General features: G+C 37.4%; 9 protein-coding genes and 3 long non-coding RNA genes across 16 annotated transcripts; 5 read left to right on the forward strand and 7 right to left on the reverse strand.

Moving 5' to 3' along the window:
• The first annotated feature begins 17,263 nt into the window (after positions 1-17,263).
• Positions 17,264-18,989, forward strand: LOC103405827 (fasciclin-like arabinogalactan protein 8). The gene has a single exon (XM_008344837.4). It carries the CDS (start codon positions 17,532-17,534, stop codon positions 18,807-18,809), a length of 1,278 nt encoding a protein of 425 aa, XP_008343059.3. The 5' UTR covers positions 17,264-17,531; the 3' UTR covers positions 18,810-18,989.
• A 3,893-nt stretch (positions 18,990-22,882) lies between these two features.
• Positions 22,883-24,266, reverse strand: LOC114821617 (uncharacterized). The gene is made up of 2 exons (XR_011577829.1): positions 24,104-24,266; positions 22,883-23,468 (listed from the first exon to the last, which is right to left on the reverse strand). It is a non-coding gene; the product is annotated as an uncharacterized lncRNA (long non-coding RNA).
• Positions 24,267-33,242: 8,976 nt separating this feature from the next.
• On the forward strand, positions 33,243-38,051 carry LOC103405836 (uncharacterized). 2 transcript variants are annotated; one of them, XM_070816848.1, is made up of 7 exons: positions 33,243-33,713; positions 34,317-34,723; positions 34,811-34,925; positions 35,445-36,122; positions 36,791-36,868; positions 37,409-37,498; positions 37,657-38,051. In XM_070816848.1, the coding sequence occupies exons 1-7, from the start codon at positions 33,369-33,371 to the stop codon at positions 37,927-37,929; spliced, it is 1,986 nt and encodes a 661-aa protein (XP_070672949.1). In that variant the 5' UTR covers positions 33,243-33,368; the 3' UTR covers positions 37,930-38,051. The 2 variants fall into 2 exon arrangements, 1 of the variants encoding a protein (XP_070672949.1); XR_011577837.1 differs by having other exon boundaries at positions 33,248-33,713; positions 37,065-37,498.
• A 1,265-nt stretch (positions 38,052-39,316) lies between these two features.
• Positions 39,317-41,256, forward strand: LOC103405845 (peptidyl-prolyl cis-trans isomerase CYP18-1). Its single transcript, XM_008344860.4, has 5 exons — positions 39,317-39,415; positions 39,549-39,623; positions 40,104-40,265; positions 40,417-40,575; positions 40,835-41,256. The coding sequence occupies exons 1-5, from the start codon at positions 39,413-39,415 to the stop codon at positions 40,916-40,918; spliced, it is 483 nt and encodes a 160-aa protein (XP_008343082.1). The 5' UTR covers positions 39,317-39,412; the 3' UTR covers positions 40,919-41,256.
• Positions 41,257-42,478: 1,222 nt separating this feature from the next.
• Positions 42,479-46,557, reverse strand: LOC139190472 (uncharacterized). Its single transcript, XR_011574707.1, has 5 exons — positions 46,415-46,557; positions 45,423-45,494; positions 44,374-44,436; positions 43,303-43,366; positions 42,479-42,691 (listed from the first exon to the last, which is right to left on the reverse strand). It is a non-coding gene; the product is annotated as an uncharacterized lncRNA (long non-coding RNA).
• Positions 46,558-46,838: 281 nt separating this feature from the next.
• Positions 46,839-53,137, forward strand: LOC103405855 (uncharacterized). Of its 2 annotated transcripts, none has more exons than XM_008344872.4 (13): positions 46,839-47,288; positions 47,511-47,680; positions 47,761-47,864; positions 48,081-48,161; positions 48,525-48,628; positions 48,728-48,814; positions 49,685-49,887; positions 50,469-50,670; positions 50,754-50,804; positions 50,904-51,002; positions 51,108-51,167; positions 51,308-51,432; positions 51,754-53,137. In XM_008344872.4, exons 1-13 carry the CDS (start codon positions 47,073-47,075, stop codon positions 52,955-52,957), a joined length of 2,706 nt encoding a protein of 901 aa, XP_008343094.3. In that variant the 5' UTR covers positions 46,839-47,072; the 3' UTR covers positions 52,958-53,137. The 2 variants fall into 2 exon arrangements, with proteins under 2 accessions (XP_008343094.3, XP_008343101.3); XM_008344879.4 differs by having other exon boundaries at positions 51,311-51,432.
• Positions 53,138-63,145: 10,008 nt separating this feature from the next.
• LOC114821111 (uncharacterized) lies at positions 63,146-63,803 on the reverse strand. Its single transcript, XR_003768529.2, has 2 exons — positions 63,666-63,803; positions 63,146-63,594 (listed from the first exon to the last, which is right to left on the reverse strand). It is a non-coding gene; the product is annotated as an uncharacterized lncRNA (long non-coding RNA).
• A 670-nt stretch (positions 63,804-64,473) lies between these two features.
• Positions 64,474-67,164, reverse strand: LOC103405881 (4-hydroxy-tetrahydrodipicolinate synthase, chloroplastic). Of its 3 annotated transcripts, none has more exons than XM_008344927.4 (4): positions 66,780-67,164; positions 66,493-66,576; positions 65,028-65,956; positions 64,474-64,746 (listed from the first exon to the last, which is right to left on the reverse strand). In XM_008344927.4, exons 1-3 carry the CDS (start codon positions 66,863-66,865, stop codon positions 65,029-65,031), a joined length of 1,098 nt encoding a protein of 365 aa, XP_008343149.2. In that variant the 5' UTR covers positions 66,866-67,164; the 3' UTR covers positions 64,474-64,746; position 65,028. The 3 variants fall into 3 exon arrangements, with proteins under 3 accessions (XP_008343149.2, XP_008343133.2, XP_008343140.2); XM_008344911.4 differs by having other exon boundaries at positions 64,474-64,791; XM_008344918.4 differs by having other exon boundaries at positions 64,474-64,804.
• Positions 67,165-73,969: 6,805 nt separating this feature from the next.
• Positions 73,970-74,563, reverse strand: LOC103406281 (uncharacterized). The gene has a single exon (XM_008345285.2). The coding sequence runs from the start codon at positions 74,561-74,563 to the stop codon at positions 73,970-73,972; it is 594 nt and encodes a 197-aa protein (XP_008343507.2).
• A 6,058-nt stretch (positions 74,564-80,621) lies between these two features.
• Positions 80,622-81,104, reverse strand: LOC139191392 (uncharacterized). Its single transcript, XM_070812221.1, has 2 exons — positions 80,819-81,104; positions 80,622-80,755 (listed from the first exon to the last, which is right to left on the reverse strand). The coding sequence occupies exons 1-2, from the start codon at positions 81,102-81,104 to the stop codon at positions 80,622-80,624; spliced, it is 420 nt and encodes a 139-aa protein (XP_070668322.1).
• Positions 81,105-93,476: 12,372 nt separating this feature from the next.
• Positions 93,477-101,062, forward strand: LOC103405912 (kinesin-like protein KIN-UB). The gene is made up of 19 exons (XM_008344939.4): positions 93,477-93,825; positions 94,025-94,125; positions 94,274-94,396; positions 94,490-94,675; positions 94,788-95,009; positions 95,160-95,313; positions 95,504-95,653; positions 95,864-95,952; positions 96,284-96,487; positions 96,725-96,844; positions 97,380-97,511; positions 97,616-97,747; positions 98,084-98,222; positions 98,323-98,415; positions 99,111-99,236; positions 99,382-99,507; positions 100,011-100,154; positions 100,279-100,407; positions 100,489-101,062. Exons 1-19 carry the CDS (start codon positions 93,654-93,656, stop codon positions 100,647-100,649), a joined length of 2,703 nt encoding a protein of 900 aa, XP_008343161.1. The 5' UTR covers positions 93,477-93,653; the 3' UTR covers positions 100,650-101,062.
• A 5,393-nt stretch (positions 101,063-106,455) lies between these two features.
• Positions 106,456-108,423, reverse strand: LOC103405906 (AT-hook motif nuclear-localized protein 22). Its single transcript, XM_008344934.4, has one exon. The coding sequence runs from the start codon at positions 107,795-107,797 to the stop codon at positions 106,844-106,846; it is 954 nt and encodes a 317-aa protein (XP_008343156.1). The 5' UTR covers positions 107,798-108,423; the 3' UTR covers positions 106,456-106,843.
• Between the last annotated feature and the right edge of the window lie 10,105 nt (positions 108,424-118,528).

Below are 118,528 nucleotides of genomic sequence, written 5' to 3' on the forward strand. Positions count from 1 at the left end.
TTCACTTTAACAAAAAATCACATTTTTACACTAAAATGTCAATCCTTGCACTATTCACTTTACCCTTTATTTTGGCCTTATCGTTAAAATTCAAAGTTTTCAAACCCTTTTTCATTAGTTTCCCCCCCCCTTTTTTTTATCATCTTAGACTCCTAGACCCAATTTATAATATAGATGCTAACCATTTAAATTGATATGTATACTTGTGATTAGACCTGACAGTTTCTTATAGATTCGTTAACACGACACGAAAATAATGAGTTTGAGTCAACATGATAAATAATCGGGTCATTATCGGATCACTCATTAAGAACCCATTAATAACATGTTTACTTCTAGGTAACATGTGTAACATGTTTCGACCCGTTAAGAAAAAAATTATTTTAATGATTTTAAAGTTAAACTACTAAAAAAACTTTCTATAAAATACAATAGTCATTGCGTATATATGGTATATTACATATGTATTATTGTACTATTATTCTATAAAAGTTTTAAAAAATTAAGTTTTATTTATTTATTTTTATTACTAGAGTTTCTTATTATTATTAATGGAATAAATTTTACTTGACCCATTGTCGAAAATCCAAATCAACTAGTATAATATTATTATAGGCAAAAAAACAAACTTTCAATTTTAGAGTCAACGACTTAACAAAGTTTATTAGTCTATCTCATACAGCCACAAGTTTATTAGTTTGTCTCATACAGTCACACTCATAAATGTTTTATCCTCTTAAAAGCGAGATTCGTTTGTTACATTGTCGTTTAGCTTAGATTGTGATTGCATCCTACATGCGTAGACGATGGTAACATCGTCGTTTAGATTTTTAAAACATTCTAAACACTCATGAATAGTATTTTTATTTGACGGTAAAATTATAAAATTAATAATAATTATATAGAAGTGAAAATGTAAGGAAAAATACAGAATCACTTGTAATGACAAACTTCACAACTTTGTGATGAGGTCAACTCCGAAATCCGGCACGCATAATCCATAAATCTTATATTTTTATTTAACTGTTGATTATCGTTTACACTTTATTCTTCTTGCCGAATTTCATTTTTTCGATTTTTTTTGTATTGAAAACATGGTCTTTTAAGGATATAGTGTGACAGCCCATCCCGAATGTGTATATTATTTTATCCTCGATAGCGTGACATGACCATTTTGCCCTTGAGCATTGGATTGTGTTTTGTATTAGTGGGCAAAGGAAAGTGACCAATTAATTTCTTTCCTAGCTAATTTGACCCAATTAGAACTTAGGATTTTGTTTGTGTTTGGTTGGTGACCCAACTAGGACCACATACACCCATATACAAACTCCCGTTGACTCTCTCCTCCCTTTCGGACCTTTTTCCATTTCCGTACAATTGTACGGACAGATTTCAAACCAACCTTTGCAGGCACAGATCGAGACTGTGAAGGTGGTTTTCATGTTCCTTGCAAGCCCAGGAGTCGATTCGTACCCTTAGTTGGTCGTGAGAGCTTGTAGAACTTGAATTTCCCAAACTCCGGTGAGGGGTGATTTTCCTCCAATGTGATCGCGAAGGTTTTAAGTGGTTTTGAGACCTAATAAGGTATTATTCTTGCTTTTCTAGCACGTTGGATCGATTTTGGAGTGATTTTGATGTAAGAACACTCGGGTTTATATAGTTGCAGGGTTTGGTCAGTTTCCTCGAGTTTTTTCGACGAGTTTCCATTGTTTTTAGGTCCCCCAAAGTGGTAAGAATGTGTTCTACTCGTTGTAAGCTTCATTTTGATGAAAATTTCATCGAATTTGGTTGAGAAATGGAAGAGATATGAAGCTTTAAATTTTTTTCCAATTTCCAGTGACACAGACGGTGACGGCGACGGAATCTGGTGACTCGCCGGAGAAGAAGGCGAATATTCCGTCAACTTTGATGGAATATTCTAACGGTGTCATGTATCTTTAACAGCATATGCTTTTATTTAGCAAAATGTTCCCTAACGCCGTTAGGGAATCTGTCAGTGTGTCAGGCACGTGCCTGCACGTGGGCGGCGCGTGGGACATCGAAATTTTTTTCTAAAAATATGGGGATGTTCGTGGGGTTGAGTAGATCACGTTGGTATATTCAAACACCCCAATTGAGCAATGTATGAGAAGTTATTACCTAGTTTTGGTTATGTGCTTTAAATAACATGTATATAGTTGTTTCGCATATAGGTGAGACCTATCCTAAGGACGAGCGTAGTCAAGCAAGGCTCGGGGGTTACGACCCTTCCACATATTAGTGAGTGGGCTTTTGGTTTTCAGTATATACATATATACTTGGCGTTTTTCCCAAAAAATGTGTTTAAACGAAATTATGTTTTGAAATGCCATCATATTGATTTATACTTAGACTATGAAATTGTATGGTATATACATACATGATTCGACATGGTGGATGCTCAGGTAAGTATCAGGTGAGTTGTAGATTGTTTGAGTTGTAGATTGTTATTGTGAATTGATGATCATGTGAGATGTGTTGAGAGCTCATAAACCTGCACCTCGGTGTTAGTTCTCCCGCCCATGGTTGAGGCACAATCTTTCACGTGATGTTCACCTCCTGCACCATACGCCCACCTTGGATCCAAGTTAGGTGCATAGTCCTGTCGTATAAACCACTTTAAGCGGTTCTGACTCGTAGGTGGCCAGCGATTATTCGCACAGTCGTCACGTGATCGTAGCACTTGAGCGTATTTATTTACACACAGCCCTGTCATACAGACCACATTAGGTGGTTCCAACTCGGGTGTAGGCATACTTGTTGAGCTATAGATTCAGCCGTATAGGCCACTTTAGGTAGATCCGGCTTATATGTTATATTTCATGAGATTATTTCACTTGAGTTACTTATTTTGTTACTTTGAGATATATGGTATGGTATACTATGATTTCCACTATTATGAGTATAGTTTTAAGATATGTCTATATATTCTATTTTCTAGGAATTTATACAGGTTTTACGGCGAGGGGTTAGAACTTTTGATAAATGAAATGGTTTTGAAAAGCTTTGTTTTTGCCCACTCACACTTTATGTTGTGCGCCCCTTTAAGTTTTAGGTAGGAGTGCTTGTTGGTGGCTCATGAGGAATTCACGGTAGCTCTGACAGATTATCACTAATGTAGGACCATCTTTAGTATTGTATAATTAGTATTCATCATGCTGGACTGCACTTAGGCTACTTATGTTCTGGTTATGTATAGTCACACTTATTCTCGTCTTGCACCTTAACTTATCTAGAGCTCTAGTTGGTTTGGTTTTATTTATTCGCATTTCCGTATATCATTATTGTTTGCGCACTGTGCATATGGCTACGTCACCCTCACGTGATAGTTTGGTTTTATTTATTCGCATTTCCGTATATCATTATTGCTTCCACACTGTGCACATGGCTACGTCACCCTTACGTGACGATCAACATGCCTCAATCTAGGTCGGGGTGTGTCAGTTTGGTATCATAGCCTAGGTTTTGCAGTTCTGTATATCTTGTGAATATTCTAATTATCTTGGTGTCTTCTGTTAGAACTATGTCGCGTCGTAGAGAGCCACGTCCTTCAGTTGAGCCTAGTTTCCCTGATATTACCCAATTAAGGGAAGCTATAGCTAATGTTATTCAGTCTTCACTTTGTCCTCCTCAAATGACTCCTCTAGAGATTGTGTATAATCTGAAGTTGAATCATTTCATGGGTAATGAAGGACATGAAGGAGCAGAGCGGTGGCTCAATCATGTTGAGAAGATTTTCCGTGTAAAGCAGAGTTAGGGGAGTCTTCCTCCTGATAGGTGGGTTGAGAAGACTACCTGGTTTTTAGGTCCAGAACCCGCATCTTGGTGGAGACATGAGTTTTATCAGTTATCACCAGAGGAAGCTGCTGATTAGGAAGTTTTTAAGCAGTTATTCCAGAAGAGATTCATTCCTCTAAAGTATATAGATCACAAGAATCAAGAATTCACGCATCTAAAGCAGGGAAAGATGTTAGCTAATGATTACTACAGGAGGTTTACTGATTTATCTCGCTATGATCCGGAGGTTGCTGCTAATTCGGTTGAGATGCTTCGTCGCTTTAGATTGGGTACTAAAAAGAAATGGCGTTCTATGGCAACCACTACTCCATGTGCTACTTATCAGGAGTTTTATGAGATTTTGTTGTGGATTAAAGATTAAGAGAATATGCCTAGTGTGACAACTTGTCCCAAATTTTATTAATTTATAAATTTTAAAATGTGAAATTACGAAAATGCCTTAGAGACGAAGGTTTTGACTTTCATTGACTAACATGTAGATCACCCTTATTGTGATCAGTTCCCAAAGTGAGTCAATGAGCAGGAATTCCTTTTAGTGGATCCCTTCCCAAAGTTAGTACAATGCCCCTCTTATCCCTCTCCTGTCTGTGAAGAATCAAAACCTTCCCTGGAGACTGGTCCCATCTAAGGCATCTTACTTATAGTAAGTAGAAGGGGACATCTTTTTGCAAGACATACTAAATATTCTGTTAGCGTATTCCTGAGGTACTCGACGATACGAATGAGTATGTGCAAGCAGAAGTGAATTTAGAGTGATGAACCGAAACTATTTTGAAGAAATAACTTTTCTAATTATATTATATTATTGTATACTAATTAAAAGGACGTGTGTGTGTGTGTGTGTGTGTGTGTGACGAAAAGGGGGAAGGAAGGGATGCCTGATGGCAGCGGAAGAGATGGGAGGAAGAGAGCACAGAGGGGAGATGAACGAATCAGGAAAGGGGAGAGGAAGAAACTACCCAATCATAAGGGAAGGAAATGAGGGAAATGAGGGAAGAGAAAAGGTGAGGAACGTGCCAGGTTTCTTTTGACCCGGTTACGATCCGCGCCCTTGCTATCAATTTTGACGGGTTTTCCGTCCAATTTTCGATATGTAGGCAGTCTAGCGAGACGTTAGATGCAGCCATATAATAAATGAGACTAAATAATTGAAACAATAGCATCGTTTGGGGAATTGAGCAATGTGAGGGACAATGGTGAAAACTGTGCGTTTTAACTTTATGTTTTGGTGATTAATAGTTAGTACGCCGTATTATATAATTGGAAATACTAGGAAATGTTTTAATTTTAGATTTCATCATGGCATATTCATATGTATATTCCTTGCACATAATTATTGTGAACGCTCTGAAGTGCAAAGGGGAACGCAGGACACACATGTAAGTTCAGGTAAGTATACGGTATTAGTTGAATTGATGGGGTTATGGTATGACTACATATATGTTTTAAGCAACTCTGACACTGTCGTATAGGTTGCAATAGTAGGCAACTCCGGCATTGTCGTACAGGTTGCTTATGAGTCGTACATGTTGTAATAGATGCATTTAAAGCTCATAAACTTGCACTTCGGTGTTAGTGCTCTCGCACGTGGCCAAGGCACAGTCCTTCACGTAAGGTTCACTTCCCATACCATACGCTCACCTTGAATTCAAGGTAGGTGCACAGGCCTGTCGTACAAACCACTATAGGTGGTTCCGACTCGTATGTGACTTTTCACGTGATCATAGCACTTGAGCGTATTCATTTACACCCAGGCCTATCGTATAGACCACTACCGTGGTTCCGACTCGTGTGCAGGCGTAATGCCATATAGGTCACTAGAGGTGACTCCAGCTAGTTTGAGATATGAGCTATAGACTTAGCCGTACAGGCCACAAGAGGTGGATCCGGCTGACATATTATTTGCATATAATCAATGAGATATGAATGTAGTCATACAGATCACTAGAAGTGATTCTGACTTATGTGCTAGTAATGATCAATGAGATATGAATGCAGTCATACATATCACTAGAGGTGATTCCGACTTATGTTCTAGCAGTCGTACAGATCACTAGAGGTGACTCCGACTTATGTCAGTAATGATCCATGAGATATGAATGCAGTCGTACAGATCACTAGAGGTGATTCCAACTTATGTGCTAGTAATGATCCATGAGATATAAATGCAGTCGTACAGATCACTAAAGGTGATTATGACTTATGTGATAACAATGATCGATGAGATATGAATGCAATCGTACAGATCACTAGAGGTGATTCCGACTTATGTGCTAGCAATGATTGATGAGATATAAATGCAGTCGTACAAATCACTAAAGGTGACTCCGACTTATATGCTAGCAATGATTGCCAAGATATATGATGAGATATGGATAAGTCGTACAGATCACCATAAGTGATTCCAACTTGCGTGCTAGTTTGGTTTATTAAGCACATGATTATTTATATTACTAATGAGATACTGGGTAGTGGTATACTCATGGGTTTACGGTTAGAATACTTGTGATTTCATACTTCTACGTAATATGATTTGCTGGAAACTATAAAGGTTTTACGGCGAGGGGTTACTACCTTTGATAATGGAATTGATTTTGAAAATCTTTGTCTTGACCACTCACACTTTCTATTTTTGCACCCCTTCCAGGTTCTAGTAGCAAGGTTCCGTATTGACTAGGACTTGTGGCATTCCCAGTTCAAGTGGCTCCTTATGATGGTATAATTATTATCTTTGCTCACTGTACTGTATTATGCTCTGTATCACGTGTGAAATGGGTGCACACCCACTCACCGCGTATTTATGTATATAGCCACTTTTAAGTTTAAATTTAATCACATTTTTACACATTATCACATTCTATGGCTTCGTCACCTTCCAGGTGTCGGCCAACACAACTTGATTCGGAGTCCTAGTGGACTTTCTGGGTCGGGGTGTGTCACCTAGTGACAGTGAAGAGGAAGAAAATGATGGAAGTCAGAAGAAAGATGATAAAGGTAAAGGCCAATCATTTTTTAGACCTCACAAGACTCAGAGCTTTAAGAGAGGTGGAGCCAGTTCCAGTTCTTATAGCGGGGGTATGAGTTCCATTGGTCAGATGAGAGGTGATAGATTTTCTGGAAGTCCTCGTTTTCAGAGGCAGAGAGATTCTGGTGGCACGGGTGCACCTTTATGTCGTAGGTGTAATAATCGGCATTTTGGGAATTGTAGGCGAGGCAATAGCGAATGTTTTACCTATGGTCAATTGGGGCATCGAGTTATGCATTGTCCTCAGAATCAGCATAGGCCCCAACAGCCTTACTTACCACCCCTAGGGCCGACCCAACAAGTTTCAGGATCTAGTGGTTATGCCCAGCCGGGTCGTAGATGTGCTTATCATTAACAGGGCGATATAGCTCCTTATTCTGCATGGCAGTACATGACTCATATCAGTAGAGTGGTTATCCTCAGTATTCTGGAGGTTATATGCCATATTCGCCATATTCAGCTGGTAGGTCACAATGGTACCTTGGTGGACAGTCTCAGCATATGGAGGCTGCTTCTAGCAATGCAGTATCATCGAGGCAGCCCAACCAGCCAGTTCAGAGGCGTAATGTGCAAAGTCGTAGTGGTCAGACTAGCAGAGGTCGTGGAGGTCGATATCAGGCTCAGGGATGTATTCACCACATGACACTGCAGGATGCTCAAAATAATCCTAATTTGATCATGGGTACATTGAATATTCTTGATCATTTTGCAAGAGTATTAGTTGATTGTGGTGCTATGCATTTTGTTATTTCTCATACGTTTGCTCAAATGACACAACTTCATCCTACACCTCTTGGGTATGAGTTAGAGTTTGCGATGCCCAGAGGAGAGAGATGTTACGTTAGTTATGTATATTAGTGGAGGATGTAGTTATGCCAACTAATCTTATCCCATTAGATATTGTGGATTTTGATGTGATTTTGGGCACAGATTGGTTGCATTACAATCGTGCTAATATAGATTGCTACGGGAAATCAGTTACATTTCATCGTCCTGGATTACATGAGGTTACTTTTGTGGGCGAGCATAGTGGGGTGAGACATGGTGTTATTTCTGCCATAAGGGCTAAAAAGTTGTTAGAGAAAGGTTGTCAAGGATATTTGGCTCATGTGGTATTGAATGATGATACTTTTGTTAGTGTGGAGAATGTTCAGCTGGTCAGGCATTTTCCTGACGTATTCCCTGATGATTTACTTGGATTGCCGCCAAACAGAGACGTGGAGTTCACCATTGATTTACTTCTAGGTACAGATCTTATATCTTTAACTTCTTATCGAATGGCTCCTACTAAATTGAGGGAATTAAAAATTTAGTTGCAGGAATTAGTTGATAAGGGTTTTATTCAGCCTAGTACTTCACCTTAGGGAGCTCCGGTGTTATTTGTGAGAAAGAAAGATGAAACTTTGAGGCTATGCATTGATTATAGGCAATTAAATCGGGTAACGATTAAAAACCGTTATCCATTGCCGCATATAGATGATTTATTTAATCAGCTTCAAGGCACCTTTGTGTTTTCTTAGATTGATTTGAGGTCTAGTTATTATCAATTAAAGATCAGAAGTGAGGATGTCCCTAAGACAACCTTTAGGACTCGATATGGTCATTATGAGTTTCTTGTGATGCCATTCGGATTGACTAATGCACCTGCAGCTTTTATGGATTTGATGAATTAAGTATTCCAGCAATACTTGGACAGGTTTGTTATTGTCTTTATTGACAATATTTTGGTATACTCTAAGTCTAAGTCAGAGCATGTTTGACATCTTACTTTGGTGTTGAAGAAATTAAGGGAATAACAGTTGTATGCCAAGTTTAGCAAGTGCCAATTTTGCCTAGATCAAGTGGCATTTTTTGGGACATATTATTTCAGCTCAAGGTATTCTGGTGGATCCTCAAAAGATAGCAGCTGTTGAAAATTGGGAGCAACCACGAACCGTCACTGAGGTACAGAGTTTTCTTGGCATAGCTGGTTATTATAGACGGTTTGTTAAGGATTTTTCCGTTATGGCTTTACCACTAACGAGGTTAACCATGAATGATGTTAAAATTAAGTGGGATGATAATTGTGAACAGAGTTTTCAGCAGTTGAAATATTGTCTCACTCATGCACCCGTTTTGGCGTTTCCAGATGATAATGGTAATTTTGAGATCTATAATGATGCTTCCTTGAATGGTCTAGGTTGTGTGTTGATGCAGCATGGTATGGTGATTGCTTATACTTCAAGACAGTTGAAGCCTCATGAGATGAATTATCCTACTCATGATCTTGAATTAGTAGCTATTATCTTTGCTTTGAAAATGTGGAGACATTATCTTTATGGTGAAAAATGTAAGATTTTTATAGATCATAAGAGTCTTCATTATCTTTTCACTCAAAGGGATCTTAATCTTCGGCAACGAAGATGGATAGAGTTGCTCAGTGATTATGATTGCACAATTGATTATCACCTTGGTCGTGCAAATGTAGTGGCAGATGCACTTAGTAGGAAGCCTCAAGCGAGAATTAATTTTTTGTGTGCTTGTCATGTTCCTCTTCTTGCAGATATGAGGTCCACTGGAGTGAAGTTAGGGGTGGAAGATCGAGAGGAAGCTTTACTTGCTAGTTTCCAAGTCAGACTAATTTTGATTGATTGAGTACTCGAGGCTCAGATGTATGATGAGGAAATCTAGGAATTAATCTAAGCAAGAAATGATGGGAAAAAGAAAGATCTAAGGATTAGAGAATCGGATGGCATGCTTATGCAGGAATGAAGAATGTATGTGCCAAATAATGCTGAGTTAAAGAAAGAAATTTTGGATGAAGCGCACTGTTCGACATATGCGATGCATCCTGAAGGTACAAAAATGTATCATACCATTCGACCATTTTATTATTAGCTGAGTATGAAAAGAGAAATTGCTGAGTATATGAGTATGTGTGCTATTTGTCAGCAGGTCAAAGCTGAAAGGAAATAGCTATTTGGATTGATGCAGCCACTTCCCGTTCCACAATGGAAGTGGGAAGACATTACTATAGATTTTGTGTACAAACTTCCTCGTACACAAAATGGTTATAATGGCATTTAGGTGATAGTTGATCGGCTTACTAAGTCAACGTATTTTATTCTAGTTAGGGAGAAATATTCTTTAAGCCAATTAGCTAAATTGCTCATATCGAAGATTGTTAAGTATCATGGAGTTCCGGTTAGTATTATCTCGGATCGGAATCCTAGATTTACTTCTAAGTTCTGGGTAGCATTTCATGAGGCTCTTGGTTCGAGGTTACTTTATAGTACGACATATCATTCTCAGACAAACGGACAATCTGATAGGACTATTCAGACGTTAGAAGATATGCTGAGATCTTCGGTATTGCAGTTTGGCGACACCTGGCATCAGCGGTTAGATTTGATGGAGTTTGCATATAACAATAGCTACCATTCGAGTATTGGTATGTCATCATTTGAAGCACTTTATGGCAAGTCTTGTCGTATTCCTTTATGTTAGTCAGAGATTGGTGTAAGACTTTTGGTGGGCCCTGAGATTGTGGATGAGACTACTCAGAATATTCAGAGAATTAAGTCTAATTTGAAAGTGGCTTAGGATCGACAAAAGAGTCTAGCAGATAAGCATGCCGTTGATAAAGTGTATAAAGTTGGTGATTGGGTATTCCTAAAGTTATCATCGTGGAGAGGTGTTGTGCGGTTCGGGAAGAAAGGTAAGCTAAGTCCTAGGTACATTAGACCGTATATGATCATCTAGCGAGTTGGTGAGGTTGCTTACAGGCTTGAGTTGCCTCCAGAGTTGTCTAAAGTGCACAATGTTTTTCATGTTTCCATGCTCTATCATTATGTTTCAAATCCATCACATGTGATACCTCATCAACCATTGGAAATTAATCCAGATTTATCTTATGATGAGGAACCAGTGACGATTTTGGATTGGAAAGACAAAGTTATGAGGAATAAGACTGTGCGCTTAGTGAAAGTTTTGTAGAGGAATCACTCAGTGGAAGAAGCTATGTGGGAGACAGATGAGCATATGAAGGAAATGTACCCACGCTTTTTTTATGGTTATTAGTGGTTTGTACATTATTGTATGTAAATTTTGGGGATGAAATTTTCTTAAGGGGGTAGTTGTGAACCCGTCCCGAATGTGTATATTATTTTATCCTCGATAACGTGAAATGACCATTTTGCCCTTGAGCGTTGGATTGTGTTTTGTATTAGTGGGCAAAGGAAACTGACCAATTAATTTCTTTCCTAGCTAATTGGACCCAATTAGAACTTAGGATTTTGTTTGTGTTTGGTTGGTGACCCAACTAGAACCACACACACCCATACACAAACTCCCGTTGACTTTCTCTCTCTCTCATCCCTCTCGAACCTCTTTCCATTTCAGTACAATTGTACTGACATATTTCAAACTAACCTTTGCAGGCACGAATCGAGACTGTGAAGGTGGTTTTCATGTTCCTTGCAAGCCCAGGAGTCGATTCGTACCCTTAGTTGGTCATGAGAGCTTGTAGAACTTGAATTTCCCGAACTTTGGTGAGGGGTTCCGGCGAGTTTCCGTTGTTTTTAGGTCCCCCAAAGTGGTAAGAATGTGTTCTACTCGTTGTAAGCTTCATTTTGGTGAAAATTCATCGAATTTGGTTGAGAAATGGAAAAGATATGAAGCTTTAAAGTTTTTCAGTTTCCAGTGACACGGACGGAGACGGAATCCGGTGACTCGCTGGAGAAGAAGGCAAATATTCCGTCAACTTTGACGGAATATTCTAACGGCGTCAGGTATCTTTAACGGTGTATGCTTTTATTTAACGAAATACTCCCTAATGCTATTAAGGAATCCGTCAGTGTGCCAGGCACGTGCCTGCTCGTGGGTGGCGCATCTGGCCGTGCCTTGGCCGGCGCGTGAGGGCGCATGGGACATCGAAATTTTTTTCTAAAAATATGGGGATGTTCGTGGGGTTGAGTAGATCACGTTGGTATATTCCAACACCCCAATTAAGCAATGTATGAGAAGTTATTACCTAGTTTTGGTTATGTGCTTTAAATAATGTGTATATAGTTGTTTAGCATATAGGTGAGACCTATCTTGAGGACGAGCGCAGTCAAGCAAGGCTCGGGGGTTACGACCCTTCCACATATCAATGAGTGGGCTTTTGGTTTTCAGTATATACTTATATACTTGGCATTTTTCCCAAAAAATGTGTTTAAATGAAATTATGTTTTGAAATGCCATGCCTATTGATTTATACTTAGACTATGAAATTGTATGGTATATACATATGTGATTCAACGCGGTGGCCGCTCAGGTAAGTATCAGGTGAGTTGTAGATTGTTATTGTGAATTAATGATCTTGTGAGATGTGTTGAAAGCTTATAAACCTGCACCCCAGTGTTAGTGCTCCCGCCAATGGTTAGGGCGCAGTCCTTCACGTGATGTTCACCTCCCGCACCATACGCTCACCTTGGATCCAAGTTAGGTGCATATTCCTATCATACAGACCACTTTAGGTGGTTCCGACTCATAGGTGACCCGCGATTATACGCACAGTCTTCACGTGATCGTAACACTTGAGCGTATCTATTTATACCCAGCCCTGTCGTACAGACCACATTAGGTGGTTTTGACTCATGTGCAGACATACTTGTTGAGCTATAGATTCAGCCGTACAGGCCACTTTAGGTGGATTCGGCTGATATGTTATATTCATGAGATTATTTCACCTGAGTTACTTATTTTGTTACTTTGAGATATATGGCATGGTATACTATAATTTCCACTATTCTGAGTATAGTTTTGAGATATGTCTATATATTTTATTTTCTGGGAATTTATATAGGTTTTACGGCGATGGGTTAGAACTTTTGATAAATGAAATGGTTTTGAAAAGCTTTGTTTTTTCCCACTCACACTTTCTGTTTTGCGCCCCTCCAAGTTTTAGGTAGGAGGGCTTGTTGGTGGCTCACGAGGAATTCACGGCAGCTCTGACAGATTATCACTAGTGTAGGACCATCTTTAGTACTGTATAATTAGTATTCGTCATGCTGGACTGCACTTAGGCTACTTATGCTCTAGTTATGTGTAGTCACATTAATTCTCATCTTGCACCTTACCTTATCTAGAGCTCTAGTTGGTTTGGTTTTATTTATTCGCATTTCTGTTTATCATTATTGTTTCCGCACTGTACACATGGCTACGTCATCTTCACATGACGGCCAGCATGCCTCGATCTAGGTCGGGGTGTGTCATATAGAAAAATGAATAGTTTGGATCATTAATATCACGTTCCGATATTTATGGTTAACTAAAATGTGAGCGATGTTATGTAGTTTCTATAGACTTTATAAACTCCGAGTAATATTTTCACTAACGATAAAACTCTGAACATAATATCAACGATTCGATTGTGCATCTTCCTACATCCTCTAAAAGATTATGTTTTCAAAAAAAAAAAAATTGGTGAGAAGAATGGAGGGTAAATGTAAATGCAATCAGCGGCTAAATTTTAAACTATAGTTTATGTGATTATAGTGTGAATTTCAAAGTTGAGCTCTTCATGAAAATTGTAAAGCTTATCATGACGAGCGTTTATATATGTGTGTGTGTATGCAGTCGACTGTTAACTGACTGGTCGTAGGTTCGAATCCTACCTATGGAGATTTGATTCATTTTGAATTCTTTAATTCAGAATGAAAGGGTTCGCTTTGACCTTTAAGATTAAATAATATGTTCCCTGTGTCTATATATATATATATATATATATATATATATATATATATATATATATATATATATATATATATATATATTTTTTTTTTTTTTCCACACTTCTACATTAATTAAAAAAACTATTCAAAACCCAAATCTTCTTAAATCCATACCGTTGGATCCCATCTCACTTATATTATTATAACTTTTTTGCATATCCTTGAACATTTTATATTTTGTCGCAATGTACTAATATTTTTTTTTCCTTAGCCTTTTATTTTGGGGTTTGTAATACTTGAAAGACAAGAGAGTTTTTATAGTTTTCATTTGATTACTTATTGGTTTAAAATATATTTCTTTAACGGGTAACGGGTCGAATCATATTATCCGTTAATATTAACAAGTTGGATCATATTATCCATTTATTTTAACAGGTGTTGCACGATACGATCTGTTAAGATATTGCAAAACACGACACGAATATCAGGTCTACTTGTGATTTAAGCCAGTTTTTCGGTCTTTGGAAAGTCATAATTGCGTTATGGTGTTGAGGAGCATTTGTTGGTTTTGACACATGTGAGCTTAATCTTGATATATTCATATGAACCAAATTTGATAAAGATGTGAACCAAATTCAATATAAACTGATGATGTTTATAAAGATGATCAATGTTGGAACTTTTGAAACTTCTACATTGGGACCACCCGACATTGAAATTATGGATCCGCCACTAGTTACGATGGTTAGTTTATGTGATAAAATATTTGAACCACCATTGTAGAGGTAAAATACACATATGAAACGTGCATGTCCGCGTGTTTTATTGTATATATTAACAAGTTGGATAAAGGACGCTAAGTCGCATTTCATATAGAGGTGAAACCATGGAAAGGAACTTCACATCTCCCAGCAAGGAAGAAAAAAGAAAACGTTGTCGCATTTTTATGCTTGTGGGTGATAGGGACCAACTTGTCTCACGACCAATCACCTCAAGTCATTTTTTGCTTTCTCAAACAAAAGAAATCCAAACTTGTACAAGAAGAAATTCATATCCTTATGCTTTCTTGACAACGCTTTTCGTTTGTAATAATGTAATGTCTCAAGCCAGAATTCGAGTAAGCAAAATATGAAAAGGGTGTCCAGAAATCAATTTTCTCCGAATAAAATTTGCATCCTTTTTTTAGCAAAATTTAGATGACAAGCTCGGTCGAAGGTTTTCTTTTCATACTTTCCCACCTCGCCACATAGAATGCTTTCTCATCTTGCCGCACTCTCTCATTTCGCCACATAGTTCTTTTCTGACCTTGTCAGAGGTGGAAAATAAATCTAATAAACAATTAAAGAACGTAAATGAAATTGACAAGGAAGTCTTCCAGTATTACGGTCTAATGGTATCTTTTCATTCATAAGTGAGAGGTCTTAGGTTCGATTTTCGTCAAAAACGAATTCAAACTACATTATTGCTAATTCATTGTAAAACTTAGCCCACTTCTCTATTCTATTAATGTAGATAATATCACCTGTAAAAAAATAAAAATGACACGGAATCTAATGTGCCATTTCAGATGAAAGTCATGCTCTTTGCTTCCAATTGAGGGAGACTTAATGCTTGGCATCCATTGTTTACGTTATTCCTCTTTTTCCTTTCTTCTTTCCCTTGCTAAAATACATATTAAGTTTTAATTTAATCTTTATAACCAAAACCCTTCAAGGAAAAAGATAGAAGAAATTCGATTTTTATATTTTTTTTTCTTTGACGCTATTAAAGTTGGTCATGTATATTGAGACATGATATTCATACACTATTTTTTACTTCTCACACGCCATTTTAATTTTCACCATCAAATTGGATGAATTGAAAAATGTCAAATGACAGAAATTAATAAGAATATGAAAAGTAAAAGGAATGTGTAGATAGCACACTCCTATATATTAATCCAAAACAGGAAAGCAGGTCGTACATAATTTATTTTGAATTAATTTGAAGATTTCCATATGGAAGGCAGTTCCAGCTGTCTGTGTTCCAAAGATAGCCAAAACGTAAAGGGAAGCAAAAATGGGTTGGAGGTTTTATGGTGATTAGCCACTGACCCTCTCAACTCCTTCCCAATAATTTAGGGATGAGGTTCATTTTCGGATTCTCTTTGCGAGAATCTTAGAAATCAATTTATTTTAATCATTTATCGTACATCGTGTGATCAATTTTGATTAGATATATTTGTATTCAATTTTTAATAAAAAATTCAAAATAATTTCTGATCGCATGATGATTGATGAACAAATAGCATGAACTAATCCCTAGGATCCTGTTCCATAATTTAGGGCACTCCTAATAGCTTTTGGTTCCACAATATGCTTTGTTCCACAACATGCCACTTAATACTACGGTATAGTGGTATTCCTCTTTACTTGTAAGTAAGAGGTCTTAGGTTTGATTCTCACCAAATGCGACTTTGAACCACATTATTGATAGTCCATTGTGAGGCTAAGCCACCCCCTTCATTTAGTGTAGATAATATCGTTTGCTCAAAAAAAAAAACAAACAATCATTATACATACACAACCATTATATATATGCACACACATTGGGAGGATAATATATATGGGTGATGCTAGAGTGATCATTTATTTGAATCATATTTTGTAAACTACATGATGATGCATTGGTTGATGGTCGAATTCCTTCTCTAAATCATTAAATAACAAAGTTAATCATCAACCGTCATATCATGTGGTCTATAAAATATGGTATCCATAAGATTTATATATGAGTTAGGATTCGGGGACACACATTTTGACACACATTTTTGTGGCTTCCATTATGTATCTTTTTCAAAGATCCGAATAGTCTATATTTCAATTTATCATTTATAAACCAGCCTTACAACAAATTAGACAAATCCAAAATAATTAAAACTTTCATTTATAGTGAGGAAAATGAATGAATACGGTCTAAAAAAACACTAAATTTAATCCAACAGTCATATAGCTTTCAGATTCGGGTGATTTTGGTCGAGATGATATTTGAAGGAAAAAAAAGATAAACAGATAGATCGTTAAAATACATTACGAAGTAGACTGTATAAAATGTGTGTCAAAATGCGTATATTCATGAATCTTTCTTAACCATAACCATATGCTTGTATAGAAAATATGGATGACAACGACAAAGGCCATGTTTGGTTACATGCTTACAAAGCAACGCAGCTGGGACTTATTAATACAAAAGGATGGTATCATCTAACATGCAAACAATTACATTGCACTCATGTGTATAGGATAATTTCTACAGTATCCAATACAATACAATATATATGAAATTTGGAATTGTCGGTACCAAACTAACTTGTTGGTTAACGAAAAAATTCCATAAAACAAAGATTCGAAATTGGAATCACTTCTATGTTTGAATGAATATTAGATCATACTAAAAGTTAGTTGAGTAAAAATTAAAATGCTCGAAAATACTCACCAAACTAATGCACATGCATTCAAACTTTTAACATTCGAAAGAAAGTTATCATTAAACTAAAAATTCGTCCGTTAAAAAAAACTAGCAATCGAACTTGAAATTTTTTTTCAATATTTTAGGCTTGGATATCCAAACCCTGAGTTTTATCAACTTCTCCCACCTAGGGTTTAGAGCCGTTACTCAAAACCTATCCGTTTCTATCCACCACACATCATACTAATCTCCTCCCATCCCACTTTTACCCTTTTCTGATGCAACCCTACACAACATAATCACAATCACAAACCATCCTTATCCCCCAACCAAACACCCCCAAAAGCGACAAGGGTATTCTGGTCATTTCACCCGAAAAAGAAACAGAATATAAGAAGCACATGGCCTTGCCTCCTCCTTCCAGCTGTCAACCCAACCATAGTTAAATCCTTAACCGTCGTTAACCCCTCACTCTCTCTCTCTCTCTGTCTATCTAATCTCTCTCTCTCACACTCTCTCTCTCACTCTCACTCTCACTCAGTCCAACCATGGCTTCACTAAGCAGCAGGACTCTAATCCTCCTCACTCTCCTGTCCCTGGCCGCCACAATCCAATCCCACAACATCACCGACATTCTCTCCGCCTTCCCGGACTACTCCCTCTACAACAGCTACCTCACCCAAACACGCCTCGCCGACGAAATCAACACCCACCAAACAATCACCGTCCTCGTTTTCAACAACGCCGCCATCTCCGCCCTTGCCGCCAAACACCCCCTCTCCGTCATCAAAAACGCCCTCAGCCTCCACGTCCTCCTCGACTACTACGACGCCCCGAAACTCCACAAAATCTCCGATGGCTCCGTCCTCACCACCACTCTCTACCAGACCACCGGCCACGCCCCCGGTAATCTCGGCTTCGTCAACATCACCGATCTCCAAGGCGGCAAGGTCGGCTTCGGCTCCGCCGCTCCCGGCTCCAAGCTCGACTCCAGCTACACCAAATCCGTCAAGCAAATCCCCTACAACATCTCTGTTTTGGAGATCTCCGCTCCGGTCATCGCCCCCGGGATTCTGACCGCGCCGGCGCCGTCTGCCTCCGACACCAACATCACCGCCCTGCTGGAGAAAGCCGGCGCGAAGAAGTTCGCGTCGCTGATCGTTTCCACCGGCGTCATCAAGACGTACCAATCGGCGGCGGACAAGGGACTGACGATTTTCGCGCCAAACGATGAGGCGTTTAAGGCGAAGGGCGTCCCCGATCTGAGCAAGCTTACCAATGCCGAGCTCGTCTCCATCTTACAGTACCACGCCATTGCCGGTTACTCTCCGATCGGGTCTCTTAAGACCTCCAAGGCTCCAATCAGCACTCTCGCGACGAACGGAGCCGGAAAGTACGATCTCACAGTAACCACTGCCGGCGACCAGGTCACTCTCCACACCGGAGTCGGCTCGTCCCGAGTCGCCGACACGGTTCTGGACGCGACTCCCGTCGCCATCTTCACCGTCGACAATGTGCTGCTTCCATCAGAGCTCTTCGGCAAGTCTCCTTCGCCGGCGCCGGGCCCTGCCCCGGTATCCGCCCCTTCCCCGGCGCCGGTACTCGCTCCGGGACCGGCCTCAGTAGAAGCGCCGTCGCCTCTGGCCGCATCTCCGCCTGCGCCGCCTTCCGAGACGCCGGGGGGAGCTCCCGCGGACTCTCCGTCGGCTGAGTCGGCGAACAGCACCTCGGGGAACGGAGCTGGTCACGTGGCCTCACCTGCATTGCTGATGACCGTACTTGTCACTCTCTCGGCTGCTGCTATTTCCTCTATTGTCTTGTCCTGAACGGTAATTTTATGTCAGTTTTAATTTATTTTATCTTTAATTTTTTGGTTGTTTGTACTTTGTAGTACTTTCAGGTATCATTGTTACTATTTTATTTTATTTTATTTTGTTTACTCCGCTGTTAAAGAGACCAGAGTGGTTTTTATCTGTTAATTTTTATTTATTACTTTACCTTTTTAATTTATTTTATTTTTTTAATTTTATGGGTAGCTGCGCATTTTAGCAGTTGTGGCTGTTAGTTTGTGTGTAGGAGAGGAAACAATCGTGTGTGTCGCGTGGGCGTGCTATTATTATAAATATGAGGATTTGATTTCGCGCATGAAAACGTTTAAGATCAAGCGCATCGATTCGTGGATGTGACAGTAAGCAGACATGGGCCACGGTGATGGTGCTTTTTTAAGAATGAGGATCCTCCCCAGATCCTGTTTGTGAGGATTTTGAGGATCCTTGATAGGGATTTTACTATCTTCAAAAGTAGGAATAAAATCTTTAGAGATAAAATACTTAAAAATACTCGCACAAGCAAAGTTGTTCTTGATTAAATGAATAATTTATGTAAAAATTAATTATTTGAAAATAAGTTTAGAAGAAGTTTATTTTATGACCTAAAATATTAAAAACGAATTTAATTAAAAACAAGTAAATAGATTGAGAAAATAAAAGAAAATAGTTTTGAAAATAAATTTGAACACTAGGGTTCCGTCGTCACTTTAACAATCTTACGCAGTTCTTCTAATTACTTATGATTTACACATGAGTATTTGAAAGTTAGGTTTTCTTAATATATATCCTACATGGAAGCTCTAACATAGAATGTATATCTAACATGCAACTCGTCCGTGGCGTGCATATTGAATGTGAACATGCAAGACTCACTAAGTTTTTTGAAATCCTTTTGAAAAACCATATAACCCTTAAGATGAGTCGTTCATTCTAAGAAGTTACACATATTAATCACAAAAAGCCAACGCCAATTTCAGAGATAACCCTTCGCTAGAATTGCATCAAATTACTTTTCTAAATATCTTAATGGTGATCAATCATCAAGACAATTAGATAGTTTAATTAATAATTCAAAACTTGCATGCATAATATCATAAGCAAACTGAAAAGAAACTACATATTCTTGCTAAGGCTCATAGCCTCGCCTTAGCAAACGAAACTAGCTACGAATAATCATAAAACAAAACATTATTAAAAACATGGATAGAAAACACCTTGAAAATAAACTTGAATTGTCAAAAACTCCAAAGTAGTGTGTCCCTAAATTTTATGCGTTCTCCTCTCTTCCCCCACACCCCCCCCCCAACAAAAAAAATTTCTAATGGCTAAATATTTTATTTATACTACTCCAAAATAAAACCCTAAAAGGTCTTAGAATTAAACTAGGAAACATAATAAAATAATAAAACAGAAAATAAAAAGTTCCCTATTTAAACTGAAATTCAGATTTCTCAAAAAATCATGCTTTTGACTGATCAAATCAACTCAGATTTTGTCCTAAAATGTCTCTTTTTAAAACTTGAGACGTCCCCAACCAATCCTCAGAAGGAATCTTCCTCAAAATATGCCATCTTGACCTCTAAACTGCCCAAAACGTCCAGACGTCAATCTAGGAAAGCTACGCGCCGGGTCTTTATTTCTTTGCCACAGTCAAATGGTTAAGTAGAAAAATATGGAATTTTGAAATAATCATCTTAAAAAACTCACAAACATCCTCCAATTGGAATCACTCCAAAATTCATCGATTTGAATACTTTTTGCTTAAGAGAAAGTCGAATGTCCTACATTGAAAATACATAACAAAGTATCAAAATTCTACCAAAATAACTAATAAATTATGGGAATTGTTATTAGCACTCCAAAAATCACATTTAGCACTCTAAACTTTCTATAATTAGAAAGAAAAATACATTTAAGAGGAGTGTTGAATAAGATTTTTGGAGTGCTAATAGCAATTCCCTAAATTATAACTAAGATTAGGGGTAAAGTATATGGTATAACATGGACTCATCAATCCTCAAATCGTGTCCGTTTATCATACGTCGTGCGATCATAAATCATTTAAATATTTTTATTTGAAATTAAACATAAAGAATATTTGACAAAAACTAACCGTACGATTTACGATGAAAAAACACGATTTATAAATTTTCAGGATTTTTACAAAGTGAATCTGAGGAGGATTCTCATTCTTTTTTTTTACTTGGGAAATAAAAACTTTATGACAAGAAACCACGAACACAACCCGTTCCAGTCGAGTCAAAACGAAAAGCATTCCAAGCCATAGTAAATCCCAAATGTAAAATTTTTGAATAGAATGACCATGCTAGGAATGCCAATGGTGATTGTGTATAGGGTACCCTGTATATTAATACTAAGGGATAAAACCTATTTTTGCCACTATACTATAGGTGTTTTTTATTTTTAAACAAACCACTATTTTGTAGGTTAACATTTACTTTGGTCACTGTGTTGTTCAAAGTTAGCAATTTTGACTATTTCGATGGTTTAAAAAAATATAAAAATATTCATTAAATGAATAAAATGTTGTTGTTGTGGTCTATTTTATCTGACAGAGAGACTAGGGCCGGTTGCAGAGAAAGAGAGAAGAGAGATGTGTGTTTGTAGAATTGTAGGGGAATGTGTGTGTTGTTATCTCTCCTACATTGTGCCTTTATTTATAGTAGTAAAGGGAGAGAAGATATTCCTTCTCCTCCAAGTAATACAAGTTGTAATAGGAAAAGATAACTAGAATCAAATCTAATATAGGATTTACACAATCATACTTATTCTAGGAATGTTTACAACACTCCCCCTTGAGTGTGTAAATACTCAAGGTAGATTCAGTATCATGCAGAAGTTGAGGAAGTCGACTCGTCGGCACTGATTCCAAGGAACAACGCTTATTCTCAATAAGGTAGGAACTTGCATAAGTAGTAAGTCTCACTAAAAAACCCTAAGGCTATGGCAAAAACCCGAGTAGGGACAAAATCCATAGTCTAAGGAAAAATGCGTGAGAAATGCAAAGTCAAAATAAACGTCTACAGGACGTCATCAGGGATATGACCAGCCCAAGGTGAGTGCCTCGTTAAAACCTAGTTAGGTAGTAAAAACCCAGTGGGAAAAATGCTCCTAATCGTAGGAAAAATGAGTACATTAAGATCAAGCAAGTATCCAGAAGATACTCCCCCTGAGTTTGACATAATTCCAAAGAGAAATAGCAAAGTTACAACTCAGAAAGTTTACGCATACCAATTCCATGAACAAGCTTCTTAAACGTCGCCTTCGGTAGTGATTTGGTGAAGAGGTCGGCCAGATTGTCTTGTGATCGGATTTGCGTGACTTCAATCTTCTGATGCTCTTTTTGTTGATGTGTAAAGAAGAACTTCGGTGCAATATGCTTGGTGTTGTCTCCTTTGATGTAACCCTTCTTGAGTTGTTCGATGCAAGCTGCGTTATCTTAAAAAATCGTCGTCGGGGCATTAACGGCGGGATGAAAATCACAGGAGCTTCGAATATGGCCCATTACTGCTTTCAACCAAAAACATTCCCGAGTTGCTTCATGTAAGGCGAGAATTTCAGCATGGTTAGACGAAGTGGCAACTAAGGTCTGTTTAGTTAACCTCCAAGATATTGCGGTGCCTCCAACGGTAAAGACATAACTCGTTTGAGAACGCGCCTTGTGCGGATCAGATAAGTATCCAGCGTCGGCATAACCAACAAGGCGAGAATCAACCCGATGAGCATAGGGTGCGGCATCACTCGAGGATTCGTAGGGATAGAACAAGCCCAAATCCGTAGTACCCTTAGGCCTCGTTTGGCAGCTCGGACTGTACTGACTATTTCTGTCGGATAGGATAAATAACCACCGGATAGTACTGACTAAATTAGTCGGGCGTTTGGTGCAGTATCGGACTAATGACCGTATTATTTATACTGTGTTTGGTATTGAACCGGATAGGACAAGGGAAAAAATAATTGACAAATCTTTGTTTGTTTGTTGAACTTTTCTCATATTTATACTTGTTGAAAACCACACAAATTTTCAAATAACAAAGAAAAATAGTAAATTCCATACATCAAATTCAAAATATTTTCCAGTAACATAAAAGAGGGTTTACAAAAAACAACTACAGTCATTACGTTATATAGATTAATACAATCACATATCTAAGTTCATAACATATACAAATACAAGTTGGTTTCGGTAAGAAACAGTTTGTCCAGATAGCCAAAATATATGCATGCTGCTGCTTTGCTTTCAATAAGACCTTTCTCACAATATCTACTCTGGCAACTATTTTCCCTTCCTCTTGCTCGAAAGCTTTATGACACTGAGTTGAATTGCCGGTATGCGCGAAGTGGAGGGTCTACATCTCCAGGTGCAGTCAAACCAACTGTCCTATCAATACCATTATCCTGCATCTGCAAGTCATTAACCAGTTTATTTGATTGACTACTACACAAAGCCTCACCTTCTACCTCCAAAGACCCAATTCTACAAACTTGATTTCGTTGCGGCATTCTATCAAACAACTTGGGCGCACCAAAACTCTGCCCACCAATCCCCTCCAAAGTCTCTAACTGTCCTGATTGGATCTGTCTATATTTGAAGGCAATGGATTTGTGCTGGTTCACATTTGTTTGTGCTGAATTCTACAATTGATGGTTCATAAATTCTTAAAACAGAATTTTGCACTTTTGAATTATACTTATGTCTAATGTTTAATAATAGCACAACGATTATATGAACTGCCAACCATTTAGCCCAAATCAAATTAAACTGGGATCCCATATGATACCAAGAGATGCTACCAATGAAATTTTCAGATGACAGAAAATCTAGGAAATTGGGTCAGCCACAAAACCAAAATGCTCTGTTTGGTTGCTCAAAAAATAAGCAAAAGAAAGTACAACACAGTCATAAGAAACGAAAACCCATTTATCTCTATCTAATATCTGTGCATGCCCAACCAACCCAGGAACAATCATTTTCCTTTTATTTGAGTATTCCCTTTCAACATTCCCTTTCAGTATTCTCATTTATCTCTATCTAGATTGACGGTAAATATGGAAAGATAAACTGCAGCATTCATATGCAAAAAAAAAATGGAAGGAGGGGGAAGACAATAACTAGATTCATCAGACCCTAAAATTCGAAATTTGTAATTAAAACACAAAATTACATAATCAATTGCATAATTACAGAGAAAACAATAACTAGATTGATCAATTGAAAGAAATTGCAAGAAAAATGGAAGGAGGGGGAAGAACAGAGAGAGGGGCGCAACCTGGGAAGAAGAAGAAAACTGGTGGGATTCAAACGAAGAAGAACGACGAAGACGAACCTGGCCTTCAGCCGAGAGAGCAAGCGCGAGAGGAAAGCGTCTGGAGAGAACCACGACCGAGCGCGAGAGGACACTGCGTCTGGAGAGGAAGGAGACAGCGAGAGGGTTTGCCCCGACTAAATTGTACGAAGGTTTTGAACGGTTCAAGCAGTCGGGTAACCAGCGTATTAAGTAGGTGGGCCCGGATTGTTTAATCCGGTGGCTATCTAATACAAACGGACACCAAACACCGTACTCCGTATTATTAATCCTATCCGATGTCCTATCCGGTGTACCAAACATGGCCTTAAGGTAACGGAAGATGTCTTTCACGCCAGTCCAGTGTCTGCGTGTTGGTGCATTGCTGTATCTTGCCAAAAGATTAACAGCGAAGGAGATGTCGGGTCTAGTGCATTGAGCTAAGTACAATAAAGCGCCTATCGCACTTAGATAAGGAACTTCAGGCTCCAAAATCTCTTCATCATCCTCCTTCGGACGGAAGGGATCTCGTTTTGCATCTAGCGTACGAACGACCATAGGAGTACTCGAAGACTTCGCTTTATCCTCATTAAAACGGCGCAACACCTTCTGGGTGTAGTTCGATTGATGTACTAAGATTCCATCCGAACAATGCTCTATCTCGAGACTGAGACAGTATCGAGTCTTACCTAGATCTTTCATCTCAAATTCCGACTTCAGGTGCGAAGCAGTTCTCACGAGCTCTTCCGGAGTTCCAATGAGATTCATGTCATCGACATATACTGCAACAATCGCAAATCCAGAATGTGACTTCTTAATGAACACACAAGGGCATAGTTCGTTGTTCACATATACCTGACTAGTCAAATACTCACTCAGATGGTTATACCACATTCTTCCGGATTGTTTCAAACCGTATAGTGAACGCCTCAGCCGAATTGAGAGCGTGTTCCGGGGTTTGGAAATATTTGAACCAGTCAATGTAAGTTCTTCGGGAACTTTCATATAAATTTCCGTATCAAGATCCCCATAGAGATACGCGGTTACTACGTCCATCAGCTGCATATCCAGTTTTTCGGAAACTACCAAACTGATAAGGTATCGAAAAGTAATCACATCCATAACGGGTGAGTAAGTTTAGTCATAGTCAATCCCGGGACGTTGTGAGAAACCTTGTGCTACAAGACGAGCTTTGTAACGCACAATTTCGTTCTTCTCATTACGCTTCCAAACGAAAACCCACTTGTAGCCAACGGGCTTCACATATGGAGGGGTAGGAACTACAGGTCCAAACACCTTACGTTTCGCAAGTGAATCAAGTTCGACTTGGATTGCTTGTTTCCAGTTTGACCAATCAGCTCTACGTCGACATTCATCAACGGAACGCGGTTCAATGTCATCGCTCAACATGATCTCAGTAGCTACTGCAAATGCTAATGCATTGTCGACAATCATCTCATTTCTACGCCACACATCATCTAAGCTAGCATAATAGACCGAAATCTCACGATTCTCGGGAGGAGGATTCGTCTCTTCAAGGACGCTTCCATAATCTAGAATTTCCTCATGAGTTGGGTAAAATGAGTAAGCAATAGTCGGATTCACAGTAGGCTCTTCAGGACCTTGTGCCATGGTTTTCCTCTTCCGGGGGTGTGAATCCTTTGAACCAAGGGGTCTGCCACGCTTTTGTGTAGGGGCAGATGATTGGCTAGCCGCTAATGTACGTGGATCACCAGAATTGGCGTCCCGGGCTTCCAGGAGGGTAGTCCGTCGTACATTTGGTACATCTATCTTTACAGGCGTATTCGCAGCTGGAATATGTGATCTTGTCACGCGCGCTAGATCGGTGAAAGCATCTGGCATGCTCTGAGCTATGCTCTGGAGATCTCATATGCGCTGCACTTCAGCTTCAGACTGAGCGGTGCGGGGATCTAAATGAGACAAAGTGGGAGTCGTCCACGATAATTCACGTCGTTCATTAGGAACGTTGACGTTCTTATCTCCCCCTAACGGCGGGAAGACTGTCTCATAGAAGTGACAATCCGCGAAATGAGCGGTAAACAGATCGCCTGTCAAAGGTTCTAAGTAACGAATAATCGAAGGAGAATCATATCCGACATAGATTCCCATCCTTCGCTGAGGCCCCATTTTTGTACGTAAGGGCGGCGAAATCGGCACATAGACCGCACAACCAAAAATGCGCAGATGTGATATGTCGGGTTCGCATCCGGTGACCAACTGAAGGGCACTAAATGGTTGTGTCGCAACAGGCCTCAGGTGGACCAACTTTGCTGCGTGCAATATTGCATGGCCCCAAGCAGCGATCGGGAGCTTGGTACGTATGACCAACGATCGAGAAATCATTTGTAAACGCTTAATGAAAGCCTTTGCCAGGCCGTTATGGGTGTGAACATGGGATACAGGATGTTCAACTTCAACCCCAACCGACATGCAATAGTCATCAAAAGTTTTAGATGTGAATTCTCCAGCATTATCCAATCGAATAGATTTGATCGGATAATTAGGGTGGTGAGCCCTGAGCTTGATAACCTGAGCCAACAGTTTGGAGAATGCAGCGTTCCTTATGGACAACAAGCACACGTGTGACCAACGTGTAGAAGCGTCAACCAAAACCATAAAATGTCTAAATGGTCCGTAGGGAGGTTGAATCGGTCCACAAATGTCCCCCTGAATCCATTGTAGAAAAATGGGAGGATTCGAACGAATCTTGTCATAAGAAGGCTTAGTAATAAGCTTTCCCATAGAACATGTTTGACATGCGATTTCATGGATCGAACCTAAGCTTCGGGTTAGTGGATGCCCGTGTGAAGTTTTGAGGATACGGCGCATCGCTATTCGTCCAGGATGTCCCAAACGATCATGCCAAAGTGTAATTTCATGCGCGGTCCCTGTGGTAGGGCCGGCCACATAGTGGCATTCGATGGGGCGTATGGTCGTAGTATATAGACTACTCGGGTTACGCTCCATCTTCTCTAGAATACGCTTCTGGCCATATTCGTAGGAAGTTACGCACAGAAATTCAACTCCGTTTTCTACGTGGGTTTCAGCGTGGTAATTGTTATCTCTAATGTCCTTGAAACTTAGTAACGTTTTGCCGGAACGTGGAGAATAGAGTGCCTCAGCAATGGTCAAGATTGTACCATTGGACAACATTATACGTGCCTTACCGTATCCTTCTATCAGGTTGGATGGGCCTGAGAGGGTTGTTAGAGGTGCATTCTTAGGTACGAAGTTAGTGAAATAGATGCGTTCACGCAAAACAGTATGCGTGGTTGCACTATCTGCCAGACAACTAACTTTCCCACTAGTCATACCTAGAATGAAAAATTAATTTGAATTGGTCACATGCATAAAAGTTTATAAAAAACAAGTATCAATTCAAAATAATTTTATTTATTCAAGGATTAAAAACTTAATATCCAAAATAAATCGCCAACTAATAATCCAAAACATAAAGGAAAATTATTCAAAATCAACCAAAAAACAAGGTGGGGTTCGGCCACTTGGTGGAATTCGGCCTCAATTGTCTTATTTTAACTGAAAAATAAGTCTATGTCTAAGATTCTAATCTTCTATAGGAGTGGTATCCTCCTGAAAGTCAGAAACCTCCATCTTTGTAGTCTCCGGTTCGTCCACTTGCATGAAGTTTGATTCAAACTTCTTACGACGAGAATGATATTCATCTACAACCTTCTTGGGAGCACGGCAAATACGGGACCAATGGTCCTTGGAACCACAACGATAGCACATATCGTCATTCATTGTGGCAGGTGCTTTGCCCTTATTCTTGAAGTTCGGGGCCTTGAGAGCAAGGTTTGGGCGCTTCTGGGCTTTGTTTCCTCCCTTGGATGGGCCTTGGCTCTGTTGACCTTGGTGGGATTGCTTCTGGCCACCCTTACCCCGCCTCTTTTGGCGTTTTGGGTGCTGATGAGTGCTATAATGTGCTTCAGGCACAGCAATAGCCCCAATAGGTCGAGCTTGATGATTCTTCATCAACAGCTGATTCTGCTTTTCAGCAAGAAGTAAAACAGAGATCAAATCCGAGAACTTAGTGAACTTCTGAGCTCTATATTGTTGCTGCAGGACAATATTAGAAGCAGAGAAGGTCGAGTAGGTCTTCTCCAGGAGATCCTCTTCAGTCAAAGTTTCATTGCAAAACTTGAGAAGTGATCGGATTCAACAAACTTCAGAATTATATTCATTCACAGACTTAAAGTCTTGGAAGCGCAAGTGCTGCCAGTCGTGTCTTGCTTCAGGCAAGAATATGTCCTTTTGGTGATCGAAACGATCAGCCAAAGCGACCCATAATGCACGTGGATCCTCCTCAGCAAGGTACTCAGTTTGCAGAGCGTCATGAATATGTCTTCGGATGAAGATCATAGCAGTGGCTTTTTCAGCTTCACCAACAGGTTCAGTTGTTGCTTCTTCAATAGCAGGACGCAAGTTCTTGGTAGTGAGGTGGAGCTTCACATTTTGAACCCACTTGAGGTAGTTCCTTCCAGAGACCTCCAAAGCGGTGAAGTCGAGTTTGCTCAAATTCAACATGTTCCTATCACAAATAGATGGACAAGATGTGGTTAGTGTAATGGAGAAAAATCAATCCATTCACATAGGAGTAGAACATACAGGTTCTAATAGACATGTATTGGTTAAAGTTTGCATGAAAAACTTCGGGTTTTCATGGGTGATATGTTTAAGAGAAAACTTCAGGTTTTCAAACAAGGCATGTTTATAAGAAACTTCGGGTTTCAAAGTAATTATGAACTTCAGGTTCATATATTCCTGCAGGCAAACACAAATATATATGCAAACAAATATGCAAAAATATTGTATAATGATAATTGAATTAATTTATTTTTGGTCTTCGGGGCCAAATTAAAGTGTGGGTGAAAATATAAAAACCCATATTATTTAAAAGTATTAAATAATAAAATCTCGGGGCCTAAAAATATAGGCCAAGAACCCTCGGGTGTAGGCTGCAGGCCCACGGGGTGAGAAGAGGGAATGGGCTGCTGTGTGCAGCCCCCAAAAAAATCTTTTGTTTCACAGATACGGGCTGCAATAAGCAGGCCCAGAAAAAAAAACTAAAAAAATATTTTTTCGGTCTGGGCCGCTGCAGGCGCGCCTAGGAAATCAAAAAAAAAATTTCTTTTCTTTGCGGGCTGGGCCGCTGCAAGCGAGCCCAGCAAAAAATTTGTTTATTTTTTTTCTTGTCACACGGGCCGAGAGGCTGGAGCCCGTTAGGGCTTCGGGGTGCAGGACAAAACAAACCCAGCGGCGCTGGGTGTGTGTGGCCGAGGAAGAAGGCCGAAAAAACTAGGACGGCGCCACTGCAGGTGGTTGTCCTTGGTGTGTGCAAGCCATGGTTCGTTGGAGAACCAAGTGTCCATAGACAGAGATGAAATCTCGACGTGATATCAAAACCCTAAAAATTGAAATCGATTTTTCAAAAAATTCCGACGAGATTCCGTTGAATCTCGGTTCAATTATCGACATGGGACGACTTCAGGTCGTCGAGAATATGAACCAAAGGTTCAAGGCTGTGGCTGCAGGCCATGCCATGGTCGGGGGACACCAGGAAGGGTGTCGGGATTTTGGGTTTGGGGCTTGGCTTCGTGGGTTTTTTTCTCTGGGAACAAGGATAGTTGCATGCTCTCTGCTTGCGTGGAGACCCCATCTGCAGGATGGTGGTCACGGGTTCTAAAGAACCCAGGTCCCAATCGCAAAAAAAAATGTGTTTTTTTTTCAATTCAATTATATTATATGCATGTATAATTTTAATGAATCACATATTTACGTTGATGCATATGCAAATAATAGTTTCAATGCATGTACATATGTAAGATTCAATTCATGGCAAATATCAAATTCACATAATTGTAGCAATTTTGGTTATGAAGCATACACAATTTATGTAGAATCTAAAATACGTTAAACGTAAAGTTGGGTCATGCATCATGGTGAATGTTCATGCTATCAGGGCTTGCAAAATATCGAGTTAAAAGCCGTTGTTTGGAAAGAACCTGATTGCGTGATGATATGGATGAACTGGTTTGATGCAGAAAAATTCTTCAACGTCAGATTCCTAAGCGCAGCGGTAGGAGCGTGCTGATAACGTGTTGTGGTCTATTTTATCTGACAGAGAGACTAGGGCCGGTTGCAGAGAAAGAGAGAAGAGAGATGTGTGTTTGTAGAATTGTAGGGGAATGTGTGTGTTGTTATCCCTCCTACATTGTGCCTTTATTTATAGTAGTAAAGGGAGAGAAGATATTCCTTCTCCTCCAAGTAATACAAGTTGTAATAGGAAAGGATAACTAAAATCAAATCTAATTTAGGATTTACACAATCATACTTATTCTAGGAATGTTTACAACAATTGTAAGCATTTATAGTTTAAGTGTGATTGTGTAAATCCTAGATTATATTTGATTCTACTTATCATTTCCTATTACAACTTGTATTACTTGGGGAAGAAGGAATATTTTCTCTCCATTTACTACTATAAATAAAGGCACAATGTAGGAGGGATAACAACACACACTCCCCTTCAATTCTACAAACACATCTCTCTCAATCTCTCTTCCTCTACCGTCGGCCCCCTTTAACCTTGTCAGATAAAATAAACCACAACACGTTATCAGCACACTTTTGCCGCTGCATTTAGGAATCTGGCGTTAAAGAATTTTTCTACATCAAACTAGTTCATCCATATCATCACGCAATCAGGTTCTTTCAAAACGGTTTTTATCTTGATATTTTTACAACCCTGATAGCATGAACATTCACCATAATGCATGACCCAACTTTACGTTTTTTGAAATTTAGATTCTACATAAATTGTGTATGCATTATATTCATAATTATTGAATTATGTGAATTTGATCTTTGCATGAATTGTATCCAATATATGTACATGCATTAAAATATTGAATTGAATTATATTTGAAAAAAGAAAAAAAAACGAAATCGGGAATTATGGTCTGGGTTCTTCGAACTCATGACCTTTCGCCTTGAGCCAAGCCTGAAGCTTGGATGGCCAAACCGAGTCCCCAAGACGGAGCCGTGAGCTCTAGGTCAAAACACATAAACCCGACGCCCTTCACGGCGTCTCCACCATCGCAGGATTTTGTCACGTCACTAGTTGTTGGGTTTTTTATCATTGAAAATCCAACGGTTCATAAAACTAGCCGTTGGAATCCAACGGCCGAAGACTCGCCAAGTGGCTCATGTCCCGCGCCCCTTTAGTGCACCTGCAGCGCGGGGCTCGCCATCTATCGGCTGTCGGGAAAGCGCGCCCACGCAGGCATGTTTCCCACGTGCCTGACGTAAAAAAAATATCAGGTCTTTGTTGACGTCAGATAGACCAGTTCCTCACTCAGTCCATTTTGGGCCGGCCTACAGACTGGGGTGGACTTTGGGCTGGACTATTTTGTGGGGTGGAGTGGGTTTTGTGGGTGCCAGCGAACTTGCTCTTAGCTGTTTTTTGGGACTCATCTCCTCAGTTGCAATAATTGATTCAAATTCAACGGTTATATTTGAAAAAATCCAACGGTAGTTTAACTAAATTACCAATAAATTTGAAGTATAAACTTAAAACTAATAAATTATTAAGTGGGGCTATATTTAGCCCCTTCAGTTGGATATGGTACATGAGTATGGCCTAACACTGTTTATTAAAAATTAATTTTTTGCAGGGCTATAATTTTGGACGTGGTTATGTTTAGCCCCTTCTATTGGAGATGGCCTAAAAGGACATAGAGAGAGAGGGAGGAGGTGCGGAACAACAAGAGTGAGAAGAGAGAAATAAATTCTGGGTCCGAATATAGTTTCTTCTCTTGCTCCGAGTTGGTGCTGAAATAGTAGTAACACCAAACCTAAAGCCAGTTGTATAAGGCGTAAAAAAAGTTGTCAATAAAGACGAAGTTTGTGTGATTTGAATACAGTTTCTTCTCTAGCTCCGAATAAAGACGGAGTTGGAAGGAGAGAAGAAAAAGGGGCCAGAGAAGAAAGAATTTGGGCATGCGAAAGTGAAAAAGGAGGATATGAGAGAGGATTTGGATTCTCTCTCATCCTATTTACATCAACCGTGACCGTTCAAATAGGAGGGGAGGGAAAAAACAGAGGGAAAATAATCCTAATCCTAAGAGACTGTGGAGCATAAGAAGGAGAAGATGAGGAGAACGTTGTCTTTCAATCGTGCGCTGATGAGGTTTTGCAAACATCAGGGTTTTTTTTTTCAAAGCGTGCTCTATGTTTGAAAAATAGAAAGTGTGTTCTCTATTTATAATGGATGCAACAAAGGTGTTATTTGGGTTAGCCCAAAACAAATAGTAAAACCTAGCCCACTTAGAGCAGGATGAGAACCTGTCACATATATGTTTCATTCCAGTAAACCCAATTTGGATTGTGGGAAGATTGGGTTTGGCAAGGGAAAATACAATCCTACTGAAAATAAGTAGTCATACGATATTCTAGAATCTCTAGATGATTATAGCAATTTTTTAGTACATCGATATATTTTTATATTAATAAAATAAAGAGTCACTGAATAATCTAATTTGTTATCGAATTCGTCATCCACAAGATTCGAACTTAAGACATTTCACTTCCAAATGAAGAAAAATATCAACAGACTGCTCGAACTTTTCTCCATTCTTTCCCTCGTACCAAAATCCTCTACACACGACGAGAAGCTAATAGTGTGGCTCACAGATTGGCAAGAGTTGGGCTATCTTTGGAACAACATGTGGTGTTGTTTGAAGAATCCCCAATATAATCACTCATCTTTTAATTGTGGATAGTATTGTTTTATAGTTTTTGGTGCGAAACGTTCTTTTTTTTCTTCCATTGAGTTGAAATGTCAAGCAAGGATTTTTTCAAGGGAGTTTTAACGAAAAGCTCACGGTACTGTTCACTTTAATGAAAAACCATATTTTTACACTAAAAAGTCAAATCTGGTACTATTCACTTTAACCTTTATTTTGTCATTATCATTAAAACTCAAAGTTTTTAAACCATTTTCATTAGTTTTCTTTTTTTTCAAAGTCTACTTAATTAATTGCATCCTATCCTCCAATTTGCAGTATTCACTAAATTATGTCAATGAATATCGTTCATTTCTTAAGAAATAAATAAAAAAGAGTGCCCTTTGGTGCAAAATATTGTTGCTTATAAAAAGCAAAAAGAACAATAACAGGAACAAGGCAAGCCAATCTGCTACGACCAATCCATGGCGACCGAGCCTCTTCGCACCACCGCAACCCCAGCAACTCACACGGCGGCGCTGACAAAAGAGAAACGACCCCGTTCCATCTTCGACGTCGGGGCCGACTTCTTCGACTCCTGCGAGCTCCTTCATTCTTCTGGCCTCTCTACTGCCTCAACCACCGATGCCTCCAACTACAATTCCGCCGTCGAAACCCTAGACGACTTCGAGCCAGAGCGCAGTGAACAAAACCCCTCCCAAAACGCCGTCGTAGCAGGACCCCGGTGGACCTGCAACACTTGCAAGGCCGAGTTCGACTCCCTCCAAGACCAGCGCTCGCACTTCAAATCCGACATTCACCGATTCAACGTAAGTTAATTGTTCAATACAAGTTTATAGTTTTCAATTCCCGCCGTTTGGTATATTCAATGAATACTCGTAATTGAGGAAAACCTCGAAATTTTGGGGCTTTGATACACCGTTTGTTTAGAATTGTTAAATATTTTTGTGTTGATTTCGTTTAAATTTTTTATTTTTAATCAAATTTCTGTTTGGTAAAAGCGAATGCTTGAATTTTCAAGCTTTACTGTGCTTTGAATGGATACGTTTTTGCTCTTTTGCAATCAACATTTTGGTTTTTATCCAATCAAATTGCGTATCTGATTCGCCTGTTTGATATGTGGGAGGATTATACTTATTATTTTCCTTTGGGTGATGCTAAAGAGACCATCTTTTTGAACCATATTTTGTAAACCAGTGGCGGTTGATGGTTGTCTTCTTTTAAATCATTAAAAAAATTCAACCATCAACTGTCACATCATGTAGTTAACAAATATGGTTTAAAAAGATGGTTACCTAGCATTTTCCTTTTACTTTACACTCTTTGGTTACTCGGTAGTTCAATTCTCAGCTGTAATGTGAATGAGTGTGTTTTGGGGCACATGGTAATTACTTCATTATGTATGATCATAGGTGAAGTTAAGTGTTGCTGGAAAGAGTATTGTGAAGGAGGATGACTTTGATGAGTTAACATCCGATTCTTTTAAAGACTTTGATGTCTCAAGTATATCGGGGTCAGATGAAGATGAACCTGAAAGGGGAGTTCGCTCTTTGAAGTTTTCAAGGGAAAATATCAGGCAGAAGTTATTTTTCCACCTTCCGACTGGTGAGAGGGTTTCAGTTTGGAAGTGTTTAGTTACAAATGATTCTGGACCTGAAGGTACTTTGTCAGATGAGGAAGTGAGAGAGAGATTGAAAACGTTGGTTCATGAACCTAGGGATAAGACCCGTTTAAGAATCATGTTGCTTGCAAGTGGTGGGCACTTTGCCGGTTGTGTCTTTGATGGTAACTTGGTTGTGGATCACAAGACCTTCCACAGGTTGGATTATTAATTCTGGTTATATTTCTGTTAAATTTTTTATTTTTTTATTTGTGATTTTTATAATTCTTTATTTTTTTTATTTAGATATGTTGTAAGGGGCAAGTCTGGTAAAAAACAGTCATCCAAAGATGCAGGTGGCAGGTTTGCTCATTCTGCAGGAGCTTCTATGCGTCGTTATAATGAACTTGCTTTGAAAAAGGTATTCGACTTGGTGACATCTCTATTTGATTTTGTGACAATGCTATGTCAAAATAGTTTTTGACTTTTTACGATGGATATTCTTATGATAACGTGGTTGTTTATTGTCAAAATGAGGTCACTGATGCAAGTTTTGATTTAATTGCCGGTACCTAGTTTGATGAAATATGGGTACAATTTAGTGTAGCATTTTCAAGACACTTCATTTCATTTGGCCGAATATAAAGATTCCCTTCCAATTAATTGCACGTTGCTCGAAATTTTGCTTGCTAATACTTCCCAATCCAAATACAAATTTTACCATCTCTGAGTCGGTATTTATTTTCAACATTTGTAATATATGTTAATGGGATCTTTTCCTTCAATTTTTTTGTTGTGTCATACTATTATATAAAAGATCTTGAAAGCAATAAGAACTGTTGCCTTAGTTGGACGGAATTATATTGAGGCCATGCATGATGTTTTAAATTGCCTACTGAATATTGTAAAGGTTGACTGATCCAAAAATTCTACATTCTAGGAAATTCAAGAGCTGCTTGTTGCTTGGAAGCAATACTTTGATTCTTCCTCTTGCGTTTTTGTTTATGCTCCTTCTAGCAATCATCAGCTGCTTTTTAATGGGGACAACAAACCATATTTTAGTCATCAGAATTGTGTTGTTCAAAATGTTCCAATGACTGTTCGGAGACCTACTTATAAGGAAGCTCGGCGTATATATGAGCAATTGACCCAAGTTGTTTATGAACTAGATGAAAATGTAGCTCCACCAAGTTTCAAAGAGGACCCGCCACTTACTTCAGGTATTAACAGCGACCTCATCCCAAGAATGAACAAAGTCGATATTGCTGACAGTTCAGATTGTCGAGAAAGACCTGAAGCTTGCCTAGATAGTAGAAAGTCCAATGAATTCCCTATATCAAGTGACAGTGATGGTGAGGAAATATGTTCGTCAACACCCTTGCACGAAGCAGCGCATTCTGGAAATACTCTTAAGGTTTTGGAACTATTGGAACAAGGCCTGGATCCTTGCATCAAAGATGAAAGGGGACTGACTCCATACATGCTAGCAAGTGATAAAGAGGTCAGAAACACATTTAGACGGTTCATGGCCTCAAACCCGGATAAGTGGGATTGGAATGCTGCTAAGGTACCTAGTCCATTGACAAAAGAGTTGGAGGAATCTCAAGCTGCTAAGCAGGTAATCCTTTGCAGCACTTTACCTAGTTTCTGTTAATGGTTTGATGCATTTGCCAACTCAGATCAAATAGGGAAAGAAAAGAAAACTTTGCCATTCTTTGTTTTCAGCAGTGTAATTACCTCAGTGATTCTATTTATACCCCAAAGCTTGTTCCCTTATCCTGCCCTCTCATCACTAAATATTTTTTGTTTTCTGATTTTACTCCTTAATTATAAAAGAGAGAGAATTAAAATAATTCTTCAGCCCCCTGATTTTTCCATTGATTTAGGCAATTAAGTCTTGCATGTTTTTTGAGAAAGATTGTGTTGCTGGTAAGTTAAATGCAGGCTGTCTTTTTTATTTTTTATTTTATTTTATTTTTATTTACTATAATCATGGTGTTATACTGAAAATACGAACTTAGATAAAGATTAAAGAGTTTGTGGTTCTGTCATTTATTGTGATCGGAGCACAAACAGTATTTTCTTAGGGAAGTGTATATGCAGTACAACATTTAAACCCTTCTATTTTATGTGCCTGCTTACCTTTGATTTGGTTATTGATTGTCCTCTCAATGATGTGGCATCTTGCCTATGTTAATTTTGTGAAGCCTCTTTCGGGCAGTGTTTGGTTAAATGTTGATACCTGAAAAATTGAATATGATCCGCCTTCATTTTTTCGTTGTTCAGGCTGAAAAAGATGCCAAAAGGAAAGTAAGAGCAAAAGAATTGAAGAAATTACGAAAAGAAAAAGAAAAGAAAGCTCAGGTGCGTATTATACTTACTCCTTTTTGTTTTTTACCCTCAAAACATGTTAGAGATTATCTTCTTTTTCCTGGCGACTTGGCTATGGTTCTAAATTTTCTGAAGAATCTTTTAGGATGACAATTTCAATCATGTGGATGATGCACTTGCAATGGTTGTTATAGCCTTCATGCAGTGATCTTTTGAAATTAATTTGTAGGTTGCATCAGTTGATTCACACCTTCCTCAGCATTCATCGATTGGTGGCACTGGAAACAGAGAGTTTCTAATTTCTGTTTCTATTTTGTGCATCTCTCTTTTTTTGGTTACATTTAAAAAGTGAAAAGTTTGAGTAAATTTTGGAATCGTTTATGTTAGGGTTTATTTTGGGTAGTTGTAAGGAAGGTTTTATCGATTGCAATGCAGAAGCAACAACTGACATCATTCTGTAAACTAGCTATGTAATATGCATAATATTCTTCTTTTTTTCTTAGTCTATATTTTCTTTCTTCAATCTCTCTATGGCATTTGGTATACTACAATCTTCGTCATATGAATATGCAGGCTGAGGCTGCTGCTTCCCAAAAAGCTTCGACGTCTTCTAGTCTTAAGGGAAAGCCTCAACCTAGTTCTGGATCACATAGCTCTAAAGAGGTCAGTTGGATTTTTTGCTACTGCTTATGTATACCATTTTAAACTATGCTGGCTCGTGTTCTCAATATCTTCTTTCTTTACCATCTGCTCTTTATTTATCCTGTTTAATGTGAGAACCGTACTTTAAGTTTGTTTCCCCCTTGTTGATCCCTTATCAGGAGGAACTGAAAAGGGTGCAGGCAGCTGAGAGGGAGAAAAGAGCAGCTGCTGCGGAGAGGAGAAGAGCAGCAGCTGAAGCTCTTAGCGCTCAAGGCAATAGCAGTAGCGTTGCACCGAGCACTGTTCAGCCCAAGAGCGGGGTAGCTGGTGACATTAACTGCTCCTGTTGTAATGTATCACTGGCTGGTAAAGTTCCTTTTCATAGGTACAATTACAAATACTGCAGCACATCATGCATGCATTTGCACCGTGAGATTCTTGAGGATGAATGACATAGAAACTACTGGTGTCACTTTACTTTCATGTTGCTACCTCAATTACAAAGCATTCATTTCCCTCGTTGTGTATCATCTTGTTCCGTCGTCCTATTGAAGTAATTGAAGCCCTTTACCGATTTTAAAGCGTTATAATTGCTTTTGCAACAACAAAGGGTTTATCTGTGAAAGATTTCAGCTGGTGTCCTTATTTTGATTAGCTCGATGGGAGACCAACTCCCCTGAACAGAGCCAAAGTCCTTTGTCATTGCCTGAATTAGATGACGGAAACCCTGAGTAGTCTAATCACACCTCCCTCCCCCTCTGATTACATGATTTGCAGCCATCAACGATGAGTTTAATGGCGCGAATTCCTTGTTGAATCTCGGTGTTCCTCCATGAAGTTGTAACAAGTATGTTCCTTCACAATAAGTAACACAACTTATGAATGAGTTGCATTTCTTATCAATTTATCAATTTCTGTGGTTGTTTGTGGTGAGAACACCAATATTATGTTGGCCCTCCGCATCATTCACACGTTGCAAAGCGATGATCATCGTATTCCAGTATCGATCTTAATGTTGTAAGGTTCTAATAGCTATGCAGCATGAACCATCTCATCATTTTCCAGTATCTCGCACTTGATCCGAATATTTCCAAGACTTTGATTGATTGCTCGCGACCATTCCAACTCAAGTTTTGCAAATTGACGTCGGATTTTATGCGACCAATACGTCCGTCTGATTTTTGCCAACATCACTAACCGCACTTGCACTAGCGATTTCATTTTACTACCGAGACTATACCTAGTAAATAAGAGCAACTTAAACCGTGGGTTGACATTCTGATCAAGTATGTCCATAAAGCCTTTCTATATATGTTTTTTTTTCTTGATACACATTATCAACGACTTTACAACACCAACCAAATGTTTGCCTCAAAACAACCTTAAATCAAAAGTATAATGATCATCAATTTTAATGTGTAAAGCACCGATGCAGCCGTTATCAAAATTTGGATTTTTATTTATTTCTTTTTCAAAAAGGACAATTGGTGGTAAGCCACAATTATCCATCATTTTCGGCGGCTAGGAAGACCAAGTGGCCCAGTGGTAAGAGCACGGACTGCAGTTCCCAATAAACAAAAGACGTAGGAGGTCTAGGTTCGATGCTCCGAGCTGGTGAGTCTATTTGACTATGACCATGAACATGATGAAATTCTTCATAACCTCCTCGGGCCCAGAAAGGGGTAGATAATTGTGGCTTGCCACCAGACCACGGACATGGTGAAAATTTCCATAGCTTCTCTAGACCAGGAAATGATAGATAACTGTAGTTTGCCACCAGTGGTCCATTAAAAAAAAATTCATTTTAATGACAAAGTACAACCCCATCATGCTTAAGAATAATCAAGTGTACAAACCGACACTGCAACCCCTTGAGCAGATATAAATACAGCCGGAACAGGAGCAGCACAACACAACACAAACTCCTCTTCCGCAATGGTAAGTATTTCTCCGCCTGATTCCGTCCAACACCTTCGCTTCCGTAAAATTTCTACTTCGAAACGGCCCGCCTTCCTCGATTTCTTCCCCTTTCTTTTTTCTGCTATTTGATCATTTTTGTTGTGTGTTTCAGTCGGTCACTCTGCACACGAATCTGGGCGACATCAAGTGCGAAATTTTTTGCGATGAGGTCCCCAAAACCGCCGAGGTCAGTAAACTAAACTTTGTAACCTGAGGGTTCTGATTCACTTTCTGTTTGTTTCCCGGGAAAATTTTATCTGGGCTTTGTTTGATTGGGACTACTACTGGAAAATTTTATTACGCCTGAAATTTATTGTTGAATTTGTTGGGGGAATGCTTGTTTGATTTGAATATTGTTTTGTTAAAAATCAAATCTTTAATATTTTATGTATTCAAAACAATTATGTTGGATTGCCCAAAATTTCGTTTCTGTAAGTTGTTTATGAATCGATGTGTTATTTGAAACGTTCATGGAAGACTTGCCCGACTGCTTTGTTCTGAGTGCTGTATCGTTGATTTTCAGCTAAGAGTGTGCTGGATTGATGCATTGCATTGTTAACACACAACGAAGTCGTATTTTTTGGCAGTAAATTAGAGATACAGAAATGCTGTTTTGTTCATGGTGGTGATACCTTTGTGCTCACTCTCGTGTTTATTTTCGATACAGAATTTTTTGGCATTATGTGCCAGCGGGTATTATGATGGTACGATATTTCATAGAAACATCAAAGGTTTTATGATACAAGGTGGAGACCCAACGGGTACAGGCAAAGGGGGGACGAGTATATGGGGCAAGAAGTTTAATGATGAGATAAGAGAGTCTCTCAAGGTAATCATGTTTTGAAGCTTGAGCTTGCTGGGTTAAGCTCGGTTTTATTACATTGTCTCGAGCGGATATCTTATACCATCGGTCAATGGTTTGCTCTATTATGCAACAGTTTATGCCTAATTGCCATAATTTTCTCCGTGTTTTATTCCAGCACAATGCAAGGGGGATACTATCAATGGCAAATAGTGGTCCCAATACCAATGGAAGTCAGTTCTTCATCAGTTATGCAAAGGCGGCACATCTAAATGGGTTGTACACCGTGTTTGGCAAAGTTATACATGGGTTTGAAGTTCTTGACATCATGGAAAAGGTATGTGCTAGCTAGGCCAAGATTCCGTTTGTGGAAATAAAGTTAAATTTGGCATCGTGCAGCTTATGAATTGGGATATTGGTTCTTTCAATTCATCTGATGTTAACCTTTTTTTTCTTTAACACAACTGTTCCTCCGTGATATATGCAAAAGATATCAAGTTGAATTGCCAATGTTTGATTTGAGTTGTTCATTGTCTTTGGCGTTCTTTTTGTTTTCCCAATATTATTATATCCACCGGTGTTTGGGATTTGTGCAGACTCAAACTGGACCTGGGGATCGTCCTCTTGCTGAGATCAGGCTCAATCGAGTGACCATACATGCTAACCCGCTTGCTGGCTAGCGTCCACTGCTGACCAGTGGACATCACACTCTCTGGAGGTCTTGTACTTAGGACGTACACTAGCAATCAGACACAGCTATATGTTTCACGAGCACTGTCATCACCAGTAGAATATGTAATTTTGGTCGCTTCGTAACTTGATTTCTAGATCGAGCATTTTAGTTATACTGTTCTGAACTTCTGAGAGATGCTATTTCATTTTATGATAATTACGCTGTCGATGTAGGGTTTAACTTGAAATTAACAGAGCTTGTACGTGTGTGTTTCTGTTGGACCCGAGCTTTTCCGGCTCCTAATGAACAAGCATTGTTGTCTTGGGTTGCAAGAATGTTTGACAATTTTTCTGTTCTTGTATTGGTAATTTGTGAAGCATATGCATTTTATTCTAAAGGAAAATGTGCACAATGGCAACCGAAGCAGTTGGAAATGTAACTTGAATGCAGCAATTCAAATTCCTAATGTAAATATTCTTTTGGGCTAACTGCTTCGCTCAAGATTTCAATTTGAGGTTTTGAAATTGTATTAATTTACAATTGTATTATGCCTTTTAAGTTTAACGATTCTTCGTGAAATTGATGACGTTGCAAACGTGGGTTGTGTAAGCTACACAGGCTACTGGGACCAAAAATGTATGATGGGCTGTTTTCGAAAACAAGACATTGATTAAGGAGATATTGAAGCTTCATGACGATTTAATTTAAAAAGGGCTAGATAGTCCAAATGACGGCAAACACAACTTTATGAGAATTTAAAACTTATGGTGCAATGTGGTTACTTAGTACTACAGTTTAGTGGTATTTCTTTTCATTTGTAAGTGAGAGGTTTTAGGTTCGATTCTCGCGCAAAAGCGAATTTGAACTAAATTATTACTAACCCTTTATGAGACTAAAGCTCACCCTCACCCCCTTTATAATAGATAATATTGTTTGTTCAAAAAAAAAAAAAAAACCCTTATGGTGCAATGTGACAAAATTAGAACTTTGTAACTCATTTTGGAAAAGGGACATTTTGACATGGACACCTCATTTTGGAATGTTATAGACTAGACATCTCTTCCTTTTTAAACTTTGATTCTAGTGGTATTTGACACGCCTCGATCCCGATATCTGGGGGACATCGAGATGGCCACATGCTGGCTGACACCCAAGGGTAACGCAAGCCATTTGATGAATGCATATGCTGAGAACATGTGAAACATGCATGTAAATTTCACGCGAACGACGCAATGTAATACTCTAACATAATCCTTATAAAATAATATAATAATATTCATTAAATTCAAGTGTGCCCCTTCTTAATCTAAACTCTCTATTCCTTTTACATACCCCGTTTTTCACTCTATCTCTCTTATTTCAGTGCAGACTTCCTTTCCCCTCCTTTTGCTATCAACTTTTCTTTGTCATTTCTTTAGTCATTTTGTTATATTTTCAAATCTTTCATGCTTAACTCTTACCTTGTATTCAAGTGTTTGAGTTTGTACAATGTTTTTAGTTCTTTGTACTAAATTTGATTGGTTTTCCAAATGTGCAATTTACTACAACTTTTCATGTTGTGAGGCCCCTCCTCACATAAAATTCTTGCTCTGCCACTGATATTATTCAACTGCCAACAATGATAATGATAGTGATAATGCATGACATGTTCAGAGCATACATCTAATTCAGAATACAAGCGGAATGTGCTATTACAATGATGTCAAAGCAGAAGGGATGACACGATGTCATTGGTAGGGGAATGCCTCGTAGCTCGGATCGTAAGCCTAGTTCCTATGTCCTGAGGGGGCGCAAAACAAACATGAGTGGACCAAGTTGATATATAAGTAGTACAAATATAGTTATTCAACAACATACTAACCCCCAAAGTTTATGAAAACTAATAGCATAATATGTAATAGGTTTCCTAAAACCCTAGGATACCATAAAACATTTCATAAAATATATATCATATCTAGTGTGCAAACTAGTGGTATCATAATTGCCCAAAGGCTCTCCATCACGCGCTCGTAGGCAGGACATAAGCCCGTAGACAGGATCGTCACGTGCCCGTAGGCAGAATATACGCCCGTAGGCAGGACATACGCCCGTAGGCAGGACATATGCCCATAGGCATAACAATGACCACTAGATACACACAAAAACATTGAATATAATTTTTCCAACATAAGTACATATATCTCAAAACATCTTCATAGTATATAGTCATCCATCATATATACTACAAAGAACATAAATTCGATAAAGTATGGTATTCCAAAATATTCTCAGTAAAGCATGATAATCATAAAGTGTAAGTCTAATTTATTCATAAAACGTAACCATTAAATCATGCTTTTCATGTATGCATTTCTACTATTAAAATATGCATTTTAGAAGGGGTCCACTCACAAATACTCCATCGTTGATGAGTCGTGCGAAATAGGAAGGACATAATTGCTGCTAATAGTCACACCTAAGCACATAAAGAGTCCAATTAATAAAACGCAATCATAACGATTGAATTTTGGGAAATGAACGTCAGAAACGAATTCAGGACGTCGAAAAACATAAAGGAGGACCTTAGGTACCCCCCATGTGCCACATCACAATTTAACGTCAATTTTTATGTCAGTCTTATAAAATATTATGTAAAAAACATAAGGTGGGAGAGAATTTATAGAGAGTACTACTTTTAAGAAAGTCTGGTTATCATTTCTCCTTAATATACTATGTGAGTTCAATATAAGAAAAATAAAATGCTAAATAGACTTTCTCAAAAATTGGACTCTCTACGAACTCTCTTTCACCTCATTTTTCTTACACAATTCCATGTCAATATTATAAAACACTAGCCTCTCCGCACGCGCTCACACGCATGCGAGAGGCCTTTTTTAATCATGGGCACTACGAGCTCCTTAAGATGTGTTGTGGTAGTTGTTTTCTTTCTCATATGGCGTCCTAAAAATAAAATACAACATACAATTACAAATAAATGGTATTGGAATATAATTAAGTTGGGTGTAAAATGGGTGATGAAATAAAGACTCCCTATATGCGCAGAAGCACATTCAAAGAGATTAGGAAAAAATAAAGGTAAAAATACTTCAAGGAATCAAATAATAATGTAAGAGAATGAATTAAACAATTAATCTATGACATTACGTTGAAGAGTAAGAATTCATATATATATATATTTTCCTTACAGTACCACAAAATACACTGACTTTTATCAAATTTGTGTGAACAATTTATCTTATTAAATATTGCTAAAGATGGAGCTGATAGGGTTTCTGGCTTCATAGTATGTTACCTATTATTTCTTATATATATCTTACCCTTTCCCATTCCGCATGCAAACTGCTTTGTCAAATTTATGCTACCACAATTGTAAGAACTCAATTTAAAAACAAACTCCATTTGAATGAAGCCACCTATTAAGAAATCAAATATTATTCTGATACACATAAACTATGGACTAACCTGGGAGCGAAGATTATTAGTTTTATCCACCAACAACTCAATATTCTCACTGCGATCAAGAACCTGCAAAACATATGAATTTCGATAACTAAAAATCGATCCACATTTACGTACATGTAATTAGAATGGAAAAGAAACACGAATAGTAAAAAGGAATTAAAGTGAGAAAAGTCAGAATGACTATTCTCCAAATGAAACAAGCATCAAGTTCAACAATAATCGTTCCATATATAGATTTCCCTATAAGAAGGAGAGGGAGAAATAAATCATTCAGTAATTGAAAAGCATATTACGAACTTAAATGAAAACCCTAAATACTCTATAGCCATTCTACGATAGAAAATTTACTGCTTTTATCTTGTCTTCTCTCACGTTCAAAACTCTATAGCCATTCCAATTGGGAGGCTTTCCCTACTTTAGAAAGGGTGAAGCTTTTGGGGGAAGCCTTCCAGAACTATCGCTGGTCTTAGGTTCCAAGATCAGCCAATATGGCGGCAGATGCTCTTACGTTGCGTGATTGTGCGGAGCTGTGTGATGTTGTATGGGTCGATAGGCCACCAGCTTCATTGGTTTTTGTTTTAAACAATGATGGTCTTCCTTGTCCTCATTAGTTGTAGGCGGTAGTGTCGGGGGTGACGCTTTTGCTTAGTTGAAGCGTCTCTATATGTAACTCCTTACACTGCCTTCCTTACTTTCTCTTGTCTGTTGTTTGCCTCTTCGTAGGCTCTCTTGTTTCCTCTCTGGCCTCTGTGCCCTAGAATGCACTTTCCTTGATCTTCAAAAAGAAAACTCTATGGCCATTCTACCAAAGGAAAAAAACTCTATACCCATGTTTTTACCTTTTTATCCCTCTACGTGGTGGTTTTGTTTTGCTAGAAGACTACAAATTGAAATATATATATATATTTTTAAATCTGAATCATATAAGAGTATTTTTGGATTATGGTTATTTCAAAATTTTTGCCTTCTGGATTTATATACATAGAAGAAGAAAATATAATAATAGTAAATAATATTATAAAAAATCCAGGCAAAGAAATATTGCATACCAAGAAATTGAAAGAAAGTAGGATAAAGAGGGAGATCGTGAGATTTGGCCTTAACTCATCAAAAGCTTGGAACTGCAAGAAAAATAATAATCAATAAATGGTTGTTATAAGCACATGAATAAGAATGCAGAGACTATAAATAATTAGATAGAATCTCACACATAAAGGATAAAACAATAAAGAATTAAAGCCAGAGAGATTTAGTGAGATCGTTACTATTTTTAATCCTGTCATACGGTTACAAATATATAAAAATTGCGAATATACAAACCAATGAAGTGAAACACCACTTTCTTATGGATCTGCAACATTTGACGTAAAGGGAGAATTAAAAAGTACCATCTTCCGATCCCTCATTAAAACCAAATCCTTACCAAATGGCCAGAACCTCCACGCTGTCACCTTCACCGCCCCTTTCTACGTACTACGGTAAAATGCCCCAAGCGCAGCAGATTTTTTATGGGATTTTATTGAAAAACTTGTTCCTGTGGAACTTCATGATTAGGGGATATGCCTGCAATGGATGTCTGTTCAAGTTTCTGGTTTTGTACATGAAATACTTAGTTTTGGACAGAAAGCAGACAATTTTATGTACCCCTTTGTTCACAAGGCGTGCGGTGAGATTTTGGCGATAGAAAATTGGGAGGAAGGTTTCAATTCATCGTAAGTTATTTGCAAAACCGAGTTGCTCCGTCGTAGAGATTATTCAACTCGAGTAGGAGGTGCATGCTCAGCTTTACCAAGTAAGGTTGTTGCTGCTCCGGAAATCGGGGTTTCACTGCCCACTGCAGCATGCTTCTAATCTCACCTCGATCACTGCCGTTTTAGAGTCGCGTCTGAATCCATCGATGGATTCCTTCCAGATTTTTTCCTCTATATTTTTAGCCGTAATTTAGACTTCAAATTCATTCTTGATAAGACATGATGGAGAAAGAAATCAATGCCAAAAAGAGCAAGAGAATAGAAGAAGAGAAGAAAATAAAGAAAAATACCTGAGACTGAGACGATTGAGTTTTTGCGTGGTGGATGGTGGAAGAAAGAGAGAAACCGAACGCAAGTGCTCATAGCAATTCCAAACCAAACCACGTTCATCTTCTCTCTTGTGTAGTAATACTGGTTTTACCATTTTATCCTCATTTTCTAAACTTTTTTGGATTTTGATTGTGAAGGAAACAAATGGCAATATTGGATTTTTATATGTAATCTATATCTATCTACATTATTGTCCATCATTTTTTTTTTTTTTGTGATAGAAGATTAAGTAGTCTTTTTACCTTTTTTTGATTGACAAAAATTATTTTATTAATTAAAAGAGATATAGATATAGATAGATATAGATTACATATAAAAAATAAGATGATGGAGAGTCTACGAAGAGTTACACTTTAAAGGAGAGAGGCTCTCCCCATATAGACTATGCGAGCTGGTGTGAGTAAATTTGTATTATCCGTTTGGCTTCCTCAACACTATTAAATCTCAACTGTGGCAAGTCATTAGTATTTTGCACCGAGAAGACCCAAATCCCCAAGTTCCAAACTTTACAAACTTCCCAACTCACTCTCTCCGCTCCACCCTCCAATCTCTCCTTCTTCCCCCAAATTTGTTCATAATTACTTAATTAGGGTCTCCAAAAACCTCCTGCGTCCTTCAATGTCTGCCGTAGGCGAAAGCGAGGTCTCCTCCAAACCCACTCCAGTCAAACCCAATGTCGCTGCGGCCACCACACCTCCACAAGCCTCCCAGTGCACCCGCCAGTTCATCACCTCCGTCGCCTCCAAGATCGCCTCCCAGCCCCTCCAGAATTACGACCCTGGCGTCTGGGGCGTCCTCACCGCCATTTCCACCCAGGCCCGCAAACGCAACCAGGTACCCTGCATTTCGTTCCCCTCTCTCTGGGCATTGTTATTTTTGTTGATTCTGTTTGGTTGTGGGCTCAAAACATGAACTTTGTACAAATTATTAGGTTTAATTGATTGCTGATCAAATAATTGAACTTATTGAGGCTGTTCTGGTTCTTTATTATACGCTGTTTTCGTGTAGTTTTTTTTTTTTTTTGGTTAAAAACGTGAATCAAATTTTTTATTGCAGGGCATAAACATCCTGTTGACTGCGGATGAGCATTGGATTGGTCGAACCGTGGACGATGTACGTTTCCAGATTGATTCGACTGCGGTTAGTGGAAGGCATTGCAAGATATACAGGAAGAGGGCTGCTAATGAAGATACGAAGCATACATCCGTATGCTTGAAGGACATGAGGTTTATTATTGTTATGCGTTGAGATTTTTCAGTTTCGCAGTCAACTTATAAAATGAATGATTGAATTGAGATTTTTGCAGCACAAATGGGACTTATCTTAACTGGATGAAGTTGACAAAAGTTGGCGCTGAAGCTGAAGTACGTCATGGAGATATTATATCACCTTCAGCACCTCCTCAGCATGGTAATACTACAGTGGCCAATAACCATCTTGTAGTCTAAGCGGCACTTATGAGAGTAACACCCTTTTTATTATTTATAGGCTTCTAAAGTAGAATTTGAGGAGTTGTTAATTCTTAGTATTTGTATAGAGATATTGTTTGTGTTTTATAGTTTGTAAGAAGCCCCATAGTCTCTACGACAGAATGTTATTGATCTTTTAATCTGTCTATAATTACAGATCTTGCATATGCATTCGTATACAGAGATGTTTCACTGTCCAGTCCCAGTACAGATGGTGCATTTGCAAAAAGAAAAGCAGGTATATTCATGACAATGTATTATGTATGCTATAATACTGTTTATATTTTTATTTTCTTTTAATGAGCTCATCCGGCTCTCAGATTTGGATGCTGAGTACTTGTGGTGTTTCTATAATTGGTTATCACATCTTTCTTGTGGTTGTTGCAACTCGCAACCATGGAATCAATCAAGTCTTTCAGGGGACACTGCTCATTTGCAAAATACCACTATAATAATTATTTTTACTCAGGTCATAATAGATTCATAGATCTGATGGTGTTCATGGTTGTGAATGTGGCTCATTTGGACTATTTAATATTACTTGTTCTTGAATGTGATAGCTCTCATTATTTTATTGACGTATTTTCTCTTTTTAGTACAGAGGATTTTGTCACTGATAATAAGAGAGTTAAAGGGATTGGCATTGGTTCTTCTGATGGTCCTATATCTCTTGATGACTTTCGAAGTCTTCAACGGTCAAACACGGTACCTTATTGATGATATTACAGTATTGATTACAAATGAAGAACTGATGTGAAATGATGATGGAAAGTCAGAATAATTAACTTCCTTTTGAAACTTCAGGAATTGAGGAAGCAATTAGAAAACCAAGTTGTTACAATTGATACACTGCGCAATGAGACTCGTCTGGCTGTTGAGTGTCATGAAAACGTATGCTCCTGGTGACCTGTGACCTCTCTCTATCTCTCTCCCTCCCTTCCTTATCCTCTCTCTCTCTCTCTCTCCATCCTTTTCCATGAAACAACCATGCCTGTTTTTGAATCAATACTTGTAAAACAAATTAATCAACAATCAAACAAGCAACCAAACTACCAGTGACCAAATTGAAATTAGAATACTAAAAAACGTACTTAAATTCTGAAACAAATTCTGGTGGTGTGGATAATTTTGAAACAAATTGAGGTATGAGATTGGGCCAAAATTGAAATATGGGATTGGGGAGAATTTAGGGTTTGAGGAATATGGAAATTGGGTGAATTTTGAAAGGTAGAATCGGGTATTGGATCGGGAAGAAGGGAGACCTGCTGGCTGCTGGGGTTTATAAAAAAAATAAATAAAAAGTAGACTTAGCCAAAATGAGGTCATTTTGGGCCAAGTCTTTATAAATAAATTATAAAACCCTTCTTCTTCTTCGCACGGTCGTCTTCTTCGTGAAGACGCCGCTGCAACACAGAACCGGAGCCAGGTTTCCAGTAAATTTCAAATTTCAAGCAAGATTTTGGATTGCTGAAGGGTACTGGGAACGCCCAGTCAAATGCCTCAGGCGTGCCTCGGCTACCTAGGTGTGACCCGTTGAAGCCTAGGCGAGTTTCCGCCTACTCAGAACACAGGCGAAATTGCTACCGCCCGGCCTCGAAGGCCCCCTAGGCATGCCTTGAGGCGTGTTTTTTAAAACACTGCTTTGAATACATTGAATTGGTATAAGTGAGTGCATGTTGGTGCAGGTTGACATTCTCTGTGTTATTCCTTGACAAGCAAGGTACGTCAATCTACTTACAAGTGACATGTTTTGTCCTGCAGGAAAAGAAAGAACTGAGAGAATTGGTGGCAAGACCTTACCTTGATCAACTCAGTGAGTTGCAACGTGGTCTGGAGATTAAACAGAAGGAGCTGGCGGAAGCTAATAGAATATATGCAGAAACAAAGCATGCTATCGAAGACCTTAATGAAAGGCTTGGTGCTTCTGTGCAGTCATGTTCTGAAGCAAATGAAATTGTGAATAGGTAAGGCACTTATTATTTGGTCATGTGCTTGCCTATTGAGTGTATATATTTTCTTTTCAATGGAGTCTCTTATTGTATTAGTATTAAGTAATAAGCAATATTGTTTGAGTAGCTGTCTCCCATGCTTTTCTGGCTAGCAGTTCAAGTAGCTTCCGCTTATAACTTTTACTTGATTCTACGTCGTACACAAATCTAAATTTCCAAGCTTTCTGAGCCAAGGCATGGGAAGAAAATGGATACTTTGTTTGGGTGGCCAGCTTTTTCTGATAAGGGTGTTGTGGTGATTGGTAAAAGCACTGCAGGAACTTGGCATTCACAATACATTCAAATACTAAAATATACACTAACTTTGTTTCCTATACCTGATATGGCTGTAGCTGGGATGGCTATTATCTTTTCTTGCTTAAGATATATCTACTTATTAACTTATTGATATCATGCTTCATTTGAGCATGTCTATGCCTGACTTGTTTTGTCAAGAACAGTGGTGACTGATTCTCTGCCCACCTTAGGTTGCAGAAGTTGAGAGAAAATTTAATTTATGTAGAAAGATATAGTGATAGTCTTATCCTTGTTTGTAGTCAGAAAGCATCTATAGCTGAACTCAAGGCACAGTTGGATGAAGAGCGTGCTCAGAGACAAGAAGAACGAGAAAAGGCTGCAGCAGATTTGAAAGCAGCAGTGCAGAAAGCTCAATCAGAGGCTGAAGAGGATTTAAAACGAATTTCTGATGATGCCACAAGACGACAAAGAGAGCAACAAGAAGTAATTAATAAGCTTCAGGTATGAATGCATTTATAACTTTCGTATATGATATAATGTTTTGATTGTGTTGAGGAATGATGTATAGAGATTTGTGGTCTCAGGAATCAGAGAAAGAAACATGTTTGTTAGTGGAAACCTTGAGAACCAAATTGGTAATATTGGCACTACCTTTATATTTGTACATGCTGCATAATTAGATACATCGATTGAATCATTGGAGGCCCTTGTCTTGATTCCCCTGTGTTCTGCAGGAAGACACTAGGCAAAAGTTGGTAGTCTCTGACTATAAAGTTCGCCAGCTAGAAACCCAACTTTCCGAAGAGGAGTCAACCTCTGAAAGTCGAAAAATTGTAATTATGCTCTTTCATGCCTGCTTAAATATTTTTGTAGTTATCTTCACCTGCAAATAGCTGTTGAAGTTAAGTTCCTTACCATATTGGGGGATGTTTGCTTAGAGAGTTGAAGAACTTGAACATGAGATGAGAGGACTGAGGAAGGAGCTTGAGAGTGAAAAGGTAGACATGAAAATTTTTCTTTTGCCTTCTACAGTGTTGTAAATGGTACAACACGCTAAATGTATCCACTTGTAGGCAAGGTTTCTGTAGGCATTTATCTTGTTACTTTTTTAAGCTGACATATTTCTTGCTGTTGGTAGCAGGCAGCTCGAGAAGAAGCATGGGCTAAAGTTTCTGCACTTGAACTAGAGATAAATGCTGCTATGCGAGATCTTGATTTTGAGAGACGAAGGCTAAAAGCTGCCAGAGAAAGAATTATGCTTAGGTAAAGATGTCTTTACCTGTAGGAAATTTCGTTGCATGGTAGCTTAGTTCTTGAGTAATCTATTTTTGCTTATGTTTTCTAACCCTTTCTTCCCTGTTATGTCATTGCTAAGCACGTAAAACTCTTTGTGGATCAGCCCCCCAAGTTTTCCAATTGTAAAATAATTTTTGCCCTAGAATCAGTCAGTTCTTTTCAAATGACACAAATGGAGGTCCATTTTCTGTGTTTGTGTTGGGGAGGGGTGGGGTTGGTTACTTTTTTTTTTCAAACGCTGAATTTTCTTAGAACATTATAAACCGTGAAGATATGCTTTTCATACAGGGAGACACAACTAAGAGCATTTTATTCCACAACCGAGGAGATTTCTGTACTGTTTACTAAACAGCAGGAACAGTTGAAATCAATGCAGAAGACGCTGGAGGACGAGGAAAATTATGACAACACATCAGCAGATATTGACCTCAATGTGGTTATTGATGACGTAACTGCACCTGAAGGCAGAGGAAATGAAGCAATCAGATACCATAGTAACATTACTGCCAAGGCAGGGTCAGCTACAACATCCCAGAGGTCTTTCAGAAATCAAGTTGTAACTTCTAGTGATGAAATTAGTGTGACCGAGAAACATGACTGTGATATCAGAAGCCAAGAAGGTCAACATACCGAAGAGGCAGAATTTACAAGTGCAGACCTTGGTGTCAAGGGTGCCTTTGGTTCTGAAATTGATGGTGTTGGCACAGCACCCATTATGGAGGGAGACGGCATTGACACCGAGCATGTTCCTGAAACTGAAAGCCTTGGAATCAATGGCGAGCAGAATATTGATTTGAATAGAATTGTCACTTTAGAAGGGGATACAATGCAACTTGATGATGAAACCAACGTACAAGAAAATGATGAGCAGGTTCCAATGATTTGTCAGCAGCGTCACTCACAATCAAATAGCCCCCAAGACACTCTCAAAGGTATGGAAGATACCGAAGCCTGTGGTACGATCAGGACAGCAGACCTTTTAGCTTCTGAAGTTATTGGTAGCTGGGCTTACAGCACAGCCCCTTCTGTGCATGGAGATAATGGCTCTCAAAGAAGCAGAGACAACAATGAGGAAGGTGCTGCTGCACCACACAACTCCACCGATCAGGTGGCCGAGAGCCAAAGTACTCCATCTTCTGATGCTGTTGCCAGAAGACGAAATCTTGAATGTCAAGCACCCAATTCCTCTTCACCCGGATTCCAAATTAGTAAACATGCCCTAAGTGAAATGATTGGGATTGTTGCTCCGGACTTAAAAGAACAGTTCGGTGGTATTGTAGATGATAGTTGTGATCATGCGAAAGAAAAACAAGGTTCTGCATCCGACTCAGATACTGAGAGCTGTTCAAACAATGAAGAAGATAACAGAACTGATGCCAAAAGCGGATCAATTTCAGATTCAGAAACCGAGGGCAGTGATCGGGGTGATGAAGATAAAAAATCTGGTGATGCAATGGATGAAGATGATCAAGATACAGAAGATTCTCTTTAGATAATAGGCGTATATGGGAGCACAAGTACTCCAACACCTATCTGGTTCGGACTGGTATGACCTGTAACTACTCCAGACATATCTGGATTTTGCGTCTGTCTTTTTGTTGCTCTTGTAGTTACGTTCACGGTTTATATTTGTAGCTTTCCTTTATACCAATTTCACAAAGAATTTTGTTTCTTGATTTGTTTTCCTTAAACTTGGGAGTTGATGTTCATCGAGGCTCTAGAGTCCCCTTCCCCAACTCTGGACTGAAAATTGAACCCTAGAGAGATTCAATCCACCTTCCCAATCACATCCCCTCGTGTGACGAGGCAGGTGATCGCTTTTTCCCTGAGGAGTTAATGGATAGGAACTTCCCTATCCCAGTGTTAGCGTAGTACTGAGTAGCTCTTTGTTCCGGTGTTAAGTGTCTCATTTTCTATCTCTCTCTTTACGTGATTATTCATGAGTTATGTACTCGTGTATACTAAACAACATGTTGTTCAGAAAGTCCAATGTTAGTTGCTAAAAGCTGGCTATGATCTCGAAGTAATGAGCTTTTTTGGCTTAGAAGTCAGAAGCAGTGAGTTTGTCAACCAAGTAGATAATATTTTTTGAAGTAAATTTGTCAAGGCCAGCAATCAAATACATCTTCCCACTAGGCACAGTCCTAAATGCTCTTCCTTCTGCACCCTTCAATTATTAGATGTAACTTGCTCTCTCTCATTGAGCAAGACCCCAAAACCTAATCTTGAAACTTTTGTCTACATCCCACAGAGAAATTTATATGTAACTGGAATGTTGAAGTGACGATATTCAAAGTTTATTACGCTTCACCTTGTATCTTAACTTACGTGCATGAATCATGTCATCATTTCAGAATATCGTCACACACACTAGCATTCTAGTTGTACGTAAGTTCTATTTAAATGTTACTCTTTGTTTTTGTGTTGTTTTTAATCCACGTTTGCATTTAGATTGGGACGAAAAGTAATATAATGTCGTACTTTCTTAGTGAAATAGTACTCCATAAAACCTCTTATTCGTCTTAGCCAAATTACAGTTTTGGTCCTTGTAGTTTGAGTAATTTTTCACTTTACTCCCGTAGTTTCAACTTTGGTAATTTTTGTCATGTAATTTTCTTGCATTTTCAATTAGTTCACAATCGCTAAACCCATTAAAATTGAGAACATAAATTTGACGTGACATCACATGCATGTTTTATGTATAGGCATCTGTTCATCTGAATTGTGGTTTCGTGCACACTCTCAAAAAGTCACAACATTTTGAATGTTGAAATAGCCACACATGAGACATGTGAGTGCTCTCTTGACAAATTTTAATCTATAATTTTAATTGAGACAAACTGCAGAAGTAAATAAGGCCATAAAAATAAGGGTCTCACCACGTGTCTACAAAGATGATGAAAACAAGGAAATGCCCTCTCATCGGTTATTGTAGTTAATACGTTGTTCTATGGAGTTTTAAGGTAAAAAATATAGAAGAAACATGTATTTCCACGACTCTTTATCTTCCAGTCATTTATGTTCAACTTAATTCTTGTTGATGACCACATATCTTTTCAGTATTTTTTACCTTAACTCCACTGACTAAGGTAGTAAAAGTCACGTTATAAATAAGTTCCTCATTAAAAACCAAAGGTATATGCTTCAGTCTCATACTTAAACTTACTGCTTTGACATTGATACAAATAATTGACTAGAACGTGAGAGGGCTTGGCCAACACCAAGTCGAGGTTTGCTCATCTTGCTGTTACAGGATCGAAGTGAAAAACTACTAAAACTATAAGGACCAACAGTATAATTTAGATACCACTTTTTCTTTTCGTAGTGGCATCTGTTTCTTATGAACTGAGATAGTCTAGTGGATAAGTACTCTGTACGTCTCTTCTAAATTGTAATGAGGAGGTAGAGAGAGAAATACAACATATACACACACACACACATAGGAATCTTTTAAGAAAAGGGATCTCCATTTTTATTATAAGAATAATGATTAGTTGTGAGACCTACACCATATCAAACTTTAACGATTCGAACAGTTTATTTTTCAAGTTGCATCTCATAAATCATTGTTACAAAATATTTGCCAAATTGGTTATATTTGAAGCATATAATTGAGTTTAAAGAAATTGACGAACACTTTATTATCTAAGAAACATTGAAATTTCACCGTGACAGTTAAATAAGCAAATGGTTTCGGATTGAATTGAGTTTTTGCAATGATGATCTATGAATCAAGACTTACAAAATAGACCGTTCAGATTGTTGAAATTCGATGTGAAGTGGATCTCACAACTAATCCTCATTTTTTGAACAAAATAGGGATCCCTTCCTTGAATGGTGTGTGTGTGTGTGTGTGTGTGTGTGTGTGTGTGTGTGTGTGTGTGTGTATCATGATGAGTATGTAGTGTGGCAATCTTAAGGGCAATCGATTGCGCAGTAGGCAATTGAGTGGGAGATGGATCGAATATGAATTGCAAGAAAATGTCGATGGTGATGTGGACCAGATTGCTTGATGGTGAGACGTGTCTGAACACTCATAGATCATAATACTTATATAGTTCATGCATGTGAAATTACATTACACTACAAAGTGAAAACTATAAGGTTAATAATTATAACTTGTACCAAAAACTTCATTATGTGACCACAAATTTCAATAGAATTTACCAAAAAAAAATTGAAGCAGTTAAAAGGTGGTTATTTAGAAACCAACATCTCACATGTGTTCAACCTTTTTGATCACATGAAGGATTGCCAAGGGAGAGTTCAGAAAAGAAAATAAACAACTGAAAGAGAGAGTTTAATTTCTTTTTTAATTGGAAAACATATTATAAAGAAGATTTAGGTCGGATTTTAAATTTGTACAAAACAGACAAATTTCTAAATCATGCACAAGATGATTATAAGTACGTCTTACTAAAGTAGAATCATCTGTCACCACATTTGTCTCATGATATATATGATCCAAACCAAACTTGGGGTCCCTATTGTGCATCAATTAATTACCAAGTGTACTAAACTATTCTCAATAGTGGAGCCTTGTCTAGCAAACTAAATATTGAAGGTGATGAATTGGTATATATGACACTTGAAATGCATCATGCCCATCGATCACCCAAATATAAACTTCCAAAGAAAAACAAGAAAAGATTCGAAAGTTGTAAGAAGAAAAAAAACCAATAAGTGAAAGCAATCAGATCATTTTTGAAAATGGTGGGAGCTTCATTTGCTTGTTGACTATCTTCATCTCATCCTTTCATTGTGTAGCATATAAGTACTGAGGAGATAGTAACACAAGAAATGAGTGAAGCTTGCTCTGGTCGCAGCCCTAATAATCAAATGGCTAAACATATCCCATGTCCAAAGGGGCATCATGAGGGACTAGTACCCAGTTCTATGCCCACTCTAATACATGCCTATAATGTTCACACTGTATACCACCTACACAAAGGATATGATAACATAGAATACACCCTATGGTCCAATGTAAGTAGTACACATCCTTTGTTTTGGCCCTTTTTTTTTGTATTTTAAATACAGTAATGGTCTATTTTCAGACTTATGTTGCATGCAGATAAATCTGTGTTTGTATTGTTAGACAATGAATTTAGACAATACATTTTGATCAAAATCAACAAAATTTAGGTTCAAATTTATAGTCTGACGAGAGAACAATTTCTGCTTCAATGACGGAATTTCTTTCTTTAGCAAGGGAAGATCGTGAAGAATGATGATGGTATGTATAGCTTGATATTTTTGTGAAAACAAAACAAAAGCATATGGTTTGATCCATCCATCGAATATAGCTCCTTGTAGCAAGCAAATCATAAGGGTTGTGACAAGAATGTGAGAGTTTTGGTCCCCAGTTGAATTATGGGCTGTCAAGTTTAAGTGTCTCCAACCACGTAGAGTTAAGGGTGCCATGTGAAGTGGCTGAGCTGAAGTTGGACAAAATACCACCACTACCATTGATAATGATGATATTACCAATCCAATGGGTGAGAGAGAAAGAGAGAAAATGATCATGATGGTGAAGAAGAAGATGAAGCCAAAAATGGGGTTCATTTTCCAAATAAATGAGTATGGCTTTGGTACTCAATTACACCAAGAAAAGAGACAAAAGGGGAGGACCTAACAACATTGACTACTCCCTCCCTTCATCCTCCATGCTTGGCATCCCTTCCGATAACCTGCTCATTTTCCTTTGGCTTCTCTCAAAGGCCCTACACAAAATGGCCACATGTGACTTGCACGTGACAGTTCATATGAGTCTTTGTCATAAGTTGGACTTGGGGAAAGGTGGCTTTAGACAAACTAACTTCATCAGATATATCAACTCATATGGCATGAATATTATGTTGAAAAAAGCTGCTACTTTTTGGTTTGCATTTAGCTTAGGGGTAGGTTTAAAAAACCGAAAATCGAAAAAAAACCAAACCGAACATCGAAATAAATGTCAAACAATAAAAAGTTTAATGTTTAGGGCATAAATTTTAGACTAATTGATTCAAAACCCTACAATAGGAGAGAGTTAAATGCACTCAGTACACCACCGTGGCGTTGTGAGGGGTGTATGTAACTCTTTCCTCTATAGTATATACCTTGTTTTAAAAATAGACAAACTTTTGAGTTGTCAATTAATTGATTGCTTAATTGATTCTCTTTTAGGTGATCAAGCAACATGATAACTTTAGAAAGTTTAGATATACTATAATATATATAATAATATAAATTAAAATGAAATTGCAGTTGCAAGTGGTTGTGCATTTTCTTAGCCGAATATAATTGATAGAAGGCGTAACGATTTTACATAAAAGTTGATCAAGCACTCAGACACTGATTTTGTGATATTATCATGTTTATCCTTAATTTTTTTTCATAATCCTGTTGCCTCCTCCTGCTTCTCTCCCAGCAATCCATCACTTCATCCTCAACAACAACAAAGCATTTTCTCACTAAGTGAGGTCGGCTGTATAAATTCTAAAACATCGTTGCAGTCGGTTCTGTGTCACTTCCAAAAAATAAAAGATCTAAAAAGAAAAAAAGAAAGCTAGGGACGACGTGAGTGTTGGGACGGTGTCGAGTTTGAAGCCAAAGACAGGGTGAGTGGTGGGACAACGTGAGTGTTGGAACAGCGTGAGTGTTGGAGAGCATGTCCGGTTCGGTAAATATCCGCACCGAAGGAAGCAAGAGCTAGCGACCAGTTCAAGGTCGATAAAATTCTCGGTTCATATTCTTTTCAGTTGGTTTAATTTATGCTTCTCTCAAATCCCCAAATTTTGATTGAATTTATGCCTCTTTCAATTTTGATTGAATTTATGCCTCTCTCAATTTTTGATTGAATTTGGCGTCCATTGATTTCTCGAGTGGGAGACGAGGGAGGAAGAGATCGAGTTGGGATCCTGGAAGACGAAGAAATATGTTTGATGTGCAGAAAGTGCGACGGAGAGGGATGGTACGATTGACATATTGGAAATTTATTAGTGACTCTTGTTCACCAGTGTTTTGATTAAAAAAAAAAATGCTGGTTTTTGAAAGTAGATGAGAGATATTTCCATTTTCTACTTTGAATGACCGTGATTTTGAAAAAAACTTGGGTTTGCTGGGGTTACCAAACACAAATTGGAGTCCAGTTTTTTTTCACTCCCTCCTATAAATAAAAGGTTAAGCAATCAAAAACCAATATTCAGAGACAAAACCGTACATCTAGTTAAAAATATTTGGAGCATTTTTGCTCATCACCATAACTATAATGTATGCTCAATATAACTATCTTGTATGCTCACCAACCTCATCACCTGCCACATGTCCCTTCACATAACACTAGTTAATATTGTAGACACGCAAATTTCAGTGAAAATAAATAGTCACCAAAACATTAAATTTCGGCATGCGAGGGGTTATGTGGCATGCAATGACACGTGTCAACACTTGGTGAAAATGCCAAATTGGAAAGATTGATTTGTTTAATTTTATTTAATTTTTATTTGATTAAATCAAATATTAATTACAGGAGTAAAATCACAAATTACGAACCAAGACACAAATCAAGTCTTGGTTCTTTTGTAGGCAAAGCTTGGAGAGTATAAATAGGAGGCTCCAAAACAACGAAAGGGGTCCAGAAATCATTTCATGCCCAGACGCTAAAGCTTTGAAACTCTAAAGCTCTAAAGCATCCAAATTCTCAAATACTCAGAAAAATTCAAAACGTCATCTACATTCTTTGCCAAAACATTTGAAAAATCATCAAACACCACCACACGTGCCGGTTTTTCCCTTACCACAAGGTAAATCCTTGAGGCAATCGTTCATCCAATATCAAGTCATCACGACCCTTGGATCAACAACCATACACACTTTACATGTTTGGATATAGAATCAGAGGATTCAAATTGTAAAATGATTGTAACCGTAAACTCATTAATACATATATTCTTTGTACACGTGTTCTTGTTTCATTTGTCACATAATTTTTGTGTTTACAATATTTTTCAAAATTGAAAAAAGACATATAATATTAAAGTTAGCTAGATTTAGATGAAATGACACATGACTAATGATAAAATATATAATGAGCACACATCTTAATTTATGATGGTGAGAAAAATGCTCCCAAAATATTTGGTACTTGGGGATTTAATTAGGATAGAATATTCTTGTTAGGGAAAATTATACTAAAAGGAAATGATTACATTATCCCTAAGTTTGAGTTTACACGTTTGAATATTTGACCCCACGACATGCAAATTGCAGACATTTTGTTCTCGTGTAAAAGCAAAAGAGCATTTTAAAGGTGACGTCTACTTTTCAAACACAACCTTTACTTTCAAAACAAAACCTTAATTAAGATAACAACTAATTAAGACAAACACCAACTTTTTGACCAAATGCAAAATCCAGCTAATTATCCGTCATAATTTCACGTAGAAATTTACATAATACTCACATACCCATTCAGTTCAGCCATTGACTTAATTAAAGCAATTGTCCATGTATTCGGGTTTCCCATTCTTCTTTTTATTTAAAGCATCAATGACATTAACAGTAGGGTGGTCTAGTGGTTAGTATGAATTTCAAGCTTGTATTCCACACGGTAAATCCTATATTCGATTTCTGACACTTGTGAATCGTACGATGGTGGCTAGAGAGAGACTAAAATGCATTTGTAAGTCTTTCTGGCCCCCTGGAATGATGGACCGTTATGGCCAAGCCACCAGTTGGCCCCCTATCCAAGAAAAGTTATACCGAGAACTGATTTTGATGTGTATAGTTTAATAATCCGCAAAGGATCTTCTTTGTAATTTGGTTTAAGTTTCAAAAATAAAATTATTAAGCATTTTAAACAAATTATTTACCTTCTTGTAGTTTTAAGATTAATATTCATCCATTGTCCTCTCAGTACACAAAGAAGAGAGGAATGAATTCAAGCTGCCAAGCAAGACTATTCAAACTCCTGATTTCTGCAGTAATGATTTCGTTTACTGATTGCAGCACATGACTATGGACATAACAAGTCATCTTCCACATTCAGGACTCTGTGAAAAGGGACCAAAACCGTATTAGTTGAAACTGAAGGGGGAAACTTTTGAATTTCAACAAAGTTGCTAACCCTAGTTGGGGTAATAGTTACTTTCCCATGTGCCTCAACAAAACCCAAATCTTAAGCATCGATCCCCATCCATGAAAGAGTCTTCGACTCTTAGCCAGCCTTGGGAGGGAGAGAAATACTTTCTCACAAACGGTTTTAAACAATTATATTTCTCATTCCAGTGACGTTATCAGAGTTTTATGTGATAAAGCTTTAATGTCACAAGTCACATGATAAAAAAAACAAATATATATTGGATGAATTGTGTCTTTATCGACACATACAAGTTAAGTCAATTGACCACAACAATACATCTTCCATTTTACACCAGGATACCTTATAATATATTAACTTTATTTAGACTATCACTTATTAACATCATTTCTTTTTCTTATCTTCTCCTCTGCATTTTAATTTCAATCTCTATACTAGGCCTTTGTAATCATGACTCCTTTTGCCATCATTGCCATGGAAAGCCCTCTCTCTCTCTCTCTCTCTCTCTCTCAAGTACAGATACACAAAAATAGCTATGTGGCTCATCTTTTCCTCCTAGGTTCTGCCCCAGACTTCTCTTCTATTTAAAGTCCAAGAACTCTATTTTTCACAAACCACATTTTTATTAGCCTTCTCTTCTCCAAGTTTAAACTCTCTCTCTCTCTCTCTCTCTCTCTCTCTCTCTCTCTCTCTCTTTCTCTCTCTCTCTCTCTCACAGAGGCAGCAACTGAATTGTAAAGGAAACAATGTGTTTGAACTCAGAATTGTCTCCGTCTAGTCCTCTATACTCTTCTTTTCGCCTTCGAAGGCCATCAAAGCAACACAGCTTTCGAGTTCGCCGCCTAATTAACAGGTTTGTTCTTTCACAACCCATCTCTCTCTATCTCTCTCTATTATTCTTTGTTCTTATCATCAAAGAGATTAACAGAAGGTGTTTAAATTTTGTTTGTTATGTTAACACAGGAACTGGAAGAGAAAACCAGCTGGACCAGCAGCAAAAGAGGCAGAGACCGGAGGGGCAAAGGTAGAGATGGAAATGAAGAACTTGAAGCTGTATATGGAGAACCAGAGCATTATAGAAGAGAATATTAAGCTGAGGAGAAAAGCACTTCTTCTTGTCCAAGAAAACCAAGCCTTGTTTTCACAGCTCCAACAAAAGCAGCTTTTTCTCAACAAAACAACAGCAGCAGTATAATATGCATGCAGATGCACTAGGAGTCCCATGAAGGTCAGACACGATCATCAGTACTAGACTAATTATCTAAACACGTATTTAATGCTTAATTAATTTGCAATTTTCATGAGAAAAACTTAAACAAGAAGGAAATTGAGTAATAGGGGGCCTCTTTTATCCTTAATTTGTTCTTTCATCTCCTTGCTGAGGGATTAATTCCCCCACCTCACTTAATATGGGGTTAATTTTGGTTTACGTTGCAAAAATAATAAAATATGGTATGGTATGGTATGGTATGGTATGGTATGGATGATTTACCATTTATGTGCCTCCAAAAAGATCCAAATTAAGAATAGTGGTATATACAAATCCTCGCTAGTATCCTTGTGTAACTGCAATGTTTTATTTATTTCCTACTCTTTTTTTTGTTTTTGTTTTGATGTGTCTTGGGGCCCGGGGCAAACGAAAGATTCTTGACTGTTACAAGGTTGTATACAACTGTGTCTACTATTTAATGAAAGGGTTAATATAAAGTGAGATCATTGCTATTTGGTATTACAGTTTAATAATATTTCTTTTCATTTGTAAGTGAGAGGTCTTATGTTCGATTCTCGCTAAAGACGAATTTAAATCACATTATTGTTAACCAATTGTAAGGCTTAGTCCACCGCTTCCCTTTACTGTGAATAATATCGTTTTTTTTTAAATTAAAATAATATATATATATATATATATATATATATAACTATATAACTTGGAGATTGATGCATGTCTTTTTGATAAAAAAAATCACAACCCTATGTCTGCATAAATATCTTCTGATACTTGAGTTTGATTTATCAGCAACCAAAAAATACATGGGTTGAAAAAATAATTATCAGAGAGTGGTCAAAGATCCACTTCCAACAACACCGATATTATCTCCAATTTGGTAGTAACTACTTGCACAATCCGTCAAGTGTGAAGTTTTACCACAAATTTTTTTAATGTTAGTTAAAATGAGGTAATTCTATTTAAATTGCTTTTCTCTTTCTCCTCTAGATGTGGGGTTCAACAACAGCAAAGCCTGCTTGATCGTCCACCACCATATGTCCGTGATGGAGTTAATTACATATGGATTATGGAGAAAATTAAGGATCATGGGCCTAGGAGTCCAAGATTCAATGTCTATACAAAGGCCATTTAACTCGCTAGCACAGGAGGGAAGGGATCACAATCGCTTTAAATTCTACAGCAATCACTAAGAGTGCGTTTGGTACGTGGAATGGGACGGAATAGAGTGGGACGGACGTGTTCCGTCCTACGTTTGGCGCGCTAAAATTATGTGGAACGGCTGTCCCGCGGGACGAAAATGGGCTAAATTTTTTTTTCGCGCTCCCCCTGGAACGGGTATTTCCATCCCGTGGAACACAAAAATCATAAAATTTAAGACAAAAATACCCCTTAACTTTTTCAATATTTACACCATCTATATCATCCAACAAACCCTACAACTATCATTTCTCTTCTCTCTGCCGCTGTGAACGTTCATCCTTGCGCATCTCCCCTTCGCGAACTTTCAGCTCTTCATCCCTGCCCATCTCCCCTGCTGCTTGTAAATCCTCCAATCTTTATCTTTAATTAATTTTGATGCTGCTTGTAAATCCTCCAATCCCTAGAACGGGTTTGGTGTTTGTTGTTGCTTGTAAATCTCCCTTCGCGACCTCGTTTTTCTTCCTCAGAAGCTCCTCCACGGTTTCCCGAGTCGGGTTCTCCGGCGGTTCTAGGGTTGAGTCCGCGGAGTGAGCTTCGTCTGTGAAATCTGCGGCAGCTGCTTCAGATGAAATTGAAGCGTACGGCCGCGAAGGAACATTGTACGGAGCAAGCCTGAGGGCTAATTTCAAATTCAAATCACAAAATTGAGTTAGAAATGTGTGTATGAGTGTCGAGAGAGAGAGAGAGTACCTTGGTTGGAAGGAAGCGGAGAGAAGATGAGGGAGGGGCAGTGGAGGAGAGAGACGGTGGGTTGATTGGTTCGGAGGGTGGAGGTGATTGAGGAGAGAGATGTATGGACTAGGGTAAGTTAGTCATTTTAATATTTTGATTTCGTTCCCTCCTGCGCTTACCAAACGCAGAACGGAACAACTTTCCTGTTCTATCCTGCGCATACCAAACATAACATGGAACCACCATTCCATTCTGTCCCGTCCCGTCCGCGTACCAAACAGTACCTAAGTGTCGGAGCGTCTTTTGCAAGTACGCACCGGACATGCTCTTATTGGTGGCAAGTGAAGATGGTTTACAAAATTACTTGTTGGAGAACTGAAGAACTCAACCATTGTCTTTTGCTCATGAGACTTTTCCAAGTCCAGCCAAAAAGAAAGAAAACTAAAGGCAAATTGAATGCCATAGTTACATTTTAATTATTTATGCCAAACGTTGGTGCAAGTACTTTCAGTTATCTCAAAGCTTTATTAACTGATCCCTTACTAGCTTGCACATTAAGAAATTAAAAGAAAATTAAGCATCATTAAATTGGTTAACAAACTGAGCTTCCCTTTCCCGCCATTTGGACTCGTATGGGCGCGAAAAACTCTTACATCTCTCTCACTTGTGGAGAGGGCCCGACCTCACGCTGGTCTCCCCCGGTGAAAAAACTGCCCTACTCATGCAGCCTACAAAAGTTTCTTTTAAGGAATTATTTGAAACCCTTTCGTTTCCTTGTTATTTCAAATCTTGGCATACATGAACGGTACATGATCCGAAAGAACAATTTAACCTTATAATTTGAACCGAATCCCTAGATTTGAAATCATTCCGCCCAAATTTGCATCTACAAGTACTAAAGGATGTAGTGTCACACTTACATATCAACTAAAGTTAAAGCAACAATCATGTGAATGTCACGGCTCAACGATAGGGTTTAATGGCATGTGAATGACAAGGAAACAACAGCTACAACTATTTCAGTCACAAGGCTCCTGCCAAAGTAGATGTGAGAAATGCAGGCGGTGGATTGTCCTGGTCGTTAGGGCTTCTCAACCAACTGCGTTTTGGGTTCAAATCATCCTTCTTCACTTAGTGTAGATTACTGTAAAATATCGCTTGTAACAAAAAAAAATTATAGAGAAAAAAAGGAGTAGAAGTGATAAACAAAGAACCAATTCTTATTGCGACATAGAACTACTTCACATAATAACATTCCCAAAAGCATTCATGTCTGTAATTTAAAGCTAAGCAAAAACCAAAGAAAACATCACTTATAAACTCTGAAGGAAAAAGACTCAGCATCCCAAGGAAAAAAAATGTCCTAGACAAGAAAACTACCTCAATATCGACTGACTAAGATGAACTCATCATCATCAAGAACTCGGACATCCTTTTCTCCGACAAAATTCTCCCGCCCAATTTGCTTAATCAAGTTCACAAACTCTACCCTCTTTGCAAGAGGAAGAGGTACATATGGCAGCCTGAAGACCGGCCTCACAACACCAAGTTGGGCAAGTGCTGTGTTTAAGCCGATGGGATTTGGCTCTTGGAAAAGCCACTTAACCAGAGGCATAATTTTTGCATTCAGAGACGGATTCTTCCCCCCAAACATGAGCTGACGCATTAAACCTGGAACCAAGTTACTAGTAACAGATATGACTCCGGTAGCTCCATGGCTCCACCTAGAATCATGGCACTCATCATCATTCCCACTCCATACCACAATTTTCTTCCCAGTGTACTCTTGAACCCGATCAGTTCCAACACACTCCTTGATACCTGCGAAGTTAGGACTTTGTGCCAACGTGTGAACCACGCTTGGAGGGATATCTTGGCCGGTTCGTGATGGCACATTGTAAACAATTGTGGGTCCCATAGATAAAACACTATCGAGGTGCGCAACCAATCCCTCCAAGGAGGTTTTCCCATAATAAGGATTGATGTGAAGGGCAGCATGCATTCCAACAGCAAAACCCTGTTCGGTGGCATGAATTGCTTCTCTAGTAGAATTACTTCCTGTGTTTCCTATTACCTTAATTGATCCACCATAGCAGTTGATCGTGTGGCCAATGAGCATTATATGCTCATCCCAGCTCATCAATTGGCCTTCACCAGTCGTGCCACCAACAATCACACCTTCAGCTCCATTTTCAATCTGCATATTGACCAAAGCATCGTATGCTTCAAGATCAAATCTGCCATCTGGTAGATATGGGGTTTTGATGGCAGTTATCAACCTAATGGACTTTATGTCATCCACCGATGTCCTGAAAAATAATGTAGTTGTTCTAAGCACACGATTCCTTATCAACCACAGTACTGAAACAACAGAAAAACACGATAACTACATGAATTTAACAGTGGACCAGGCACCTTTTTCAATAGGTATGGTAAATAGAGTATGAGACTGAGGCTAGCAGGACTTGCTCAAAGCCAGAACCATTTAATCATATGTATTTACAGGGGGCATACAAATATGAATAAAGTTACAAGTTCGTGCTAAAAATAGCACCTCTTCTGAGCTCTAAAAACACACAACACTACGAAAGAACTATAACATACGATTTTACTCCAAAACCCGGAAAAGAAGAGCAATAATCAATTCTCATGAACTTTTCATGCATTTGGTTCTTCTAACAAATCTGACAGACTAATCTATTAAACTCTTCATGCATTTTGCTCTTCTAATCAAATCTAATAGACTAATTCTATTGACCCAGATTCTTAGAACCATCAAAGATTCTTGGAACCCAATCTCCAATTTCAAATCCTTCAACCCAGATTAACATGCATGGAAAATTACCTGTTTTTAACTTCAAAACTACGCATTGGCAGATGAAAATTGGGAATTACAGCTGCCCGTGGACACCTCCATTCTGTATTCCGCCTATTTATCACCAATATATAAAAAACAAGAAATTAATAATTAATTATCAATCAATTTGTACACTCTGTTTTTCTTCATCCAACATATTTAATTGATTCTGATCTAATTTAATAAAGCAGAATACAAAACTATATGGAGAACAAAATTGAAAAAAATAATCATCAAATTGAACAACTAATTAATTAAATATTAAGAAAATAAACCTCTTGTAGTTATCGCTAAGATGGTGACGCGGAAGCTGGAGAGCAGACTCTCGCAAACACACGCTGCAGCTCTTCAACGTAGCCATTAACACGGACCCGACGGAGAGATAGCTCGAATTCGAAAGCTAGAAATTCTGTGAGAAGAAGAGGACGCAATGTCAGAGTTGAAATTTCAGTAAATGGTGGTGGCGTTAATGGCAATGGAAATGGTCGTGATAATCGTCGTGGTGGTGGAGGTGGAAGGAGTTTGGGGGAGGGAGGAGCGGAGGTTGGAAAGGCGGGGCATGTATTCGGGCACGGTCGATAAGCGGACAATGGAGGCTGCGCGACTGTGTATATCTCTGTGTCTGTGGGTTGTTTATTAGGGTTTTGTAGGGTGGCGGTGAGTGGACTGGGAGACCGACACGTGTATTTATTTCTTTATTGCTTATTTTATATTCTTTTTTTGGCCTTTTCTTTTCTTTCTTTTTTTGTCAAATTTTATTTTCTTTATGAAAATACATTATATTTATTTTAGGTTGCTAAATTTGGTACATTTTGCTGCTTAGCACTACAGTTTTGTAGTTTTTCACTTCATTTGTAAGAGAAATATCGTAGGTTCAATTATCACCAGCCAAAGCCGAATTTTAATCACATTATTATGGCTAACTTATTATGAAGTTTGGCTCACCACAATTATTTTAATGTAAATAATATTGTTTGTTAAACAAATTTGATACTTTTTTTTTCTTTTGAAAAAATAAATTTGGTCCATTGTGATGTCTCTCCACACCACAGTTAATTATATATGTTGAAAAGTGTGTGCGAGTCATACAGATAAGGAGTGTAATGTTATTATGCTATCAACCATTGCATCATGGACTTGTTAAATAAAAAATTAGTACCAACAATTGGAATATTGGTGGTTTTTTCTTCTTTCTTCTTTATCTCATAATGCAAGAGGGGAGTCACATCAACATTTTCTTTTATCAATAGTCGACATGGTGCAAGTTGGGACGGTATTTTCAATTCTGATATTAAAATTTTCAAATTCCAAACTGTAATTTTAAAATTCGAATATTTTCTAAAAATTATAGTGCATTTAGAGATTTCAAAATTTTTCAAATTTTCGATCCGAAATTTTTAAAAGTGTTCCAAACTTATTTCAACCAAAAAAAAAAAACTTCCTAGATATTCTAACTTTTTATAGATAATTACTCAAATCATTAATTATGTAATCAACTTTTGTATTTTAAGGTTAGTTTTGGATAAATTTTGTTTATTATTTTTATATTAAACATATTGTTTGGACCCAAAATATTGGGCTTGGGCCGAGCGAGACTTTGAGCTCAACTCAAAATGAATATAATATAAGAGTCAAGTTGGGATGGTGTTCCCAATTCATATAGCAAACTTTTCAAATCACAAACTATATTATTTCAAATCCAAATATTTAAAAAAAAAAATGGAATGCATTTAGAGATTTCGAAATTTCTGACCTAAATTTTCCGAAGTGTTACAATATAAAAAACTTCCAATGTATTTTAACTTTTTATAGTTAATTGCTCAAGTTATAAATTTTGTCATTAACTTTTGTATTTTAAGGTTAGTTTTGGAAATAGTTTGTTCATTATTTTTATATTAAACACAAGAGTCCCTTAAATTTGGAGATAAAATGCACAAAAACATTGATGTTTTTGGTTGGTGAGAAAATGCAAGGAAAATGAAACTAAATAGAGAAGGATGGTTTGAGGTTTTACTTGGCTTTTCATAGGACTCCTCACCAACAGCTCCATTTGGGAAAAGAAAGGTAGCTTGGAATTTGTTTTAGTTGTTGCAGAGAATAAAATTAATGGAGTATTTAGAGTTAGCATGATTAATCTGATGTTGGGCTGTTGTTCACACACTTATCCTAAGTAAGAACAATAAATTGCATATATGAAAGAGAATATTAAAAGATTATAAATATATGATTTTTTGAATTATGTTCCAAAATTTCAGAGAATATGTCGAAAACTTTAAATTTAAAAATTGTGATCTGATTTGCCACTTAGTACTACATCTAGTAATATCCCTCTTCACTTTTAACTTATAACTAAGAGGTCTTAGATTCAATTCTCACCATATGCAAATTTTGAATCACATTATTGTTAGCCCATTGTGAGGCTTAGCCTACTCTCCTACCTCTTAGTGTAGATAATATCATTTGTTTAGAAAGAAAAAAATTGTGATCCGATTTTGAAATTTTATAACGAAAATTGGAAGCGTTGTTTCCGATCCAATCGTTCTAAAAAACACCTCTAGTTTGATAATTCTATTGATGAACATTCCAACCAACCTAGACCATCTCCTTGAGGCAATGTTTCCCATTAGTCTAGTTTGACATCAGTGATATCGATTTTAAAGTTTACTTTTTTTTTTTTTTTTTTTACCATTTCGAAGTCTATTTACTTTTCAGTTATGTAGATTGGCTCATCAACCACAAATTTCTTTTGTAAGCAATTGTAATCACAATTTTATCATGAAATGGTTACATTCAGTTTTCTACGGTTATTATTATCATATTTTCATTTACAACTTGGCAAACACTCATTTCGCATTGGATTTAAGTCCTCGCTTACTCAAGTCATGAGAAAAATACTCAATTGAACTAACAACCCATTCGAAGTACATTAGTCACTTTGGTTAAGAAATCATATCTACGTCCAAACCTAACATAAATCTAAACGGGTTCATTAGATATTGGTCCTGAAAAATCATGATTTCTAAACATAAACCCACATATAATTAAACATCCAACAAAAACTCAATAGTCAAATAAACTGCCACATGAGAATATAAGTAATCTACTAATACAAATTATTTACAATTTTTGCCACAACCCACACTTGAAAATTAGCTTCAATCAAGGGCCTTAAAATCTGATTAATCATCCTAACGTTTTTTCTATTTATTTATTTTTAATTTCTACAACAATCTAGTGCATTACTTTATATCATGACTACATTATTATTCGGTGTAAATTATTCTCCTTACATATAATAGTTAAACGTCCCTACTTTACCTATATAAAGAATATTGCCCTATTGTCTGTAATTTACCTACAATATATAAACAAAATATTCTCATATTTCTTTTGGCAATTTACCTATGACATATGCAAATATTCTCATGTTTTGTTGGCATTTTTCCTAAATTATGCAAGTAGGTAAATTAATATAATAGTAGGTAAATTTCAATAATAGTAGGTAAATTATGCAAGTAGGTAAATTATGTACGTTTTTACCTACATGTTTTTATGTGAATCAGATATCTAGACTGTATAAGTAAATAATTTACCTATAGTTGGTTATGTTCCTTTTCTTTGTCAAATTAATTTACCTACAATTTTTATCTCCTTTGATTTATATATTTTTACTTTGACAACAAATTTTTTTTTATATATATTTTAAAGTACAATAATTTACCTATATATAATATGGACACGTTGTAATGGTAAATTGGAATTCAAGAGCCAAACTAGCCAACAAATCCTTACATTTATATGCAAAATATTATTTTTGTAAAATCATTAATTCCCCCTTACAATTTACATAGAATTAATTGTGTACATTAAACATTCAATAAGGGTGTTTTAGGCATCCAAAAAATTTTAAATGGGTAAAGTCAAACATAATTAATAAATTTGCTTATGTGGAGTCTAGTCGATGAGTTTTATTCGAGCAAAAAATTTATGTTGCGTTTTATGTGAAGAAAATTGAATTCCAGGGACTAAAGTTGACACACCTCGAACTAGATCAAGGCATATACTGGCCGTCACGTGAGGGTGACGTAGCCATGTGCATAGTGCGGAAGCAATAGAGATATAAGGAATTACGAATAAACAAAAACTAAATCAACTAGAGTACCAGCTAAGTTAGAGTGCTAGTGCGAGATTAAGTGTGAAATACACAACCAAAGCATAAATAGCCTAAGTGTAGTCAAGCAGGACAAGTACTAATTATACAACACCTAACAGGATCATACATTAATGATGTTTTATTAGAACCCCCATCGAAATCCTCGTGATCCACCAAGCACTTCTACGTAAAACCTGGAGGGGCGCAAAACAGAAAGTGTGAGTGGGTAAAAACAAAGCTTTTCAAATCATTTCATTTCCCAAAAGTTCTAACCGCTCGCCGTAAAACCTGTCTAATTTCCCAGAAAATAATAGTGATAATAAGCTGCATCAGAAATCATATTCAAGATGAAAATCCATAGAAGTATACCATGCAAAGTATCTCAATGCAATGCTATAAGTAATGCAGGCAAAATATATCGATGTCAAATATTGCATCAGCCAAATCCCTCTAAATCAAACTGCACGACTGAATATATAGCTCAGAACCAATCTCAATTATATCAAATCAAATCCTGCACATGAGTCAGAACCACCTAAAGTGGTCTGTAAGACAAGACTAGGTGTAAAGTAAATATGCTTTAGTGCTACGATCACGTGAAGGCTGTGCAAATAATCGCGGGTCATCTACGAGTCGGAACCACCTAAAGTGGTATGTACGACAAGCCTGTGCACCTAACTTGGATCTAAGGTGAGCATATGGTGCGGGAGGTGAACACCACGTGAAGGACTATGCCCTAACTCTGGGCGGGAGCATTAACACTGGGGTGCAGGTTTATGAGCTCTCAATACATCACATCATATCTCACATAACTAAAGTAACCTCAACTGTTAATTTATGAACTTACCTGGCACTTACTTGTGCGTCCGCAGCACCAATCATAAATATATGCAACTACTAATGCATAAATAAAATAGGCAGATACTTTGCATGACATTTCAAAACGTATAATCATTCAATTTCATTTTCTGGGAAAAACTCAAGTATATAGGTATATACGGAAAACCAAAAACCCATTCACTAATATGTCGAATGGTCGTAGCCCTCGAGCCTCGATTGATGGCGCTCGTCCTCAGGATAGGTCTCACCTATATGCGAAATAAATGAATAAACGTTATTTAAAGCACATACACAAAACGAGGAAATAACTTTTCATACAATGCTCAAATAGGGTATTTGAATATACCACCATGATCTACTCAATCTCAGGAACATCCCTATATTTTTAGAAAAAAATTTCAACCACTCACGCGTCGGCCAAGGCACTGCCAGATGCGCCCCCACACACGGCCAAACCGTAATTGAAACTTAACTGCCGTTAGGAATATTCCGTTAAAACCTTAACAGAAATTAACGGCGTTACATGATGCTGTTAGAATATTCTGTCAAACTTGACGGAATATTCCTTTCTCTTTTCTTGGTTCGCCGGAGTCCGACGCCGATCACCGCTGCACTCGCCGTTTTCTGGAAAATTTTAAAATCTTCATATCTCATTCGATTCTCAACCAAAATTCACAAAATTTATACCAAATTGAAGCTTAGGATGAGAAGAACACATTCATACCACTTTGGAGACCTAAAACCAATGGAAAGTCGCCTGAAAAACCTTCGATATTCCAGCCAAACCTGCAACTCACTAAACCTGGGCTTCCTGACGTCCAAAACACTTCGTTTTTTTTTTCTCCGAGCTTCGCGAATACATCCTAAGGCTCACTAGCAGCTTAAAATCTCCTAAAAACTTCACATTCACGATCACATGAACAGTGCATTGAAACTGAGATTTCTGGTTCTCGGGAAAACAAGGTATTCACTTCAAACTAAGGGCATGGATGACCACCTGGACTCACGAGGAACACAAAAACACCTTCTTCGACGTCGATCTGTGAAGATAGGGTCTGGTTTGGGTGTTGTCCATACGAGTGTATGGAAAATGGAAGAAAACCGAGAGAAAAAAGAGAAAGAGAGAGTCAACGGGAAACGGTTGGTGTGTGTGTAGTCCAGATTGGTCCCCAACCAAAGACAAATAACTTAAAAATTGGGTCCAACCATTTAGGAAATGAACTTAATTGGTCCAAAACCTTAGCTTAATTCACAACACAACCAAATGCACAAGGGAAATTTAGACTTTTCACACCACCAAAAAAAATAATTCGGGACGGGTTGTCACAAAAGTCATATTTTCAGAAATCTAAACACACCTTGTCTGTTGACAGCTTCCAATGGTGGCAAGCCTATTTTCTCTTTCTCTCGACTTATTTTGTGGCACCGAGATCGAAAGCAACGCTCGAGGCAAATAACGTGTTGAGCCTAGTCGGACTCTATTCGAGTTTTAACACCAATTCAACTTAACTAGCCCTAATTTGGATCATTGGTGGTTTTTTCTTCTTTCTTCTTTATCTCATAATGCAAGAGGGGAGTCACATCAACATTTTCTTTTATCAATAGTTGACATGGTGCAAGTTGGGACCGTGTTTTCGATTCTGATATTAAAATTTTCAAATTCCAAACTGTAATTTTAAAATTCGAATATTTTCTAAAAATTATAGTGCATTTAGAGATTTCGAAATTTTTCAAATTTTCGATCAGAAATTTTTCAAAGTGTTCCAAATTTATTTCAACAAAAAAAAAAACTTCCGAGATATTCCAACTTTTTATAGATAATTACTCAAATCATTAATTATGTAATCAACTTTTGTATTTTAAGGTTAGTTTTGGATAAATTTTGTTTATTATTTTTATATTAAGCATATTGTTTGGACCCAAAATATTGGGCTTGGGCCGAGCGAGACTTTGAGCTTGACTCAAAATGAATATAATATAAGAGTGCAAGTTGGGATGGTGTTCCCAATTCATATAGCAAACTTTTCAAATCACAAACTACATTATTTCAAATCCAAATATTTAAAAAAAAAATGGAATGCATTTAGAGATTTCGAAATTTCTGACCTAAATTTTCCGAAGTGTTACAATATAAAAAACTTCCAATGTATTTTAACTTTTTATAGTTAATTGCTCAAGTTATAAATTTTTTCATTAACTTTTGTATTTTAAGGTTAGTTTTGGAAATAGTTTGTTCATTATTTTTATATTAAACACAAGAGTCCCTTAAATTTGGAGATAAAATGCACAAAAACATTGATGTTTTTTTTTTTTTGAAAACTGGAATAGATAACCAGGGCAAAGATGCCAGAAGAGAATACAGCAAGCCAACAGAAAGGCCAACAAATAACCAAACACAACCCAAGCAGGAAAGGGGATGGAGAAACAGACAGTAGAACCAAGTTCCACTGTCACCCCACTCCTACCAACAAATCAAGGGGGACAAGGCAAACCGTCTTTATCCAGAACATGAACCAACGAAGACGGAGGTCGGATGACCCAATAGAAATTGCACATCTCTGTACAAAGACGCGACGCCAACAGATCGGCCGCCCGATTAGCTGACCTTGGAACCCAAGTCCAGCGACAGTCCTGAAAGGACTTTCCAAACCGTTTAGCAACAGTTAAGGTAGGAAAGGCCTCCCATCTGCCAGTCTCCAACGAAAACGATAACGCAGAGATAGAATCCTTAAAATCAGACTCCACAATGATACAACCAAGACCCAATTCCGCAGTAAGCTCATAACCCTGAACCAAAGCCAAAGCTTCGGCAGTGGCAGCACTAGGAGCAGAGTTAGGCTCCTGCCTGGCAGCAACAAAAATGCCCCGCTTCGCCCTGATCACGACCCCAACAAAATCTGATGAAGAGGAAAGAGACCAGCTAGCATCAACATTAACCTTAAAAAAATGGGAAGGAGGAGGGGACCATCGAACCTCCTGACTGACCTGAGACAACGAAGCAGTGGTCACAGGGGCAGGAACACCATTAGCTTCAAAAAATAGCCCACTGGCAGTGCGAATGGCCATAAGAACTTGAGATGGGCTGAGAGTAACGTGATTGAACAAAAAATTACAACGAGCTTTCCAAATACGCCAACAGGAAAAAACAATATAAGAAAGAATCACACATCGCTCCTTCTTCGACCCAAAACGACGGGAAGCAACGGAAATAATCCAATTCAACTAAGAAGAGATGGAAGATCGATCAATTCTGAGATTAAGCATGCCTTTAAACCAAATAGGTTCCACATAAGGGCACAACAAGAAAATATGTTCCAGAGATTCCTCCTGCTTATGACAGATCAGACATAGAGGGGACGACACCATCTTCTGCACAAAGAGATTCTCCAACGTAGCCAAGGCACTATGGGCAATCCTCCACATAAAATGATGAACTTTAGGAGGAGTTTTTAAACTCCAGATTAGCTGCCAAATCTGCGATGGAACCGTGGACGACGAGGACGCACGGGTAGACACTGAGTACTGTCGTGAAGAACGAGCCCAATGGTATCCAGATCGCACAACATACATCCCATTTTGAGTGGGAGGCCAAACAAGACGGTTCAGCTGCAAATCATCTCCAAGAGGGGTTTCTAAAATCGCATGCCTCTCCTCCGCCGAAAGAAACAGATGAAGAAATTCGATATTCCACGAACGGGGAGAAGACGTCAAAAGAGAGGCCACCATAGTATCTCTAGTAACAGACACCTACCCCGACCGATGATGACCCAAAGGAAGTGAAGGTAACCAACGATCAACCCACATACGAACAGACCTCCCATCCATAATTTGCCAGTATGCCCCATGAAGTAAGATCTCTCTGCCCACCAATAGACTAATCCAAGCCTAAGACGCCCTACTGCCCTTCTGAGCATTAAGAAACGAACAATTCGGAAAATATCTAGCCTTAAGAACCTTGGCCCATAACGAATCCGGATTGTGAATCAATCTCCAACATTGTTTCGCCAGTAACGCATCATTGAAATCCGAAAAGTTCCTAAATCCCAAACCCCATTCCTTCTTTGAGAGGCCCAGAGTATGCTTGGACACCCAGTGAGATTTCCGGTGCTCGCCCACTGATCCCTACCAAAACTTAGCAATTAAAGAATCTAATTCATGACAAACAACCACAGGAAATTTAAAAACACTCATAAGGTACGCAGGAATCGCCTGAACGCCAGCTTTGATTAAGACCTCCTTACCCGCTAGAGAGAGATTATTAAGCGCCCACTCATGACTTTTCTTCAAAATCCGACCTTTGATAAAAGCCAAACCTTGCCTCTTTGATCTACCCCACAAAGCTGGAACCCCGAGATATGTACCCGGATCATTAACAACCTGCATATGGAGAATGTGGCCTAACTCCCTCGACACCTCAGATGGTGTATTAGAACTAAAAAACACAGACGATTTTTGAAAGTTAACCGCCTGGCCCGATGCAGCATAGTATTCATCAATAAGCTGGACCAAAGAATAACAATTTTGTCGATTGGCCTTAAAAAATAGAAGAATATCATCTGCAAAGAAAATATGGGAAATAACTGGAGAATGCATGTTCATCTTTACACCAGCTAATAACTGTTGATCCACAGCCACTTGAATCATCCGAGAAAGAACAACACTAACAAAAAAGAACAAGTAAGGAGATAACGGGCCACCTTGACGTAAACCATGTGAAGGAGCAAACTTACGACCCGAGTGCCCATTTAGCAGAATCGAAAAGGAAACCAAAGTCACACACCCCATAACAAGCTTGCGCCACCTAGAATGAAAACCTATCTTTTCCATCACGGCATCCAGAAAATCCCACTCCACCCTATCATACGCCTTTTGCATGTCCAGCTTAATCCCCATCTCAAACCTACTCTTAGATTTCCTCAATTTGAGGAAATGAAAGAGCTCATGGGCAACTCCAATATTATCCTGGATTTGGTGACCACCAACAAGAGTGTTCTACATGGGAGAAATGAGATGCGGCAGCAGAGGCTTTAGATGATTGATGCGAAATATATAAGCACACAAATTAAACCCTCTTTTTATCAATTGTAGCAAAGTATGTAAGTAGGGATCGTTCTAGGCCATGGATTAGGAGGGATTGCTCAATCACTTGAAAACTGACTCAAAACGTAAAAACAAAGGTTAAAACACTAAACTAGACTCAAAGAATGCAAAACTAAACTTTAAAACACTAAAACAAACCAAAAGACTCAAAACAGCCCAGAAACACTCAAAACTGCCTTAAAAACACAATCTGGGCAGTTTTGAACACAAAACACAATTTGGACGAAAATAGGTTATAACTTGACTCAAGATACTTAAAAACACAAACTAAAATGATTTCTAACTAATCTAACACTTCAAAATAAATGGGGATTTGGTTTTGACGAAAATTGAAAACAAAAACATAACTTTGTAAACTAAAACAGATTGTAAAACGAATTTGGTTAAAGTGAATGGATGGAAAGCTAGCTAAGGGGTTCTTCTCCATAAATGTCACACTTGCATACAAAACAATTTCCAATTGCTTCTCAATAAACCATGAATTCCCAACGCCCCAGATTAACCGTGAATTGCACTAATTAACCCTCAGAGTTTCCTAAAGTTATCGAATTGGATGAATTGCATACGAAAACCCAAAGCATTCCTCACAAGTTCCCTGCATGAATTGCATAACAAAGATACAAGCAAAGATCATTAAGTTCTATGAAAATCATAAGCATTGGCGAGGCACTTGTTACTATGAACGGCATGAAACTTATGCCAAGAATTTACTTAACACGATTGTGATCAACAACCTTTACTACTTTTGAATACGAGTTTATAACGATTAGGTGAAATTCCCTTATATCCTAGCATCAAACTTATGCATGAACATTAAGCGTGCACTCTCAACCAACACACACAAATCAGTTTTAATTCATATAGATAAGTAAATTGAATTCACAACTTATGAAACGCAATTAGAAGTAATCAAATCATATAGCAAGCATAAACATGGTTTCGAATCCCCCCTAGCCAAGGGGGGGTTTAGTTCCTCATACGCACAAAGCAAAGATAAATAAATTTAAACATTGAAATCCAAAGAAAGAGAACACCTAGACGCTCCAACTTGGACAGCAGGTGCATCCACGATTCCTCCTTCCTCTTTGCTGCGGCACATAGATTTTGGACAGGTTTTTGGGGTTATGAATGGTGTGGAATGGATGAAGGATGTATGGTGGTGTTTAGGATGGATGTGTGGTGCGGCAAGGGGTGGTTTTTGGCAGGAATTATGGAGTATGGTGGTGGAAGGCTGCGGCAAAGAGAGGCTCTTTGTTTCTGGGGTGAATGATGTGTATGAGAGGTGGTAATTCAGCCAAGGGCACATAAAACCCTAGGGTGATCAGATATGGACTTGGATAACCCAAATCCACAAGGAAAAAGGCTTAGAAATCAGAATCCACAAGGGAAAAAGTCCACAAGGTGCAGCAGGTTTGGATAGGGTAAGATAAGGCTTCTAGAAAGCCTTGCAAGGCAAGGAAAAGGGTTCTAGAAAGGGATAAGTGCGGCAAGGATTAGGGGAAAAAGGATAGGGCTTCTAGAAACCCAAAACCAAGAGGAAATAGAACCTAACCCACGGCAAGGATAAGGAAATGCTCTAAAACCTTTCTTTGTGTCTTCCAACGCTTAGGAACCTTCTAATGTTGCTGAAACTTAAGGCCATTTAGGTTTAGGAAAGATCAACCCAAAATAGCAACTTTTAGGCTTAACTTTCCTACTTCAAGTAGGAAACCTTGTTTGAGTAGGAATCTTCATTCTTCTAGGAATCCATCTTCAACTAGGAATCCCTCGTTGATTAGGAATCCTTCTTCAATTAGGACTCCTTCTTGGACTAGGAATCCTCAAATCTTCAATTTTGTCCAAACCTTTTGTTCCAAGCATGTGTTATTCAATCCAAGCTCACTTTTGCTCCAAAAAGCTCAAATTTGCATCTTTTTGTATAATATGCCCTTAAAACCTGAAAACACATGAAAATAGCTTAAAAGACTACTTTAACTAAGAAAACATAACGAAAATGCATAAGAACTAGCTAACTAAGGCGCATAAATATGCTCCTATCAAATTCCCCCACACTTAGCTTTTGCTAGTCCTCGAGCAAAACAAAGAAACAAAGAAAAACAAAACGAAACAAAACAAACAAACAAAACCTAAAGCTTCCAACGTCTACCTCAAGGATTTCCAATGCACATGACATATTAAAAATCATCATTCCCACAGATTTTAGTCATCTTCACACTTAAGCACATGCTTAATCATAGTCACTACTTACTAGTTCACATTTAACCAATTAAAACGATGTTTTGAATGTAGTAACATGCCTTAGAGAATTTGCTCAATTCCTTACAAGATATGCACTTAATTTTCACTCAGATTTTCTAACTACACACCCTATACTAGTTATATGTGAGAAGATTGATGTAGACATAAAAACGAACGCTCACATATATATATATAACAAAGAAATCATTTTCTGGAGTTAATAAGCATTTAGATATGATCTCATGAATGGAATGCTACTACTTAGATGCGAGAACCAGTGACACCATATGCTCATACCAATTCTAAACTGCACAAATTGAAACACACAACACTCAAGATTAAAGTCAAGGGTTGTAACGGGGCTTGGGGTATTGGCTAACAAAGAACGGATAAGGATAACAAAGGTTCTTTAAGCAATAGCAAGCAAAGCAATGAAATCGAAACTTAGAATTCACTTTAGAGCGCATAAATCAACTTTTAAACACAAGGGAAGATTCATGCAATACTTAGGGTTGAATTCAATGTTTTGGACCCTTTCTTCAACACTCAACACTTAAGAGCTCATTTCCACATCTTTTTCAACTCTTTTTCATATTTTTCACAACTTTTCTTTTTTTTCTTGCTATTTTCCACGAAATTTCTTTTCTTTTTCTTTTCTAACCCGTGCCTCATTAGAGACTTTGGCACTCACATACATCCCTTCCCCCACACTTGTTTTCTACAATACATTGATCAAAAGGAATTCATCTTGAGTCATGCTTTACTATGCTTCAAGAACAAGGGTATGGATGGTCCTAATCTAGGCTAGGTGAGGATAATGTGGGTTAACAAACAATATAGGCTAAACAAGGCTCAACAGGGTTAAAACCTACAAAACAAATGAACATGGGGGACACGGCAATTTGGCTTAAATGGTGGTCACTACACAACTTCATCTTGAATATGTGTTATGCAAATCAATAGCATGCTTTGAATGAAATGGGCATGAGTTCTAGTGTTTGGAACTAAATGATGAAACGCCTTCTAAGTAGTAACCAAGCAAAGAATAATGAGATCATGCAAACTTTAGAAAACAACAATGCACAGATTATTAACTCTCCAAATAAACGTTTAGGCTCAAGTCTCACAAGGTTGTAGCGTTAGTTTGAGTTCCTTCCTTCAAGCATGCTACAAAAACTAATTTTTCCCTTTATGATTACATGTGAATTCATAAGTTATAACCACAACCAAGCATAAACCAAAGAGTAAATCAACCTTCCATGTTTATAGCTCTCTTTAACCATCATGCAATTAAAAACCGAATCCTCATCATTGTGTTGGAAGGTACCCTAAGACACAAGCAAACACACAAAACAACTTAAAAACGACTCTTTTTGGGTTTTCAAAACAATTTTTCAAATTTTCTGGGATTTTCGGATTTTTATGTAAAACACACTAAAATGAATCAAAACAGCCTAAAAACACCTAAAAACAGCAAGGAACAACATTGGAAGTTATGGGTGATAAAACCCTACGAATTTGCATTAAAACACTTTGGTTACCCCCCCACACTTAAATCAAACATTGTCCTCAATGTTTCAAGCATAAACTAACACAAATAACAAACCAACAAACAAACAGAAACTAACACACTAAACATGGCAGAAACAAAACACTCAACAAAGATAAGGGTTTAGGAACGCAAATCTGGAATTGGAGTGCTTTCTTGGTCTTCCTTTGTTGAATACATGGGTTGCCTCCCAAGAAGCGCTTGCTTTAACGTCGTGCAACCAGACGAAGAACTCATTCATTCCTCATTGGAGCCCACAACATGCAGGGGGATGTCATCCACGACATGCTCCACAGAGTTGTCATAGTAGGGCTTCAATCGATGCCCATTCACCTTGAATTCATGTCCCGTTTTCAAGCTTTGGATTTGGACTGCACCATGAACAAAAATATTAGTAATAACAAACGGTCCAATCCACTTAGAAGGTAACTTACCGGGAAACAAACGTAAACGGGAATTGAACAATAGCACTTTCTGCCCAATGGAGAATGTTTTGACTCGAATCATCTTATCATGGAATGCTTTAGTCTTCTCCTTGTAAATGCTAGCATTCTCGTACGCGTCATGCCTTAGCTCATCAAGTTCATTTAATTGGAATTTCTTATGACTTCCCGCTGTATCTAGGTTCATGTTGAACTTCTTGACGGCCCAGTGAGCTTTATGCTCCAATTCAACGGGGAGATGGCACGGCTTGCCATAGATGAGCCTAAATGGCGACATTCCAATGGGTGTCTTGTACGCTGTACGATACGCCCAAAGTGCATCATTTAACCGTAAGCTCCAATCCTTCCTTGTAGGCCCAACGGTCTTCTCTAGAATTTGTTTGATCTTATGGTTGGAAACCTCGGCTTGGCCATTTGTTTAAGGATGGTAAGGTGTAGAAACCTTATGGTTGACATTGAATTTCCTCAATAACGCCTCAATGGTCTGGTTGCAAAAGTGAGACCCTCCATCGCTAATGATCACACGTGGCATGCCAAACCTTGCAAATATGTTAGTTCTAATAAAATCTGCAACCACTTTAGAATCATTAGTCTGGGTGGCTTTAGCTTCCACCCACTTCGACACATAATCAACGGCAAGCAAAATATACATGAAACCATATGAGGAAGGAAAGGGACCCATAAAATCAATACCTCAAACATCAAAAATTTCAACATTAAGGAAAGAAACCTGCGGCATTTGATCCCTAGCACCTATGTTACCCATTCTTTGGCATTTATCACATGTTAAGCAAAACGTTCTAGCATCCTTAAAGACGCTAGGCCAATAGAATCCACATTGTAATACCTTAAGGGCTGTTCTTTGTGTGCCAAAGTGCCCACCACATGCATATGTATGACAAAAGCTTAGAATAGAATGAAATTCAGAATTATGCACACATCGACGTACAATCTGATTCGGACAAAATTTTCATAAATATGGATCATCCCACACATAAAACCGTGCATCATGCTTTAAAGTATCACGTTGGTGCCTAGTGAAAGTGCAAGGAATTCGTTTTGACACAAAAAAATTGACCAAATTGGCAAACCAAGGCTCACTTACCTTTATGGACAGCAATTGTTCATCGGGAAATGTCTCGGCAATGGGTAGGGACTCCTCATTATGCACCATTCGGCTTAGGTGGTCAGCCACCACGTTTTCACTTCCTTTCTTGTCACGAATCTCAATATCGAACTCTTGAAGTAACAACATCCAACGAATTAGCCGTGGCTTGGCTTCCTTTTTAGTGAGCAAGTACTTCAAAGCTGCATGGTCAGTGAAAACAATTACTTTAGTACAATTAGATATGATCTAAACTTATCTAAAGCAAAAACAACGGCAATAAGTTCTTTTTCCGTAGTGGAATAGTTCAATTGGGCATCATTCAACGTCCGTGAGGCGTAGTAGATGACATGCGGCCTCTTGTCTTTCCTTTGGCCCAAAACAGCTCCTAAAGCGTAATCGGACGCATCACACATAAGCTCGAAATGTAGGCTCCAATCCAGTGGGACAATGATTGGTGCCGTGGTCAACAACTCCTTGAGTTGATTGAATGATGCCGTGCATGCCTCATTAAACTCAAACGTCACATTTTTTTGTAGGAGTCGGCAAAGAGGTTGGGCAACCTTTGAGAAGTCTTTGATGAACCTACGATAGAAACCTGCATGGCCAAGAAAAGAACGAACCTCTCTAACCGAAGTAGGAGAGGGTAAGTAACGCACAAGATCTATCTTTGACTTATCAACCTCAATACCGTTTTCAGAGATAATATGACCTGAGGATGAGTAGATCATGGTGGTATATTCAAATACTTTATTTGAGCTTTGTATGAGAAGTTATTTCCTAGTTTTGTGTATGTGCTTTAAATAACATTTATTCAGTTATTTCATATATAGGTAAGACCTATTCTGAGGACGAGCGCCATCAATTGAGGCTCGGGGGCTACGACCCTTCGACATACCAGTAAGTGGGCTTTTGGTTTTCTGTATATACCTATATACTTGAGATTTTTTCCCAGAAAATGAATTTGAATGATTATACGTTTTGAAATACCATGCAAAGTATATGCCTATTTTATTTATCCATTAGTAGTTGCATATATTTATAATTGGTACTGCGGATGCACAGGTAAGTGCCAGGTAAGTTCATGAATTAAAGATTGAGATTACTTCAATTATGTGAAATATGATGTGATGTGATGTGATGAGAGCTCATAAACTTGCACCCAGTGTTAGTGCTCCTGCCAAGAGTTAGGGCATAGTCCTTCATGTGATGTTCACTTCTCGCACCGTATGCTCACCTTGGATCCAAGTTAGGTGCACATGCTTGTCCTGCATACCACTTTAGGTGGTTTCGACTCGTAGGTGACCCGCGATCATTCGCACAGCCTTCACGTGATCGTAGCACTAGGGCATATTTACTTTACACCTAGTCTTGTCGTGCAGACCACTTTAGGTGGCCCCGACTCATGTGTAGGATTTGATTTGATATGATTGAGATTGGTTATGAGCTATATACTCAACAATGCAGTTTGAGTTAGAGAGATTTGGCTGATGCGATATTTGACATTTATATATTTTTCCTGGTTTACCTATAGCATTGCATTGAGATATTTTGGCATGGTATACTTCTATGGATTTTCTTCTTGAGTATGATTTCAAATACAGCTTATTATTATTATTATTTTCTGGGAAATTATATAGGTTTTACGGCGAGGGGTTAGAACTTTTGAGAAATGAAATGATTTTGAAAAGCTTTGTCTTTGCCCACTCACACTTTCTGTTTTGCGCCCCTTCAGTTTTAGGTAGAAGTGCTTCGGTGGATCACGAGGATTTCGACGATGGTTCTGACAGAATATCACCATGTAGGATCACCCTCGGGTGTTGTATAATTAGTACTTGTCCTGTTTGACTGCACTTAGGATATTTATGCTCTGGTTGTGTAATTCACACTTAATATCTCTCTAGCACTCTATCTTAGCTAGTTCTCTAGTTGATTTGGATTTTATTATCCGTAATTCCCTTTTATCTCTATTGTTTCCGCACTGTGTACATGGTTACGTCACTCCCACGTGACGACCAACATGCCCTGATTTAGGTCGGGGTGTGTCACTAGTAATATCCCTCTTCACTTTTAACTTATAGCTAAGAGGTCTTAAATTCAATTCTCGCCATAGGTGAATTTTGAATCACATTATTGTTAGCCCATTATGAGGCTTAGCCTACTCTCCTACCCCTTAGAGTAGATAATATCGTTTGTTTAGAAGAAAAAAATTGTGATCCAATTTTGAAATTTTATAACGAAAATTGGAAGCGTTGTTTTTGATCCAATCGTTCTGAAAAAACACCTCTAGTTTGATAATTCTATTGATGAACATTCCAACCAACCTAGACCATCTCCTTGAGGCAATGTTTCCCATTAGTCTAGTCTGACATCAGTGATATCGATTTTAGAGTTTACTTTTTTTTTTTTACCATTTCGAAGTCTATTTACTTTTTAGTTATGAAAATTGGCTCATCAACCACAAATTTCTTTTGTAAGCAATTGTAATCACGATTTTATCATGAAATGGTTACATTCAGTTTTCTACGGTTATTATTATCACATTTTCATTTACAACTTGGCAAACACTCATTTCGCATTGGATTTAAGTCCTCATTTACTCAAGTCATGAGAAAAATACTCAATTGAACTAACATCCCATTCGAAGTACATTAGTCACTTTCGTTAAGAAGTCATATCTACATCCAAACCTAACATAAATCTAAACGGGTTCATTAGATATTGGTCTTGAAAAATCATGATTTCTAAACATAAATTCACATATAATTAAACATCCAACAAAAACCCAATAGTCAAATAAACTGCCACATGAGAATATAAGTAATCTACTAATACAAATTATTTACAATTTTTGCCACAACCCACACTTGAAAATTAGCTTCAATCAAGGGCCTTAAAATCTGATTAATCATCCTATTATTTTTTCTATTTATTTATTTATAATTTCTACAACAATCTAGTGCATTACTTTATATCATGACTACATTATTATTCGGTGTAAATTATTCTCCATATATATAATAGTTAAATGTCCCTACTTTACCTATATAAAGAATATCGCCCTATTGTCTGTAATTTACCTACAATATATAAACAAAATATTCTCATATTTCTTTTGGCAATTTATCTATGATATATGCAAATATTCTCATGTTTTGTTGGCATTTTTCCTAAATTATGCAAGTAGGTAAATTAATATAATAGTAGGTAAATTTCAATAATAGTAAGTAAATTATGCAAGTAGGTAAATTATGTACGTGATTTACCTACATTTTTTTATGTGAATCAGATATCTAGACTGTATATGTAAATAATTTACCTATAGTTGGTTATTTTCCTTTTCTTTGTCAAATTAATTTACCTACAATTTTTATCTCCTTTTATTTATATATTTTTACTTTGACAACAAATTTTTTTTTATATATTTTAAGGTACAATAATTTGCCTATATATAATATGGACACGTTGTAATGGTAAATTGGAATTCGAGAGCCAAACTAACCAACAAATCTCTACATTTATATGCAAATATTTTTGTAAAATCATTAATTCCCCCTTACAATTTACATAGAATTAATTGTGTACATTAAACATTCAATAAGGGTGTTTTAGGCATCCGAAAAATTTTAAATGGGTAAAGTCAAACATAATTAATAAATTTGCTTATGTGGAGTCTAGTCAATGAGTTTTATTCGAGCAAAAAATTTACGTTGGGTTTTATGTGGAGAAAATTGAATTCCAAAGACTAAAGTCATATTTTCAGAAATCTAAACACACCTTGTTTGTTGACAGCCTCCAATGGTGGCAAGCCTATTTTCTCTTTCTCTCGACTTATCGTGTGGCACCGAGATCGAAAGCAACGCTCGGGGCAAATCACGTGTTGAGTCTAGTCGGACTCTATTCAAGTTTTAACACCAACACAACTTAACTAGGCCTAATTTGAACTGTATAATGGACCAGTCAGACCAAGAAAAGGAAAAAAAGTTTTCAATCCAATCATTCCATTTTCTTCCCTTTTTTTTGTTGGTCCTATTTATGCATGGTGAAATTGGAACTGGCCTATACGTGTTAGTAATATTTAAGAGTGCCAACCAAGATCCTCTCCGGATCCTTTTGGTGAGGATCCTATTCGGATCTTTTGATGAGGATTATAAGTATGCGTAAATCGTGTCCGTTCATTATACATCGTGCGATCAGTTTTTATCAAGTATTGTTTATGTTTATTTTTAAATAAAAATATTTAAAATAATTTTTGATCACACGATGTACGATGAACGGACACGATTCACATATATTCAAAATCCTCACGAAGATAATCAGGCGAGGATTCTGGCTCTTAAGAGGGAAATTATTAGCAATATTTAAGAGTGAACTTATTAGCAATATTTTAAGGGCGAAATCATTGGTCAAAGGAGATCTCTAAATTACAATCATGTAAAGTAATTACATGTGATTTGCTGGACCTTATGGTCCCCTCCTTTTCTACCTTGACATTGTACTTGCTACTAATCATATAATTTAGAGTCATTCAGTACCACGGTTTTGTGGTATTCATTTGAAGTGAGAAATATTTGGTTTGGATCTCATAGATAACAAATTCTATATTAAATTAGGTTGTTAATTGTATGATTTAACCAGATTCCCCATCTTTTTAATGTAAAATATATCATTGTACTAAAAAAATCATATAATTTAGAAATCAAACCACAGATCAGTCCTCATGATTAACAAATTAACACAATTTTAAATAACTTAGTTCTTATTTTATTTTATTTTAGTTTTGCTCCTCATTGTTATTTGTGTTTTTCTGGAGCTTTCTCCAAAGTTCACCCATTTTTTCAGTTTCAAGGGCAGATGTGTTTAGTGCCTTTCAAGTATTTGGATTTATCTTGAACTTCCTTAAACTTGAACCATTCTTGGCTACTTGCAGACTACTGCATCATGAGCATGGAAAGCGACACAAGTTCACTGTTTCACATATCATTTCTTGCCAAAACTTGAAAGGATATGGTGAAGGAGAATAAAACTTGGAACTTGAAGCGTAAGGGTGAATGTTCTTAAGCAAATGAGTTACAAACACCTTCCCTCTTATTTTATCTTTAGCGTTATACTATTCAACAATTATACTTTGTTTATATGTCATTGTAGCATTACGTGATTGGTTGTTTCTAACAAGCACTTTTAAGTGAACTTAAAGTAACCATCTATCTATTGACTAGTGATATTTATTTTCTTAATATAGAAAAAAAAATCTTGTTTGAATCTTCACACTCATTTATAGAAGAAAACTGTTGTTTTGTTCTCATGTCTTAGTGATTATGTGAGTAAAAATTCCTTGTGACTAGAGGAACCTGGTGGCAAGTGACAAGTAAAGGTCTTGACGCACCCTGACCCCAAATAGCACTAGTTATGAGGCCGTGATGTGCTGGCTGTCACTAAATGGACCACATGCCCATCAAGAGATGACATCACGAGCCAACTTAATAACGAAGTCATGGTAAGATAATTATGGTGTGAAATAATTTGAACCAAAATGTTCATTATTAATAGAATAAAAGTTGCTACAAAGTCTCCTAATCAACCTCCCCACTTGGGGACACAAGTACATGGATAAGATCTCATTATTATCACACATATAAGAGCAACTAGAAGTTTCACACAACAGCAAACACATAAAAGTATGCATAATCGAAAATATGATCATACGGTTATTACATACTAGAATAAATTGTAGTAAAGGAATCATCACCCAAAGTCCAAAGGATGGATGCCTCACTGCCAAGCCCACTCGTCACCTCCGGGGTTCTCCTTATTCTCACTATGTCCTGAGGGATTGAAAAACAAAGCGTGAGTGGATCAAGTTTATCTAATTAAAACCATTGCAATATAATAACCCTCGTTTTGAAATCACATATATGGTAAAAACTAAATACATATAATATACTACCATAATAGTGAACATGCTCAAATCATATCTCTCGTTATATCCGAAAAAGTAATAACAATCACTTAATCGAAGTAAATCAAATGAATAGCAAGTAGGTGAAGTGGCGTCTACTTTATTGGTGAGTAACGTCTACTAGCATTTCTAGCCTCTACTAGAAAATAAGTAACTGCAAATAATCTATGCCTGTAGCTAACTATACGATATGTATGATAACCATGTGGTGAAATAAATCACCAATGGACTTAAGATATCATCATAATTTAACTGGATATCAGTCTCTTCAAAGACTAATAATAATATTCACATTCATCGACATATAATAGTAAACAATTTAAACATTTAGTTTTGAAGGGATTTACTCACAGGTAATCTAAGGTTAAAAATAAATAAAATTTAACAGTCCAAAATTAAATCCAGTGGCTAAAACAATTAAAAAATTATTGAAATCAAAGTTCACCAAAAAAAAAAGATCAAAATCTAAATATTTTTAAGTTAAAATGTTCATAAAATTAAATAAGGATAGTCTACATAATTTTTATTTTTGAAAAAGTTACTTTAACAAAAAATTTAGCCTAAATTCATTCTTCAATAATCTCGGGTTAAAAATCTAACTAGAAGGGTTGGAGCAGAAAAACTATTTCTGAGTTAAAAGGACACACCCCGACCTAAATCAGGGCGTGCTGGCCGTCACGTGAGGGTGACATAGCCATGTGCATAGTGCGGAAGCAATAGAGATATAAGAAAATACTAATAACTAAAAATCAAATCAACTAGAGCACTAATTAAGATAAGGTGCAAGTGCGAGATTAAGTGTGAAATACACAATTAGAGCATAAATACCCTAAGTGCAATCTAATTGGACAAGTACTAATTATACTACACCCAAAGGTGATCCTACATTTATGATGTTCTATCAAAACCACCGTCAAAATCGCCGTGAGCCACCAAAGCACTTCTACCTAAAACCTGGAGGGGTGCAAAACAGAAAGTGTGAGCGGGCAAAAACAAAGCTTTTCAAAATCATTTCATTTATTAAAAGTGCTAACTCCTCGCCGTAAAACCTGTATAATTTCTCAGAAAATAATATATGCTATAACAGAAATCATGCTCAGGATGAAAATCCATAGAAATATACCATGCCAAAGTATCTCAATGAAATATCATAAGTAATTCAGTTGAAATATATCAATGCCAGATATCATATCAGTTGGCTCCACCTATGTGACCTGCACGGCTGAGTCTATAACTCGTAACCAATCTCAATCATATGAAATCCTACACACGAGTTGGAACCACCTAAAGTGGTCTGTACGACAAAACTAGGTATAAAATAAATATGCTCTAGTGCTACGATCACGTGAAGACTGTGCGAATGATTGCGGGTCACCTACTAGTCAAAACCACCTAAAGTGGTCTGTACAACAAGCCTGTGCACCTAACTTGGATCCAAGGTGAGCATATGGTGCGGGATGTGAATATCACGTGAAGGACTGTGCCCTAACTCTGGGCGGGAACACTAACACAGGGGTGCAGGTTTATGAGCTTTCAACACATCTCACATAATCACATCATATCTCGCATAACTGAAGCAATCTCATATCTTTAATTTATGAACTTACCTGACACTTACTTGTGCGTCTGCAGAGCCAATCATAAATGTATGCAACTACTAATGCATAAATAAAATAGGCAGATACTTTGCATGGCATTTCAAAATGTATAATCATTCAAATTCATTTTCTGGGACAAATCTCAAGTATATATATAGGTATATACGGAAAAACCAAAAGCCCACTCACTGGTATGTTGAAGGGTCATAGCCCCTGAGCCTTGATTGATGGCGCTCGTCCTCAGGATAGATCTCACCTATATGCGAAACAACTATATAAACGTTACTTTAAAGCACATACACAAAACTAGGTAATAATTTCTCATACATTGCTCACCATGACCTACTCAACCTTAGGAACATCCCCATATTTTAAGAAAAATTTTCCGAGCACCCACACGCCCTCATGCGCCGGCCAAGGCACAGCCAGATGCGCGGCTCATGCTCAGGCACGTGCCTAGCACACCAAACGGATTCCCTAACGGTGTTAGAGAATATTCCGTTAAATATAAACATATACCGTTAATTATACCTGACGCCGTTAATCGCCGTTAAGAATATTCCGTCAAAGTTGACGGAATATTCGTCTTCTTCTCCGGCGAGTCACCAGATCTGTCACCGTCACCAGAAACTGGGAAAAATTGCTAAACTTCATATCTTCTTTATTTCTCAACCAAAATTCATGAAATTTGTACCAAAATGAAGCTTACAACGAGTAGAACAAAACCTTACCAATTTTGAGCCCTAAAATCCACGGGATCTTGCCGGAAAAAGGCACGATAATCCGGCCACCTCTACAACTCGTCGAACCCGAGCCTCCCAACATCCAAATCACTCCAAAGTTACCCCTCGAGCTTCGTGAAGATGTTTTAAGGCTTCATATGACCTTAAAACTCACTGAAGGGTCCACATTTACGACTGCATGAACAATGCTCACGATCGGGGTTATCTGGTTTTCGGGTTTTACGAGCTCTCACGCCGAACTAAGGGTATGGATGAGCTCTTGAGCTCACAAAGAATACAAAGACTACCTTCACATCCTTGATCCGTGCTTGCAAAGGTTGGTTTGAAGTTTGTTCGTACAATTGTACGGAAATGGAAAGAAGTCCGAGAGAGGGAGGAGAGAGAGAGAGAGAAAGTCAACGTGTGTGTGTGGGCGTATGTGTGGTCCGGATTGGTCCCTAACCAACAACAAGAAAATAACTTAAGTTCCAAACACTTAGGAATAAAAGAAATGGGTCCAAATCCTAAACTTAGACCCCACAACCCCACAAAACGTTCAAGGGTACTTTAGTCATTTCACGCCATAAAAATATAATTCGGGACGGGCTGTGACATAAAAATTTTAGGTTTTAACCCAAGGGTTAGAGATGGTCTGAGTTATTAGTCCGATATTACTAAAAATGAATTTGGGCTAAAGTAACTTTTTTAAAAATAAATTTTATATAGACTATCCTAATTTATTTTTATGAACATTAACCTAAGAATATTTACATTTCAATAATATTGAAAAATCACTAATTATGCTTCAATCACACTAGCACAAAATAAAAATTACAAATTATTAACGATAGACAATAAACTATATAATTTTTTTTTACAATAGACAATTAAAATACTATATAAAATTAATATAAATGATAGTTAAAATATTACATAAAAATTAATACAAACGATAATTAAAATACTACATAAAATTTACAACAATTACTAATCACAATAATATTCATCATCATTTAGTTCACTTGTGCCTTGACTTGGTGGTGAATTTCATGGTAGACCTCGGATATATACATGAAATGGATCATCATCCTCAAAGATATTTCTTGCGCATTCCTTTGCATAATTTCTTTTTGCTTATCATGCAAGAACTTCTTCCTATTTGGAGTGTATTTGTTGAGGTCCTTCATCATTACATTAAAATTGAACATTTCTTGCTCTAACCGGTCTCTTGCATCTTCCTTTTCCGATTGCTTCTCAAAGAGCAAGTGCATTCGAACTATTTCTTCCTTGGTCTCCCCTCGGCTTGCAATCAATTATTCAACTCCGGAACTAAGCGTTGCACCAATCAGATCTTGCATCTTCATTTTTCTCTTTGCTTCCTTTTGTTTATCTCTTTCCGAGGACCTTGAAATAGAAGAAGATGGGGTCACCAAATCGTCACCTTGATTGCCAACATTACGCTTGAGGGTTCACTAGCAAATAATTTTTTCCATTGTTGATTCACATTGGCTCCCCACTTGGGATAATCCTTGAAGACGCCCCAAGCATGATGCAACTTAGAAGTTTGGTTTTTGGGCTTAGTTCTTGTCTTGTAAATCGCCATTACTTTGTCATCCTATGTAAGGAATACATAAAGACCAATTAGTTACAAAATAAGATTGTGTACATGAGAAATGAACTATGAAGGGAGATGATCACCACTTCTTGGGCGCTCATTCCACTAGCCATGTCAACCACGGCTCTCTCTAAGCTTCCCTTCCATAAAATACATGCTTTGTTGATAATCTTCACCTATCTATACACTACCAACTTCCCTTTGGTTGGTGTTGTAATTGGAATTGAATTCTCAATGATTTTAGCCATAAAACTATTTTAGTTTGATTCATTCTAACGACACCATCTTTTATTACAAACCCATGCTAAGCACAAAGCAACATGTTCATCATTTGACTAATTAGGTCATCTAATATGATCTCTTTCCATCTTGAAAATTTGAAATGGTAAGAAATAGTTTTGGAAGTGGGTAGAAAGAACAAAAAATGGAAAAATTGTATGAGAAAAGTGAATTTGGTATGGATGTTTGAACAAATACGTAGGCATTTATAGAGTTTTTGGATGAATTTTGATTTAAATAATTTTTTTTATAATTATTTTAGCTGTTGGATTTAATTTAGATTTGATCATATTAGATCTCAGCGTTCGATTTATCGTTGGCGGTCCATTTATCGTGGTCGTCAGATCGAGCAAAGAGCCGTTGGGCTCATTTAGGGATGGTTTGGGAGTGAGGTGCTTAAAAAAAAAGCACCCATGAAAAAAAGCTGTGAGGGTTTGAGGTGTTTGGTAAACTGAAAAAAAAAGGTTTATTTTGGAAGCTGATGTGAGAATAAGCTGAAATCAAAGGAAAAAGCTGAAGCTGCTATTTGCAGCTTTGGAAAACTAGCTTTTTTCAAAGCACTGGGAGCTACAGTGCTCCTTTAATGAAAAACCCACTATCAGACTGCTTTTTTTTTTCTTTCCAAAAGCACTTTTACAAAAAAGTTTACCAAACACTCTGCTGATTTATTTCACAGCCGCTTATTCTCACAGCACAACCGCTTATTCTCACAACAATTTTTTTTTCAAAGTACAGTAATACCAAACCAGCCCTTAACGTGGCCAACAAACGTAGCAGTGTAAGGCCCCCGCATTGTCAGCACTTCGCGTGTTTGGCATGTCGGGCGTGTTGCTTTGCTGTGTCTCCCATTTTTGCTAGCCACGTCCACGCGCACTGTGGCCTAGCCCATTAGTCCAGGCCTAAATCTTGGCAAGAATTTTCCCGAAAATCAGTTTTAATCCAAAACTAATTTTAAGCCCAAATATTGGAGAAAGTTTGGGGAGAGTTTAAAATCTAAACTTTAAGTTTTAACCCATCGATCAAAGTAGGTCTAAAAGAGAGTTGCATGATTCTTTTTAGGGTAGATGATCAATCACATATCTAGACACCCGAACAAGCAATGTCTTGGTAATGACAAACACGGACATTTCTGTAATTTCACCTATCCCCCCTTCAAACCCAAAACATATTTTTTTATTTTTCAAACAAAAAAAAAAGAAAAACTAATGATAAGGATTTAAAAAATTTGAGTTTTAATAAAATAAAGGATAAAGTGAATAGTATCAGGATTGATCTCTTAATGTAAAAATGTAATTTTTCGTTAAAGTAAACTGCAGACAATTTTTTCGTTAAATTCCCAAAAAAAATAAAAAGCAGCGGGACCCCCACCAATCTGCAACTTTCTCTGTTTCTTCCCTTACACTGCCCCACTGCCCACCTCTCTCCCTCCCTCTCGGTCTCCTCCAACACTCCACTTTGAAATCATCAAACCCCCGGAACACCAGACACACACGCAGCAGAGCAGCACACTGAATGCGCCTGTGAAATCTCGCTGCAGTACTGTAGTCGATGTCTTCGCGAAACGGCGTCGCGCTGAGGGGTTCCGTGAAGCTGGATCGCCCGGCCAATTTCAGAACGTCGTCGTTCAAGTCCAGGCTCCCTCCTTCTCAATCTCCCGGATCCGCCGTGCGCCGGAGCAGCCCGGCGCTGTTTGGCACCGCAGCTTCCAAGGACGACGGAGGTCGGTTTTTGTTTTCCCCAAGTGGGATTCGATTCAAATTGTGGGGAAATGGAAACATTAATGCAATTAATCATTTAAATAAATGTTTGACATTTGGATTATAAGTGGAAAAAATGGATAAATAGAATAAGAAATGCAAATCCAAATGAGGATGAAATTTTGCTTGTATGCCTGTTGATTGTGTTTTCGAATCGATTAGTACCCGGAAGAGTTCGAGTAGCTGTAAGATTGCGGCCCAGAAATGCGGAGGAGATGATGGCTGATGCCGATTTTGCTGACTGTGTGGAGTTGCAGCCAGAGGTAGTTGCTAATATTTGTTTTTGATGCGTTTTTCAAAGTTTAATTTTGGGAATGCCGGTGGTTTGTATCTTTTAAAGGTTTTATTTCTGGATTTTTGGTGTTTGTGGTGTACCTATTAGTGTTTGATATTGTTCTACTTCAACTGCAGCTTAAAAGGTTGAAACTTAGAAAGAACAATTGGGATTTGGATACCTATGAGTTTGATGATGTGCTCACGGAGTATGCATCGCAGAAGCGTGTCTATGAAGTTGTTGCCAAGCCTGTCGTGGAGGTTTTGTTCTCTATTATAGTCCTTGTCATATTTTCCTACAATCTTTTATTGACATTACGCAACAACTGAATAGTTGCCTTTTTACTATTGTAGAGTGTTTTAGATGGTTACAATGGCACGGTTATGGCTTACGGTCAGACAGGTACAGGGAAAACATTTACTCTTGGACAGCTTGGAGAAGAAGATACATCTGAGCGTGGAATCATGGTTCGTTCAATGGAGGACATTTTGGCAGATATATCTCCCCAGACTGATTCTATCTCTGTATCGTACCTGCAGGTTGTTACCCTCATACCATTATTGGTTTGATCTTCTTAATGCTCTCTGTTTATATCTAATCGTCATTGTTCAGAAGTTTGACCTTCTTACCATCTACCGATTTTTTTTATAGCTTTATATGGAGACCCTACAGGATCTGCTTGATCCGGCAAATGATAATATTCCCATTGTGGAAGATCCAAGAACTGGAGATGTTTCAGTACCTGGGGCCACTATTGTAGAGATAAAAAATCAGCAAAGTTTTCTGGAGTTGTTAAGATGTGGGGAAGCTCACCGTATAGCTGCTAACACAAAATTGAACACTGAATCATCTCGTAGTCATGCGATTTTGATGGTAAAATAGTTGACTGTCTAGTATCTGTTTATTTTCATTCATATAGTTAATTTTTTTTAGTCATGATCACGTCATAGTTTCTTGTTGGTAACCAGGTTGTTTCGTGATAACATAACTGGAATCTTGATGTTTAATAGTGCCTTGTTGTAGGTACAAGTTAAGAGGTCTGTCTTAGGAAGAGAAGATGATGTTGCAAGTGAAAATGGTGACCCTACTCACTTGACCAAGCCTTTCAAGCCACTAGTCCGGAAAAGCAAACTTGTGGTGGTAGATTTGGCAGGTTCCGAACGTATACAAAAATCAGGTGTACATCCCAACTTGTGACCTTTTATCAGTTCCGTAACTGTTATAATACATATGTCAGCATGTCTCTGCAGATGTTCATTCATGTTTGTGTACATGTGTGTATCTCACAAGTCATTGTGTGATTTCCTTATCCATATGGAGGCCAGTCCCACTTGTGTGGTGAAACTTTTGTTTTTCCTTTATGGCAGGAAGTGAGGGACATATGTTAGAGGAAGCTAAGTGTATCAATCTATCGCTTAGTGCACTAGGGAAGTGCATTAATTCTCTAGCAGAGAATAGTTCTCATGTTCCATTTCGCGATTCAAAGCTTACAAGATTGCTTAAAGATTCGTTTGGAGGTAGGCTGTTTGTCATGTCAATGCAAACTTGAGCTGAGTAGAGTACTTGATATGCTAGCCATGAGGCCCATGACTGCCATTGACATGTGAATACTCATAATATTTGTAGCTTGGTTCATTTTCTTGTTTGTTTAGAATTATTTTCATGTTTGCTAAATGGAATTTCTGTTTTACCATTTTTTTTGGCTTCACATTTAATTCAAATTGCAGGATCAGCGAGGACTTCATTAATTGTTACTATTGGACCTTCTCCACGTCATCGGGGAGAGACTACAAGTACCATACTATTTGGACAAAGGGTCAGTTTTTATAGTTGGAGGTCATAAAATTTGAATTAGGAAGCATCTATTATTGTTTTGTTGTCGATATCATATGTACTTTACCAAAATCAAAGCTCATGTTATTGTACTAATTGTATAAGCTCCAATAAAAGACGGGTAAATTTGAAATGCAACATTGCTATTCATGAATCATGTACTTTATTCTCACTATCTGTCAACATCCACATTATTCCATTTAATTCATCTTCTATCGATATTAGCAGTTATTCTTCGATAATGAAATTTTTTGTCAGTTAATGTTTCTTGATTACTTGGGATATGAATGGATGTGCTATTTTATTATTGGCAGGCTATGAAGGTGGAGAATATGTTGAAAATTAAGGAAGAGTTTGATTACAAAAGTTTGTCAAGGAAACTTGAAGTACAAGTGGACAAGCTTATTGCAGAAAATGAAAGGCAGCATAAAAATTTTGAGGATGAAATTGAAAGAATAAACCTAGAAGCACAAAAACGTGTCTCTGATGTTGAAAGAAACTTTGCTGATGCATTAGAGGTTCGTCTGCTTTTATTTTATTATTACAGAATGAACTTCACTCTTTTTTTATGCTCTATAATTCTTTAAGTGGTCTTGATGGACTTGAAACTATTTTACTACATTTTTTTCTTTAATTGATTCTCTTTAATACTATTTTATTACTTTTTAATACTACCATGCGTCTGACAGAGATTTGTTGATTCAGTAATCATATTGGTGCTACATTTTAAGTGTTTTTTTTTATCCTTTCTGCAGAAGGAGAGGCGAAAATGCCAAATGGATTATATGGAAGCTGTTAAGGAGCTGGAGGAGAAGTTGGTGTCAAATCAGAAGCCGGACCATGAGGGCCTGATTGATATTAAATGTAACGGAGAGGTAGTCCATTGAATAATCATTATGTGCTAAAATATGTTGTCTTGAAAGCAAGTTCTCGAGTTAATTGTTTGTTTACTAAGAGCTCTTAGACATTTGACTTAAATATCATCTTGGACTTATGTATCTTTTGCGTATCGACTTTACAATTCCCAAGTAGTCATATTATCTTCTCATTGAGTGAAATTTGTAAAGTGGATTGCCCTATTATGAACTATTGGTTTGTCATATATCTGTAAATAACATGATACATATCACGCTTGCAACAAAATATTTGTAACTTATCAGTAGGATGTTTATAAATTTCTGGATTTTCTTGAAGTTCGTCAAATTTATTACTTAAATCGTTTAAAATTCTCTAGTAAAATGTGTTTTCACCTGTTTTGTTCTCTTAAAAAAGTCTCTCTAACCAAAGGCATTTACAAAAAAAAAAAAAGAGGAACTGAAAATGAAGATTTGAAGTTTGTCAAACCAAGTGCATCCTTACTTTTGGAATACCAAATACATAATACAGTTGATTTGTTTTCCTGTTATTTAGGGGTCCGGGCTTTCTCCTTCTAAGGAAGTGGCTGAGTTACAAGAGTTGCTTAAAAAAGAAATTGACCTCAGAAAAAAGGCTGAGGAGGAGCTGAAAAATCTCAAAAGCCTAGGGCTATATTCACAATCACAAGTATGACTTCTCTCGTAGATTATGTATTGCTAGCATTATCTGGCTTCTCAAAATCCCTAAGCATGGGATTGATATTAATTATGGGATTATTCTTGGTGTACTAGGCTGGTGGAGATGCGGAATTTTTGAAGGTTCATAAACTTCTGGAGGAGGACGCTGAACATAAGAAGAAACTTGAAGAAGAAATAGTAATTTTACGCAGTCAGTTGTTGCAGTCGAATTTTGAAGCTGAGCAGGTATGTAATTCATAGAAGTTAACATAAAAGTTTTTCCTCCACGCTAAAGTTATATTTGGTTTGTGAAACTGTAAATAAATGTCATAACTACTTCGTGTACTTTCAACTCAGTGCTGAAAGTATCTGAGCCTTTTGCTTTCACAAACCAAGTTGATTATTCAGTTATCTTTCGTTCATAAAAAATAAAATTGCTTTCTTGGAGTGCTTATATTTGAGAAAGCCTCAGCTGAACATGAATGAACTGTTCGCGTTGGGAATCATATAATGTAACAAGTTCAACAATTCTCGTCCCACACCTAGGAATTTAATCATTTTTGCTTTTATTCGTATTTATAGATGAGAAGGTGTCTTGATAGAGGCGGGTCTGGAAATGGGTTTACTGGTATAGATTCTTCTGCACCTTCAGTTAGGCATTCCTATCCCAGAGACACTGGGAATGGACACAAGGCACCAGTTTCCACACTCTTTGAACAAGGTAATGATAAATATTGCATTTTAATGCATAGGCAATATTTGTTCCAACCATTTTAATCCATAGGGATCTCTCATGTTGGTTTTGTCAATCAATGAAACAGTTGGATTGCAAAAGATTTTGTCCTTACTTGAGTCGGATGATGCTAATGTTCGCATTCATGCTGTAAAAGTGGTAGCCAACTTAGCGGCTGAAGGTGTGTAGATGTATATCTGGTGCAATTTTTCTTGTGGCCAATTATTCCATGTCTTCCAATTTCATGTTTTATCTACAGCAATCTTAAGATTTTATTTATTGCAGCACACAAGTTCTTGATCTTTTTCTATTGTATTTCTCCTTTATTTTCCTGTGACCTTTATTCATCTTGTTTATCTCTAATATATAGGTGCATTGGAACGATCAATCCAGTTGGTTGCTTTCATGTTTTTGGTTCTTTAGTTGTAAAATGCAAATACAGAAAAGTAAATTCTTACTTGATTCGGGAGATGTGAATTGTACTCCCATTTGCTAGTGGAGGAACGGCAATGGTTGATGCAATTCTTGAAGATAGTCTTATCATTCTTTGTTACTTATATAATAAGTTTAATAACTATTATGTTGAAGAATAGGTAATCTGTAGTAGAGTTACTGCTATTTGCTAATCCTTGGCTTTATCCAAAACCACTTTGTCTCTGAATACTGAATGCACAATTGATTTCTTAGGAGACCATTCTTTTTTCTTTTTATGAAGCTGTATGTTCTTTCTCCAAAACCACTTTTTCTTTTTGTACCTTGGTTTGATTGTTATACAAAAGTAATTGAAGTTGCAGTTGTATACACTGTTACTTTTTTTTTCGTTTTTTGTAGTTTTAACTTTCAGAGAATTGTTGTGCACTTGTATGTGAAAAGCAGAGGCAAATCAGAAAAGGATAGTTGAAGCTGGTGGTCTTACTTCCTTGCTGATGCTTCTTAGAAGCTTTGAGGACGAAACCGTTCGAAGAGTGGCAGCTGGTGCCATTGCAAATCTTGCAATGAATGGTGAGTGCTCAATGATCTATTCTTCTTTCTTAATGTGCAAGGGCTTCTTCTGTAGTTTGAATGTTATTACTTTTGGGTTGAGAAGTATCTGTCTGACTTTCAAAATATTGGTTTTTTCTACGTTACTTCCTCTCTGGAATTGCAGAAGCCAATCAAGAAATTATAATGCAGGAAGGTGGGATTAGTTTGTTAGCAACGACAGCCGCTGATGCTGATGATGCTCAAACCCTACGCATGGTTGCTGGAGCTATTGCTAATTTATGCGGCAATGGTATACTGCGTTGTCTTTTCTTTACTTGTTTTATTATTAGAGCCTTTGCCTTTTATTCATTTCTTTTCTCTGATGGTCTTAAAAGAAAATGTGTATAACTATCTGTAGTAATCAAGCATAAATGGCTTCATTGGCTTATTAGTGCATAATAAAGGTCCTTTTAAAATCTTTGAAGAAGACTCCTCTTTTCTATTTAGTTCTCGGGTTTATTATATATAATTCAAACTTTTTTACACTAGTCCCTGGAAACATGTCCATTTTCCAATTCTATGCTTCAGAGGAAGGATTTTCTGTTGTTTGTTCTTAAATTTGTCTTCGTTTGCTCTGCATTTTTTTCCTAAATTTGAGTATTTAAATCCTGGAGCAGCCTCTCCATAAATGGGGGTAAGGCTAGCCGACATTCACCTCTCCCAGCCCTGTGTAACGCGGGAGCCTTGTGCACTGGGTACGACCTTTTTGAGTATTTAAATCCTGCTTTGTTATTATTTTGTTAATATCCTCAGATAAGCTACAAATGAAGCTAAGGTCTGAAGGTGGTATTAAGGCGTTGCTAGGAATTGTGAGGTGCGGGCATCCTGATGTTCTTTCCCAAGTGGCACGTGGTATTGCTAACTTTGCAAAATGTGAATCACGAGCGTGCACTCAAGGTAAGAGCCTCTGTCAGAAATATTCCATGAACAGTGGGCGATAGTTCCCTCAGTATTATGGTGGAATGTCTGATTTAAGATTTTTACGTTTTTGGTGTAATGTCAATATGCCGACCTACAATAGGGATAAAGAATGGAAGATCTTTCTTGATAGAAGATGGTGCGCTTCCATGGATTGTACAAAATGCTAATGACGAGGCTGCACCAATCCGGCGCCACATTGAGCTTGCACTCTGTCACTTAGCACAACATGGTAGGTGAATTTGTCTGATCCTAGATAACATCTTTATGTCTTAAACGTTCCACATTTATATATTGGGTATTTAAATCACAGAGGTGAATGCAAAGGACATGATTAGTGGAGGTGCCCTCTGGGAGCTAGTTAGAATTTCCCGAGACTGTTCACGAGAGGACATAAGGAGTCTTGCTCATCGGACTTTGAATTCAAGCCCCACTTTCCGTGCTGAAATGCGACGGTTACGGATAGACTACTGATTAGCAAGCAGTGTGATGGGCTGCTCTGAATATATCTATTATCTCTCCAGTCAATGAGAGATGCGCACGCAAAATCGTGATGCTTCTGTATAGCTTGGTCAAGAATTGAGTCTGACTATTGTTACGTGCTAAAAAGGGGCATGACCGGTGGAATTCCTCGCAATTTTTGTGTAAAGTAAGTGAGGTTCAGTTTACATTCATGTTTTATAGCTCTTCTCTTTAGCTTAGCGTCTGTTTGTAATCGGTGACAACGAACAAATTAAGAAGGGAGAGATATGCTGCGGCTTAAGGGGGAATCGAGTCCCGTACAGTTGGATAAGGTACATAAGGTCGAAATGGCATCACGCCGTTTCCCATGTTGTATCGATTTATTCCTATAACCAATGATAATCTTCATTCTTTAGTTTGTTAAACGCTAACTTGTTTAGATTATCACCTTCTAGTTTTAAAGGTTTGTTCTTCAATGCTCTCATTGAAACCACAAAGGCACAAAGGTAGAATGTGTCGCTTCGGATGCTTCATAACACGTGGTTCCTCTCCTCTAGTCTTATAGTGCAGAATATATCTAACTACTATAAACAAGGCTAAGAGGGGGTTACATTTGAATCGATTATTACAATTGAGGAGCTCAACCCAAAAACAAGGCTAAGAGGAGGTTACATCTGCCCAGCTTGATGCTCCTTCAGCCAAATAATGGTCTGGTGGGTTTCATAAAATTGTAGCCCCGTTATCGGTTGGAGATCAATTTTTGGTTTTTTTGGCTTTTGGATCTGTAGCCCTTTCCATTAGAGATAGCATAAGGATTCTAAGTTGATGCTTTGTTTACGTGGTTCAAGTCTTGTTGAAAACTTGATCATCATCTATTAGTGTGTAAGTTATAGCTTTGTCTTCCTCTCTCTATATGTTACTATTCATGATAGAGGAACAAACCTTAAAAAAGGACATAAGCTTACTTTTCATGAGGTAAAGAAAGCAAACACAAGCCTCTGCATGACACATGGAGTAGATTGCTCTTTGGTATGTTAAAACAATACATGCCAAAGATGTTGTGGCTTATCACATAAACAATAAACTCAAGAATAAATTCTTGAAGGCCCATTTGTGAATGATTTCGTTTTCACTTTTTGCGTTTGAGATATGAGAAAAGAATATAAAATAAATGGACGAATGAAAAAATGGGTGGTGGGAGATAGGTGACGTAGGATTGGAAGAACATATTAAAATGCGAATTCTGATGTGAATAATTATTTTACCATAAATAGAATTTGCGTTTTCTATGTCCATTTTGCCGAGGATAACTTATGGAAAGAGAACAACAAGACGAGTACAGCTCGCCGCTTTGTTGATATAAGTTGGATTTTGACATTTTAATGACGTTTAGTAGGTTAAGAACACCTTTAAGGTTATTTTTGGAACTTTGTAATTTCCCGTTTCATTTTCCTTCGCAACTAGTTCACTAGGACAATTTAAACTAAATATTATGGTTGTATTTCAATCATCTTATTATCATTACAATTGAAAATCGAGTCGCTCTTAAACTTGTGGTGTTTTAGAATTTTATCTAAGGGTGTCGATTCGTGATTCCTTGATCCTATAACTTACGTTGTGTTAGTGGGAAAATATTAATAATCTCGATAATTTTTTTGAATATCCATCTTTTTAAATTAAAATGTGAAGCTTGGTGTCTGAAGATAAAATAAAAATGTGAAAATTACTTTGAAACACTACTTATCAAAAAAAAAAAAAAAAAAAAAAAAGAAGTTTAGTGACTACTTATAATTAATGAGGGGACTTAGCACCACTTAGGTTTAAATATGGTTTATGGTAAAAGTTGAGGACTTTAAACATCATCATCATTATTAAATAATCGGTAGCTCCTCGTAACAGATTGGAACATGCATGTATCAATATCATTTGGTCCTCAAGAAGTGTCTATTTAGAATATAATAACAATTCAACACAAGACCCACATTGACCGTTATCATCATCAATTTTTGGTTGAACGTATCTATCTGTACGCACAATAGTAACTACTTACAAGATTCCAATCAAGATAAACAGTATGTGGAATATTAATGAATTTATCCTTTTTTATTTTAATTCAAGTTCGATATTCATTGAATATGAGAGAAAACGTAACAGAGGATAAGGTGTACAAACGGGCCTCGATAAAAACCTTGCCAAGTTAGTTACAAGATTCAAATCAAGATAAACAATATGCGGAATATTAATGAATTTATTGTTTCTTTTTCTTATTATTATTTTTTGAATTTATGTGCGATATTCATTGATTATGGGAGAAAATGTACAAAGTACCAAGGTTCTAAAAGACGCTAGGCGCTAGTCGGGTGGCGGGTTTGGGCTTAGTGCCTAGGTGGATTTAAGTGAATCTATTATATTTCGTGTAAATAAGTGTATGCTTATACTTAAAATATATATAATTTCATCATGAACTACAAAATAGAATGACATATATGTTATAAAGTATTGGAACATATTGAAAACATGGGGAACAAGTATATAATGTGTGTTGATTTAAGTATGCAAAGTATGCAACAAGTGTCTTATAATGTGTGTTCATTTAAGCATGCACCAAGGTTCTAAAAGATGATAGGCGCTAGTCTAGATAGGCTAGGAGGTCTAGGCGGGCACCTCAGCCGGTCTAGGCACAATTTCTTAATTTTCAAATGCCTAGGCATTAATTGGGGCAGTGGCCAGCCGCTTAGCGCCTAGGCGAGGATTTTTAGAACAGTGGTACAAACAGAGGATAAGGTGCATAAACGGGTCTCGATAAAAACCTTGCCAGGGGTTTCAACCCGGTCGAAGGAAAAAAGAGTGTCCCGCACCAAAAAACTTAACAGCTAATATTTCCTCCAATAAAAATCAGAAATTACATTAGGAGGTTCCTCAAACCAAGAAACAGGGTGATATGAAGTTAGGCCTAATCTAGCTAGGCGATGAGCCACCTTATTAGCATCTCTTCGGACGAAAGTATTCTTCCATTGCCCAACACTTTGTAGAATCCTCCGTGCCTCTTCCGTGTATTCTCCGTGTATCATTTCTTTGGTGTACTAAAATTCTTAAGTCGCCGATTTGTTTTAAGAGTTTTTATGTCTCACATGATGACGCAGCACTGGAAACATTAATTTTTATGGATCATCTGTCTCTTTTAGCAGTGTCTTGCAAAACATATGATTATTGTTCGTATTTTTATATCTTTGTTTACAAGTACTCTCCTCTTTGAATTATATATGTTCTTCATTTTTGTGAATCTTATTTTGGCCCCTTTCATAAAAGAAATATGCCGAATGAGCTAGCAGTAGCCTTGATTATCATAAGCTCATTAATATTATTAAAAAAACGAGCACAATATTCTTTAATGTTTGCATTAATCCAATGGTGTTGGTCAGTTGGTAGTTCAGAATCAAAGAAATAGTGCTACTAAAATTACATTGAGTTCAATTAGGAGATGTTATTTTTCATCCACGTACAAACAAGGTCCAAGACCTACAACCATTTCCTCTTTAAATTAAGTTTCCTACAAGAGGATATCTCCATCTCTTGTACTGAGTAGCCCATAGGCTTGCTTGTTTTGCCCTCCATTCTGGAGGTGATTGTACTTGGTTGGGTTAATGAAACTCCCTCTTTGATTTGTGATTTTGTTAAAGAGGATATATCTCCATCTCTTGTACTGAGTAGTCTTTTTCTGGCTTTGAATGAAATATGTCTTTTATCAAAAAATTAAGTTTCCTACGATAGCATATATATTAAATCTTTAGCTTGCCCTTGATCTAAGTTGAAGAGAAAATGGCATGCCTAGGTTGCCTAATTAACCAGATACTTGATACGAAACCCTAAAACGTAAAAGCTTATAGGAGATCGATCGATCCAGAAATTATATCAAACGGAATGGAATAGAAGCAGTATTAAGCTAATGCACGTATGATATACAAAGAGTCTCTTCTGATGTTGGAGGAGAAGGTGAAAGCCTGCCGTTTTTGTACGTTGTCATGATCAGATTGCACTTCAAAGAATGATAAAGTGATGCTCATCATAATGAAATTGGAAGGGATATATATATATATATATATATATATATATATATATATATATATATATCCACACACACACATGTATCTATATGGGTGGTACTATCCACACACTCCTTTACTTCCGCATATACATCTCAATTTTAGACTGCCAGATTGAATAAATTGAAAAAGATAAAATAACATAAATTAGCAAGATGTTTGTGTGTGGATAAAAAAGAGCTGATCGCTCTACCCATGTAACACACACACACATGAATTTGAATTGTCCCAAGCGCAGTAGGCATGCATGGTCCACCTAATAATCACCCCTCAAATTGTACATGTACAAGGGTAAGAATCATTCATATTACCATAGATAAACTTCACGCACGAATGCGAATTAAAATACATGCTATATATATATATATATTTATTTACTTATAGCTTAGGCTTTTGGGTTGGTATATGCAGTTATAACAATTTTAATATTCGTTGTGCGTACTATATATATTTGCGTGTACAATTTATAAGGGATTTCTGATATTATTATATGCAATTTCTTGGCATATATAAGATGTGAATACTGATTGTGCAGAATCTATGAGTTGTGTGTGGAATATTATGTAAACACAGATTCCACTTTCGAAGAATCTAAGGTTAATAAATATATATAGGTCATATATATATATATATATATATATGAGTTGCACCTTGAAGAAGTTACCTTCCTCATAGAGTTTCTTTTGGGACATAAAATCAAAACCAGGTTTCTTCCGAAAATCGTCATCAGGAAGAGGGAGAAAAGAAAGGGAAATCAATTAAGCAATGTAAAGAGGAGGAAAAATAAGTAGTTGAAGAAAATTAATAAGGGAGAGACAATCTTCATTCTACAAAAATTAGTGAAGGGAACGATTTACTTATAATCATATATATATATATATATGTATGTATGTATAAGGGAGACGTAATTACCTGGTAAATATATAATGTCCACGAAGAAATTGAGACTTGATATCTCTCATCGATGAAGTGCAGAATGGGCCTAGGCAAACGAATTAGAATCCAAATAGAGAAGCACAGAGCTAGCTAGGGTTTCGAGGAGCATCCATATTTGATCAGAAAATCAAGCAAAAAACTACAGTTTTATTTTAAAATTTAATTTACTGACCTTAATTTCTCTTAGCTGCTTGATTCGCTCCATTCCTGTACTTCTGTGGAGTCAATGAGAGAGAGAGAGAGAGAGAGAGAGAGAGAGAGAGAGAGAGAGAGAGAGTTTAACGCTTGGTGGAGTTGAGGTCAGTTTGTTCTGGTTGTTGCCTCGAAAAATAACTTTTACAGAGCAATGCACGTGTGACCCAGTATCCAATGTCCTTCTCGATCGACCACCTCCATAACAAAACCCTAGCTGCTGCTGGGCTAAATAACTCAGTCAGAGATTCTGAGAGAGAAAACAAAAACCCTAAGGCCTTCATTCTATTGAGGAAATTAAAGTACGCTTTCACTAACCTTGAACGGTCACGAACTTAAAAGTTACTGTTAAACAAACCACTTTAACTTCCACAACACATCAGTCACTTCTTCAGACAATAACAATGAAGAGAAGAAGAAGAAGAAGAAGAAGAAGAAGAAGAAGAAGAAGAAGAAGAAGAAGAAGAAGAAAGGTGGGTCGTGTAATGATGATTGTTAAAAGTGAAAAAACGGAAACTGTGTATTGTACTATACGAGAACTGTGAAAACCATCCAATAAAGAACTGTAAAAAAAAGAAAAAGAAGAATAGGTGAAATAGCTAGAATGCCAACCTTTTTCATAACATATATGCTGCTGCTTCATCTCTAAGCTATACAGCTACAATCACTTGCGGTGAACTGAAAGAAACTAATATTCCACTGGTAAAAGTAAACCAAACCCCCACTAAAATACATGGTTTTGTACATCCAAATCTCAATCCAAACACCTATTGACGATGAATTAATACCATGATCAACTAATCAACATCTTTGATTAACTATTTAATTAAACACCAACTAAATTTTATAAAAGAAGAAAAATGAGCAAAAGCTGTTTAATTTGAAGAGGTAAAAAAAAGGGATCCATCCATCTGAAGATTGACAAAAATTAAAACACAAGTGAGCTTCTTTTTTTTTTTGCTATTGATTAGTCAATCAATAAGGAGGGCGTGCCGTGCCCCAATATGCATCAGCAGGCAATTGGTTTAGCAGACTCTGTGGCATCCCATGAAAAAGCGATGGTGCATTAGGATCTTGCAGTAGTTGCTGTTGTTGTTGTTGCTGCTGAAGTGACTGCTGCTGATGTTCTTGCCCTCCAATCCCTGGGGAACCGAGGGACCCTCCGCTTCCTTGTACTTGCCCGGCCACGGCCGGCTCCTCTTCTTCCTCCAGGGGTAGCCTCTCGTAAGCCGCATTCCCAAAGGACGCGGCCATGATAACAACCGGCCCCGAGGCCAAGAGTGGACCCACCACACCACCGCCAACGACTTGGCCCTGTCCGCCGGCCAGGTATATGGTCAAGCATGATGCGGCAGGCGGGGCAGGGGGCGGCAAGAAGGACCCTGAAAGGGACAGAATTTCAAACCTGCCGTGTAGAGTGACCACGGCTCCCGGAGAGGCCGGCTGCCTTAGAGTGACATTAGTGACGGTTCCGCTGCCGCTGAGAATGCAAACCCCTCTTTGTCTACGCCTTGCGAAAGTGGAGACACTTTCCATGATGTCGCAGCCGTTGGCTACTTCCATAACGTGGGATCGCAGCGCATTGGCGCTGTCCCGGGTTATGATGATGGGGGGCTTGGCCTTGTTCTTGGAGCCGGCGGGACGGCCGCGGGGCCGTCTTGTGATCTCGGCCTCTCCGGCACTGGTGGACCCCAGTTGATCTTTTCCCTCCAGAGAGGTGGTGCCACCCGCGGAGTTCTCGTCTCCGCCGCCGCGATCGCGTTTGATTCCACGGTTGATTCCGCTGCCGTTTTGTTCGTCCTCGGAATTTTGGTGGTTGAGGTGGTGGGGGTGGAGGTGTTGTTGGAATTGGTGGTGAGGATGTAAGTGAAGATCTCTTGAAAGGAAAGGAGGTGGGATTGGACGACCATGTGCTGCAACTGGATCCATATCTTCTTCTATCCTTCTCAAACCTAGCTAATTAATTTTAGCTCAAGCAGCTATAGCTTTCTATCTCTTGACAAATTTGAGAATTGAGAGAGAGAGAGAGAGAGAGACTTCTTCTTCTTCTTCTTCTTCGATCTGTTTCCTTTTTTCTTTGAGAATGAAAAGGGAAAGGGTTTTGTTACCAGAAAATAAAAAAGGGAAAGGGTTCTAAATTTTAGGGCAAATAATTACCCACCAAGTACTCAGCTGAAAGAACTGAAGAAATATCATCAAACCACCTTTCTTCTTCCTTCTAGTTACTTGTTCTTCTCATGCATCATCAGCTCATCTTCTCATCATGTGAAACCAATTGAAAGTAGTTGGTTTTGGTTCAGAGTTTGGGAGAAATTAACAAAGAAATTGAAAGAGAACAAGTGAGAGTTGGAAGAACTATTGAGATTGGAATTTGGGCTTTTGGGGTTTTGCTTTTGATTGAGAAGACTTTTGAGACCTTAGAGAGAGAGAGAGAGAGGGGGAGAGAGCGAGAGAGAGAGATTATTGAGTTGTTTGGCCTTGGGCATGTTGTTTTTGTTGATGATGGCAGTGCCTTTGCCTTGCTGGCTTAAATTGTTTTAGGGTTAGGTCAGAGGAATTGAACCGGATCGATGATGTGGTATCATGATCGGTTGATGGATGGCTTTGATTGAATATATATTTTCTGATAGGTTTTGGATCCTCTTCTTGGTTTTTTGGTAAGACAGCGTGCGCCTGGGCGGGTGTGGGTCCTACCTTCGTCTCCCTCTCTCTCTCTCCTTTGTCTCTTACTCTCCCTCCCTCGGGGGCCCCAACGCCGTGGAACCCCATGCACCCTTAAGCTCCTCATTTTTATGTCTCTTATTTTGTTTCTTCTGAGCTACAAATGAGATGGGAGTCATGAGACTATCACTAATTAATTAGTTAACTATGAGCCCATAGTCTAATCTTTCAAGGCAGAGATTCCTCTTATAACCAATTCACATTCCCAGTGGTCACAACTGATCAATATATACTTATTACGTATTTAAAAACTAAATCATTCGTTCATTATTTGTTTACCAAGTGATGAATTCGTAATTAGAGTATCTCTCCTTCAGCTGAGTTGAAAACTTATAACATCATTTAATTAGTAATTAGTAATTCATGAAATTTTGTAGCATTGTTTTCTTTGTTCATTCAAACCTGGATTTTTCAGACGTTAATTTAGTTAAGTTGACTCGAGAAGTTTGCTTTTCTCCGTACTCAAGTTTAACTTTTTTCTTTCTGAGTTTAAATGAATTTAGTGTAGATAATTATATTGTTTGCTCAAAGAAAAAAAAAGATAGAACCTCGATTTACTGCTTCCTAATATCATATAATTTTCTTCTTCAAAAATTTTAAATTTTTTTTATTATAAGAAGCTTGTAATTAAAAATGAAAATTCAATAACCCTTTTTTCCCCTCATAAATTTGTTGTATTTTAACTTTCATGTGGCTTTGCAAGTGGCCCTTTACCATAGTGGTGGAAAGGTGTTGTGCCCTTCCATGGCGACGTGGGTTCAAACCCCGTCAGTGGGTAATCTAACATTTAACTCACTAACGCTATCATTTCACTCAAAAAAAAAAAAATTTCATGTGGCTTTAGTTAATGTTCTTTCTTCAAATCATATAAAGAACTTAGAGAAGAAGGCATTGCCCTTTGCAGAACTACAAATTTATGAAAACTTAAGGTATCATCATGCACCGTGCATCATGTGCATATATATGTCTTAGTTTCAGCTTAAATACTGAAATCCTTTCGAAAAACCATATAACCCTTAAAACGTGTCGTCCATCCTAAGAAGTTACATATTAACCATAAGAAGCTAGTGCAAATTTCAGGGATAGCCCTCCGCTAAAATTGCATCAAATTACTTTTCTAAATATCCTAATGGTGGCCAATCATCAAGACAATTAGATAGTTTCAACACGGTGACTAATAATTCAAAACTTGCATGCATATTATCATAAGTAAATTGAAAAGAAACTACATATTCTTGTTAAGGCTCGTGGCCTCGTCCTAGCAAACGAAACTAGTTACTAACAATCATAAAACAAAATATTATTAAAAACATGGATAGAAAACACCTTAAAAATAAACTTGAATCTTCCAAAGCACCCTAAGTAATGCGTGTGTTCTTTAAATTGATGCGTTCTCCATCGTTCCTAATGGCTAAAAAGCCTTATTTATACTACTATAAAATAAAATCTTTACTAGAAAAGGTCTTCTAAAAACTAGGAAACACAATAGAATAAGATAACTAGGAAATAAAAGGTTTGCTATTTAAACCAAAACCGGACTTCTCAGAAAACACACTTTTGACCGACCAATTCAATTCCAATTTGGTCCCAAAAGGTCTCTTTTGAAAGCTGAAGACGTCCACAAATCCTCAGAAGGAATCTTCCTCAAAATATGTCATCTTGACCTTCAAAATACTCAAAACGTCTATAAAAGTCAATCTAGAAAAGCTGCGCGCTGAGCCTTAATTTCATCGCCACGGTCAAACGGCTTGGTAGAAAAAATCTGAAACTTTGACATAATCATCTTGAAAGACTCACAAACATCCTCCAATTCGAAGCACTCCAAAATTCATCCGTTTGATCAGTTTTTGCTCCAGAGGAAGTCGAATATCCTACATTCAAAATATATAACAAAGTATCAAAATTCTAGCAAAATAACCAATAAATTATAACTAAAAATAAGGTAAAATATATGGTACAATATGGACTCATCAAATACCAAGATTTAAACTCATATTACTGCACAGCTATAAGCTTTTCATGTATAATTGGGTCTTACAAACTGAAGATAACAGACATTTCTTTATGCTCAGTGCAGTCTGCAATCTGCATGCCTTCGCTATTACATATATATATATCACTCTCGCTGATCGAAGCAGAAATTAATTAATACGGATCAGAAACACATGCCCTATACTATACAAATTAACTAGCTTTCTTATATGAGTTCTTGCCTTTGTAGCCGTCAACAAAAATTTCTACATCTTTTGAGCTTTTGAAGCTTAGCTAGCTAAACTTTGAGAAAAGCCTTCATGGCATAAATTCTTTTATATTTATCTATCTTATTCCACGAATCTAAGTATCAATCTCATATGAAGAAAAGAAGAAACATTACATGTGTTTATAAGTAATTTAGATATTTTATGTATTGCCAATTGATTTTATAATGAAACCTCAATTTTCTTTATGCTATCAGAGCGGGCTGTCCTACGTGTGAAGTTCAACGACCACACGTGCTTCACATCATCCAATTTCTGTTGTTTATGTGTTTGACTTGAAAATTCGTCACATGTAATGGGCATGTGAGAATGTGTAGGTAAAAAGTCTCACATCAATAAAAAGAGAAACCTTGTAAGGCTTATAAAAGGTTGGGTTTTCTTCATATTGTCAACTATTTTATGGTAGAACTTCAATTTTCTTCATGATATCAGAGCAAGTTGTCCCGCGTGTGAAACTCAACGGCCACACATGCTCCACGTCACCTTATTTGTGTTCTCCACATCGGCACACATGAGGGAGTATGTTGAGAGGGAATCCTACATCCAAAAAATGAGAAACCTTACATGTCCTTATAAGTAAATTGACTATCCCTCATATTGCTAATTAATTTTATAGTGAAACCTCAATTCTCTTCACTAAATAAATGTAACTAAACCTAACGTAGTCATGGAAGTTTCAAAAGTTTTTCTCAACTAAAAACATCCTTCATAACACAAATTTTCTTGTATTTATCTCTTATTCCATCAGGACAGACGTAAAGTAAAACACTTTCGTTTTCCGGAGTATATGTAAGTAACAAAACGCAGCAAAAACCCAAGAGCTTACACGAACCCTTTGCACTAGCAGCTGCAGGCAGCAGTTCCATAATTTTTTAGTCAGAATATGGAAAACTAGGGGAGCACTGCATCTGCATGTGAGTCTGTGAACCCGTAATTTCACTGGAAGAAGTAGGGGTGGAGTTGTCATTTCAGAGAGGTCTCGTGGGAAACTGGAGTGGGGCCGACGGAGGGCAGTTGGAACTTGGGGGTCAGCCGTGGGGTGGAGTCAGTGCGTGTCTTGAGGGCGACTACTCTCGTTCTTTACAAGTTTGTGGGGGTGCACCGGCCGTTCGCTTGCTTTCTCTTGCATTTACTTTCTGATTTGTATCTGCTAAAGTTAATGAGATTTTAAGTAAAACTCATTGTTTGTGGGATTGAAAAGATTAAAAGATAAATTATACTCCCCATCCTGTGAAAAAAAAAATTAAAAATGAATAGAAATCATGTTTTTTTTTTCATAAAAAATATGCACATGTATATATAAACATATTGTATACATACATACATACATAACATTCACCAAAATTAACGAAAACATTATTGTACCATAAAATATTTGAAAGATTCTTCAAGCAAGAGAAAAATAATCTAAACTTTAGACCTGCATGTTGAATTATTCATTTATACGTTTAGAGTCAATCATTTTTTTCCCTCCAATGCACAGAGACTAAAACCCCAACTTTATAAATTGTTTAACTTTCGTTTATCTTTATTTATTTTTATTGACAAGATTTGAGTTAGTTTTTATATAATCAATTTTTTTTATTTTTATGAATATTTGGCCTAAAAGAGTTCAATTTTTTTGTTAGTTCTCTTTTCCTTTTGTGGTCTGCGCCACACGGGATCACCAGTTCATGAAGTTCTTGCAAAGCTCACGAGGATCTGGACATAAACATCTGGAGAGGGGACTTGGATTGTCTGCCCTCCCCATCTCATACTCTTTCCATGCCCTTCTATATTCTGTGGTCACGGTTAAGCCACGTCAACATTTTATATTGATTTTTTATATAAATAATAAAACAAAAAGTAATGAAAATATAAAATGTTAACGTGGCTTAACCGTGACCACTGAAATAGGAGGGTATGGGATAGGGAGGGCAGACAATCCAAGTCCCTGGAGAGGATCCTAATCCCTTCTAGAGCCCAATTTTTCTTTATTTCACGCTAGATATGTTTTAACTTTTTTTTTTTTTTTTTTTTTTTTTTTTTTTTTTCATTTAGGATAAAAAGCATACCTATTACCCACCTTTAAATGGCAATGAACGCGTCATTTGACAAGCTGATGTCACTGCAGCAATCACGCAAAACACCCCAAGAGACAACTGAAGGCTAGAGTTTTGCTCCTTCTTTACCGCCTATAAATAAAACCAAGGGCCTTCAAGCTCGGGACCTTCGTCAAATTCAATCTCTATGAATCAGCCCAACTGCTTTTCAGCATAAATCCAATTGCTCTTTAGCAAAACCTTTAGCTCTTCAGCTACAATTTCAAAGCCTTCTTTCGAAGCAAACATTGCCTACGATCCTTGTGATCTAAGATTTTTACAACTCTGCCACCATATGGTATGATTCGGTTGACGTGCAATTTCAGCCACCTTGATTTTCTCTGTGAGGCACATGTTTTCTATTAAGTCCAGTTCGAACCCAATGGTTTGGTGGACTCTTCTAGCATTTCCTCGCCCTTTATGACTTGAACCTTGCTTGCTTTCTTTATATTTTCAGTCTATTTACATTTTAAGCCATGTAGTTTGACTCATCAATAGATTTTACTTTTGTAAACATCTTTCATCTCAACTTCATCATGAAATGTAACATTTTTTTTTCTCATTTTAGTTTCTATTTCTCTTTCATTTACTTTTTAGGCAAATACACACAAACTTGTACTGGATTTTAATTCATCGTCCACTCGAAGCACATAAAAGAACTTAACCGAACCAGTGTCCCACTTGGTGCACAATCATTTGTTAAGAAGTCAATTTTACTCAAAAAACTCACACACACTCAAACACTTGTTAGCAGCCTCCAATAATGGAACGCCTATTTTTTCAATTTTGACATCAACATCAACAATAGGAAAAACGTGTTGAACCCAATTTTTGGCATTCATGCATATCTCAATGGACTGTAACCTTAAATGTTTGTCAACTACATTACATATGTTGAATTTGTAATTTTGTAAAAAGTCCAAATCCTCATTTGTCAACTAAATGATTTATTAGGACTTGCAAATCAATTTGCCATTAGTGGAATCGATCGATGAACACAAAACAACCAACAGTTGATGATGAAGAAAATGGATAAGAAAGGTTAGTCATGAACCGTTGAATATGTTGGCAAGTTGCGAAGGTCTGACTAACTTACTCACGTAAGCTCTCACGCGCACGTGCATGTTCAAAGTCTCGCTTGCTTGAACTTCAATTTGTCTCCCTGAAAACAAGGGAACTAATTAACCCTTCCAACCAAAGTCATGTCCCATTGCTTCATGCTTCTCGACATCCATACAAAAAGTACAACTCATGCAAGTTTCCTTTTTTTTTTTTCTTGTGTTCAATTAATTTTTCAAAATTAATAATTTGCAAGCGACGTAACATTAACAAAAAGGGGAAAGTGAATTCAAGCACACAAAAAAAAAAAAAAAAAAATCCTAATCACCGGGGCAATACAACACTTGCTGACAACTAATATTTTGGATGAAAAAATTAGCAATAATTAACTAGAATCGATTGAGTAGCATTTAATGGAAGCGATGTCATTTGGACTGAGCTCATTGTTGATGATCACAAAAGTGTGGAAAGCCATATATAGATTATAAAGGGTTTTATTAAATAAATATTTAAAAACAAAATGTATGTGTTTTGATTTTTGGTGAGAAATAATTCTGTTCGACTAATGAATAATGACTTATGTTGTGGCTGCAGTAGTATACCAAATATAAGAAGGGAAGATTCGAACATAAATGATATGGGGACAGTTTGACTTCATCGCCCATGGTGCTTGGTGTAGGTTGAAAGGCAAACCACAGCGTGTGGGCGTGAACAAGAGAGAGAGAGAGAGAGGGGTGGTGGTGATTGCTGACAGTGACAGAGTGATGGCCGAGCGAGGCAACCAAGAGGGCGGCCTTTCTGTGTGCTAAGAGGTCGAATGGAATGAAAGCTCTTTGTTTTGTTTGGTTTTACGATACGGTTATTGGCTTTCTTTGTCTTGCATGGTTTGAGAGAGGGATATAAGAATTTTTTTTTTTACGCGAAGTATAAAATAGTATATCAAGTGTTCTTGTAGATGTTAATGTTGATATGTCTTACTCTAGAGTATATTTGGTAATATTTCTTCACTTATTTAATAACAGTTTTGATTGTTTTGTGTTTGAAAAACACTGAAAAATTTCTCGACGAAAAGAGAGGAGTAAGTAGACATGCACCAGAGACTGAAGTATGGGGTGTCACTGTCTTCCATAAATCAAAATCCCCTATTGATTCACACAATTTAAAGAAACAATTTTGATGTCAAATGTATTCACTTTTTCTTTATGTGAACAGTATATTCAGTATTATAGTGTATATCTTTGTGTAAAAGAATAATAGGTTCATAATTGTTTAGGAAAATACACGTAAAACTGTAAGAGCATTACCAAAATAACAGAGATAACAAAGCAATAATCACTAGTAAATGGTGGATCTTACTAGTTACTATTGAAGTATATAGCTATGATGAGATTCAAAGTTTGTTAATATACTATTGAGATTGAAATATATCATATACTTACCTCGGAAAATTGAAAGGCGCTCGGAAATGTATGAACTGAAACAAAGTTTGGTGTGGTGCATATCCTCAGACAATTCCTTTCTACTGGTTTATTGTTAGGGGCTAACTGGGGAGACCTCTTAGGAGAATGCACCGTCTAACCAAAACTTGTGGCTAAATACTATTTTAACGCTGCAAGGATTTTTTGGTATTTTCACAACTTTTGTCATGACTGTTAGGGTTTTTTTTTTGTCATCGAGGGAGGTTTGTAAAACGTCAAGGGGTATTTTTGTCATTTTCAAACCTAAGGGGGTTTTGTGAAAACACCAAAAACCTCAGAGATTATATGTGCAACTAACCCCAGTGACAAAAAATAAAAAGTGTAGCTTATATATTAAGCATTACTATGTTATCAGTATTACACTAAAAAGTGATATTTTGCCACTATTTTTAATGTAATATATAGAGTATCGACAACAAGTTAAATTCATTCAACTTACCACAAGACTACTCTTCCATAGTTATGCTTTGACTTTTTTTTGGTCGAAACATAGTTTTGCTTTGATCGATTTAATTATTTTAACTCACAAGACCTTACACTGAGTGTTACGATTTCGGATTTTGGCATTGTAAATAAATATGACATTAATTGTTACATTTGGGGTAGGAGCATGACAATTCCTTTTAATATTATTCAAGATATAAAATAATAAGAAAAAACAATATATCTAACTTAAGACTCCCTTGCATTTTCATTTTATTATGAATGCGATTTTGTATAGAGGTTAATTTGCACTTTCATCTTATAATTCTCTCTATACTCTACCAAACCATTTCCTTCTTATAATTTCTTCAACTCAAAGCCATCAAAATTTTAGGACCCGTTTGGTATCCTATTAAAAAAATTTCTCTTTTTAAAAAATATTTCTTAAGACCATTTCTTAGGAACAATTTTTAATAAGACTCAAAATTTTATTTGGTATAAAATTCAAATTGTTTTTGTATCCACAATAAGAAAAGAAATAAAAAAAATGCAACCATCAACTTATTGGTGGAGCTGACAGAGGTAAGAGAGTATCTAGCGTGAGATTAGGAAAAGAGGAGAGAGATATCAAAAGATAGGAGAGAGAGAGAGAGAGGATCTGGCATTAGGGTCAAGATAAATGAGAGAAAGAAGTGATCCTAAGAGAGGAGAGAGTGGAGAGATAGGATGTGGAGAGAGAGAGACTGGAGAGTGTGTTGATTTTGAATACTCTAAAAATTGATTATTTTTGTTTCAATATATAGAGTAAATTGTAGTAATGATCTCTTAACTTTAATCAAATTGGACCAATGGTCCCTCAACTAAAAATCTATTACCATTGGTCTCTCAACTCATCAAAATATGTAGCTATGGTCATTTTTGTCAACTTCGTCAAAATTTTGTCAAAATAGGTTATGTTGGAAGGACCATTGCTACAATTGGAGTTTTTCAACTCATCAAAACGTGTAGCTATGGTCATTTTCGTCAACTTCGTCAGAAAATTTTGTTAAAATGAGTTATGTTGGAAGGACCATTGCTACAATTGGGTTAAAGTTGAGGGACCATTGCTACAATTGGGTTAAAGTTGAGGGACCATTTCTCCAGTTGGATTAAAGTTGATGGACCATAGTTGCACATTTTGATGAGTTGAGAGACCAATGGTAATTGATTTTTAATTGAGGGACCATTGCTTTAATTGAGTTAAAGTTAAGAGATCATTGCTAAAACTTACTCCAATATATAAGCTATTTTTTCTAGTTGGTTTTGATTTCAATTTCTAAAAGTAGTCCTACTAAACAAAGATTCTTGGCTTGAAACTCAAAAATTGTTTCTGTGTCAAATAAATTGAATAGAAAACTTCATTTTAATTCTTGACAAAGATGACTCTTAGATTAAAACCATGAGTAAGATCAAAATCTAATTTTAGTCCCTTGATGTAACATCCCACATCACCTAGGGGTGACGATCCTGTAAGCCTTATATGTATATTCCCATCTTTACCTAGCATGAGACTTTTTGGGAGTTTACTAACTTCGGGTTCCATCGGAACTTCAAAGTTAAACGAGTTCGTGCGAGAGCACTACCAGGATGGGTGACCCACTGGGAAGTTCTCGTGTGAGTTCCCAGAAACAAAATCGTGAGGGCGTGGTCGGGGCCCAAAGCAGACAATATCGTGCTATGGTAGAGTCGAGCCCGGGATGTGGTGGGGGCCCGGACCGGGATGTGACACTTGATACATTAATAACCTCATTTATTAATTATATTTTGTTTTTTTTAATTATTTCTCTTTTTCTTCCTAATTTTTAATGTATGAATTTTATTTCATTATAATTTTCATTTCATTTATCGGAATATATTTTGTTGTAAACATTTAGATAAATTAATTTTTGTTATACAACATATTTCGATGTACTTTGTCTTCTTCATTTAGGTACATTAAATTCATTATAATAGATTTAGGTGCATACATTTAGGTACACACATTTCAGTACATACATTTCGATACAAACATTTAGGTACATTAATTCAATATAATACATTTCTATGTATACATTTTGGTATACACATTTAAGTACATTAATTTAATATAATACATTTCAGTGCTTATATTTCGGTACATACATTTCGGGTACTAACATTTAAATACATTAGTTCAGTATAATACATTTCAGTACACATATTTAGGTACATTAATTGAGTCTTTAAAGTTTGAAGAATGTTAAATAAAATTAATAAATTAAAAAACTCTTTTTTGGTAAAAAAATAAAATAAATTTTATATATTAGTAAATTTAAATATTTAATGGGAGACATTAAATAAAATGCACATTAATTATTTTGAATTAAGGATAGATCAAGAGATTATAATTAATATTTAATCTAACACAAGGTTTATTTTAAATTTCAATTTTCTTGAAGGATTAAAGTTAAAAAAAACCCCTAAATTGAATTCAAGTTGAAAACCAAACATGTCCTTAAATTTTTTTCACAATCCTAATTACTTAAAGTTGAAACATATGACACTCATGAATCCATAACTTGTTAAACAAAAATCAATATATACTTTACGTGTGTGGATACAAGCTGTCATTCTAACAATAAA

The sequence above is a fragment of the Malus domestica genome, chromosome 02, assembly GCF_042453785.1.
Source record: "Malus domestica chromosome 02, GDT2T_hap1".
Taxonomy (NCBI): Eukaryota; Viridiplantae; Streptophyta; class Magnoliopsida; order Rosales; family Rosaceae; genus Malus; species Malus domestica.

Excerpts from the sequence above, each read along its gene's own strand:
- LOC103405845 (XM_008344860.4), top strand. Across the intron at positions 39,624-40,103 it reads AGGTCCCCAAAACCGCCGAG|AATTTTTTGGCATTATGTGC; the intron begins GTCAGTAAACTA and ends TTTTCGATACAG. Across the intron at positions 40,576-40,834 it reads TTCTTGACATCATGGAAAAG|ACTCAAACTGGACCTGGGGA; the intron begins GTATGTGCTAGC and ends GGATTTGTGCAG.
- LOC103405881 (XM_008344927.4), bottom strand. The coding sequence starts at position 66,865 with ATGGCTACGTTGAAGAGCTGCAGCGTGTGTTTGCGAGAGTCTGCTCTC. Across the intron at positions 66,577-66,779 it reads CTTAGCGATAACTACAAGAG|GCGGAATACAGAATGGAGGT; the intron begins GTTTATTTTCTT and ends GGTGATAAATAG. Across the intron at positions 65,957-66,492 it reads AGTTTTGAAGTTAAAAACAG|GACATCGGTGGATGACATAA; the intron begins GTAATTTTCCAT and ends ATTATTTTTCAG.
- LOC103405836 (XM_070816848.1), top strand. The coding sequence starts at position 33,369 with ATGGCGACCGAGCCTCTTCGCACCACCGCAACCCCAGCAACTCACACG. Across the intron at positions 36,869-37,408 it reads AAAAAGAAAAGAAAGCTCAG|GCTGAGGCTGCTGCTTCCCA; the intron begins GTGCGTATTATA and ends ATGAATATGCAG. Across the intron at positions 37,499-37,656 it reads GATCACATAGCTCTAAAGAG|GAGGAACTGAAAAGGGTGCA; the intron begins GTCAGTTGGATT and ends ATCCCTTATCAG.
- LOC103406281 (XM_008345285.2), bottom strand. The coding sequence starts at position 74,563 with ATGGCCATTCGCACTGCCAGTGGGCTATTTTTTGAAGCTAATGGTGTT.
- LOC139191392 (XM_070812221.1), bottom strand. The coding sequence starts at position 81,104 with ATGTCGCCATTTAGGCTCATCTATGGCAAGCCGTGCCATCTCCCCGTT. Across the intron at positions 80,756-80,818 it reads CCGTTTACGTTTGTTTCCCG|TCCAAATCCAAAGCTTGAAA; the intron begins GTAAGTTACCTT and ends TTCATGGTGCAG.
- LOC103405827 (XM_008344837.4), top strand. The coding sequence starts at position 17,532 with ATGGCTTCACTAAGCAGCAGGACTCTAATCCTCCTCACTCTCCTGTCC.
- LOC103405855 (XM_008344872.4), top strand. The coding sequence starts at position 47,073 with ATGTCTGCCGTAGGCGAAAGCGAGGTCTCCTCCAAACCCACTCCAGTC. Across the intron at positions 48,629-48,727 it reads GTCTTCAACGGTCAAACACG|GAATTGAGGAAGCAATTAGA; the intron begins GTACCTTATTGA and ends TTGAAACTTCAG. Across the intron at positions 51,168-51,307 it reads AGGAGCTTGAGAGTGAAAAG|CAGGCAGCTCGAGAAGAAGC; the intron begins GTAGACATGAAA and ends TGCTGTTGGTAG.
- LOC103405906 (XM_008344934.4), bottom strand. The coding sequence starts at position 107,797 with ATGGATCCAGTTGCAGCACATGGTCGTCCAATCCCACCTCCTTTCCTT.
- LOC103405912 (XM_008344939.4), top strand. The coding sequence starts at position 93,654 with ATGTCTTCGCGAAACGGCGTCGCGCTGAGGGGTTCCGTGAAGCTGGAT. Across the intron at positions 98,223-98,322 it reads TTCCACACTCTTTGAACAAG|TTGGATTGCAAAAGATTTTG; the intron begins GTAATGATAAAT and ends TCAATGAAACAG. Across the intron at positions 100,408-100,488 it reads CTGTCACTTAGCACAACATG|AGGTGAATGCAAAGGACATG; the intron begins GTAGGTGAATTT and ends TTTAAATCACAG.